The sequence below is a fragment of the Somniosus microcephalus genome, chromosome 4, assembly GCF_052327205.1.
Source record: "Somniosus microcephalus isolate GS21.2 chromosome 4, FLI_Smic_1.0, whole genome shotgun sequence".
NCBI lineage: Eukaryota > Metazoa > Chordata > Chondrichthyes > Squaliformes > Somniosidae > Somniosus > Somniosus microcephalus.
Window position 1 is genome coordinate 334,016,441 of NC_140990.1, and position 144,179 is coordinate 334,160,619.

At 47.3% G+C, this 144,179-nt stretch overlaps 1 protein-coding gene across 1 annotated transcript; it reads right to left on the reverse strand.

Annotated features, from left to right (window-relative positions):
• Positions 1-671: 671 nt before the first annotated feature.
• Positions 672-65,551, reverse strand: klhdc3l (kelch domain containing 3-like). Its single transcript, XM_085986878.1, has 8 exons — positions 65,233-65,551; positions 54,966-55,255; positions 33,021-33,103; positions 31,101-31,179; positions 24,433-24,482; positions 18,790-18,910; positions 14,672-14,858; positions 672-12,686 (listed from the first exon to the last, which is right to left on the reverse strand). Exons 2-8 carry the CDS (start codon positions 55,126-55,128, stop codon positions 11,915-11,917), a joined length of 1,455 nt encoding a protein of 484 aa, XP_085843004.1. The 5' UTR covers positions 55,129-55,255; positions 65,233-65,551; the 3' UTR covers positions 672-11,914.
• Between the last annotated feature and the right edge of the window lie 78,628 nt (positions 65,552-144,179).

The window sequence follows — 144,179 nt, forward strand, 5'->3', positions numbered from 1 at the left end:
ACCACAAGCTTGGCCACAGAGTAGGTTTTAATGAGCGTGTTAAAGGAGGAGCAGTGGACAGGCGCAGAGCGAATTCCAGAGCTTAGGGCCGAGATGGCTGAAGGCACCGCCAGCAATGGTGTGGCCAAGGAAGTGGGGGTGGGGGGGATGTACAGGAGGCCAGGGTTGGGTGATCGCAGAGTTCGCGGAGGGTTGTAGGGCTGGAGGAAGTTAGAGGGAGGGAGGAGCGAGGCCAGGAGGGATTTGAACACTAGGATGAGAATTTTAAAATCGAGGCGCTGCTGGACCGGGCATCAGGCAGCACCCATTTTAGCTCAAGGCCAGGTGCGTGCATCTAGAGATACATGAATAGGGGTTGAATTTATGCAGTGTGTGTGTGTGTATGGTCATTCATTCATTTAAATTTTGGGGACTTGAAGTCGAGGTGAACGCTTTAGCCAATGCAATAACAAATTGTACATACGCAGAGGAGATTAAACCCTGCAGGGACTTAACTCCCTCTCTGCTCTATTTTTAGCATGTTTGTGCTTGAAGTTCACTGTGCAGCTGAACAAAATCTTGCAGTCACGTTAACTTGCAGATTGCTGCGGGAATGGGCTCCAAAAGGAACGCCCCCCAGAGATTAAAAAAAATAATTTTTGAATCTTTTGAAGAAAGCGACCCAAAGCAGATTTAATTGTAAACATCAGCTTTATTTGCAAATATACGCTTTAAGGTGCATGGTTGGTAATTCTAAACATTTTGCAAGAGAGTAAAGTAGAATCACCGAACAAAGGAATGAAATACAAACAGCATATTATTCGGTTCTACCGTAAACCTCGCAACTTGGGGACAGATGAGTGAACCCAGTGCTTCTTGCGAGAATGTTCCAAAGCTCACCGACCACACATCTGCCTGCAACAAGTGCTTTTACTAACATGTTTATTTTGTTTTCTGAGCTATTACATTTGGTAAACATTTTCATTGTACACTTCTTTAAAAAAAAGTGCACGCACACATATTTGTTGTATAATTTCCAGAGAGTCAAACCCTGGTCAACCCTTGGACAACAGTCCAATGCAGCCAATATTTGGCATTCGGCAATGGACATGCCACCACTTAAATGCGGGCACACAACTCGACACCAAGTTACAGAGCAATGGGTTTAACGAGCACCTAGGCAAACACTTCTGTAAAATTAATTAATGTTGTGGAGAAGGATTACTTCAACAATAAACGGAAAGTGAGCAACACTTGATAAAACACATTAATTGAACGAGTGTAATTGTGCATGATAAATAACCAGTACATTTTCTGTTGGCTTTCTTTATATTGCACTTATGCATCAGTCCTGCACTAGAACACTTGATTATAAAACATACTGTTTAAGGTTCTGCTGATAACTGGTCTAAAAATCCCCTTTCTAAACAAGCTTTCACAGTGAGCTTTATTGGTCCAAATTTCCTCTCCTCCCAGCGAACCCCGATTTAACCGATTCTGGGAATAGGCTTCACCTCCGGGATTCCCAGTGGCATCGCCAGGAATTGTAAGGCCCTGTTAATGCCAAACACTGATGCGTGTGCTGAAATAAAAAATAAAAAAAGCCTCCTACACGCTGCTTCAGAATTCAGCGCCTAGGAGGCGTTAATAACTTGTATAATCGAGTCTCGCGGATCGTGCGTCACTCGATTGTTAGGAGATACAGCTTTTCATCAAATCTGCATTTACAGCTGGCATGCCAAAAGGAGAGCCATTATTCCACATGACAACATTTGTAACAGTGTAGGCGTAACCTTCCGAACCCTCGTTTATGTAAATCATGCAGCAGTGGATCAACTCCAGTACATGGCAACCTGTTCAGTAAATCCAGGTCACAAATTTTATAAAACTACACGGCGTTAGCACAGTATGACTGGTGCGACACTGTGCCGAGTCTTAGATGCAGCTGGCAAGGGTGTGATCTGGAATGCATTGCCTGCAAGGGTGGTGGAAGCAGATTCAACAGGAACTTTCAAAAGGGGCCCCTTAAAAAGGAAAAATGTTCAAGGCTCTGGGGAAAGGGCAGAGGAGCGGGACCAACGTTCCCTCTAAGCTGCGCCGCCGCGCAGTAATGGGAAAGGTGCCGCTCGATGGCTGCTCCGTTTAAATTTCCGCGCCTGCGCACGGTATTTACAAGGGATCGTGCACGGAAAGAAACAGGCCACGCAGAACGCAGGGAACATTAAGTGGGACTAAAAACAGAAAATGCTGGAGAAACTCAGCAGGTCAGGCAGCATCTGTGAAGAGAGAAACAGAGTTAACGCTTCTGACGAAAGGTCAGCGACCTGAAACGTTAAACTCGGTTTCTCTCTTCACAGATGCTGCCTGGCCTGACCTGATTTTCTCCAGCATTTTCTGTTTTTATTTCAGATTTCCAGCATCTGCAGTATTTTCTTTTTGTATTGAGTGGGATTAATTGGATAGCTCTTTCAGGCACGAAGGGCTGAATGGCCTCCTTCAGTGATGTATGATTCTATGACTTGCCACCCTTGCTGATCTGACGTCTTTTCTCCGTGCCTGTGTGACTGGAATGAACGTTACTGCGGACAGGTAACAGTGACACTTGGATTGCATGAAATGGTGATACAGCAAACAAGCTTTATTGCATTATACTGTTAGAACATGGTTGTAAATATTGTAACTCTGATTATAAATAGGGCAACTGAAACATAAGATACTGAGGGGCCTCGACAAGGTAGATGCAGAGAGGCTGTTTCCCCTTGTGGGGAAATCTAGAACTCGGGGGCACAGTTTTAGAATAAAGGGTCGGAACTGAGATGAGGAGGAATTTCTTCTCTCAAGAGGGTCGTAAATCTATGGAATTCTCTGCCCCAGAGAGCCGTGGAGGCTGGGTCATTAAATACATTTAAGGTGGAGATAGACAGATTTTTACAAGATAAGGGAGTGAAGGGTTATGGGGAGTGGGGAGGGAAGTGGCTTTGAGCCCAAGATCTTATTGAATGGCAGATGGAGCAGGCTCGAGGGGCCAAGTGGCCTATTCCCGCTCCTATTTCTTATGTTCTTATACCCCAGGCTCTACGCTACTATCAGCAGTAATAACCCGTGTCCCTCTATCAATTCCACCAATAATATCCTAGGTTCTAAGATACTATCACCAGGCCCGTCACATTCAGCAGTAATACCCCCGAACCTACATCACTAACCCCAGTAATAACCAAATCCTATATTATGATCGCCTGTAACACACATGGTGGGTGATAATAGTGGCCTTGGACAAGGCTCAGAGGAGAGCTACGAGAATGATTCCTAGCTTAAAGAACCTTAGTTACTCAGATAGGCGTAAGGAGCCTGGGCTCTACTTAATTTAGAGCTAATAGAGGTTTATAAAATAACGAAAGGGCAGGATTGCATGTCCATCGATAGTTTGACAGACTGGTGATGACCAGGGGGCTTGTGTTTCAACTGCACAAGATTCGGAATAGACTGGATGTTGGACACTTGCTTTTCCCCCAGAAAGTAGTGAGCCTCTGAATGTCGGCTGGTGTGGTGGGTGCTGAGACTCTGCCTTCAAGGGGGAGCTGGACCGGTTCCTGACTGGGGCCGAGAACGCATCATACAGAAGTGGTTTTGTAGATCACAATCGGTCCGTGTGATCTCCCAGACTGGATTCGATCGCCCGAGGGGGTCGGAGAGGAATTTTCCAGTGCATTTTTTTCCCCTATTGTTCCTGGGGTTTTTCTCTTTTTTTTTTTGCCTCTCCCAGGCGATGACATGGCTGCCGAAGTGGGGTGGGGGCGGGGTGGGGGCGGGGCGGGTAGGATAGGAAGTATCTGGTCATGATTTTCCAGCCTTCATGAGTGTGGAGCAGGCTTTGTGAACGAGCTGGTCTTGTCCTTCCTGTCATTTTCATATGTTCGTACACAAGGTCACAATCACCAGTAATATCGTATCACAGCATCAGCTGAACAACATTTAAGAATTTGAAGTATATCCATTTTAGTAAATTTAGTGACTAAAGTTCTCCTTTTCCTTTGTTGCCCCTTCCACACTGACCTTCCAAGACCAGGGATGTGGGCAGGCAACTAATTCACTCAGTTCCTCCCTATAATCAAGGGTATTAAGAAAGACTTGCATTTATATAGCACCTTTCACAACCTCAGGACGTCCCAAAGCACTTTACAACCAATGAAGTACTTTTTGAAGTGTAGTCACTGTTGTAATGTCGGAAACGTGGCAGCCAATTTGCGCACAGCAAGCTCCCACAAACAGCAATGTGATAATGACCAGATAATCTGTTGTTTTTTTTTTTTAAAAGAGATGTTGATTGAGGGATAAATATTGGCCAGGGCACTGGGGATAACTCTCCTGCTCTCCTTCGAAATAGTGCCACGGGATCTTTTACGTCCACCTGAGAGAGGAGACGGGGCCTCGGTTTAACATCTCATCCGAAAGTCTTTCTATAATCAAGGGTATTAAGGGTTTTGGAACCAAGGCGGGTAAGATGGAGTTAAGATACAGATCAAATTGAATGGCAGACCGGGCTCGAGGGGGTGAATTGCCTACTCCTGTTCCTAATCAGCTTGTACGGAATGGGCTCAGCCTCCTCTTCTCCCTTTCTCACCTCCTAATGGAAGGAATAGTCTGAAATTCATCACACAGAAAATTCATGGGGAGGGGGGTAATTTGACTTTGAACAATAGTGTAAAACGCGCGCTATCGGATCAGCCAAACATTATACCCCTCTCCCGATTACCATTCCCATTTTGTGTAAAGAGCGGCTGATCCGATATCGCCCATCGCCCAAAATGACCCCTCGGTCATCCTATGAACCGGGATGCAGCTCGTCAGTAACCCAGAGCAAAGAGCTACACCTTGGACTGACAAAAGGTTTAATGGCGAGATCAAAGTGGTGCCATCAGAACATATCCTTTGTAACTAGAAGCCGCTTCAGAACACTTAAGAGTGAGGGGAATCCCCAACAAAGCCAAAAGCTGCCTCCCTCCCCTCGAGTTATATTCCTGAACCAACATATTGTATGAAATAGGATCCACAGTTTACTTCATTGAGTGATATTGGGTGCTCAATTCACCAGACTTTTTCGGAAACCAAACTATTCCTCTACATTTGCCTCGTTTATTTTTACATGCTAAGGCGATTTCTGTTGGAATAATTAATAGAAATAGTGTGAACATTCTGGACAAATATTGCAGTTACTAAAGCGAAGGCCTTTACAGCAGAGGAGTTTTTAAACAACGGGGCCCGGTCTCGAGGGGTTCACCAAAAGATACCAGGAAATCCCCAAAGTCGTCAACTTCCGGTACAGAAATCATCAGATTCTTTCCTGCAGTTCTTGCATTATTTCTGTTGCTGTCCACTAACGAGAACTATTTTCCCACAACGACAGCGTCAGCTACTCAAAGGAAAACAGTGGCGTCTTTTGGAAGCTAGGACAGGAGTACGGCAACACGGGGCGGGCGGGGGGGGGGGGGGGGGGGGGGTGTTCCTCACCCCCACAGGAAGGTTTGAAAACTACTGATTTACTCGAGGAACAGCACCTCATCTTCCGATTAGGCACTTTACAGCCTTCCGGACTCAATATCGAGTTCAACTATTTCAGATCATAACCTCGGCCCCTATAATATTTTTATATTTTTTATCCACATTTTGGTTTGTGCCTTTTCCTTTTTTTTTCTCTCTCCCACATGGCAACTGTCTCTCACTCTGCCAGCGCATTTCACACTTCATCGAGAGCCATCGTCTGTTTCTTTACCTGTCCTATTACCATCTCGTCTCACCTTGAATATCTCTTAATGTCTCTTCTTTCATCCCCTCCCCCATTTCCCAGCCCCCAAACTGCCTTTTGTTTCATTTCCTGCCTTTTCTCTCAGTTCTGTAGAAGGGTTTCGACCCGAAACGTTGACTCTATTTCTCTCTCCACGGATGTTGCCTGGCCTGCTGAGTTTTCCCAGCGTTTTCTGTTGTTTCGGATTTCCAGCATCCGCAGTATTTTGCTATCGTACTGATTTACTGGTTGTGATTAGGGCTCCTAGCATTCAGTGACACTTTCGAGGCCAATTGCTGCGGCAGGTCTGTTCCATTTCTGCGACAATTTATTCAGTGATTGATGCATATTTGTGTTTTTTGGAAAAATTGCAACAGCAACAATATTTTGATTTTAAATGGGAGTACAAGTTTAACGAGAGGCACTTGAACGATAAACGCTTACAGTCCCCCATTAGGGGAGGAGACCAGGCAGTCGATGCAGGTCAGGGGCTGCAGCAAGACTGGGGGCAGCAAGTCAGCCCACCCGCAGAAGGGTGTGGGTGAGTTCAGGGCCCTTTTTCATTATGGGGGTTTGGAGCAGGTCGGCAAGCAGGAGAGGTGTGCACGCAATTCAGTTACCTTTTTACAGTAAACTGCAATAGTTCATACAATATAGTCTGCTTTACTGCGGAAGACCATTCTAGCTCTCGCTGCCCCTTCCGATCCTGCCACATCCATCCATCGCGGAATCACACGAGCGCCAAGGTCTCCCGATTGCGATACGGGATTATTGCGATGTGGCGAGGAGGTGGTGGTGGAGTTCATGTACTGGCGGCTGGGCTGGTCTCCACATTCAGGAGCACTGTCCAGCGCACCAATGTTGCATTTTTACTGTAGCAAAATACTGCAGATGCTGGAAATCCGAAATAACAACAGAAAATGCTGGAAAAACTCAGCAGGCCAAGCAACATCCGTGGACAGAAAATAGTGTCAACGTTTCGGGTGAACCCCTTGTCAAGACAAAGGGTTTTGAAAAAGGGTTCACCCGAAGCGTTGACTATTTTCTCTCCACAGATGTTTTTCCAGCATTTTCTGTTGTTATTTCGGATTTTTACTGGCTGTGTTGCTGCTGCAATGGTGGGGGGGCTACAATTGCGTTCGAGTCACTTCTGGTGGGGGGATGGGGTGCGGTCAATCGCTGCCACTATTGCTCGAACTACAGTCGTGTGCAGCACGTGATCTGTTGCAGGATTCTGGTGGACTGAAAGTAACACGGATTTTCAGAATAAAAGGACCATAAGTAAATGGCACGTGTGCGATTTAACACCCGATTGTAGCATTAATTGCGTTCTGATGCTGTTTATCGTCCACTCCTAAGCCACTATCACTTTATTTTTAACTTCACTGTCTCTATAGCATTCAAAGGGCTTTATGCAAAAACGTTTCTTGGTTTGTGTTTTCTGTTATTCTCCCCCACATGTTAGCTGTCTTTCACTCTGCCAGCGCAATTTACACTTCATCTCGAGCCATCCTTTGTTTCTTAACCTGTCCCATTACCATCTCCTTTTGCCTTGAATATCTCTCAATGTCTCTTGACCTCTCCTGCCTTCTATCCTATCACAGACCTTCCCTTTTGTTTTTTCATCCCCCTTCCCAGCTCCTACACTTGCTTAAAAATCTGTTCCATTTCCTGCTTTTTTCCAGTTCTGACGAAAGATCATCGACCTGAAACGTTAACTCTGTTTCTCTCTTCACAGATGCTGCCTGACCCGCTGAGTATCTCCAGCATTTTCTGTTTTTATTTCAGATTTCCAGCATCTGCGGTATTTTCTTATTGGATGTTTAAAAATACTTTGAAAAATGAACCATACATTTTTAAATGCCAGGCAACGAGTTTAAGGTAATTTAAGCTCGGTTTGGCTTCAGAATTTTTCGATTGCATTTTATGTCGTGCGTGCGGGGTTTGCAACAGTGGTTTATAGGCTCAAGTGCCCACTGCGGGAAACAAATTTTCCAGTTGTACCGCACGCACCCCAACCTCGAGTGCTCACTGCCTTTCCCGACTTGTCCCTCTCCAAAGTGCAGCGATCGTCAGTCCACCCCACTCTATTTAACAGCAAAGTCTGGACGTGGGGAAAGGCCATTTGCCCCATTCAAGCCTGCTCTAAAGTCCATGTACGATTGTTGCATCATGGACTCAACCCCCCGCAACCTGTTGAACCTTCACGTTAAGAAGGAACACTAGGTTCCTGCCTTCCTTGAAAGAAAGTCCAGCAGCGCTGGTAAAATAGCGCTCTCTCCCTGCTCAACAGATATTGATCCACCTCTCTCGCTCTCTCTCTCTCTCTTAAAGCTGCCAATCGATTTAAAATAGATTTCTCTGGCGAGCGACTTGCTCCTCTTTTCACTTTTATTGCCTGCATTTTCCTTCTCTGCGACCCCCATCGCAGCTTTATCCTCCAAAGCCCACCAAGGTGAAGGGGCCACGCTCCCAAAGACACTGATCTCGGGCGTAATGCTGCCAAACAGCCCAACCACTGCACATCCAGCGGCACCATTAAAGCTTTCAAACAAAAAAAAACCCAAAACGAATATACTTATTTTATAAGCAGGCACAAAGGATACATGGTTTAAAAGATTACGAAAAGCAGCCTACAGGCTATAAATTATTTCTATAAACCGATGCTCCCTGAGATGCATCGGCCTGTGTAACTCATTGCCATCCATTTATCATCTTCTATTATCTAACTATAAGTATTCTCGTAGGAGAATAGCAAATGATCCTGTGTACCCGGCGTTCTGATGATCAACATCCGACAAGGATCGCAGGTGGGGGGGGAACCCTGTTTTTCTCTCAGATGCTGAGTGGACCTGTATTTCCAGTATATTTATATTTTAATCTTTTTTCTATGTTTTCTCTGTCATTTGAGCTCCGTCCAGGTAGCAATGGGTTAACCAGATTTTTGTGTCACCTTTTAAAGCAGATTCCACGATAACTCGGGTTTTATTTTATTTCTCCCCGCCAGCTACAAAGTGCATTCTCCAGGGTTTAATGGCCGAGTTACCACGGCAACTGGACTCTGGCCTCCTTTCCCTTTGACCTAGGGGAATGGGTTAGTAAGTATTCAGTTGGGAGATTGAGTGAGTGAAAGAATTAAATGAATGCTGCAGAGTAGGGCTCGATAATGGGTTTTTCCCAGAGCATTCCTTTCTGGCCCCTTATTATACAATTTATTATGCCAATGGCTGTATCAGCGTTTGACATGAAAACAGAGGAGCCAAATCTCACTCCAGGTTATTGCTCAGGTAGTGCGGTGTCTACTGGTGCCTCCATTATTCCATGGAATCCAGCAAACATCATCCTGTATCTACCATGTCTGACATCCTTCCCCCTCCAGGCACTGAGCAAATTTAATGCATGTGCAGCTGCACCTACTGGGTTCTGCAGGGCTTCCTCTGAAATCCAAAGCATCAAGCTGTACATAATATGATGGCTCCACACACAAAATAGTGCTGCCAATTTGAAAGGAAAACACTACCTTGTGTGTGTTCAGGAAGCCTGACCCGACAGGTGAAGGACCATTTATTTGATCCACTTCAAAATAAGGTTAAGTACGACAAGGATTTCAGTTGCGTGAACGACAAAGGAACACGCCAAGGTGTTTGCAGCGTGCATCAGGTTGCAGCCTGTATCCCGGACTCTAGTTAGACCCACTGCTCCCCTCAAGCTGCGAGCGTGCGCGGCCACGCAGTAATGTGCAGGGGTCCCGCACAGGCCGCTCACACTGGAAACACCGCACAGGCGCAGAAATTTAAAGGGACCGCGCACTGAAAGAAACAGGTCGCGCAGAACAAAGCGCAGTTTACAGGGAACATTGGTTAGACCCCAGTACAATCTCGAGTTTTACTGCGCTCACCAGTCACCACGCCGGTACTTACTGCCTCTGAATACACCCTCCTGTTGTGCCACCTAATATACAATGATTCCATCCAACCATTCTCTTGTTCAAAAGCATTGTTGCCGACTGTGGCTCCTTTTTCCTTCCCCTGAAAGCACTGGCCGTTATTGGGGAGACAGGCCCACAGGCGGCAGTTGCCCTGCTGTAGCTAGCCCAAGTGGGCGCCCTCCAAGTCCGAGGCTGGGACAGTGTTGGGCGGCTATTTGACTGGAGGAGGAGCCCGAGCCTGTCCTGATCTGCAGCCCATGCATGGTGCTTTCCTGCTAGACAGCAATCAATAATGGGGGAACCCTGGCCGATTCCCCTGCCACCCCACCCCTCTGCAGCGTGCCCAATTATCTGAAATATACTGGGAATACAGGCTAAGGACTCCGGGCTGGGATCAGAACATAGTAGTTGCCATTTGTAATTGAAAGTTGCAACGTCAGAAAATTACATCTTTTGAGGAGGGAGGAGAGAAAATGAGGGCCATTGCTTACTAGTCCTGCCAAAACTCAATTAAGAATAGCATATGTAAAAATTACCAAGATAGAATAGAGGAGCCCCCCCACCCTGGCCATTCCCAGTGCTATCGGGAATGTCCAGGAACCCATCTGACTATTCCCAGTACAATAGCAAAATACTGTTCTGACGAAGGGTCGTTGACCTGAAGCGTTAATTCTGTTTTTCTCTCCACGGATGCTGCCTGACCTGCTGAGTGTTTCCAGTATTTTCTGTTGTGACTATTCCCAGTGCTTTCTAGAATGCCAAGAAGCCCATCTGACTATTCCCAGTGCTATCTGGAATGCCAAGGAGCCGATCTGACTATTCCCAGTGCTGTCTGGAATGTCAAGGACCCCATCCGACTATGCCCAGTGCTATCTGGAATGTCAAGGACCCCATCCGACTATGCCCAGTGCTGTCTGGAATGCCAGGGATACCATCTGACGATTCCCAGTGCTGTCTGGAATGTCAAGGAGCCCATCTGACTATTCCCAGTGCTATTTGGAATGTCAAGGATACCATCTGACTATTCCCAGTGCTATCTGGAATGCCAGGGAAACCATCTGACTTCCCAGTGCTATCTGGAATGCCAAGGAGCCCATCTGACTATTCCCAGTGCTATCTGGAATGCCAAGGAGCCCATCTGACTATTCCCAGTGCTGTCTGGAATGTCAAGGAAACCATCTGACTATTCCCAGTGCTATCTGGAATGCCAAGGAGCCCATCTGACTATTCCCAGTGCTATCTGGAATGCCAAGGAGCCCATCTGACTATTCCCAGTGCTATTTGGAATGTCAAGGAGCCCATCTGACTATTCCCAGTGCTATTTGGAATGTCAAGGAGCCCATCTGACTATTCCCAGTGCTATCTGGAATGCCAAAGAGCCTATCCGCATATTCCATGAGAGACTTTTGGCAGTTCTCTCCCCAAACGTTTTAAATTAGGCACAGCTAACCTAATTCTGCAGCAAGTCTTGATGGCAGCATCAAAACTACCAGAGAAGTTAGTTTTCCTTTATGTTGGGGACAACTAATTTGGATTGTGCAATCCACAGGAATTACAGTTATCAGATACAGGGTCCACTGCTAGGAACTGTTCTGACAAAGAAAACTATAAAAATATGTACAACTTATCTGTCTGCAGATATTAGCTTACAAAGGTGACACTCTATATAAAGTCTATAAAAATATAAAAGCTCTTTAGAAAATGTTTGTTCTGAATTAGCATATTAGCACAATAGCAAAAAGTACAAATAAAACTTTTAGAAATGTTAGACCTCTCTGTGGCTAAGCATGCCGACAAAAACACTACAGGAAACTATGTGCTATCCGGCACCCACGGGACCGAGCTGCTGCCGTTGCCTCAAAACTGCCGTACTCTCCAGAGTTAATGTTGAGAGATACGGAGATTCTTATCTCCGTATTTGACAACAAACACTGTTGCTTAGCAACAGCTTCTAAACACTCGGGTGTGGCCTGCAAGCTCTGTAGCTGAAGCTGTTGCTATAGCTACAGACCTTGCACAGCTTGACTGTTCAAACAAAGCAAAAAAAACAAACAAAAAGAATAAAAAAACGGCTGCTGATTTTTGCCGGTGGCTCCAGATTGCTGGATAGCTCACCTCCAGATAGCACAAAGTTTCCTGTATTATCCTTTGATCTAAACTGTTTATCGCACGTTGCGTGAAGTTTTGCAAGGTATTGTTTTTTTTTTGCCTTCTTCCCTGTTAAACTAGCACTTTAAAAACATTTCACACAGCTTCATCTGCCACAGTGAAATGCAGCCATGCTCAGATAACGGTTTACCACCTACTATCAGCAGAACCTCTGGAAGACTGTCCCTCAAGTGGGGTGCCGCATCAGCTTGGTCAGGGCCCTCTGTCCTGGATTCTCTCAAGACACCGCTGTCGCTGTGCTCCTCGGTGCTGTCATCCGCAGGAGGTAGCTCCTCCGGCTGGACTGGAAGATGGCGTCCATTTTCACACCGCCATTGCTCCTCAGGCGCACTGGGAGCAGGCAGTCTCGAGCTTTGGAGGTTATCGCTGCTTTCAGAAGACTGTATGCTAAAAGTTATCATCTCAATGTTGTTTGAATTTGCATTCTTGCCTCCGGGCTTTACTGGCGATGAGCTGCTGTGTCCTGGCGCCTGTGCGGAAAAATTCAAACAGCAGGCACCCTTCAGGGCACCGATGGGCTGTCCGTTGCAGCAGTTGTGCAGACTGATGTCACTGTCGTGACAGATGAAGCTTGGAGCTGGCGTTGTGCAAGGGAAGTTGTCAGCATGTTTCTCCTGGAAGCTGGGACCAACTCCTAATGTGCAGTGGTAGATCTTTGACGGTGGGCTTGTGTCTGTTGCTGGGCTTAATCTCTCCCAGGTCTGCCCCGTTAATTGAAATTTCCACAGGCTGTTGTCGGAGTTGTTATGGTCCCTTCCTCCTCCAAAGATTAACATGCTGTCCTGGTATACGACAGCAGAGTGACCCACTAACTGGTGAGGCCCAGAACTGTGAGACATAAAGAACTAATGAGCTTATTCAACAGCAAGTTCTCAAACACAACCATGATCTGCATTAATATACTTTCAAGCATTTGCGAATCTATCGTGGATCAAAGTTCTCATTCGGCGCACTCTCTGTGGGAGCGTAGGATGCAGGGTGCTGTCTGCCATTCACCCATGTATTGGGCTGCAGCTCTCTGAGAGGCAGGTCCAGACCAGAGGCCAGGCACCTCCCCCTGAGGAGACAGGAACAAGCTCCATGAAAGAAATCAGATGGCATCAAGCCTGGGCCACCTCTGCAGCTCACCTACTGTCCTCACAGCTGGAGAATAACATGTGGGATAGTGAGAGGAGGAAGGAGAAAATTCTGAGATATGACTGCCAGGGTGACACAGATTAATGCTTGTATAGGAAACTCTTTTTTTATCCGGCACCGACGTGGTGCTGGTTCATCAAAAATTCTGGATAACCGAACGCTATAGTAAAAGATGGGGAGAGCTGAGAGCTCCGTATAAAGCAACAAACCCTGTTGCTTAGCAACAGGTTCAGAACAATGGCCACAAGTTGCAAGCGTCTCTGTAGCTTAGCAACAGCTGCAGCCACACCCTTGCACAGCAAAAGATGCAGGAAGGCAAGTACAATATGAAGTAAAACTTACCTGAAACTACTCCTGAATTTTGCCGGTTAACCGAGATTTCCGGTTATTTAGGTGCCGGTAAATCGAAAGTTTCCTGTATGTTGTGGCAGTGCAAGTTAAATGATGAAGAAAAGTTAAAGACGCTGGACTTGTGTTCTGTGCAAAAGACAGAACGTCCAATCAAAGTGTTCAGGGATATGAAGGGTTTGGCAAAGTTAAGCCAAGCAAGTTTTTGCACTCTGGTAAAGGGTTCAAATAAGATGGGAGACAGGTTATAAAGTGTGGATCTGGAGGCAGGAAAGGTAGTCAGGCAGAACTTCGGCAGCACGGTGGCATAGTGGTTAGCACTGTTGCCTCACAGCGCCAGAGACCCGGGTTCGAATCCGGCCTCGGGCGACTGTCTGTGTGGAGTTTGCACATTCTCCCCGTGTTTGCGTGGGTTTTCTCCGGGTGCTCCGGTTTCCTCCCACAGTCCAAAGATGTGCGGGTTAGGTTGATTGGCTATGATAAATTGACCCTTAGTGTTAGGGGGATTAAATACGTGGGGTTACAAGGATAGGGTGGGATATGTGTTGGTGTAGGGGTTACGGGGATTGGGTGGGATATGTGTCGGTGCAGGCTCGATGGGCCGAAATGGCCTCTATCTGCACTGTGGGGTTTCTGTGACTTCTGTGAAAAGGGCCACAGGCTGGTTGAGCAAGGCCAGTGAAGCAGACAGTATAAATGAGTTTGGTAACTAGATATATTTCTGGGAAAAAAGCAATTGAAGGACATAGTGAGAAGGCAGGCAGGTGGTGTTGAATCTGTCAAAAAAGCGTAGGCTTTTCAGACAATGGTTTTTACCGATATCAAAATATTCAGATTTTCTCGCTAGGAATCTAGCTTAGGCATCTAATTTAGAGAGCTCGGCAAACAACAACAGCAGTAACAACAACTTGCATTTATATAGCGCCTTTAACGTAGTAAAACAGGCGCTTCACAGGAGCGATTATCTAACAAAATTTGACACCGTGTCACATAAGGAGGTATTAGGGTAGGTGACCAAAAGCTTGGTTAAAGAGATAGGTTTTAGGGAGCATCTTAAAGGAGGAGAGGTGTAGAGAGGCGGAGAGGTTTAGGGAGGAAATCCAGAGCTTAGGGCCTTGGAGCGATTAAAATCGGGGATGCGCAAGAGGCCAGAATTGGAGGGGCACAGATATCTCGGAGGGTTGTAGGGCTAGAGGAGGGTTACAGAGATAGGGATAATAAACAATTTTAAGATGTGGATTTATTTCACAAACTATCTTTAGAATGAATTATTTCAATTACCATGCATTAACCAGAGATCATGCGCTACTGTTGAAATCCCTATTTACCGTGCTTTGATCCTAGACCATATGCTACTGTTGAAATCCCACTTCCAAAAGTCGTTCTGTTCTACGAGTCCAACCAGTCCCCCAAACAAGTACATTCCACTCCTGTAGACAGCTGCAGAGTGACTGTACCGAGACCCGGGGCCCACATCACCACAAGAGGTCAACACCGGGCACCAATCCTGGGCATCTGTTGGGGGGGAAAAAAAATATTTTGGTAACATTGACGTGGTGATATAAAATTTCAAAGTTAGTTTATTTTGAAAATATATCATCTCCCACTCTCTTTCCAAACCCGTGTGTGTGCGTTTTTCTTGCTGGTCATTAGATCAGTCGAGGTTGGCCACTCCAGGATCGCCATCGCTGCCACTACGTTTGGCCTTAGGACAATGATGGCAGCAGGAGTGGCGAAATGCACCGCTTTGGATATGCTTACCTTTCCGTATCAGAGGAACACCGAGATCTGTTGCGATCTGACATTAGCAATGGAGGGTAGCATCCCCCCCGCCCCCTGCACCGTCCCAAATTCACAAGGTAAGCATAGAGGAGGGACGTTCTTTGGCCAGCCCAGCTCGTTCTCTCTAGCGAGAGCTTGCTGCCTCCAGCTGTTCCTTAACTGATTCCACGGTATTTCCAGGATGATTTGGACAGGTTGGGTGATTGGGCAGAAGCGTGGCAGATGCAATGTAACATGGATAAATGCGAGGTTATCCACTTTGGTGTCAAAAACAGAAAGGCAGATTATCTGAATGGCAATAGATTGGGAGAAGGGGAATTGCAACGAGGCCTGAGTGTCCTTGTGCACCAGTTGCTGAAGGTAAGCATGCAGGTGCAGCAGGAGGTGAAGAAGGCAAATGGTATGTTGGCCTTCATAGCGAAAGGGTTCGAGTACAGGAGCAAGGATGTCCTGCTGCAGTTGTACAGGGCCTTGGTGAGACCACATCTTGAGTACTGTGTGCAGTTTTGGTCGCCTTATCTGAGGAAGGATGTTCTTGCCATGGAAGGAGTTCAGCGAAGATTCACAAGGCTGATCCCTGGGATGGCAGGAATGACGTATGAGGAGAGATTGGGTCGATTGGGCTTATACTCGCTGGAGTTTAGAAGAATGAGAGGGGATCTCATCGAAACTTATAAAATTCTGACAGGTCTGGACAAACTAGATGCAGGAAGGATGTTCCCGATGGTCGGAGAGTCCAGAACCAGGGGTCACAGTCTAAGGATAAGGGGTAAGCCATTTAGGACAGAAATGAGGAGGAATTTCTTCACCCAGAGAGTGGTGAACCTGTGGAATTCTCTACCACACAAGGCGGTTGAGGCCAAGTCTTTAAATATATTCAAGAAGGAGTTAGATATATTTCTTAGAGCTAAAGGGATCAAGGGATATGGGGAGAAGGCAGGGACAGGGTACTGAATTTGGATGATCAGCCATGATCTCATTGAATGGCGGAGCAGGCTCGAGGGGCCGAATGGCCGACTCCTGCTCCTATCTTCTATGTTTCTATGTTTGCCTCCACCTGAAGTGTATTCCATGTGTTGGTCACTCCTGCTGTGAAGTTAGTGCTTATATTTCCTTTTTGAGTCAGTTCGAAGCTGTGCCCCCCCCCCCCCTGCCCTGGCATGGTTTCATTTAGCGCTTCAGATTTATATTTTCGACGCTGCTATCATACGTGCTACTGATCCATCGTGCCAACTAAGCAGAGGGCGGCGGCCAAATGGTGGCTTCCGGTTGTGCCAGCTGCAGTGTAATTTGCAGCTGGCACAACGCACGCACAAAAAATAATCAGACTCCAACTGGGGAAAATGAGCGGAGGAGCTGAACGTGCGACATCCTAAAATAAAAACCTCGAGCTGAAACCATCATTACAGCTGCGGCGTTTGGCTGCAAGAGCACGAGAGTTGCGTGACGCGAGGCTTTGCACGTGCACGGTGCTGCCTATACTGCGTGAACCTGGCCAGTCCAGAAGGCTAATGTGTAACTGGCCCTTTTGTCAGCACCGGCGGAAACCCAAGGTACTAACTCTCTCCCACATGGCAGCTGTCTCTCACTCTGCCAGCGCATTTCACACTTCATCTAGAGCCATCTTTTATTTCTTAATCTGTCCTATTACCATCTCGTCTCGCCTTGAATATCTCTTAATGTCTCTTCACTTCTCACAGACTTGTTCTTTCATCCCCTCCCCCATTTCCCAGCCCCCAACTTGCTTTTTCATCTGTTTTATTTCCTGCTTTTTTTCCTCAGTTCTAAAGAAGGGTTTCGACCCGAAACGTTAACTCTGTTTCTCCCTCCACGGATGTTGCCTGGCCTGCTGAGTATTTCCAGCATCCGCAGTATTTTGCTATCGTACTAACGGGGACACTGGCTGCTTTTCACTTTCCCTCGCCACCAGTAAAATGTTTCAGGCGAGCTTCACAAATTGCTGCCTTTCGCTCTGCACCGTCAGTCAGATGGTCACCTCCTGGCTCAGTGAGCTCATCCAGTGAGGAGCTGAGCCACGCAGATCAGGAAGGTTCAAGTCCCTCTTGTGTGCCGAGAGCGCGCTGATCTCAGCTGTGGCTGAACCAGGGGTGCTGACAATTGGACTTGGTGTCCCTGCATTGAGCAGACTTCCTGCTTGTGGATTGTTTTTGCAGCAATCCAACTCGCTGAATGTGCACGTGGCTGGGCGTTGAGTGAGGCTCTGATGCGCCCCCTCACTGGTCAAACGACCTTCAAGGCTCTATGTGAAGAATGGCGACTTGGGCTGGGTACTGGATGGCAACCAGTGTCCACGGTCCTGTGCATACAGGAAGAAATCAATGCCTTCAGGAGAGAAAATAAAAATCATGACAATCACAATGGCCCGTGATTTGCGGTCAGCGGCGAAGCAAAGGCGTTCGCCGCGGGCTCCAAACTAAGCTTCCCACAAGGATCTCGCGATCTCTGTGGCGAGACGTTTGAGATCAGTGCAAGTTAATGGGGAATCCCTAACGCGAGCAGCTGTGACGTCAACATGCTGTCGAAGCAGCCAATCACGATGCAGAATTCTGACAGACAGGGACACAGGAAGTGAAGAAGCTCCTTTTTTATTCTAACTTTTTAAAAATGTTAGAGAGCAAAACAACGAGTGGGGCTCTCACATGGGGAAAAAGGTAAACCTGAAATAAAGATGAACAAACTTTTAAAAAAATATAATTCTTTTTAAAGTTTCTTAAAAATTTTAATTTTATCAAAATGGTTAAATGCGACACTCCACAAAATTAAAGTGAGTTTTTCATGGCCATAACGTTTGTTTAGCAGTCGATACGCTGTTAAAACCCCAATTTCACCTAATCCAAAAGGGTCTAACTTTTAATGGGGTATTTAACAGCGACATTAGCGTGGAAAAGCCGACGTTTGTCAGTTTCACTGACTGCTGGCTTTTGGGGGTGGGGGAGGGGGGGGAAATCACAGCGCAGCCAGTGTCGGAGCAGCAAATGACTGACCGCAACTTCAGGATTTCCCCGTTAGGACGCGCTGTTCTTACCCACCGCAACATTCCGGGCCAATAAATGTTGTCAGTTTTATTCGTGGACAAAAAGTTGCCACTGGGAAAAAGAAATGCTCTTATTCAAGACCCACGATGGGACAGAAGACAACCCCTCAAAGCCCAACAGAGAACTGATCAAACAGCACCATGGAGAACAGCGGCCTACATTCCCCGGGTCTTGGGATGGACAGTACTGACTCTTTATGCTCAATGTTTTGAAAGTGCTACAGGAAACTCTTCATTATCCGGGACCGGCGTGGTGCCGGTTTATCAAAAAGTCCGGATTACAGAGAGGTATAGGTTAAAAGGTACGAGAGCTCCGTACACAGCAACAAATCCAGGCTTCCCTGTTGCTTAGCAACAGCTGCAGGAACCCCGGCTACAGACCAAGCATCCCTGTTGCTTAGCAACAAGTGTAGGAGCCCCAGTTACACAGCCACAGATCCAGGAACGGCCACTAATATGAAGTAAAACTTATCTGAACCTACTCCTGAATTTTGCCGGTTAACAGAGATTTCCGGTTATTTAGGTGACGGTAAATCGAGAGTTTCCTGTACTTTAATATAAAAAATACTGTTGATATAATGTGAGGGTATGGCTGCTATTATTACTCACCAAAGCTAAAACTCCAGAACTCCTGTGAGGGGCCCTTTATATCGACATAACCTCCATAGATGTACATCTGAGCCTCAAACACCACAGCAGTGTGCCCCTTCCTATTCTTGGGTGCCTGTTTCTGAAGAAACAAAAAGGTGATCGTTGTTAATTGTATTTCCTCTCTCTTCAGTCACTCTGTGCCGTGCACCGTAATCCGGTAGAAAAGGCAGGCAACCAATAATCTTACGCCCGGGCCTCTGCCATAGCTGCTGTGCGAGGCACACGAGCGTGACTCTGGGTAAACTAGTTACGTCTCCAGCGCAGTGCTGAGGGAGTGCTGCACTGTCGGAGGTGCCGTCTTTCGGATGAGACGTTAAACCGAGGCCCCGTCTGCTCTCTCAGGTGGACGTAAAAGGTCCCGTGGCACTATTTCGAAGAGGAGCAGGGGAGTTAACCCTCCTGGTGTCCTGGCCAATATTTATCCCTCAACCAACATAACAAAAACAGATTATCTGGTCATTATCACATTGTTGTTTGTGGGAGCTTGCTGTGTGCAAATTGGCTGCCGCATTTCCTACATTACAGCAGTGACTCCACTTTAAATCGTACTTAATTGACTGTAAAGTGCTTTGAGACGTCTGGTGGTCGTGAAAGGCGCTATATAAATGCAAGTCTTTCTTTTCTCTGAAAGTGGCATGGTTTGTTGGAGGCTTGATATTTCTCAGCCATTCAGCAGTCATACAAAAATTGTGCTTAAAGGCAATCAGCACTGGTCGTGTAGCCATAGAATCATAGAATAGCACAGTACAGAAGGAGACCAGTTCTTTCGAAGAACAATCCAGGTAGTCCCGCTCTCCGGCTCTTTCCCCATATCCCTGCAATGTTTTCTCCAAGTATTTACAGTATTCAACTTCCTTTTGAAGGCTACTATTGAATCTGTATCCACCAGCCTATCAGGCTAGCCGCCACCATCCCAACTCTTTGCTTTTAAACCTTCACGTCATGAACTGGTGTTAGTATTCCCAGCAGCAAATTATCCTGGGCCTCTCGAGAGCAGCAGTAATTTGTTTGCACTGTGCACGCACAGGAATGATTGCAGATGTAAAGCCAACTTGTGACCTATTAAAATCTGTTAGTATTGATTTTACTGCTGGGAGAGAATTGAAAAAAGGTTAAGCAAGACAAAAGTTGTGTAAAAAAAAAAAGGAAAATATTGAAGGTTATGTGAAGTGAGCAGGAGAATGGGATCAGACTGTGTGGTTCTTGCGGAGAAAGGGATTTTGAGGATGAGACCTTTGAATTTGAGGTGATGGGGGACCAACAGCCAATGGGGTGTCAGCAAGTACAGGGGTAATGGGCAGGTGGGGTTTGGGATACAGGCAGCAGAGTTTTGTATGAGCAGGAGTTAGTGGAAGCTGGAAGGCTGGCCACGACAGCATTGGAATAGTCCAGTCTAGAGCTGACAACGACATGGATGAGGCTTTCAGTGGCAGATGGGTTGATATGGAGGCAGAGGCGGGCAATGTTAAGATGGCAGAAGCAGATGATTCTTGTGATGGAGAGGTTATGGGTTGGAAGCTCAGCTCGGGGTCACTCCTCCTATAATCTCTGTCTTTGCTTTAGTTTTGCAAATGGTCTGGTTAAGCCCGAGACAATGGCTGAGGAGGGGGTTGGAATGAGGGGGGTGGCGGGGGGGGGGGGGGATGGAAAGAGAGTGCCGAGTTTGTGGTGGAGGGGCTGGTGATTATGGCTCTGGTCTTTCCAATATTTAGCTGGAGGAAATTACAGCTTATCCAAAACCGGATGTCAGACAAGCACAGAGGCAGTGGCGGGGTGAGGAAAGATGGTAGAGAGGTCAAGCTGGGAATCGTCAACATGCATGTGGAAGATGACCTCATGTGTGGGGATGATGTTGTCAAAGGGCAGCATGTAGATGAGGAAGAGAAGAGGACCAGGGATCCGTGGGAGACGCCCACGGTGAAGGTGTGGGATGGAAAGAGAAGCCACTGGTAGAGATTCTCCGGCTCTGATTGGGTAAGAGTGAACCAAGAGAGGGCAGTCCCGCCAAGCTGGACAAAGGAGGAGAGCGTTGTAGGAGGCTGGCGCAGTTCACTGGGTCAAAGCTGCAGAGAGAGCGAAGAAGGATAATGCACCATGGTCACAGGCACACAGCAGGTTGTTCTCGACTTTGGTTAGGGCCGTTTCAATGCTGTGGGAGGGCCAGAAGCCTGATTGGTGAGATTCAAACAGGGAGTTAAGAAAGAGATGGGCACAGATCTGGGGAACAAAGACTTGCATTTATATAGTGCCTTTCATGACCAGCGGACGTCCCAAAGTGCCAATGAAGTACTTTTTTGAAGTGTTGTAATGTAGGAAACGTGGCAGCCAATTTGCGCACAACAAGCTCCCACAAACAACAATGTTATAATGACCAGATAATCGGTTTTTAGTGATGTTGATTGAGGAATAACTATTGACCAGGACTCCCCTGCTCTTCTTCGAAATAGTGCCATGGGATCTTTGAGAGCAGACGGGGCCTCGGTTTAACGTCTCATCTGAAAGACAGCACCTCCAACAGTGCAGCACTCCCTCAGCACTGCACTGGAGCGCCAGCCTAGATTTTTGTGCTCAAGTCTCTGGAGTGGGACTTGAACCCACAACCTCCTGACTCGGAGGCGAGGGTGCTACCCACTGAGCCACAGCTGACACTACATGGTCAAGGACTCTGGAGACAAAAGGGGGCGGGATGTTGGGGATAAAATAGTTTAGAAGGACAGGGAGGTGTTGTTGCAGCTGCACCCATTCAGGCAAGTGGAGAGTGTTTTATCGCACGGCGATACCCTTCTTCTAAAAAGGAGACAGGGAGAGGGACAAGCCAAGAAATTATAAACCAGTTAGTTTTCTTTTAGTTGGGGTCACTTGGGAGAAACCTAACTTTTGCAGTTCCAGTCAGCAAGGATTTTTAACGGGCAGGCTAAGCTTGACTAACATTGTACAATGTTCTGAAGAAATAACAGAGAGGATAGAGAATAAAGGAAATACAGTGGGTGTGGATATATGGATTTCCAGAAGGCATTTGATAAGGTATCAGATAAGAAACTTATGGCAATAATAAAAATGTATCACACGAACAAAGAGATGGTTGGAAGGCAGAAAGCAGCGGGTAGGGGTGAAAGGAAGTTTCTCAGATTGGAAAGATATGGCGAGTGGTTTTCTATCGAGCTCTGCATTAAGGCCACTGTTATTATCATATACATCAGTGAGCTTGACTTAAGAGTTCAGGGAACAGTACCAAAATGTGATGACGACACCAAATTGCAGGACGTGGCAAATTGTGATGAGGACTATGAAAGGCCACAGGAGGATAGAGATAGGCTTGTAGGATGGGCAGATAGGTGCAGTTAACCATGATGCAGTTCAGTGTAGCAAAATATATTTGGGAAGTAAGAATCTGTTGAAGGAAGTATACCCTAAATGGTACAATTTTAAATGGAAGTACAGAGGGGACTTGGTATGCAGAAACATTAAAGGTGGCAGCATAAGTAGATACAGCCATTAAAAGCAGAATCCTTGGTTTAGCATCTAGAGGCATAGAATACAAACGCAAAGGAGGTAATGTCAACTTGTACAAGACCTGTTAGGCCGCAGTTGCAGCTTTTATAAAATCAATGGGAAAGGTAGATGTTATCAGGGATGGAAGGTTAAAGCTATTGGCCCAGAAATTGGTGTCGGGGGCTTCCCGCGGGTGCAAGCCCCCCACCTACACTTACATAGCGCGCCGACAGTTGAAGCCTGGCCCTGCGTGGATTTCCTGTCAGTGGCCCGGTTCAGCTCCCGGCGCGCTGTGCTTGCGTGATCCAGCGGCATAGTTAGTTCGATGAGCCGGCTGGGATCACGTGAGCACTGGGCAACCAATCAGAGGTTGCAAAAGTTCATTCATGAGTTTGATAGTAAGAACTGTCAAACTCATGAAAACTCCGGGCGCCCAAAACAGTACTTAAACTTCAAATAAAAGTTAAAAAACATCCCACTAATTAAATGAACTATTAGTAACTGTAGAAAACTAATTTAAACAATTATTCAAATTATTGAAAAAAATAATTTTTTTTAAAAAAATCGGGTCTAAAAATACTTACCTTACTGTAAAGTCTTTAAAAATAATAAACCTGTGGAAAAAAATTTCTAACTTTAATTAATAGACCACTTACCTTTTAAAACTAAGTACTTACGTCTGCTTTTTTCTCGCGTAAAAACTGGAGGCCTTACCGCACGGGCAACCCTGTAAAAAAAAAAGGAATTTCAGCGCGCACGCGCAGACTCCTGCGCGCACGCGTTCCACCTCTGAACCCCTTGGTTCAGAGGAAAGGAAATGCCGGTTTTCCACGCATGCGCTGTGCATGCTGAAAACCGGCACCTCCATCAGGCCCATGCGTGAGTACACGGTGCTTACTCACGTGTTGGGACCCGAATTACTGGGCCAATATTGGAGACTTGCGAAGTTAGAGCCTTTTTGACTTGACCTGAGAAAGTTGAGGAGTGACCCAATAGAGGTCTTCAAGATTATATAGGTTATGATAAGGTGAATAGGGACAGATTGCTTCCATTCGTTGGTGAGGTAGTAACAGGAGGGCGCACATTTACGATAGTCACAAAAAGAATTAAAGGAAAGGTTGGAAAACAATCATGTTCACAGAGGGCGGTTAGAATGCAGAATTCTCTTCACAAACCACTGTTGCAGCACAGTCCATAAATACTTTTAAAAGGGGAATTAGATGCTTGAAAAAGAGCAATATTGAAAGTTATAGGAAGCGAGCAGGAGAATGGGATTAGACTGTGATTCGTGCGGAGAAAGACACCAGTGCTGATTGGCCAAATGAGCTACTGTATTAATGTGCTGTGACATTCTATGATTCAATAATTGGAGTGCGATATCATGGCTGCAAGGTATGGCTGCATGTAAAAGAAAAAAAGACTTGCATTTATATAGCGCCATTCACGACCACAGGTGCTTTATAGCCAATGAAGTACTTTTGAAGTGTAGTCACCGTTGAAATGTAGGAAACGCGGCAGCCAATTTGCGCACAGCAAGCTCCCACAAACAGCAATGCGATAATGACCTGGTAACCTGTTTTAATAATGTTGATTGGGGGATAAATATTGCCCAGGACACCGGGGATAACTCCCCTGCTCTTCTTCAAAATACAGGAAACTCTCAATTTACCGGCACCTAAATAACCGGAAATCTCTGTTAACCGGCAAAATTCAGGAGTAGGTTCAGGTAAGTTTTACTTCATATTAGTGGCCGTTCCTGGATCTGTGGCTGTGTAATTGGGGTTCGTGCACTTGTTGCTAAGCAACAGGGACGCTTGGTCTGTGGCCGGAGTTCCTGCACATGTTGCTGAGCAACAGGGAAGCCTGGATTTGTTGCTGGGTAAGGAGCTCTCGTACCTTTTACTATACCTCTGTGTAATCCGGACTTTTTGATAAACCGGCACCACGCCGGTCCCGTTGGTGCCGGATAATAAAGAGTTTCCTGTAGTGCCTTGGCAATCTTTTACATCCACCCGAGGGGGCAGATGGGGCCTCGGTCTAACGTCTCATCCGAAAGGCAAATGTAAACATCTGCACCCTCCCTCACACAGAATGAGAAGAGTTTCTTACCATGGCCTCATCAGAAAATGTCTTCTGCCACCTCGTCCATCTCACTGCACCTATTAAAAATAAAGCCTTTGTTTAACTCCGACATCACATGCAACTACTTGCATGAACCACAAGAGGGTAGTTAACTCCGTTTATTCCTCACAAAATGAAGTCTTTCATTGTGAATTTGGTTAAAAGTGGCCAAAAGAAAACACCATTAAAAACCCCCACAAAAGTCCCCAAATTCTTAGGATTCAAATGACTCCCAATTACAAGCTTGCGGCATTCCCCCAATGCATCAGATCTCATATCTGCTTTTTGTTTCTATTTTCACATTTTCTTACAAAGCAAATAAAACAAAATAGTGGTTTCTACTGGAAATTTCTGCTTTAATCGGGAGTGCGGCTTAGGAATTCATAGATTTGTACGATTAAGCACATTTCGACAATTATTTCAATAACTGCAACACCTCAAGTAGGTTACTCTCAGAAAAAGACAACAAGGTTATACTGTGGCTAATGTATTACTGACTCTTGGCTTGCAACCTTATTCCTTTTGCAGTTACCGCAGAAGAACAGCACTTGATTACAAATCCAGAAGAATTCTCTCTTTGTTTATCCACATTTGAACCATGCCCAACAGAAAGAAAATATTTCTTTCCATGATCCAGTTGTGCAATAGGCTATGCGTTCCTTTAAACTTTCAAAACAGACCTTTCAGAATTCACAGCATAATAGACACTGTGTATTTTGTAGCTACGCTTTCACGCATGACGCACAGAACAGAGGAGGCCGAGGGGAGACTTAATTGAGGAGTATAAAGTTATGAGGGGCCTGGATAGAGTGGATAGGAAGGACCTATTTCCCTTAGCAGGGAGATCAATAACCAGGTGGGGCATAGATTTAAAGTAATTGGTAGAAGGATTAGAGGGGAGTTGAGCAGAACTTTTTTACCCAGAGGGTGGTGGGGGTCTGGAACTCACTGCCTGAAAGGGTGGTAGAGGCAGAAACCCTCTTCATATTTAAAAAGTACTTGGATATGCGCCTGAAGCGCCGTAACCTACAGGGCTACGGACCAAGAGCTGGAAAGTGGAATTAGGCTGGAGAGCTCTTTTTCGGTCGGCACAGACACGACGGGCCGAATGGCCTCCTTCTGTGCTGTAGATTTCTACGATTCTATGATCCAGGTTGCTGTCTACAACAACATGCACTTAATGCAATGCCCCAATGTGCTTTACCAGGGGGTGGGGGAGGGCACCAGGTCACCACAGGAAGAAGAGGGAGAGAAGTTAGGGGAAGCACAGCCCAAGAGGTAGGTTTTGATATGGTTGCAAAATTCCAGGAATTTTTAAAAGAGGAAACTTTCCATGGGATTTTTGGGGAATTGAGAGTTTTTTTGCACACTGATGGTTTTTGTCTCTGACCCTTATATTAACTTTGTCATCAAAATAGACATACTGTTCCATACAAATAAAAACAGGCGTTCAAAACTTTATTTAGGTTATAATTTTGAACTTTATTGAACCCCCACAAAAAAACTCATCTAAAATAAAATAAGCCAAGTAAGAAGATAAACATATATTGATTAAAATATTCCTTAATAATTAAGATTCCATCTCCGTTAGTAATTTTAAGAGAGGACCTGTGGGAAAAAAAAAATGAAAGAAATACAAAAAAAACAATATTATGCTAGCATGTGCTTTTTTGGGCAAAATTCCCAAACTAAACTTTCCGGAAATTTACCGGAAACTTTCCACCCCTTCGCAACCCTAGGTTTTGAGGAAGCTTTTGAATGTGGGAAGAGATTTCGCGAGGGAGAGGGGGTTTGGGGGGAGAGCTCCAGTGTGCAGGGCAGTTCAGTGGTTTAGTCCAGTTTCTCATCTTGCAATCTAGCAACTCCGTAACATTAATTTTGAATTAATACCTTAGTAAGTTTGTTTTTTAATGCTTGGGTTACCAAGAACGTGCGTTCTAAATTAAAATGTTATAGCATGTTCACACATCGGAAGATTTCTTCTGAGTTAATCTACGAAGAACCCGAAGTTGCTGCTCAGCCTTTTAATCCAGCCACATGAAGATAATGACTATGACCCACCAATTGGGTCCTATTGGTTTTGATGGGAATAAGATATTTATGCTTTTCAAAATGGTGAGAATTTGCTTTGGGTAAATGGATAACAAGATACTAATTGATTTTTTTTTTAATGATTGATAATGAGACATTGAAACATACAAGATTCTGAGGGGGATTGACAGGGTAAATGTTAAAAGGCAGTTTTCCCTGGCTGGAGAGTCTAGAACCAGGGGTCACAGTCTCAGGATAAAGGGGTCGGCCATTTAAGACTGAGATGAGGAGGAATTTCTTCACTCAGAGGGTTGTGAATCTTTGGAATTCTCTACCCCAGAGGGCTGTGGATGCGGAGTCGTTGAGTATATTCAAGGCGGAGATCGATAGATTTTTGGACTCTGGGGGAATCAAGGGATATGGGGATCGAGCGGGAAAGTGGAATTCAGGTCCAAGATCAGCCATGATCTTACTGAATGGCGGAGCAGACTCGGGCCGAATGGTCTACTCCTGCTCTTATTTCTTATGTTCATATGAGCAGAATTGGGTGATAAACCGAGCTACAGGAAACTTCGCGATATCCGGCACCGAGCTGCTGCCGATCTATGAAAACTTCCGGATAGACCAGCACTAATGTTGAAGGATACGGAGGTTTTCATCTCCATATCTGACAACAAACACTGTTGCTTAGCAACAACTTGTAAACAGTCGGCCCGTACCTTGGAAGCGTCTCTGTAGCTTAGCAACAGCTTCAGAGAGGCTTTCCAGAGACTGACTGTTTAAAAAAAATGCTAGAAGAAAAAAAACCTAACAAAACGGCTGCTGATTTCTGCCGTTAGATCGAGGTTTCCGGACATACAACCTCCGGATAAACCAAAGTTTCCTGTAAATAATTATCGCCACTTGTGAAACCCGGCCTTTGAATCTAGCTGTGACTGAGGGAAGGGCCAATTGAAACTCTTCGCTGACATCTATAAAGGTCCAAAATGAAGAGATTTCCAATCAGGTTAGTGGATGCAGCACTACAGCAGACCATGTGCCCATAATTTGGAAGTCTCATTCAGCGACATAGCAATGGCTAGAAAGTGAACCGGAAAGCACACTAATGCAGTATGAGTATTCGAAGGATGGGATTTAGGCTGAAATTACACTGCAACTAGCAGTCTCATCTGCATATTGTGACGCTCAGTTGGCCTGGAGTTATACCGGCAGCTGCACGCTGCCCTGAAATCAGGAACAGAGGAGCTGGCTGCACTGTAAGCACAGAATTCCCCCCTGAGTGGCTAAATTTCAATGTTAAGGAACTAGCAGGTACAATCAGAGAATTTTACAGCACAGATGGAGGCCATTCGGCCCGTTTCGCTAGCTATCTTAAAGAGCTATCCACTTAGCCCTATATCCTGGCTCTTTCCTTGTATACTTTTAATATTTAGTTTTTTTTCAAATTATCCAATTGCCTTTTAAAAGCTATCAAGGGTTCTGTTTCGGATAGGGCAGTCCATGTCCTCACAACCCTCCGCATAATAAAAGAAGATCTCCTAATCTCTCTGTTGTGTCTTTTGGTGATTAGGAGATTTAATAGAGGTTTTTTAAAATTATGAAGGATTTTGATCGGGTGAACAGAGTAATACATTTCCCTGTGGGTGGGGAGTTAGTTACGAGGGGTCATTAATTTAAAATCATCACTAAGAGAGTGAGGAGGGAGGTTCGGAGAAATTTCTTTGCGCTATTAGAGCACAGAATGTTTTGTCACAGACAGTAGTTGACGCAGACAGCAGTGCATCCTTTAAGGAAAGAGTAGATCGGCATTTGAAGCAGAGGGAGATGTAGTACTCTGGAGACAGAGCAGGGGCGCGGAATTAGCTTTGGATTGCTCTGGCACAAACACAGTGGGCCTAATGGCCTCCTGCCGTGCTGTTAATTTTCTGGTTCTTTCTTAAATTCATGCCCCTCAGTTACTGATTCACTGACTACATGAAGAGCTTTTCCCATCAAAACCCCTCATAATTTGAACACTTCTATGTTGCTATGTACAGTAAACTTTCTTGTCCGGCACCTACGGGACCGGGATGGTGCCGGTTGATGAAAAATTCTGGATAACAGAGAGGTCTACCTACCTCCTCTCTGGTGAAGAAGGCCCAGCAGCGCCTAGATTTCCTAAGGAGGCTGAAGGGATGTAACCGGTCACCCCTGATCCTCTCTAACTTTTACCGCTGCACAATAGAGAGCATCCTGACAAACTGTATCACAGTATGGTATGGCAGCTGCAGCTACTATGACCGGAAAGCCCTGCAGCGGGTAGTCAAAACTGCCCAACGCATTACCGGCACCCGGCTACCGACCATAGAGCACATATACCAGAAACGCTGTTTACGGAGGTCACGGTCCATCATCAAAGACCCTACCCACCCCAGCCACAGTCTGTTCGCCCTCCTGCCATCTGGGAGACGCTACAGATGCATTCGCACCCGTACGACCAGATTTAGGAACAGCTTCTTTCCCAGGGCTGTCATCCTACTGAACTCCACAAATAAACTCTAAAGCCTGCACATCTGCCAATGCACTTTATTATGGTTATGTTTATGTTAATGTATTACAAGCCAAATGTATGTTGAATGTTTAAATGTCTTAATCTAAATGTACACTCTCGGGAGCCGCAAGCCTACATTTCGTTGTACTGCACTTGTGCACTAACAATGACAATAAAGTTGATTTGATTTGATTTGAAGGCAATTTTTAACAAACAAAAATTAAAAATCAAGAAATGTACTGTATAATTGGGTACTCACCTACAGAATATTCCGTTAAATGTATGGTAGAATCGGCAAGATTACCGGTTATTGAGGTGTTGTTTTGTATCGAGATATATCTATTTTGCCGGTTATTAAAGTACTCCGGATGATTAAAGTGCCATTTAAACAAGAGTTTACTGGAACTGTATTCTGTCTCATTTTTTTTAAATCGCCCAATGTAGTTTATGTGGTACTTGCTGAATATAATTTTATTACTTAAAGCTAGTCGTGCACTGCAAGAATCCATGAAGCTGGTAACCCTAATGAAACAAAAATGTTTTACCTTCTACATATTGGTATAAACACTCCCCACAGGTGGGTACGGTAGCCTGGTGTTTAGGGCAGTGGACTAGAACTTCGAGGCCATGAGTTTAATTGCCATCTTGGCAAACTGTAGGCTAGCACCAGATGAAATGACCGTGTAAGCTGCTGGAATGTCCTAAAAATCCAACTTGGTTTACCGAGGAGTAGGCCATTCAGCCCTTCGAGCCTGTTCCACCATTCAATTAGATCACGGCTGATCTGTATCTTAACTCCATCTACCCGCCTTGCTTCTGCAACACTTAATACCCTTGCCGAACAAAAAATCAATCAATCAGTTTTGAAATTTTCAATTGACCCCAAGCCTCAACAGCTTTTTTCAGGGGAGAGTGTTCCAGATTTCCACTACCAGATCTAGCATTGCTGCTAAAGTAATGTCTGAACTGGAGTGACTCGATGCTAATACTAAATGCCTTAAACTGTGCCCCTCCCATTTTTTTTGGTAAAAGTACTACAGTAGTTATGTAGCAATGAATTAATCACTTATTTTTTCCCCAAAATTTAAGAGACACAAACTTGCCAGGACATGTCTGGCAGTAATTACCATTTGAGCGCGCTCATGAAGTAACTATATTGTGGCAATGATGTCATCTAACCCCTAGTCTACTTGAATCCCGCTTTTATTTTAATAGCAATGGAAGTGATGACATTTTAACTGCAATCAATAATGACTTCACTCATTCATCGTTTACTTTTGCAGTGGAAAGCTCTGTAACTTAAGCCGGAAAAATAAAAGCCAAGGGAACATATGAATGGTAAATTAAGTTTGAAGCTGGCATTTTACTTGGCTCCTGGCCAATTAAAAAGGGAGAAAGCAATGCTACTAGAGTAAAGTTTCCCCATTACTAATAAATTTAAAACTGCAAGTCCCCATGCCGATGGGGCAGGATGTGCACAGCATTAGCCTAGATTGATTGATTAGCTATTGACTTGGAAATATATCGGCTGTTCTTTCATCGTTGCTGGGTCAAAATCCTGGAACTCCCTCCCTAACAGCACTGTGGGAGTACCTTCACCACACGGACTGCAGCGGTTCAGGAAGGCGGCTCACCACCACCTTCTCAAGGGCAATTAGGGATGGGCAATAAATGCTGGCCTCGCCAGCGACGGCCACATTCCAACAATGAATTTTTAAAAAACTTCCGGAACTCTCTTTAAATTCAGCCTAGACTAAAGAATTGCGCTCAGAGAAACTTTGGGTGAATTGCTGGTGGAAGATGGAGCCATTTTATGCCTTCCCTCATGCCGACATTCTCCCCCCCCCCCCCCCACCCCCAACCCCCCCCCCACGCCCACCCCCCCCGCCCGCCCCGCCCCCCCCGCCGCCCCCCCCGCCCGCCCCGCCCGCGGTCTCACCAAAACGTTTTGCCTCCCAGCTGGCACTTTGCTGCCTCCAATTGGTTATGTCTTCAAGTAACATTTTACTCTGCCAGTCCTGTGTATAGGAAGTTGAATACAAAAACTGAGCGGACGTGTACCAAACTAGCCGCCTTAGCAACACATTTCTCTTACCAATATCATAGATCCAGAGAGGTGTTTTCCCCTGGGTATAAGCAGAGTCCATCATGCCACCAAACACATAGATCATTCCCTTCCAAAAAAAAGACACAGAAAAATTGAAAACTACATTTTGAAATAAATTTTGAAAGAAATTCTCAGTTAACTTTACTGTCTTAACATTTTAAGAACACAGGCAATTCTTGCCACAGTTATGTAATCTGGTCAGAAGAGTGAGGCTTGTCATAGAATCAGACAGCACAGGAGGCCGCTCTGCCCATCGCGTCTGTGCCGGCTCTTTGGAAGAACTTTCCCATTAGTCCCACTCCCCTGCTCTTTCCCCAAAGCCCTGCAAATTTCTCCTTTTCAAGTATATCCATGCCTTTGTTACCTCTAGACTTGACTTTTCCAACACACTCCTGGCCGGCCTCCCACATTCTACCCTATGTAAACTTGAGGTCATCCAAAACTCGTGTCCCAACTCGCACCAAGTCCTGTTTGCTCATCACCCCTGTGCTCACTGACCTACATTTGCTCCCGGTTAAGCAACGCCTCGATTTCAAAATTCTCAACCTTGTTTTCAAATCCCTCCATGGCCTCGCCCCTCCCTATCTCTGTAATCTCCTTCAGCCCCACAAACCCCCGAGGTACCTGCGCTCCTCTAATTCTGCCCTCTTGAGCATCCCTGATTATAATCGCTCAACCATTGGTGGCCGTGCCTTTTGTTTCCTAGGCCCCGAGCTCTGGAATTCCCTGCCTAAACCTCTCCTCCTCTCTTTCCTCCTTTAAGACGCTCCTTAAAACCTACCTCTTTGACCAAGCTTTTGGTCACCTGCCCTAATTTCTCCTTATGTGGCTCGGTGTCAAATTTTTTGTCTTAAAATACTCCTGTGAAGTGCCTTGGGACGTTTTACTACATTAAAGGCGCTATATAAATACAAGTTGTTATATATCCAATTCCCTTTTGAAAGTTACGACTGAATCTGCTTCCGCCACCCTTTTAGGCGGTGCATTCTAGATCACGACAACTCGCTGCTTAACAAAATTTCTCCTAATTACCTGCCTGGATTTTTTTTACCAATTATCTCAAATCAGTGACCCCTGGTTACCGACCCTCCTGCCAGTGGAAACAGTCTCTCCCGATCTACTTTACCAAAACCCCTCATCATTTTGAACACCTCTATTAAATCTCCTCTTAACCTTCTTTGCTGAGAACAACCCCAACTTCTCCAGTCTCTCCACATAACTGAAGTCCCTCATCCCTGGCACCATTCTAGTAAATCTCCTCTGCACCCTCTCTAAGGCCTTGACATCCTTCATAAAATGTGGTGCCCAGAACTGGACACAATACCTTAACTGAGGCCTAACCAGTGATTTATAAAGGTTTATACTAGAAGTTCCTTCTGGTTCAGAGTATCAAGATGAATTTAGATTCTTGGTATCAAAGAGTACTTCTCATCGACAACATATATTGTGCAATAACCTGATCATTTTGAGATTCATGATAATAAAGACGAGAACTCTAAACATTAGCTAACTCTGCTATTAATCAACGAGAGAGAAATTCCTCCTGTCAACCATCCCAGTGCAGTCAGGGCAGCCCATTTGCTGTAGACCTCTGGCAATGCTCTTCGATAGCTGACTAGATGCCTCTCTCTCTCTCTCTGAGGAAGTATCTGTGCTTTCAGTCATTACTTCCTCTTGCCATCGTAGATGAGAATGCTGTCTCACTGCCTGAGGAATGATGGGTACAAAACCACATTCTGCCACTCCCAGCTGCTACGCCAGAGGCAAAAAATTATTTTAAAACAGATTCAACGTACTTCAAAACTAGCCACTTAAAACTTTGATAACCCACAACGAGAATATCCAATCTGATCTAAAAATTGCTCCACTTTCAACAAAGGCATTGGATCGCATCCACTCGGTTCTTACTTCATGGGCTACCAGCGAGGGCTCCTCCAATTCTTCCGGTGCAGTTCCTGCTGTACAGTCCAACTCTTCCCATTCATTCTGAGCTGAAAAATACAAAGGTGGCAACTGGTGTTACAATGCATCCATATTAGGGATAACAGGATTGGTTAGACTCTAGTTATGGTGTTGATGGTTTACAGGTGTCAAGTCTATGGCGAGCAAGGGAGGTTGATTTAAGGTCACAAATGGGCCAATGCATGAAAGAGGGGATTGAAAGTGGTAACAAATAAGCAGAGGATTATCTTGTGTCTAACAATTACCTTAACCATGTAACTTGTTAAATAACTTCATAGTATGGACTGTATAAGAATTGCGACCGGCAAAAATATACTGGGACAGTTGCAGACTATTTCCAGGTCTTATCCATCTCACAGAGCCATTTAAAAAAATGACAGGATTGTGATCGAATCAAAGGAATTAGCCAATGAAAAAATTAAAATCGAATAGAAGGAACACTAGTATTTTAGGTACCTGCATTTTAATAATCTGTTACTTCTCACATCACCATGACGATGGATTTCATTCTCCCGGTACAGGGTACGGTAGTGTAGTGGTTATATTGCCGGACTAGTAACCCAGAGGCCTGGACTAATAATTCAGAGAACACGAGTGGAAATAAAAAGCTGGTATCAGTAAAAGAACCGTGAAGGTGTTGAACCCAACTGGTTCACTAATGTCCTTTGGGGAAGGAAATCTGACTGGACCCACACCAACGTGGTTTGACCGTTAACTACAGTGGCTTAACAAGCTGATTCAAAGAATACCACACATGGAGTTGTGGTTCAAAATGGCGGCCCACTAGCATACCTCTCCGGGCAACTTGAGATGGGCAATAAATGCCGGCCTTGCCAGAGAGGCCCACATCGCAAGAATGAAAAACAAAACAATCACTAGTAAGCCACTGCATTAGGGAATGCTTGTATTACAATGGCTGGCCTCCTGACTTCTGCCAAAAGTCCAACTGATCTAAAACTCTGCCACATGCATCCTACCCTGCACTAATCCTCGCTTCCCTGTCACTCCTGTCTTCGCTAACCTTCATCGTCTCCCTATCCCCCAGCACACCGATTTCAAAATCCTTTTCCTCATCTACAAACCCTCCATGGCTCTTCCCATTTCTAGATTTGTAACCTTCCCCCAACCGTGTTGTTATATACATCTACTGCTCTTTCATTTCTGGTTCACTTTGTATTCCCCTCCCTTCTGCGCCACCTGCAGCCACAGAGCCTTCAGCCATCTCAGCCCCGGACTCCGGAAAGTTCCACCTAAAGCCCTCTAATGTGCAATCTCTCCGCCCCCTCCATCAAAAGCCTCCTCAAAGTCTACCTCCTTGTCCATGCCTTTTGGTCACCAGCCCTAAACCTTCCCCAACCATTGTGCAGATCGTGTTTCTCCCTGTCCCAGAACTCCCAGACTGGTTCGTAGAGAGTTACTAGCCCTTCTCACTGTAAAGTAAAATAAAAACTTGTTGCGGTCTTCGCTGATGAAAGAGAAGCAGAATCTTTTGGAGAGTGAAACCACACAATCCAGGCTGCAATCAGTCTCTAAGCACACAAAGAGACCAATCGACCAAAACCAAACACAATAAGAGGATGCACTGCAAGGAAACCCCCTCCTTCGTGTCACTCTAGAGTCCGGCACGGATGGAACGCAGGCCGCCATTGGAAAGCCCCTGTAACTATTATTAAAAGGCTGGATAAGAAGGACAAACATGAACTGCATTTTACAGGGACGGGGCTGATATGCACTTGGAACGAATGGCACTGCACCTGCAATCTTAAAAAAGCTTAATCATTTTCCCCATGAATTACTCAATCCTGCCGAACTTTTGAAATCTGTCCAATACGCTGCAACGAGAGGCTCACAAAGGTAGATCTGGCTACCTTGAGTGATCACGCGTTGCATCGCATAGCACAACAACTCCCTGAACTGTCCCGGGTTACTATGGTGACTCAACACTCGGGTTGAGAAAATCCTTGCCTTGTGCATGACATCTGTGTTGATTTGATCAGAAGAGGCAGCAACCATAAAGAAAAGATTTACGATAGCAAAATACTGCAGATGCTGGAAATCCAAAATAACAACAGAAAATGCTGGAAAAACTCAACAGGCCAGGCAACATCCGTGGAGAGAAAATAGAGTTAACGTTTCGGGTCAAACCCTTTGTCAAGTCTCAGGAGTGGGACTTGAAGCCACAAATAGGAACAGGGATTGAAAGCCTTGTTTTCGCTGGTGTGACAGGCAAATAACTTATTTTGCAGAGGGTGAACTGAAAAAAAAATTCTTGACAAAGGGTTCACCCGAAACGTTGACTCTATTTTCTCTCCACGATGTTGCCTGACCTGCTGAGTTTTTCCAGCATTTTCTGTTATTAAGAAAAGATTTACTTTTGTCTGACTCGATCAAAACAAAATCCTTCAATACTCCTATCTGTACGAAGTTATTCAACTGCTTCACTCTTCGAAAATGCTTGAACACTCTCACTACTTTGGGGCATTTTAACAATGGCTTCAGTCTCTTGCGCTGAAAATATGTATTTTTCAGTTCACGCTCTGCAAAACAAGTTATTTGCCTGTCACACCAGCAAAAACAAGGCTTCAAGTCCCACTCCTGAGACTTGAGCACAACAATCGAGGCTGACGCTCCCCAGTGCAGTGCTGAGGGAGTGCCTCACTGTCGGAGGTGCCGTCTTTCGGATGAGATGTTAAACCGAGGCCCCGTCTGCTCTCTCAGGATTCAAAAGATCCCATGGCGCTATTTCGAAGAAGAAATGGGGAGGTATCCTCGGTGTCCTGGCCAATATTTATTCCTCAATCAACATCACAAAAACAGATTATCTGGTCATTATCACATTGCTGTTTGTGGGAGCTTGCTGTGCGCAAATTGGTTGCCACGTTTCCTACATTACAACAGTGACCACACTTCAAAAAGTACTTAATTGGCTGCAAAGCGCTTTGGGATGTCCGGTGGTTGTGAAAGGCGCTATATAAATGCAAATCTTTCTATTTACAAAGCAGACACATATCAATAATGCAAATCCATTACTTTTTATTAAAAAGAGAGAAAAGGAAGGTTTATATTTTTAAGGGTTATAGGGCGAGAGATTCATATACTTACCACCACCTGTTAGCGGCAGCGAATGTTGAAAAAATGGCGGCCGCCGCTCTTGTGCCAGCTAGAGGCGGTCCCCGCAGCGACCGCCATATGTGTGGATCCCTCTGCGCTGCCGGAAACCAGCAGCGCCCTGTAAAAAAAAGTGACGGCGTGCAACGCCGACTTAATGTCGCCTACGCGAACTTCGATCCTAGCACTCAATTCAGTGCTGGGTCCTAAGCACGACAGGTTAACCTGGTGTGCAAGCAGGCTGACAGGGACGTTATCTGCAGCTGTTTATGGGACACACACATCAATCAGGTAAGTTTGAATGGAAGGGTTTGGCCTTGGTTTTTTGGATTTTATTGAAGTGGTGGCTTGCTGCAATATATGTGGAAAGTTTTTTTTTATATAAATGTTTTGGGAGTGCTGCTGGACGCTTGCAAGGGCTTGAATGGTAAGTGATGGCCTTTAAGAAGACAACATGCTGCGAATACTCAGCAGGTCACGCTACATCCGTGGAGTTCACGTCTCAGGTCGACATGCTGCCTGACCAACTGAGTATTTGCAGCATCTTATGCTGTCATTTTACATTTACAGCATCTGCTTGCAGAGGGAAGAGGAAGACGCAGAAGAGCAGGACACAGAAGAGCAGGAATCAGATGAAAGGTTGCATCCCAGACAGCCACTTTGTGGCCGGGATATCTGGGATGGAATCATCCGCCTGCGGTCCCACTGGCTGGGCAGGCTGCCTCTTCTTGTTGACCCATTGGCTGGGCAGGCTGCATTTCTTGGGTGTGAAATGAGGAAGGCACAAGAGTGGAGTTGTGCTGACGGGAGGGCGGGAAACCTAGAGGTGCATGCCAGAAGGGGGTTAACGTACAAGGATACCCGCATCTTGTATCCTTTCAGCCCCGCCGCTGGCCAAGGGCTCAACCATGCCCCTGCCAAGAATGGCCTGCACCGTCTCCTCCAAGGGGGTGAGGTGATGCCAGGAATGGTAGTTGTGCCTCATCAGTGGTGCAGATTGTTGGTAGGTGAGTGATTGGGGGTCCTGCATTGAGCAATGTGAGGGGCTAGTGGTGCCGGCTTTTGAAGATGCATTCACTGACTTTGACCACTGGTCTGAGGTCTTGAAGCTTCTTTGGGCACTGGAGCTAGGTGGTGACACTGCTGGCAGTGACGGCCTTGGTAATGTACTCCCACATCGTACTTTCTGGAGTGCCCCCTAGCAGTTGACCCCCTGCGTGCGAGACCCTGGGTGCCCCTTCCCTGGCTTGCTGAGCCATTTGTGTTAGTGCCGAGGCAGTTTTCTCATCTGTTCAGTTTAGGAAGGTAATTCAGCTTTAAGAGCCGGTTAATCACATTTGGAACTTCTTGTAAATACTGAATATTTGTAAAAAGACAGAAAGGGCTGAAAAATGTATTGAATCAGTGCATTTTATTTTGTCTTGCTTCAATGTGCATGGCCCCTTTAAATTTCAGAGCTCCTCACTGCCCACAATGCATTGTGCACTTCACAGCCTCGCACACAGACGCTCGGGGAAGCTGCAATGCCGCACCTGGACTACAAATTGGTCCCGGATCCCTCGTGCAATACCACCAGGACAGCGTTGCACCCACGGTTAGCGCTGCGCCACCTACCTCCATGCCCCCCCACACCAATTTAGGTCGGTTAGTGCTGCGGCCATTTCAGGCAACACCGACTGCTTAGCTGGCGAGCACCAATTTTTCCCCTCCATAGTTTTTTTAAAATTGGAATTCAGCCGATTTGGAGCGATAGTCTCATATATTCAGTCAAAGCTTTGCAAGTCCACAGACAGGAAAAATGACTACATTTACATACCACCTTATCACATCTTCAAAAGCATCGCAAAGGGCTTCACGCAGTGAATTATTTTTTTGAGGTGCAGTGACCCTTTTTACTTGAGCGAAGTGCAGCAACGATTCTGCAGCAACATTGGCCCAGAAATTCGGGTCCCCATGGGCGAGTACGCACGGGGTACTCATGCGTAGGCCCAATGAAAGTGCCAGTTTCGTGCATGCACTGCGCATGTGCGAAAGGGCAGCACGGTGGCATAGTGGTTAGCACTGTTGCCTCACAGCGCCAGAGACCCGGGTTCGAATCCGGCCTCGGGTGACTGTCTGTGTGGAGTTTGCACATTCTCCCCGTGTTTGCGTGGGTTTCCTCCGGGTGCTCCAGTTTCCTCCCACAGTCCAAAGATGTGCGGGTTAGGTTGATTGGCTGTGATAAATTGACCCTTAGTGTTAGGGAGATTAAATACGTGGGGTTACAGGGATAGGGTGAGATATGTGTTGGTGTAGGGGTTACGAGGATCGGGTGGGATATGTGTCGGTGCAGGCTCGATGGGCCAAAATGGCCTCTGTCTGCACTGTGGGGTTTCTGTGATTCTGTGACTTCCGTTCCCTTGAAAGAAGGGGTTGACAAGTGGAGCGCGTGCGCATCGAACTTACGTTTTTTTTTTTTTTTTTTGCAGGTTTCTCCAGGAGGGCAAGTCTCCAGAAGTTACACTTTTAAAAAGCAGGTGCAAGGCCCGCTTTTAACAAGGTAAGTGGTGAATTAATTAAAATTAAAACATTTTTTCCACAGGTTTATTATTTTTAAATCCTTTAAAGGAAGGCAAGTTTATTTTTAGCCCTGTTAGAAAATGTAATTAATTTTTTCAAAAAATTTAAATTATTGTTTAAAATAGTTATTTCATGTAATTTAGTTATTTTTAAAAATATGATTTAAAAAAAAATTATTTGAAGTTTTAGTTATGTTTTGGGGCTTATAGTATTTATAGGTTTGACAGCACTTCCCGTCAAATTTATGAATGGAGCATTCCCTGCTACCATTGGCTCTCCATGGCCCACGTGATCCCAGGGGACGCTTTGAACTAACTGCGCCCCTGGGATACGCGAGCACTGCGCGCCGGCAGTTGGAGGAGGCCCAGGATCGGAATCCCACGTGGGCCCGCAGCTCAACGGCCGGCGCGCTTGGTAAGTGCAGGTCGGAGGCTTGCACCCGCGGGAAGCCCCCGACCTGAATTTCTGGGCCAATGTTTCACAGAAGGCAATGAAATAAATCACAGAAATCACAGAAACCCCACAATGCAGATAGAGGCCATTTCGGCCCATCGAGCCTGCACCGACACATATCCCACCCGATCACCGTAACCCCTACACCAACACATATCCCACCCTATCCCTGTAACCCCACGAATTTAATCCCCCTAACACTAAGGGTCAATTTATCATAGCCAATCAACCTAACCCGCACATCTTTGGACTGTGGGAGGAAACCGGAGCACCCGGAGAAAACCCACGCAAACACGGGGAGAATGTGCAAACTCCACACAGACAGTCGCCCGAGGCCGGATTCGAACCCGGGTCCCTGGCGCTGTGAGGCAACAGTGCTAACCACTATGCCACCGTGCTGCCATAAAGGACTAGATAATCTGCTTTTCGGTGGCTGGGACACGGTGAGAACGCCCTGTTCTTCAAATAGTGTCATGTAATCTTAAACGTGCACCTGAACAGGCAAATGGGACTTTGCTTTAATGTCTTATCTGAAGAACTTATGATGTTCAATTACCGGCAGCATTGTGTGTAGTTGAAGGGCATTATACATTTAGCGACAGCACTCCGACTGTACAAAGAGCTGGGTGATCGTGATTGCACAGGTTGTTGTGTTTCATATAGTCTTAATGGGAAGAGTTACAAATACAAAAAAGTTTTAGGACCAAGTTTACTTTGCAGGATTAAGCAATCAGATGATAAGCCGCACATTGCACTGGAGGAGCATTAGGATGCTGTACGCTGCTGAATTTCCAATCTCAGCATTTTGGGAACGAACTGACAGTTAGTGCCTGGGAGCTGCATACCTCCTGATGGGTGGCTCCCAGTGGCATTGGTAGAGGCCTGGGAGCAACAGGTCATCCAGCCACTTGGCGGTGGGTGGTGTGCAACCTAGATAGGTCAAAAGGGGAAAGGGAAACAGAGTAAATACGATAGCCACCACTGTATCTGGTAAGGCCGGGGAGGGGGGTGAGGTAAAGAGAAAGGTCAAGGCAATAGAGCAGTGTAGCGATTTGGGTAAAAATAAGCAGAGTGTGACAGGAAGGGACAAAGAGTTTAACGGTAGCAGTGCAGCAGAGAATAAGGTCAAAGCAGGGAATAATTGTAAAGAATTTAAATTAAAGGTTCTTTATCCGAATGCATGGGGCATTCGTAACAAGATAGACAAACTAGTGGCACAAAGAGATAAATGGGTTTGATCTCATAGCCATTACAGAGATGTGGTTGCAAGGTGACCATGGTTGGGAACTGAATGTTCCATGGTACTTGACGTTTCGAAAAGACAGGCAGAATGGAAAAGGAGCGGAGGTGATAACCCTGATAATAAAGAATGGCATAAGGACAGCAGTGAGAAAGGATCTCAGCTCAGAAGATCAGGAAGTAGAATCAGTATGGGTGGGGATAAGGAATAACAAGGGTCAAAAAACACTGGTGGGAGTAGCTAACAGAAGCTATACCGTTGGACAGAATATTAAATCAAGAAATAGTAGGAGCTTGTAACAAAGGTAATGCAATAATCATGAGGGACTTTAATCTTCACATAGACTGGAAAAATCAAATTGGCAAAGGTAGTCTGGAGGACGAGTTCATGCAATGCATTCAGGACACTTTCCTGGAACAATATGTCATGGAACCAACCAGGAAACAGGCTATTTTAGATCTTGTATTGTGTAATGAGACAGGGTTAATTAGCAATTTCATAGTGAAGGATCCTCTGGGGCAGAGTAATCATAATATGATAGAATTTCACATTAAGTGTGAGAGTGATTTGCCTAAGTCCAAAACTAGAGTCTTAAACTTAAATAAAGCCAATTACAGGAAACTTTCGATTTACCGGCACCTAAATAACCGGAAATCTCGGTTAACCGGCAAAATTCAGGAGTAGGTTCAGGTAAGTTTTATTACTTGCCTTCCTCGATCTGTTGCTGTGCAAGGGTGTGGCTGCAGCTGTTGCTAAGCTAGAGACGCTTGGAACTTGTGGCCATTGTTCTGAACCTGTTGCTAAGCGACAGGGTTTGTTGCTTTATACGGAGCTCTCAGCTCCGTATCTTTCACTATAGCTTTCGGTTATCCGGAATTTTTGATGAACTGGCACCACGTCGGTCCCGTCCGTGCCGGATAAAAAAAAGTTTCCTGTACATAGAAACTAGGAGCAGGGGTAGGCCATTCGGCCCCTCGAGCCTGCTCCGCCATGCAATGAGATCATGGCTGATCATGAAAATATTTAATGAATTGGCCTCAACTGTCTATGGTAGAGAATTCCACAGGTTCACCACTCTCTGGGAGAAGAAATTCCTCCTCATCTCAGTCCTAAATGGTTTACCCCTTATCCTTAGACTGTGACCCCTGGTTCTGGACTCCCCCACCATCGGGAACAGCCTTCCTGCATCTAGTCTGTCTAGTCCGGTTAGAATTTTATAAGTTTCAATGAGATCCCCTCTCATTCTTCTAAACTCTAGCAAATATAAGCCTAATCTCTCTTCATACGTCATTCCTGCCATCCCAGGTATGAGGGGCGAGTTGGCTAAAGTAGATTGGAAAAATAGATTAAAAGGTATGGCAGTAGATAAGCAATGGCTAGCATTTAAAGAAATATTTCAAAATTCTCAACAAAAATACATTCCACTGAGAAACAAAACCTCTATGGGAAACGTGATCCATCCGTGGCTAACTAAAGAAGTTAAGGATAACATTAGATTGATAGAAGCAGCTTATAATGTTGCAAGAATAGTAGTAAGCCTGAGGATTGGGAGAGTTTCAGAAACCAGCAAAAGATGACCAAAAAATTGATAAAAAGGGAAAAAATAGAATGAGAGAAAACTAGCAAGAAATATAAAAACAGATTATAAGAGCTTCTACATGTAAAAAGGAAGAGAGTAACAAAAGTAAACGTTGGTCCCTTAGAGGCCAAGACAGAAGAAATTATTATGGGGAATAAGGAAATGGCAGAAATGCTGTAAACAAATATTTTGTATCTGTCTTCACAGTAGAAGACACAAGAAGCATACCAAAAATGGTGGGGAACCAAGGGTCTAATGAGGGTGAGGAACTTAACGTAATTAATATAAGTAGAGAAAAAGTACTAGAGAAACTAATGGGACTAAAAGCCGACAAATCCCCTGGACCTGATGACCTACATCCTTGGGTTCTAAAAGAGGTGGCTGAAGAGATAGTGGATGCATTGGTTTTGATCTTCCAAAATTCCCTAGATTCTATAACGGTCCCAGTGGATTGGAAGGTAGCAAATATAACACCGCTATTCAAGAAATGAGGGAGAGAGAAAACAAGAGTATAGACCAGTTAGCCTGAGATCAGTCATCGGGAAAATGCTGGAATCCATTGTTAAGGAAGTGGTATCAGGGCACTTAGAAAATCATAACATGATTAGGCAGAGTCAACATTGATTTATGAAAGGGAAATCGTGTTTGACAAATGTATTATTTTTGAGGGTGTAACTAGCAGGGTAGATAAAGGGGAACCAGTGGATGTAGTATATTTGGATTTCCAAAAGGCATTTGATAAGGTGCTACATAAAAGGTTATTACACAAGATTAGGGCTCATGGGGTTGAGGGTAATATAGTACAGGTACACTGTCCCTTATCCGAAAGCCTTGGGACCAGCTGAGTTTCGGTTTTCGGATTTCAGAAGGTATTATTATAAGACTGGGAAATTTGTATTTAATATAAATTTTAAAAGTTCAGGCTACCTCTTGCGACTGTTCCGTGTCTCATTCCCCTTCCTGCTTCTCTGGAAAGCCGGATATCGGCTGACTCCTACTAAGCTGGCCCGCAAATCAGGTCGGGGGTCAGGTGGGGGGGGGGGGGGGGGGGAAGAAAAGAATATCGGACGGGCCGCGGTTCAGGTCGGGGGGGGGGGGAGAAAAGAATATCGGACAGGCCGCAGTTCGGGTCGGGGGGGGGGAGAAAAGACTGTCGGACGGGCCGCTGTATTGTTGGGTTCACTCTCCCGGTACCTCCTTCACACTGCCCGACTCGGCCTGCAATCTCCTACCCAGGAGGGAACTCAGTGACCCTCTGCCCTGCTCAGCATAAGTCGTGCACCACTCTGGTCATGTCGTGCGCACGACTTACGCTGAACGAAAAAACTTTCGGTTTTTAGAGGTTTTCGGTAGTTCGGATAAAGGATAGTCTACCTGTAGCATGGATAGAGGATTGGTTAACAGACAGAAAACAGAAAGTAGGGATAAATGGGTCTTTTTCAGGTTGGCAGGCTGTAACTAGTGGGGTGCCACAAGGATCAGTGTTGGGGCCTCAGCTATTTACAATCTATATTAATGACCTAGATGAAGGGACTGAGTGAAATGTATTCAAGTTTGCTGACGATACAAAGTTAGGTGGGACAGTAAGCTGTGAGGAGAACAGAGTCTGCAAGGGGATATAGATAGACTGAGTGAGTGGGCAGTAAGGTGGCAGATGGAGTATAATGTAGGGAAATGTGAGGTTATTCACTTTGGTAGGAAGAATAGAAAAACAGAATATTTTTTAAATGGTGAGAAACTTTTAAATGTTGGTGTTCAGAGATTTGGGTGTCCTCGTGCAAGAAACACAGAAAGCTAGCACAAAAGCAAAATACTGCGGATACTGGAAATCTGAAATAAAAACAGAAAATGCTGGAAAATACTCAGCAGGTCAGGCAGCATCTGTGGAGAGAGAAACAGAGTTCATGTTTCAGGTCATCGACCCTTCGTCAGAACTGGAAAAAGCTGGAGATGGAACAGGTTTTTAAGCAAGTGTAGGGGCAGGGAAAGGGGGGAGGGGAGGAAAGAACAAAAGGGAAGGTCTGTGATAGGATGGAAGGCAGGAGAGATTAAGAGATGGTGTAAGGCAAAAGGAGATGGTAATGGGACAAGTTAAGAAACAAAGGATGGCTCTAGATGAAGTGTAAATTGCGCTGGCAGAATGATCGACAGCTGTCATGTGGGAGAGAGAGAAAAAAATAAATGGAAAAAAAATAGGGGCAGAGCTTATGGTCTGAAATTGTTGAACACTCGAGTCCAGAGGCTGTAAAGTGCCTCATTGAACGATGAGGTGCTGTTCCTCGAGCTTACATTGAGCTTCGCTAGAACAGTGTAAGAGGCCGAGGATGGTGAGGTCCGAGTGGGAGTGGAGCGAAGAATTAAAGTGACAGGTGACCGGAAGCTCGGGGTCACCCTTACGGACTGAACGGAGGTGTTCTGCAAAGCGGTCACCCAATCTGCGTTTGGTCTCCCCGATGTAGAGGAGACCGCATCATGAGCAGCGAATACAGTATACTAAATTGCAAGAAGTACAAGTAAATCGCTATTTCACCTGGCAGGGGTGTTTGGGGCCCTGGACAGTGGGAAGGGTGGAAGTAAAAGGGCAGGTGTTGCATCTCCTGCGCTTGCACGGGAAGGTGCCGGGTGAAGGGGAAGGGGTGATAGAGGAGTGGACTAGGGTGTCGCGGAGGGAGCAGTCCCTTCGGAATGCTGAAAGGGGAGGCAAGGGGAAGAAGTGTTTGGTGGTGCGATCACGCTGGAGGTGGCGGAAATAGCAGAGGATGATCCGTTGAATGTGGAGGCTGGTGGGGTGAAAGGGGAGGACAAGGGGAACCCCCTATCGTGGCTCCAGGGAGGGAGGGCGGGCAGAAGTGCAGGAAATAGAACGGACACGGTCAAGGGCCGCGTCAACCACAATAGAGGGGAATCCTCGGTTGAGGAAAAAGGAAGACATGTTGGAAGCACTAGTATGGAAGGTTGCATCGTCAGAGCAGACGCGGCAGAGACGGAGAAACTGGGAGAATGGAATAGAATCTTTACAGGAAGCGGGGTGGGAGGAACTGTAGTCCAGGTAGCTGTGGGAGTCAGTGGGCCTGTAGTGAATGTTTGTCAATAGCCTATCCCCAGAGAAGTCGAGGAAGGGAAGGGAAGAGTCGGAGATGGATCATGTGAAGGTGAGGGAAGGGTGGAAATTGGAAGCAAAGTGAATTAAATTGTCTAGTTCAGGGCGAGAGCAGGAAACGGCACTGATACGGTCATCAATGTACCGTAAAAAGAGGTGAGGGAGGGGACCTGAGTAGGACTGGAACAAAGAGTGTTCCACATATCCCACGAAAAGGCAGGCATAGCTGGGACACATGCGGGTTCCCATGGCAACACCTTTAATTTGGAGGAAGCGAGTGGAGTCAAAGGAGAAGTTGTTCAATGTGAGAACAAGTTCAGCCAGGCGGAGGAGGGTGGTGGTGCTGGACGGAGACTGGTTGGGCCTCTGTTCATTTGAAGAAGGGGAGCACCCTCAGGTCATCCTGGTGGGGGATAGAGGTGTAGAGGGATTGGACTTCCATAGTGAAAAGGAGACGGTTGGGGCCAGGAAACTGGAAACTGTTAAAGTGGCGGAGGGCGTTGGAAGAGTCGCGGATGTAGGTAGGAAGAGACTGGACAAAGGGAGGAAAAAATAGAGTTGAGATAGGAAGAGATAAGTTCCATGGGGCAAGAACAGGCTGAAACGATGGGTCTACCAGGGCAGTCCTGTTTGTGGATCTTGGGGAGGAGGTAGAAGCGGGCTGTGCGGGGTTGGGGAACTATGAGGTTGGCGGCCGTGGAGGGAAGATCTCCAGAGGAGAGGTGGTCAGTGACGGTCTTGGAAACGGTGGCTTGATGTTCGGTAGTGGGGTCATGGTCCAGGCGGAGGTAGGAGGAGGTGTCGGAGAGTTGACGTTCAGCCTCCACTGGGTAGAGGTCGGTTTGCCAAACAACAACAGCACCACCCTTGTCAGCAGGTTTAATGGCAATGTTCGGGTTGGATCCGAGAGAGTGGAGTGCTGCAAGTCCCACTACCATCTCCTTTTGCCTTGCACCATTCTCTTAATCTTTCCTACCTTCCATCCTATCACAGACCTTCCCTTTTGTTCTTTCCTCCCCTCCCCCCTTTCCCTGCCCCTACACCTGCTTAAAGACCTGTTCCATCTCTAGCTTTTTCCAGTTCTGACGAAGGGTCACCGACCTGAAACGTTAACTCTGTTTCTCTCCACTGATGCTGCCTGACCTGCTGAGTATTTCCAGAAAGTTAACATGCAGGTACAGCAAGCAATAAGGAAAGCAAATGTCATGTTGGCCTTTATTGCAAAGGGGTTGGAGTATGAGTAAGGAAGTCTTGCTACAATTGTACAGGGCCTCGGTGAGACCACACCTGGAGTACTGTGCACAGTTTTGGTCTCCTTATATAAGGAAGGATATACTTGCTTTGGCAGGGGTGCAACAAAGGTTCACCAGATTGATTCCTGGGATGAGCGGGCTGTCCTATGAGGAGAGATTGTGTAGAATGGGCCTATACTCTCTGGAGTTTAGAAGAATGAGAGGTGATCTCATTGAAACATACAAGATTCTGAAGGGGATTGACAGGGTAGATGCGGAGAGGTTGCTTCCCCTGGCTGGAGTGTCTAGAACTAGGGGGCATAGTCTCAGGATAAGGGGTAAGATTGAGATGAGGAGGAATTTCTTCACTCAGAGGGTTGTGAATCTTTGGCATTCTCTGCCCCAGAGGGCTGTGAATGCCGAGTCTGAGTACATTCAAGGCTGAGATCAATAGATTTTTGGACTCTAGGGGAATCAAGGGATATGGAGATCGGGCGGGAAAGGGGAGTTGAGGTGGATGATCAGCCATGATCTTATTGAATGGTGGAGCAGGCTCGAGGAGCCGTATGGCCTACTCCTGCTCCTATTTCTTGTGTTCTTAGGGCATGAGCTTCATCATCGGAATGCTCACCAAAAATTAAAACACGGCACATATCCTATAATCAGACCTTCTAGAACAACAAGACCAGCTTCCACAGCAATCAAATTCTGCAGCATGAGAATATAGGAACACAGGAATGTAGGGGACCAGAAAAGGCCACTACAATGCCAGTCACAGTGTCCAAGAAATATCATCACACTATTTTTTTAAACAGCTATTTATCCAACAATCTCTTGAATTTGCCAATACAATCCGCCCCAACTGCATTCCTCGGCAGTCCGTTCCACACATGCAAATCCTCTGCGTAAGGTAGTTGAATCTAAACTGCCTTTTCACCTTCCCTCTTGTTTGAGAGTCAGTGACGATGCAAAATCTATAAGATACTTATCTCAGCTATGCATTTCTGGATCTTCAACACCTCAATAAGATCACCTGAGCTTTCATTTCTCCACTGTAAACATTACCGGCCTCTGCAACTTCTCCTCACACTCAGGTACCTAATTTAAGGATACGGTAGCATAGTGGTTATGTTACTGGACTAGTAATCCAGAAGCCTGGACTAATGATCCAGAGATTCAAATCCCACAACAGCTGTGGAATTTAAATTCAGTTCATTAAATAAATCTGGAATACAAAGCTAGTACCAGTAATGGTGACCCTGAAACTACCGGATTGTTATAAAAAAAAACATCTAATGTCCTTTACCTGGTCTGGCCTATATGTGACTCCAGACCACAGCAATGTGGTTGACTCTTAACTGCCCTCTGAAATGGCCAAACAAGCCACTCAGTTGTAGCAAACCGCTACGGAAAACAATGATAAGAATAAAACCGGACTGACCACCCGGCATCGACCTCGACAATGGCTTCGGACACGACAAAGGCACACCCAGCCCAGTTGACGCTGCAAAGTCCTCCCCACTAACATCTGGGGACTTGTGCCAAAATTGGGAGAGCTGTCCGACAGACTCGTCAAGCAACAGCCCGACAGTCATACTCACAAAATCAGCCAACGTCCCAGACTCCTCCATCATCAACCCTGATTATGTCTGGCAGGACAGACCCACCAGAGGAGGCGGCACAGGGGTATACAGTTGGGAGGAGTCCTCAACATTGACTCTAGACCCCATGAAGTCTCATGGCTTCCAGGTCAAGTATGGGCAAGGAAACCGTCTGCTGATTACCACTTACCGCCCTCCCTCAGCTGATGAATCAGTACTCCTCCATGTTGAACACCACTTGGAAGAAGCACTGAGAGTAGCAAGGGCACAGAATGTACTCTGGGTGGGGGACTTCAATGTCCATCACCAAGTGTGGCTCGGTAGCACCACTACTGACCGAGCTGGCCGAGTCCTGAAGGACATAGCTGCCAGACTGGACCTGCAGCAGAAGGGGGGGAAAAAACCTACTTGACCTCATCCTCACCAATCTACTTGTCACAGATGCATCTGTCCATGACAGTATTGGTAGCAGTGAACACCGCACAGTCCTTGTGGAGACGAAGTCACGTCTTCACACTGAGGACACCCTCCATCGTGTTGTGTGGCACCACCATCGTGCTAAATGGGATAGATTCAGAACAGATCTAGCAGCTCAAAACTGGGCATCCATGAGGTGCTGTGGGCCATCAGCAGCAGTTGAATTTATTCCACCACATCATGGCCCAGCATATCCCTCACTGTACCATTACCATCAAGCCAGGGGACCAACCCTGGTTCAATAAGGAGTGTAGAAGAGCATGCCAGGAGCAGCAACAGGTATACCTAAAAAATGAGGTGCCAACCTGGGGAAGCTGCAACACAGGACTACATGCATGCTAAACAGCAGAAGCAGCATGCTATAGACAGAGCCGAGCGATCCTACAAACAACGGATCAGATCAAAGCTCTGCAGACCTGCCACATCCAGTCGTGAAGGGTGATGGACAATTAAACAACTAACAGGAGGAGGAGGCTCTAGAAACATCCCCATTCTCAATGATGGCGGAGCCCAGCATGTGAGTGCAAAAGACAAGGCTGAAGCATTTGCCAGAAGTGCCGAGTGGATGATCCATCTTGGCCTCCTCCTGAGGTCCCCACCATCACAAAATCCAGTCTTCAGTCAACTCCATTCAGTCCACATATCATCAAGAAATGGCTGAGTGCACTGGATAAAGCAAAGGCTGTGGACCCCGACAACATCCCGGCTGTCATGCTGAAGACTTGTGCTCCAGAACTAGCTGCGCCTCTAGCCAAGCTGTTCCAGCACAGCTACAACACTGGCATCTACCTGACAATGTGGAAAACTGCCCACGTATGTCCTGTCAACAAAAAGCAGGACAAATTGAATCCAGCCAATTACCACCCCATCAGTCTACTCTCAATCATCAGCAAGGTGGTGGAAGGCGTCATCGACAGTGCTATCAAGCAGTACTTACTCACCAATAAGCTGTTCACTGATGTTCAGTTTGGGTTCCGGCAGGACCACTCGGCTCCAACCTCATTACAGCCTTGGTACAAACATGGACAAAAGAGCTGAATTCCAGAGGTGAGGTGAGGGTGACTGCCCTTGACATCAAGGCAGCATTTGACAGAGTGTGGCATCAAGGAGCCCTAGTAAAATTTAAGTCAATGGGAATCGGGGGAAAACTCTCCACTGGCTGGAGTCATACCTAGCACAAAGGAAGATGGTTGTGGTGGTTGAAGGCCAAACATCAAAGCCCCAGGACATCGCTGCAGGAGTTCCTCAGGGCAGTGTCCTAGGCCTAACCATCTTCAGATGCTTCATCAATGACCTACCTTCCATCTTAGGGTCAGAAGTGGGGAAGTTCATTGATGATTGCACAGTGTTCAGTTCCATTCGCAACTCCTCAGATAATGAAGCAGTCCATGCCCGCATGCAGCGAGACCTGGACAACATTCAGGCTTGGGCTGATACGTGGCAAGTAACATTCATACCACAGAAGTGCGAGGCAATGGCTATCTCCAATAAGAGAGAGTCTAACCACTGCCCCATGACATTCAACAGCATTACCATCGCCGAATCCCCCACCATGAACATCCTGGGGTCACCATTGACCAGAAACTTAACTGGACCAGCTACATAAATTCTAAGGCTACAAGAACAGGTCAGAGGCTGGGTATTCTGCAGCGAGTGACTCACCTCCTGACTCCCCAAATCCTTTCCACCATCTACAAGGCACAAGTCAGGAGTGTGATGGAATACTCTCCAATTGCCTGGATGAGTGCAGCTCCAGCAACACTCAAGAAACTCACCCCATCCACCACTTTAAACATTCACTCCCACCACCACTGGCGCACCGTGGCTGCAGTGTGTACCATCTACAAGATGCACTGCAGCAACTCGCCAAGGCTTCTTCGACAGCACCTCCCAAACCCACAACCTCTACCACCTAGCAGAACAAGGGCAGCAGGCGCATGGGAACACCGCCACCTCCAAGTTCCCCTCCAAGTCACACACCATCCTCACTTGGAAATATATTGTCGATCCTTCATCGTCGCTGGGTCAAAATCCTGGAACTCCCTCCCGAACAGCACTTTGGGAGTACCTTCACCACACGGACTGCAGCGGTTCAAGGCGGCGGCACACCACCACCTTCGAGGGCAATTAGGGATGGGCAATAAATGCCGGCCTTGCCAGCAACGCACACATCCTAGGAACTAATTTTAAAAAAGTTGCCCTTCATTGCACCACTTCCAGTGCCTGAATGTGGCTCTCATAATATGGCAAACAGAACTGTACACAGTACTACATAGAGTACTGGACGAGTGCTCTGTACAAACTAAGATTCACTGCCTGAGATTTGTGTTCTATTGCTCTGGCTATAGTCCAAGATCTTATTTAGTCCCTTTACCATTTCCACGTCAGTTGACTTTCGTGATTTAGCCACCAGAAATGTCAAATCGTGTCCTGTAGAATAATATAATTTAGCTTGTATTGCTTACTTTTAATTATCTTTTCCTATTTTCATGACTTGGCCTTCTCCACATTAAACGGCGTTTACCACTCGTCAGTTCAGCTCCTCTATCCATTCAGGTCCTTCTGTATTTGTTCAGCTTGTGCCTGGTTGTTTGCAGTGCCTCCCAGTTTGGTATAAAGTGGAAACTTGGAGAATTTTGTTTCTGTTCCCTCTTCCAAGTAAACATCCGGAGCGCTGCTCCTTCACCTGACGAAGGAGCAGCGCTCCGAAAGCTTGTGATTTCAAATAAAACTGTTGGACTACAACCTGGTGTTGTGTGACTTCTTACATTTGTCCACCCCAGTCCAACACCGGCATCTCCACACCAAGTAAACATCAACAGGCAAGACTGATCCACAAGTCACCTCACTGGTTACCTCCTCCAAATCTATCCAGCTCCACATATAACCACCCTTTGCTTCCTCTGCTTCAGGTCATTTTTGATCCATTCTTCTTCTTCTTAGGCAGTCCCTCGGAACCGAGGATGACTTGCTTCCACACTAAAAATGAGCTCGCAGGCGACTGATGAGTCCAATGCGGGACCTACAGTCTGTCACAGGTGGGGCAGACGGTGGTTGAAGGAGCGGGTGGGTGGGGTGCTTGGGTTGACGTGCTTCCGCTGTTTGCACTTGGCTTCTGCTTGCTCCCGGCGAAGAGACTCTTCCCGGATGCTTCTCCTCCACTTTGTGCGGTCTTGGGCCAGGGATTCCTAGGTGTCGGTGGGGATGTTGCACTTTTTCAAGGAGGCTTTGAGGGTGTCCTTGAAGCGTTTCCTCTGCCCACCTGGGACTCTCTTGCTGTGTCGGAGCTCCGAGTAGAGCGCATTCCAGAACCACTCAATCTATGCCATGCCTTCCAACCTTGTGGACCAATGTCCGACATGACATTGATCAGAAAATACGGGTCAGAGGCTTCCTGCGTGCGGAGGCCTACGATCTGGAAAAAAAATCTACGCCCTTATCTGAGGGCTCCAGAGGTCCGGCCACTTCCGTTCCTGGGCCTCTCCATGACAAAATGCGCAGGGCCCACGTATCCCAGGGGCACATGCGGTTCACAAGCATCCCTGGGATCACGTGGGCCAAGGGGAACCAATGGAAGAAGAGAATCTCCCTTCATACTTTTGACAGCTTAGACTTGTCAAATATATGAATGGAGATCACTCCAAAAACACATCAAAACATTAAATAATTTTTTTTTTTTTTTTTAAATCACATTTTTAAAATTAGTTAAAATTACATTAAATTAAATATTTTAAACAAAAAATTAATTTTTTGGAAAAAAAATGAAAGTTTTTTTTACAGGGCTAAAAATAAACTTACCTTTTTTTTAAAAAGTATTTTTAAATTATAAATGAGTGGAATTTTTTTTTTTTTTTTTTTTTTAAACTCTTATGCTGGTAAAAGCAGGCCTTACACAAGCTTTTACCAGGCGTAAGATTTTTAAATGATTTCAGTGGGCGGAGGTTCTGCAGAAAGCGGAACTCTCCCCCCCGCAGAGGCCCTTCTCCAGGGCAGGCGTCCGATCTGTCAAGAGGATTCTTGACAGATCGAAGTGACGATGTTGAGTGCACGTGCTTGTGTTAAACACTTTGATGAAATCTAAAGAAGTAACATTCTGAATTTCTGCTTTCTACAAAGTTTGTTATCTCCTTGAAAGGCACAATCAAATTTCTTGGACTTGGATTTCAGGGTTTGGACTTTGCTAAATTTCAGATTACTAAGTTCTTTTAAAGAACTCCAAGAAGTTCAAGCTTGATCTTCCCCTCAGAGCCACGCTGGCTCCCTCCTAGAGTTCTACAGTATATTTCTCCAGGTGATTCATTGTTCATTCCTTCAGGTAGCCCTCCAGTACTTTCCCTACAATGCAATTCTCTGGGTCATCTCCTTAACCCCTTTCTGTAGGTGGTGTCACGTTTCCTTTTCTCTAATCCTCAGACACAGTCTCCCTTTCTAAGGATTCACTAAAGATACTCACCGGAGCCTGTCCAACTTCATTAGTGATCTCCATGAAGACCCTAGCATGCAATCTATCTAGAGTATGTGACAAATTTGTCCAGGGGTTTGAGGACAACTCAAATCTCAATACGTTAAATATTTTTAAAATAATGCATAAATTTACGCTGAACCAGCACTTTTTGTTTAGAAAAATTGTGCATTTTGAACGGTTTAATAGCCGTTAGCCGTGCCTAGCCCAGCCCTAGTCCCGAGTAATCGCAGCCTCTCAACATCGAGCTGTCTCACCTGACAACCATCCAGCGACAGTTAACTGTTAAGTAGGTAACCAGAAACCAGTAGACCAATACCTCGCGTTCCGAATCTGAACAGTACCAGTTATCAATCTTCTAATCCTTATTGATTTGCAGCTGTTTAATCCCAGTGTATTTCACACACCTTCCACACTCAACATAAGCGACTCGGTAACTGGGCAAGCTTTTCTCCCCACTGACTCTCAATGGGCACAGTGCTTCTGCAAAAACCGATTGATTAAAGATCAGGGATCAATGTGGCAACATAATCTCCATGCATTTCCCACCTTGTACACTGCAGATGCAGGTGAGATGTGCAAGCTATGAAATAATTGGGGACTGAGCAGCTGCATACTAATGATGATTTAAAAAATTGGTGTTAGCACAGGTATTGGTTCCAATGGTTACCGTGTCGGCTGTGGGCTCAGTTGGTAGCACTCTCACCTCTGACTCAGTTGGTAGGTTCAAGTCCCACTCCAGAGACTTGAGCACAAAAATCGAAGCCAACATTCCGGCGCAGTGCTGAGGGAGCAGGGGGAGTTATCCCCGGTGTGCTGGCCAATATTTATCCCTCAATCAACTAAAACAGATTATCTGGTCATTATCACATTACTGTTTGTGGGAGCTTGCTGTGTGCAAACTGGCTGCCGCGTTTCCTACATTACAACAGTGACTACACTTCAAAAAGCACTTCATTGACTGTAAAGTGCTTTGGGTCGTCCTGGGGTCATGAAAGGTGCTACATAAATGCAAGTCTTTCTTTCTTTAGTAGAGAAAATTGTTTGGAGGAAGAAAACAAGGAGGGAAAATGGCATGGGAGAAATTCCACAGTTGTGGACCATTAGGGGCCCTGCTTAGAATGACCAAACTATTTACCTCATTGACTTGTAAATGAACATTCATTTTTCAATAAATACCTCTTTAGCAAGAGAGTGTCAAGTGGACTTCCAAAATTAAGATGTTTAAATTGGCATCAAACTTTCTATCTTTTTCTTAAAACATACATATATTTCTCTCCCTACGTTTTTCCCCCTCCACTATATTCGCCCAACATCCTATTGTAGGAATGGTCAAATTCCTATCTAGAGATTGAGTTCGACGCAGGCAATCAATCAAAAAGGTTTTTAATGTCAAACTAACGAGTTTAAACAGATTGATGCAAGAGAACTATGAATACAGGTCTTAACAGGTCGGAGGCTCCACGAGGACTGCCTGGGCGGTCCCGTGGATGGCGTCATGACATTTTTCCTGCGTTTGGGTGATCACGTGATTAGCGGCATGACTTCATCGCGTTTGCCTGCGCTCTTAAAGGGGCCGCGCACTGTACATGCAAACAGTATATACAATGGTACAGATTTAGTCTGTAGCTAACACATCGTTAAAGGGAATTATGTACAGTTGTTCAGAGTCCCTCAGTGGCTCTGCCACACTATTTCAATTTACAGCCATGAGTGCAGAAGTAACCCACCAGCAGTCCATCCTTCTGAACCAATCTGTAGATTGTTCGAGAGCAACTCCTTGTTCACTTGTCCTAAAATTCTCCTTCCTTTAGCTCAATTGCCACTGGTCACATCCCACACAGCTTAATATTTCACACCACTGGCTCTACTTGTTTCCTGTTGATCAACCCATTCATCTCACACCACTCTACCCACCCACTTCAGCATTTGCTAGACTCCCAGATTCACCTCGAGTTGCTGGTGTAAGACCAGTGAGTTAACAGCTAGCTCTCATTTGGATGCAGTCAGCGATAATCATGGCACATCACAAACAAGAGACAATTAGAGAATCAAATCAAATGAAAACCCAGCATCTTACCAATGTTGTACCTCCAAAAATCCTTCAGCCCATTTTGCCTTCGACCACCGTAAAGATACATGTATCCCTCATAGATACAACAGCCATGTTTATATCGTTCCACCGGTGCTGCTTCGGACTGGGAGAGCTGCCTCCACACAGGTTGGCCAAATCCTTTATACATAACGTTCCTGTCACAACCAGATTATATCTCAAATAAATGGCAGATAATGAACAGCCATGTTGCTTTCGCACAGAATGCAGCTCTCGTATGTCAGCTGAAACCCTCTGGATGAAGGCCACAGAATGATCTAGAAATAAAAGCAGAAATTTTATCATTAATTTTTTAGTACTGGGTTGTATAACACAAGTTGAAATAATTTACAAACTTCAATGTGAATGTGTTAAAATATTCAAGAGCAAACTCAAGAGAGGTGATGGATACCTTTGGTTCCATTTTGAAAACTTAAGCTATATCCTACAGATTGCTCTGCCTCTCCACACCCACCTGCCTCAGTGCTCTCCAGCAGCACTCACCTCCGTTACTCTTACTAGATGGATCAGCCGAATCTCCGCAAATAATCTGCCAGTTTTAGGCCTTTCACACCTTCCCGTGACTCTAGTAGGCGGAGCTGCTGCAAACCCCCGAAAAATGGCTAAAATGTCTGCCACCGCCCCCCCCCAGGCTACAGAGGAGAGTCCTAAAGGTAGCACGCGCTCACCTCCCGTGTCCCTGTTGGTAATCTCCACAGAATCAATCACAGCGGAGCTGGCAACTTTAAAGAGTGACGTTTGGAAACACTTCTACACGCAAAGGGTGGTAGCAGTTTGGAACTCTCCTGCAAACAGCAGTTGATGCTAAGTCAATTGTTAACTTTAAATCTAATATTGATAAGATTTTTGTTAACCAAAGCAATTAAGGGATATGGGCCAAAGGCAGGCATATGGAGTTAGGTCACAGATCAGCCATGATCTCATTGAATGGCGGAATAGGCTCGAGAGGCTAAGTGGCCTACTCCTGTTGCTATGTTTAAGGCCAACAGAGAAGAATACTTCTAATCCGAAACAGTCAGGACTGACACACCATGCGCAGTAAGCAATTTAACTCTCAGAGCATGATGCCTGGGATACTGATGATGCTGGTAGAAAATGGACAATAGGGTGAACAGCCATTTGTGCTTCAACTCAGAAGGAAAAGCTGCTATTTTTTTTCTTAAAAGCAGCATCGGAGGTTAAAATGAGCAATGGGAGCTGGGGCTGATAAGTGGCTAGTAACATTCGTGCCACACAAGTGCCAGGCAATGACTATCTCCAACAAGCGAGAGTCTAACCACTGCCCCTTGACATTCAATGGCATTACCATCGCTGAATCCCCCACCATCAACATCCTGGGGGGGTCACCATTGGCCAGAAATTTAACTGGACCAGCCACATAAATACTAAGGCTACAAGAGCAGGTCAGAGGCTGGGTATTCTGCGGCGAGTGTCTCACCTCCCGACTCCCCAAAGCCTTTCCACCATCTACAAGGCACAAGTCAGGAGTGTGATGGAATACTCTCCACTTGCCTGGATGAGTGCAGCTCCAGCAACACTCAAGAAGCTCGGCACCATCCAGGACAAAACAGCCCACTTGAATGTCACCTAATCCACCACCTTAAACATTCACTCCCTCCACCACCGACACACCGTGGCTGCACTGTGTACCATCTACAAGATGCACTGCAGCAACTCACCAAGGCTTCTTCGACAGCACCTCCCAAACCCGCGACCTCTACCACCTAGAAGGACAAGGGCAGCAGGCGCATGGGGACACCACCACTTCCAAGTTCCCCTCTTAATCACACATCATCCTGACTTGGAAATATATCGCCGTTCCTTCATCGTCAGTGGGTCAAAATCCTGGAACTCCCTCCCTAACAGCACTGTGGGAGCACCTTCACCACGCGGACTGCAGCGGTTCAAGGCGGCGGCTCACCACCACCTTCTCAAGGGCAACCAGAGACATGCAATAAATGCTGGCTTTGCCAGCGACGCCCCCATCCCGTGAACAAATTTTAAAAAAATGGAAATCAGATGGGAGAGTCGCCAGTTAAAAATCTCATTGAAGGCGAACTGGAGATGAAAGGAACAACTGATTGGCGTGTGCTGTGCTCCAATATTGAAATGGCAAATATCACTCTTGGCACTACTGTTAAGATTTTACATAATTTCTTAGACTTCGAGAAATGCCTTGTTGTCCCATCAGTCACGGGACGAATCGCACTCCCACTGCCACCTGTCTGGCGAAAAGTAATGGGCCTGGTCTGTGGACTAATATTAATTTGTAAGTTCCAAAGACCTTTTTGTAGCTTAAGGTTAATAATCAAAGCTGGTATACATTTTACAAATTCTACAAGCAAACTATTTTAAGCTGACAAGGGACTACGTGCCACTAGGAAGTATTGTTATCAAAGCTATCTCTCTGTTCAGATAACTGATCCGTGCAGATTAACAGCATTCTGATCAGCAGCGTTACACAGAGTCTGCTTGTTAAAATATAGTGTCCACCATCCCCCACACCGGCATAGGAGCAATGTTTAAACAGGCAGGCTCTGGACTGATTTCACAGCTGGCAGAGGCTGCTGAGAAGATCACTGGACGCGAGCAGGTGTACTGCCCTTGGCCTCTCACCTCTGTAGCAGTGGGAAGTCAAGCGAGCATTCTGGCCAGCTCGCTCAGGTCTGTGTTGGGTTCGGAGGCTGGCATCGCAGGTAAGTGCATGGGGTGGGGGGGGAATGAGAAGCTCCAAGTGAACAGATCGCAGCCAGTCCCTTCAAACTGCCACTGACCCAACTTTTCACAGCATCCTCGCCACGTTCTAGAACTGGCCAATTTCAAATACCAGTGTTCCGGCCTCAGTCTCAGTTGCAGCTGAAACCCTCATAGAATGATACAACACAGGAGGAGGCCATTTGGCCCATCGCACCAGTGCCGGCTCTTTGGTAGAGCTATCCAATTAATCCCAGTCCCCTGCTTTTTCCCCCCCATAGCCCTGTAAATGTTATCCTTTCAAGTATTTATCCAATTCTCTTTTGAATGTTACTATTGAATCTGCTTCCACCACTCTTTCAGGCCGTGCATTCCAGATCACAACAACTCGCTGTGTAAAAACATGTTTCCTCTTGTCGCCTCTGGTTCTTTTCCCAATCACCTTAAATCTGTGTCCTCTGGTTACCGACCCTTCATGCCACTGGAGGCAGTTTGTCATTATTTACTCTATCAAAACCCATCATGATTTTGAACACTTCTATCAAATCTCCTCTTAAGCTTCTCTGCTCTAAAAGAAAAAGACTTGCATTTGTATAGTGCCTTTCACGACCACCGGACGCCTCAAAGCGCTTTACAGCCAATGAAGTACTTTTGGAGTAACAACAGAAAATGCTGGGAAAACTCAGCAAGTCAGGCAACATCCGTGGAGAGAAATTTGAGTTGACGTTTCGGGTTTGACCCTTCTTCAAGGGTCAAACCCGAAACGTCAACTCAAATTTCTCTCCACGGATGTTGCCTGACTTGCTGAGTTTTCCCAGCATTTTCTGTTGTTATTTCGGATTTCCAACATCTGCAGTATTTTGCTAAAGTACTTTTGGAGTGTAGTCACTGTTGTAAACCCCAGCTTCTCCAGTCTCTCCACATAACTGAAGACCTCATCCCCGGTACCATTCTCGTAAATCTCTTCTGCACCCTTTCCACGGCCTTGGACATCCTTCCTAAAGTGCGGTGCCCAGAATTGAACACAATACTTCAGCTGAGGCCTAACCAGTGTTCTATAAAGGTTTAGCATGACTTCCTTGCTTTTGTTCTCTATTAATAAAGCCAAAGATCCCATATGCTTTTTTTTTTTTTTTTTTTAAAACTTGCCCTGCCACCTTCAAAGACTTGTGTACGTACACCCCCAGGTCTCGCTGTTTGGGCAACCCTTTAAAATACCATTTAGGCTCATCCATGCCTTTGTTGTCTCTAGAGTCGACTATTCCAATGCTCTCCCGGCCAGACTCTCAATCATTCACCCTCCGTAAACTTGAGCTTGTCAAAAACTCCTCTACCTGTATCCTAACTTGCACTCAGTCCTGTTCACTGACCTCCATTGGCTCCCAGTCCGGCAATGCCTCGATTTTAAAATTCTCATCCTGGTTTTCAAATCCCTCCATGGCCTCGCCCCTCCCTAGCTCTGTAACCTCCTCCAGCCCTACGTCCCTCTGAGATCTCTGCACTCCTCCAATTCTGGCCTCTTGCGTATCTCTGATTTTCATTGTTCCATAATTGGCAGACATGCCTTCCGCTGCCTGGGCCCTAAGCCCTGGAATTTCCTCTCTAACCAGTGCGTGGGCACATCTTCAAACGAACCATGCAACATTCCAAAGTTTCTAATCACCTTGAAACCACTCTACGAATGGGAAATCTCATTCCCAGCCTTGTGTGCCTTTGGATCAACACTTAAGCCAATTTGGAATCGTGTCTCATTCCCCCTCTCCCTCCCCCTCTCCCATTACTTGCAGTGAAGCCATTACAGGACGCTCCATGTAACTGATGTCATCAGAGCAGCATACTTGAGGTCCAAATTCCAGTAACCAAATTGACGGGATTACTTTGAACAAAAACAAGCTTACTCCCCTTAGCCATTCCTTTCCCTTTTGAACAACAGCTGTTGACCAATATCCTCCCAATACAACTATAATCCAAAGCAGCTTGATTTTCAAACATTTATGTCAGCATAAATGTGTTTAGACCTTTGCTGGGGTAAAACAAGTAGTGCTAGTTCAATGCTTTCTTTGTCATTTTCATTCTCTGCCCCACTCCCACCTCGGCCTCCTTCACTGTTCCAATGAAGCTCAACGTAAGCTCGAGGAACAGCACCTCATCTTTCAATTTGGTACTTTACACCTTACGGACTCAACAATGAGTTCAACAATTTCAGATCATAACCTCTGCCCCCATTTTTTCCCCCAGACAGCAGCTGTTGCTGACGATTCCAATATTCCCATTTCCACCTCCTCTAGACCCAACTTTTGTTTCTTTACTTGTCCCATTACCATCTCCTTTCGCCTTGTATCTTCATCCCTTTCGTCATTTAATGTCTCCTGCCATCCACCCTATCACAGACCTTCCCTTTTATTTGTTCCTCCCCTTCCCCTTCCCCCCCCGCCTCTGTACTTAAAACCTGTTACATCTCTAACCTTTTCCAGTTCTGACGAAAGGTCATCAACCTGAAACGTTAACTGCGTCTCGCTCTCCACAGATGCTGCCTAAACCCAGAGTGTTTCCAGCATTTCCTCTTTTTATTTCAGATTTCCAGCATCCACAGTAATTTGCTTTTGTATTTATAGAAGGGCATTTGTGATCTGGCACAAATGTAGAATGATTGTCACGTTTACAACAGTGACTGAACTTCAAAAATTACTTCATTGGCTGCAACACAGTTTGGGACGTGCCGAGGTCATAAAGGACGTTATATAAATGCAAGTTCTTTGTTTCTTATTATTAGCGGTTCATTTCCCATGGTGCTGCATGTGTTTTTTTTTTATAATTGCTGCAACATCTTGTGGTGTACAAGATTATTTGGATGCCAGAACAGGGAATGGTAGATAGATAGAGAGAGCCAGATTGTTCATGAAACGCCAGCATAAAACAGCATAAAGAAATGCAGTATTTGATACTGTTTGTATACAATCCACCCGTCATGGTGATGGCCACCCAACACCGCGTTGATGCATTGGTGGCCTCAGAGGAGGAAGTGAGCCATAGACTTAATGTGCCACGTGCTACCTATTTGTTTACGGAATATAATCCCATATGGATCTGGCAAATATGCACAGGAACAACTAAAAGACATTGAGCAGATGGGAACAATTATTTATTTGCGTAAATGACCGCCTGTGGCATTGTGTATGGAACAAAAAGGGAAATTCAAAACGCCTTGCAACCGCAGGTGGAACTAACAGCAAACGCTGCAGTGCTGGTGCCCTACATTAACATGGTGCGTGCTCCCTAAGCCTCAAAGGTTTCTTAAATATTTTAAAGTCCAAAAGGTTAAAAAACAAAACTTTTAATTTAAATGTCGACAAATTCATTTTTACTTTAAAAAAAATAACTCCTAATGGCATCTGTGACAACTTTAAACGTAGCAACTGTGGTCATAAGAGGTTGCAAATTTTGGAAGAGTTGAATAAAACGAGGTATTGCATTCATAGTTTTGCGTACAGCGCTGAGATGAAGACCAGTTAATTTGTTTTCGCGCCGTGGTCAAGGGATGAATGTTGGTCTAGTCACTGGGAGAACTCCCCATTCTTATTCAGACAATTCCAAGAGATTGTTTGTGTCCACCTCAAAAGGCAAATGGAAGCCTGAATTTAACCCCTCGGTGGAAAGACAGCACCTCTATGTACAGGAAACTTTCGTTTATCCGGAGGTTAAATGTCCGGAAAGCTCTATCTACCGGCAAAATTCAGGAGTCAGTTCAGATCATTTTTTTTTCTTTTCGTTGCTTCTTTTCTCCAGTCCTGGCTCTGCAAGCGTCTCTGTAGCTAAGCAACAGCTTCAGTTAGACGCTTGCAAGCTGCGCCAACTGTTTTGAAGCTGTTGCTAAGCAACAGGGTTTGTTGCTTCACACGGACCTCTGAGCTCCGTATGTTTTAACATTAGCGCTGGTTTCTACGGCAGTTTTGATCTAACGGCACCAGCTCGGTCCCGTTGGTGCCGGATACCAGAAAGTTTCCTGTATCCAGCATACCCCCAGTATCAAAATGGAGCATCAGCCTAGATTAGGAGCTCAAGTCATAGAATCACAGAAACTTGCAGCACAGAAGGAGGCCATTCGGCCAGTCGCTCCTGTGCTGGCTCTTTGAAAGAGCAGTTGTGCTTTGTCCCACACCCCCATTTTTTTGTCCGTAACCCTGTAAGTTCCTCCTCCGGTACCTGTCCAACTCCCTTTTAACATTATTCATGGAATCAGCTTCCACCACCTTTTCAGGTAGAGCATTCCAGATCCCGACAACTCTAAGTGAAAAGATTTCTCCTCCTTTCCCCTTTAGATATTTTGCCAATGATTTTAAATCTATGACCGACCTCTGGTTATTAACCCACTCGCCAAAGGGAGTAGTTCTACTCCATCTTAAATCCCTATAACCTTCGGACTCAGAAGCAAGAGTGGCAATTAGTTCATTTAACAGGTTATCAATTAGAACTTTTTTTTTTTGCTTTAATAGCTCAGATCAGCTGAAGTAAATGAGGACAGTTACTGTATTCCATCATTCACTGCAACAGGCTCAGGTTACAGATTGGCACAAATATGCAGGCGTGGGCCGCACAACTTGCCCACACTGGATACAGCAGTGTAGCAGGATTTCCACTCTCTGGTATTCATTACATGCACTTAACCGATAGAAAGACACGAACACAGAGGAATGCGCCAGTAAAATGAGAAAGGAACCTTTCATCCCGACCAAGCCACTTAATTGTTGTAGAGAGACATCGTGATCGGCAGGTAAAGTACGTGAAATATTTTTACAAAATAAAATGAGTAAGAATCAAAATGGTTGCAAATAAAAACACACAGAAAATTGGTGAAAAATTCAAATTACATGTAAAAGGGTCTGGAGGCAGAAATTTATAAATAATGATATTAAAAAGTTCTCTTTACTATTGATAAATCACAAATGTGCTGTGGTGATCAAGGCAGTGTATATTATTCCTGGCTGGTCCAGTAAATTACCCTGCCCGAGAGCATTCCAATACAGTGACATTACTATTTTAGCATAACAATCCAATATCAGGTTATCCATCATACTGTAGTAGGCTCAAAAGCATGGATTCTCTCTTCTTCCAAGCCTCAGATATTATGGGATGGACTGGGGGTGGGAAGGTTGTGGAAGTGTGGCTTGCGATGGCTCACCAAACAACTTCTCTTCCCTGCAGAGAAACAATTGGCTTCTGCTGTGCACCATCCCCTCTTCCTCTAGTGACCGGGCCAAGATCAGGCATTCTTTATGGAACAAATCATAGTTTTCTTTGGAACAGAGGAGGCTGAGGGGAGACCTACTTGTAGTGTATAAAATTATGAGGGGCCTAGATAGAGTGGATAGGAAGGACATATTTCCCTTAGCGAAGGGTCAATAACCAGGGGGCATAGATTTAAAATAATTGGTCAGAGGTTTAAAGGGGAGTTGAGGAGAAATGTTTTCACCCAGAGGGTGGTGGGGGTCTGGAACTCACTGCCTGAAAGGGTGGTAGAGGCAGAAACCCTCATCGCATTTAAAAAGTGCTTGGATATTCACTTGAAGTGCCGTAACCTACAGGGCTACGGACCAAGTGTTGGAAAGTGGGATTAGGGTGGATAGCTCTTTGGTCGGCCGGCACGGACAAGATGGGCTGAATGGCCTCTTCTGTGCTGTAAATTTCTAGTGTCCATCCTTTTAATAAACTGATGCAAACAGGAAAACACACAACTGTCCTTAAATCAACCTCGGTGACGTGTGAGACTTTGGAACAGAACTGGTTGTACATTCATCCATGGTGTACTATAATTACAGTTCGTGAGCAGGAACAAATTGTGTTCCCACATATTGCGATAGACTTTGACAAACCAGTGGAATTTTACTGCATAACCCAGATTTGCATATAAACACATTGTGATTTTTCACACACCTGTCTGCTGAGTCATACAGACATGGTGAAATGTTGTCATAGTGAGATGTATCATGTAGGGATGGGCTTGATGTGGACAACAGCCTGTTCCTGAAAGCCCATACGTTCTTGTGTACTGGCTTTGTTTCTTTCACACTCTACTATACGTAGCATTTTAGTCCTAAAAAGTAAACCTGAATGGGCGCATAGTGCTGATGCCAAAGTCTGTTGTAAATGTAGATTTATTTGTATGTGCACAGGGCTCAAGCAAACTCAAGGTTGGACTTGCTGTGATGGCTCCCACTCGGTGTGTCAACATTCACCATCCAAGCTCTGATATGAAGAGCAGCAAAGCACAGTAGGGCCACGGCTGTCTGTGTAACTGTACTCTGGGACAAGTCCACTGCACAGGCACACCTACTGACAAGGGAGGAAGAAATCCCAAATTATTTTTGGTATTCATTACATTCCTCCTGCTACCCATCATCACCTACCGCGCCCCCTCCCCACACCGTGCCCAAGGTCTCTGTAATTGGTTGTGGATCTGGTCCACCGTGAAAAAACAGGAGAGAGACACGGCTGCCAATGTTCCCTCTAAGCTATGTTGTCCGCAACCTTTTTAGTTCAATACGCGGTCCCTTTAAATTTCTACGCACATGCGGTATTTCAAATGGAAAAGCTTGTGAGCGGCCTGCGCACACGTGCAGCTTAGAGGGAATATCCAGCAAGCTCCCACAAACAGTAATGTGATAAGCGACCATATTATCTGTTTCTTAGTGATGTTGATTGAGGGATAAATATTGGCCAGGACACCGGAGATAACTACCGTGCTCTTCTTCAAAATAGTGCCATGGGACCTTTTACGTCCACCTGAGAAGGTAGGGCCTCAGTTTAACGTCTCATCCGAAAGCCGGCACCTCCGACAGTGCAGCGCTCCCTCAGCACTACACTGGAGTCTCAGCCTAGATTTTTGTGCTCAAGTCCCTGGAGTGGGACTTGAACCCCCAACCTTCTGACTCAAGAGGCGAGAGTGCTACTAAATAAACTGCACCAAGGGGAAAAATCAGATGAAGAATTGGAGCAGAGAGAAAACTACATGAGCAGAGAGAAAACCCAGTTCGGTGCGAGGTAAGACAGGGGCACACGTGGATCCGTGGACGGTGCAGTTCCAGGCGCTTTGGTAACCGAGTGCCAGCGATTGCAACAGCGGCGAGCCACAACTGTCAGCGGCTGGATTCGCAACACTTGCAGTAATAAAAAGAAACGCGAGTTCAGCCCAAACCCTGCCTTTAAACAGCTCGTAAAACACTTTGTAATACACACTGGCCCTAGTTATAAAAGTTAGGACGTTGTATACACTTTATACCGTTATCTTTGTCCCTCCACCCAGCCGGGGGAAGCCTGCAGAGTGCACATTAACGGGACGATGAATGCATTCCTGTTTAAAGATATAACAGTTAAACACAGACTCCTCCAGCAGTTGCACACTGAAATTAACCTCTGCTGGTTGCACCAAGTTGCTACAATTCACAAAGTATCCATTTGTCTCCCACTCCGGGTCCACGTTCCCTCCGGTTACTTTCAGAGTCACCTTAAACATCCCAAAGAGAAAACCGCTCAAGTCCCATACCATGGATCCAGGAGCAGACCGTCCTCTCCACTCGCACCCAGCGCCCGCCAACAAGCTTCTGCAAACTCAGGAGGCACCGCCCTGCTGACGACGTTCAGCTGCCTTCCCCCCCCGGGTTCTCTCCTGGTGCCTCCTACAGCCCTGGATGGTTCACCAGCAACCGTGTCAGGCCAAGAGCGTCTCCTTCGACAGAGTTTGCAGCCCGAACCCACCCCAGGCAAACTCTAACGCAAGAGATCATTTTATGCCTCTATCTAGCTAGTGATATGACAGTTAAAAAAGAAATGAGAATGTAGATACAAGTGCAGGATGCCTCTGGTTATATACTCTGCACAAACTGGAAGAGTTCCTTCCTTACACGGGATGCCAAGGGGGTCATTCAGCCTGACTGCCTGCCTCTCTTCCGCGGCCATGTTCGCGCCCGGGTGGCCCTGGAGAAGGAGCACGCGGTGTCCGCCGGCACGGTTGAGTACTTCCGCGACCGGTGGGCGCCGCGGGGACTGGAGTGCATAATAAATTCGGACAGCCAATTTTAATTTGATTTGTTAAGGTTTATTTAAAGTTTGATTAATTTACAGATTATTTGTTTTTGGCCCAATCAAAAGAGTACACGGGATGCCAAGGGGGTCATTCAGCCTGACTGCCTGCCTCTCTTCCGCGGCCATGTTCGCGCCCGGGTGGCCCTGGAGAAGGAGCACGCGGTGTCCGCCGGCACGGTTGAGTACTTCCACGACCGGTGGGCGCCGTGGGGACTGGAGTGCATTATCACCACCGGGAACCAAATTCTAATTTGATTTGTTAAGTTTTATTTGAAGTTTTATTAATTTACAGTCAATTTGTTTATGTACTTAATCAAAAGAGTACACGGGATGCCAAAGATGTTCTATTCCCCAGCACTGACACTGCTCAACTTAAATAAAATTTCCAAAACATAAATATTAACAGTTTTTAAAAGAGGAAGATGATACCCTTCAAAATGTCACAGTTGGGAAGGGTGGGGAATGTAAAGGCAATTCTGCCAAGACAGGTCTGACGTTCTGATCTCCTGAAGTTTGCTGGACTGCCTTTTTGGAAGGAATTAATAAGTTTTTCCTGAAATTGGCAACTTTCTTTTTTGTTGTCGAACCTGGGAGTTAGCGTTACTAGTGAGAAGGAGGGGGGTTGAAGTTGCACCATCCAGTGGATAGGAGAGCATCGATAGTTCTGACGGAATACAAACAGAAAATGCTGGAAACACTCGGCAGGTCAGGCACCATCTGTGGAGAGAGAGTTAACGTTTCAGGTCGATGTTCTTGTGGTAAACCACGTTCACTATCGTATCACTGTTAGTAGTTAGCACTGTTCACCACTGTTCGTTATAACTGTATCACTGACCACTATTGTATCACGGTACGAGGTCGCCTCTTGCCACACTGCTATACCTGGGATGACCACTGCCGACTCCGCCTTGGCTCCACCCACCAGGCCAGGTATAAAGGTGAGCGACTGGCTGGTATTCCTCCTGCTTGGATCGGATCACCCACGAGAGTGGGCTCTGTTATTTAGTCAATAAAAACCTTTAGTCACCTTCGTAACTCTTCGCCTTTTATTGGAGGAATTGATAGGTATATCAATTTTATTGACTAAATTTAATGATGTCCGACAACGAGTCACAACCGGCGGAGGAGCCACCAGCGCAGCTCCCAGGAGCACAGCCACACCAGCCAGCTTGGCTGCGAGCCCTCAGACCGCCGTACCTGGACCTGAACCCACGAGCAGCAAACTCAGCCGCAGACTTTAAACACTGGCTGGTCTGCTTCGAATCATACCTGAGAGAATCCAGCGTCCCTCAGGCATCCAAACTAAGTGTCCTGCAGGCACAACTGAGCCCGAGAGTATACACTCTCATCGAGGACATGACTACCTACGAGACCGCCATCAACCTGCTGAAACAGAAGTACCGGACCCCGGTAAACTACATGTACGCTAGGCACCTCCTAAGATCACGGCCGCAACAGCCAGGAGAATCAGTAGCCGAATTCTCACAGGCGCTATATGCACTCGCCAGGAACTGTGAGTTTAAATCGGTGTCAGCAGCCGAAAATACTGAAGATAATATCCGCGACGCATTCCTGAAAGGCCTACGGTCCGAGTACTCACGGCAAAGACTGCTGGAAGCTAAAGACCTCAGCATGGAAAAAGCTGAAGCCCTCGCTATCTCCCTGGAAGTGGCCCACCAAGATCAGGAAGCATTCACCAGGTACTGCTCGCGACCCTGGGACTCGGGCCCGACCCCTACCACAGCACCCTTCCCAGCGCCGCCCCCGGGACCTACCTCTGCGTCGGCGTCCCGGACCCGACCGGCCCCGCCACCCCCGGCACCGGCCCCGACATCGGGCATCCGCGATCGGGCCGCCGGCTGTTTTTTTTGTGGCCAGGAGAAGCACCCGAGGTCGCGCTGCCCAGCCAAGAACTCCATATGTAAAACCTGCCTGAAGAAAGGCCACTTCTCCAAGGCCTGCAGGAGCGGATCCTCAGAGGCCAGCAGTGCCGCATGCGAACTATGGGGGCGGCCATCTTCGTTTAGGGCAACTGAGGCCAGCATCCCCACACATGAGTCATGGGGGCGGCCATCTTTGTTTAGGGCAACTGAGGCCAGCATCCCCACACATGAGTCATGGGGGCGGCCATCTTTGTTTAGGGCAACTGAGGCCAGCATCCCCACACATGAGTCATGGGGGCGGCCATCTTTGATTAAGGCAACCGACCCCAATAGTGCCTCATGGGGCCCTACCTCGTGGGAGATGCCATTTTACTCACCACGCCCGACCGCCTCGCCCGCAGATGACAACGACTCGCTCAGCTACACACTAGCTTCCGTCACCCTGGACCAAGCCCGCCCGCACCATCTGTCCAAGTCAATGATGGACATCAAAGTGAACGGCCACGCCACGACCTGCCTGTTCGACAGCGGAAGCACGGAGAGCTTCATCCACCCAGACACGGTGAGCCACTACTCCCTCTCTGTCCTACCAACGCGCAGCCGAATCTCGATGGCATCGAGGTCCCACGCCACGGACATCAGCGGCTACTGTGTCGTGACCCTGTCGGTTAAGGGCACGGAGTATAAAAACTTTAAACTCCTCGTCCTCCCCCATCTCTGCGCTGCCGTCCTACTAGGGCTGGACTTCCAATCCCACCTCCAAAGCGTAACCCTAGCATACGGTGGACCCCTCCCCCCACTCACAGTCAACAACCAGCAAACGTTAAACCGCCCACCGCGTAACACCTGCAGCCTCTCCACCCTCAAGGTCCCGCCACCCTCTCTGTTTGCTAACCTTACCCCTGACTGCAAACCCGTCGCTACCAAAAGCAGGCGGTATAGCGCCGGGGACAGAGCCTTCATTAGCTCTGAGGTGCGGCGCCTCCTGAAAGAGGGCATTATCGAGGGGAGCAGCAGCCCCTGGCGTGCCCAGGTCGTAGTCGTAAAGACCGGCGATAAAAACCGCCTGGTCATCGACTACAGCCAGACCATAAACAGATATACCCAGCTGGACGCATACCCCCTCCCCCGCATATCTGACATGGTCAATCAGATTGCACAGTATAAAGTATTCTCGACCATCGACCTGAAGTCGGCCTACCACCAACTCCCTATCCACCCTGAGGACCGCCAGTATACCGCCTTCGAGGCGAATGGGCGCCTATACCACTTCCTTAGGGTCCCCTTCGGTGTCACTAATGGGGTCTCGGTCTTCCAAAGGGAGATGGACCAGATGGTTGACCAGAACGAACTGCAGGCTACATTCCCCTACCTAGATAACGTCACTATCTGCGGCCGCGACCGGCAGGAACATGACGCGAATCTGGAGAAATTCCTCCGTACGGCCCAACGGCTGAACCTCACCTACAATAAGGAGAAATGCGTGTTTAACACCACGCGCCTTGCCATCCTCGGCTGCGTAGTGGAGAACGGAATCATCGGCCCCGACCCAGAAAGAATGCGCCCCCTCATGCAGCTACCCCTCCCCCACTGCCCTAAAGCACTTAGGAGAACCCTGGGGCTTTTCGCCTACTATGCCCAATGGGTACCCAATTACGCGGACAAAGCCAGACCCCTCCTGAAAGCCACTTCCTTCCCCCTCACGGAGGAGGCGTGCGCGGCCTTCTCCCTCATTAAGGGAGACATAGCCAAGGCCACGATGCACGCAGTGGACGAGTCCATCCCCTTTCAGGTGGAGAGCGACGCATCCGACTTCGCCTTAGCCGCCACCCTAAACCAGGAGGGGAGGCCAGTGGCCTTCTTCTCAAGGACCCTACAGGGCCCCGAGATCCGACATTCGTCGGTCGAGAAAGAGGCCCAGGCGATCGTGGAGGCAGTACGGCGCTGGAGGCACTACCTGGCAGGCAAACGATTTACCCTCCTCACCGACCAGCGTTCGGTGGCTTTCATGTTTAATAACAAGCTGAAGGGCAAAATCAAGAATGACAAGATTTTGAGATGGAGAATCGAGCTCTCCACCTACGATTATGAGATCTTGTACCGGCCAGGCAAGCTGAACGAATCCCCTGATGCCCTTTCACGAATGACATGCGCCAGCGCGCATATCGATAGGCTTCAGACCCTCCACGACCAGCTCTGCCACCCCGGAGTCACCAGACTCTACCATTTCATTAAGGCCCGCAACCTGACCTACTCCATCGAGGAGGTCAGGACCATGACCAGGAACTGCCAGACCTGTGCGGAGTGCAAACCGCACTTCTATAGGCCGGACCGAGCAAGCCTGATCAAGGCCACCCGCCCCTTCGAGCGCCTGAGCATCGACTTTAAGGGGCCCCTCCCGTCCTCTGACCGTAATGTGTACTTCCTCAACATCGTTGATGAGTACTCCCGTTTCCCCTTTGCCTTCCCCTGCCCCGACATGACCAGTAGCACGGTCATTAAGTGCCTGAATGCCCTCTTCGCCTTGTTCGGGTTCCCGAACTATATACACAGCGACCGGGGCTCCTCCTTCATGAGCGAGGAACTCCGGCAATTCCTCCTAGAGAGAGGTATTGCAGCAAGCAGGACCACCAGCTACAACCCCAGAGGTAACGGTCAGGTGGAAAGAGAGAACGCGACGGTATGGAAGGCCGTCCTCTTAGCCTTAAAGTCTAAGGGCCTCCCAACCTCCCGCTGGCAAGAAGTCCTCCCGACAGCGCTGCACTCCATCCGGTCATTACTTTGCACGGCCACTAACACCACCCCCCATGAACGAATGTTCGTTTTCCCCAGGAAGTCGACTACGGGAACCACTCTACCAACCTGGCTGACCGCCCCGGGGCCGGTCTGGCTGCGGAAACACGTGAGGACCCATAAAACGGACCCCCTGGTCGAGAGGGTGAACCTCCTGCACGCCAACCCCCAGTACGCCTACGTGGCGTACCCAGACGGGCGGGAGGACACTGTCTCCCTACGAGACCTCGCACCCTCAGCCGATCCGGAAACACCGCCACCACCCCCCCCAACCTCAGTCCAGGTAGACGGCATGCCGGAACCCCACGAGCCCTCGCCGACCACGCAAACACCAGCATCAACACCGGATAAGGCACCAGCACCGGATAAGGCAACACCACCGCTGCGGCGATCGGAGAGGCTTACGAAGCCTCCGGACAGACTGACCTACCAGAATTGGTAGTACACTTCACCCCGCCGGACTTAATTCTAAACAAGGGGTGAATGTGGTAAACCACGTTCACTATCGTATCACTGTTAGTAGTTAGCACTGTTCACCACTGTTCGTTATAACTGTATCACTGACCACTATTGTATCACGGTACGAGGTCGCCTCTTGCCACACTGCTATACCTGGGATGACCACTGCCGACTCCGCCTTGGCTCCACCCACCAGGCCAGGTATAAAGGTGAGCGACTGGCTGGTATTCCTCCTGCTTGGATCGGATCACCCACGAGAGTGGGCTCTGTTATTTAGTCAATAAAAACCTTTAGTCACCTTCGTAACTCTTCGCCTTTTATTGGAGGAATTGATAGGTATATCAGTTCTTTCATCAAAACTGGAAAATGTTCGATGTAACAGGTTTTAAGCAAGTGCAGAGTCAGGGAAAGGTGGGGGTGAGAGGAAAGAACAAAAGGGAAGGTCTGTGATTGGGTGGATGGCAGGAGTGATTAAATGACAAAAGGGATGATGGTGCAAGGTGAAAGGAGATGGTAATGGGACAAGTAAAGGAACAAAAGGTGGACCCATTGACTTGAAACGTTAACTCTTTTTTTCTCTCCACAGATACTACCTGACCTGCTGAGTATTTACAGCATTTTCTGTTTTAATTTCAGATTTCCAGCATCCGCAGTATTTTGCTTTTGTAATAGTTCTGACGGTCTTTTCTCTCTCTCTTCATAGAAACATAGAAGATAGGAGCAGGAGGAGGCCATTCAGCCCCTCGAGCCTGCTCCGCCATTCAATGCGATCATGGCTGATCATCCACATTCAGTACCCTGTCCCTGCCTTCTCCCCATATCCCTTGATCCCTTTAGCCTTAAGAAATATATCCAACTCCTTCTTGAATATATTTAATGAATTGGCCTCTACTGCCCTCTGTGGTAGAGAATTCCACAGGTTCACCACTCTCTGGGTGAAGAAATTTCTCCTCATCTCTGTCCTAAATGGCTTACCCCTTATCTCTAGACTGTGATCCCTTGTTCTGGACTCCCCGGCCATCGGGAACAGCCTTCCTGCATCCAGTCTGTCCAGTCCTGCTGGAATTTTATAAGTTTCAATGAGATCCCCTCTCATTCTTCTAAACTCCAGCAAATATAAGTCCAATCGACCCAATCACTCTTCATACGTCATTCCTGCCATCCCAGGTAGCAGTCTGGTGAATATTCGCTGCACTCCCTCCATGGCAAGAACATCCTTCCTCAGATAAGGCGACCAAAACTGCACACAATACTCAAGGTGTGGTCTCACCAAGGCCCTGTACAACTGCAGCAAGACATCCTTGCTCCTGTACTCAAATCCTCTCTCTATGAAGGCCAACATGCCATTTGCCTTCTTAACCGCCTGCTGCACCTGCATGCTTACCTTCAGCGAATGGTGCACAAGGACACCCAGGTCTCGTTGCACTTCCCCTTCTCCCAATCTATTGCCATTCAGATAAAAATCTGCCTTCCTGCTTTTGCCACCAAAGTGGATAACCTCGCATTTATCCACATTATACTGCCTCTGCCATGCATCTGCCCAATCACCCAACCTGTCCAAATCATACTGGAGTTTCTCGGCATCCTCCTCACAGCACACACACCCACCCAGCTTTGTGTCGTCTGCAAACTTGGAGATATTACATCTAGTTCCCTTGTCTAGATCATTAATATATACATTGTGGTTAGCTGGGGCCCTAGCACTGATCCCTGCGGTACCCCACTAGTCACTGCCTGCCACTCAGAGAAAGACCCGTTTAGTCCAACTCTTTGCTTCCTGTCTGCCAACCAGTTCTCTATCCAATCAGTACCTTACCCCCCAATCCCATGTGCTTTAACTTTACACGCTAATCTCTTATGCGGGACCTTATCGAAAGCCTTCTGAAAGTCCAAATACACCACATCCACTGTGTGGTAAACCACTGTTATACCTGTCTGTATGTGTATGTGTATTCCACTAGGTACAGGTCTGGACATGCCTCGGCTGACTCCTCCCACTATTCCAGGTATATAAGTGACTACCTCCCAGTCCCTTAGTATTCTGGACGGGTCGACCACTCGAGACTAGACCTTCATTCTTTAGTTAATAAAAGCCTGGTTGTTACTCGCTTAACCTCAGTCTTTTGAGTAATTGATGGCGCATCAATTTTATTAACTAAATTTTTTATAATGGAGAAGATCCTCACACCAGCATGCCTGGACCTGGACAGTCGGGAAGTGGACGCTTCCACCAAGTTTGCTCACTGGCTCATGTGCTTCGAGGCATTCCTGACTGCCTCCACTGCGGTCGTAACGGATGCGAACAAACTGTCTGTCCTGATCTCCAAGGTGAACCACCGAGTGTACTCAGTCATCCGGGACGCGACCTCGTACACAGCCGCCCTCCAGCTCCTCAAGACCCAGTACACGCGCCCTGTGAACGAAGTTTATGCCAGGCACCTCCTGGGGAGTCGCAAGCAACAATCTGGGGAATCGACTGAGGAATACCTCCAAGCACTGTCCGTGCTTGGCCGGGCCTGTGGGTGTAAGGCGGTAACGCCCACTAAGTACACAGAGGAACTGATCCGGGATGCCTTTGTAGCGGGCCACAGGTCCAACTACACCCGACAGCGACTGCTGGAGCAGAGTGACCTCACCCTCGACAAAGCCTCCGAAATCGCACTAACGCTGGACGCAGCCTACCGGGGCATGGATGCCTACTCTTCTACACCGTGGACGCCGCGGGGAACGACAACCTGGGACACGGTAGGACAGCCCCATAGCACCGTGCCACCCCAGCCACAGCCCAACAACGGCCCAACCACCGCAGCAGTGTCCCAAAGCCAGACAGCAGTATCCCAAGGCCAGAAATGCTACTTCTGTGGCCAGGCCAAACACCCCAGAGCGCGCTGCCCGGCGAAGAATGCGACCTGCTCAGGCTGCGGGAAAAAGGGACACTATGCTAGCGTCTGCAAGGCCAAAGCCACCCCGAACGCCAGCAGCGCCGCGTGTGGGCCATGCGAGCCGCCATCTTGGGCCCCCAACAGCGCCGCGTGTGGGCCGTGCGGGCCGCCATCTTGGGCCTCTCCAGCCATGTGCGAACCACCGCAGCAGCAGCCATCTTGGACGACTCCAGCCACATGGGAATCATGGACGCCGCCATCTTGGACACCAGCTGGGACGCAGCAGGCAGCCAACCCCCCCCCATCTGATACCCGCAGCGACACACCGACCCCTACGCTGGCCTCTGTTACGCTGGACCAAACGAGACCGCACCAACTAGCTCGGTCCAAAATGGACGTTAAGGTAAACGGCCATGCAATAAACTGCCTTTTTGACTCCGGGAGCACAGAGAGCTTCATCCACCCCGACACGGTGCGGCGTTGCTCTCTCCCAGTCCTGCCTGCGCACCAGCGGATTTCTATGGCCGCCGAGTCCCAGTCAGCGGACATTGGCGGCTACTGCGTGGTGACACTAGTAGTAGACGGGACTGTGTTCAATAATTTTAAACTCCTGGTCCTGCCCCAACTTTGCGCTGCCGTTCTACTGGGGTTGGATTTCCAGTGCCACCTCAAAAGCGTTACGATGGCGTACGGTGGCCCCCTCCCCCCACTCACAGTCCGCAGCCAGCAGCCTCCAAATTGCCCGCCGCGCACCAGATGCAACCTCTCCACACTCAGAGTCCCACCCCCCCCACTGTTTGCTAACCTCACCCCCGACTGTAAGCCCATCGCCACAAAGAGCAGGCGATACAGTGCCGGGGACAGGGTTTTCATCAAAACCGAAGTGGAGCGACTCCTGAAGGAGGGGATTATTGAGGGCAGCTCCAGCCCCTGGCGAGCCCAGGTTGTGGTCGTTAAGACCGGCGAGAAACAACGCCTGGTCATCGACTACAGCCAAACAATAAACCGCTACACCCTGCTGGACGCCTACCCACTCCCCCGCATAGCTGACATGGTCAACCAGATCGCGCAGTACCGCGTCTTTTCGACCATTGACCTGAAATCAGCGTACCACCAGCTCCCCATCCGCCCCGAAGACCGCCAGTATACTGCTTTTGAGGCAAACAGCCGCCTCTATCACTTCCTTAGGGTTCCCTTTGGAGTTACCAACGGGGTCTCCGTCTTCCAAAGGGAGATGGACCGGATGGTCGATCAAAACGCGCTGCAGGCCACTTTCCCTTACCTAGACAATGTGACCATCTGCGGCCATGACTTGCAGGACCATGACGCAAACCTCGAGAAATTCCTCCGCACCGCCCAACTCCTGAACCTGACATATAACAAGGAGAAGTGCATATTCCGCACAGACCGCCTCGCCATCCTTGGCTGTGTTGTGGAACACGGGGTCATCGGTCCCGACCCGGACCGGATGCGTCCCCTTATGGAACTCCCACTGCCCCACTGCCTAAAAGCTCTGAAGAGGTGCCTAGGGTTTTTTTCCTACTACGCCTAGTGGGTCCCCTACTATGCAGACAAAGCCCGTCCGCTGATCAAATCCACCTCTTTTCCCCTGATGGCAGAGGCCCGCTCGGCCTTCCACCGTATCAAGGAGGACATTGCCAAAGCCACCATGCACGCAGTGGACGAATCCATCCCCTTCCAGGTGGAAAGCGATGCGTCCGACTTCGCTCTGGCCGCCACCCTTAATCAGGCGGGGAGACCTGTGGCATTCTTCTCACGAACCCTCCAGGGCCCGGAGACCAGACACTCCGCGGTCGAGAAGGAGGCCCAGGCTATTGTGGAGGCTGTGCGTCATTGGAGGCACTACCTGGCCGGAAAACTATTTACCCTGCTCACTGACCAGCGTTCAGTTGCTTTTATGTTCAACAACAAGCAGAGGGGCAAAATCAAAAATGACAAGATCTTGAGGTGGAGAATCGAACTTTCCACCTACAATTACGAGATCTTATACCGGCCTGGGAAGCTCAATGAACCCCCAGATGCCCTATCGCGTGGCACCTGCACCAGCGCGCAGATCGATAGGCTGAGGGCCCTCCACAATGACCTCTGCCACCCAGGGGTCACCAGGTTCTTCCACTTCATCAAGGCCCGCAACCTGCCTTACTCCGTTGAGGAGGTCAGGACCATGACCAAGAACTGCCAAGTCTGCGCTGAGTGCAAACCGCACTTTTATAGATCAGACAGAGCCCACCTGATAAAAGCCACTCGCCCTTTCGAACGCCTGAGCGTCGATTTTAAAGGGCATCTCCCCTCCTCCGACCGCAATGTGTACTTCTTCAACATCATTGACGAGTACTCCCGTTTCCCATTCGCTATCCCCTGCCCGGACATGACCAGTGCCACGGTCATTAAATGTCTGAACAGCCTCTTCACCCTGTTCGGTTTCCCCAGCTATATCCATAGCGACCGGGGCTCATCGTTTATGAGCGACGAACTCCGCCAGTACCTGCTCGCTAGGGGTATAGCCACAAGCAGGACTACCAGTTACAACCCCCGGGGGAACGGACAGGTGGAAAGAGAGAATGCAACAGTTTGGAAGGCCGCCCTATTAGCCTTAAAGTCTAGGGGCCTTCCGACCTCCCGCTGGCAGGAGGTGCTCCCCGATGCGCTCCACTCGATTCGGTCACTGCTCTGCACTGCCACCAATGCCACCCCTCACGAGAAAATGTTTGTCTTCCCAAGGAAGTCCACATCGGGGACAGCGTTACCGCCATGGCTGACGTCCCCAGGGCCGGTACTACTGAGAAGACACGTGAGGACCAATAAAATGGACCCCCTGGTCGAGGGGGTCGACCTCCTCCACGCCAACCCCCAGTACGCTTACATTGCGTACCCGGACGGGCGGGAGGACACAGTCTCCATACGAGACCTCGCACCCTCGGGGACCGCTGTAACCCACTACCCATTACCACCCCCCACCACGACACCCTCGGGGACTGCTGTAACCCACTACCCATTACCACCCCCCCCCCACGACCCGATATCCAACCCCAGCAGCCGGCTCGCCTTGGACCGTCACCCACGAGGACTACACTCCAGTGCCCCAGCCTACACGGGACACGACGCTGGAAGCTCCACCACCCCTGCCGTCGCCACGTCGATCACAGCGGCAGACAAGACCTCCGGAGAGACTCCAATACACTAACTTTTAAATACACTTCACCCCGCCGGACTCATTTTTAAACAAGGGGTGAATGTGGTCAACCACTGTTATACCTGTCTGTATGTGTATGTGTATTCCACTAGGTACAGGTCTGGACATGCCTCGGCTGACTCCTCCCACTATTCCAGGTATATAAGTGACTACCTCCCAGTCCCTTAGTATTCTGGACGGGTCGACCACTCGAGACTAGACCTTCATTCTTTAGTTAATAAAAGCCTGGTTGTTACTCGCTCAACCTCAGTCTCTTGAGTAATTGATGGCGCATCACACTGGTTCTCCCTTATCTATTCTACCAGTTACATTCTCAAAAAATTCCAGTAGATTAGTCGAGCAAGATTTACCTTTTGTAAACCCATGTTGACTTTGTCCGATCCTGTCACTGTTTTCCAAGTGCTCTGCTATTACATCTTTTATAATGGACTCTAGCATTTACCCCACTACCGATGTCAGGCTTACCGGTCTATAATTCCCCATTTTCCCTCTACCACCTTTTTTGAATAGTGGGGTAACATTATTTACCCTCCAATCCATGGGAACTGTTCCAGAGTCTATAGAATTTTGGAAGATGACCAGCAATGCATCTACTATTTCTAGGGCCACTTCCTTAAGTACCCTAGGATGTAGATTATCAGGCCCTGGGGATTTATCGGCCTTCAATCCCGTCAATTTCCCTAACACCATTTCCCTACAAATACCGATTTCATTCAGTTCCTCCCTCACATTAGACCCTATGTTCCCTGACATCTCTGGGAGGTTATTTGTGTCCTCCTTTGTGAAGACAGAACCAAAGTATGTATTTAATTGGTCTGCCATTTCTTTGTTCCCCATTATAAATTCCCCTGATTCTGACTGCAAGGGACCTCCGCTTGACTTCACCAATCTCTTTCTCTTCACATATCTATAGAAGCTTTTACAGTCAGTTTTTATGTTCCCTGAAAGCTTACTCTCATACTCTATTTTCCCCCTCTTAATTAATCCCTTTGTCCTCCTTTCCTGAATCCTAAACTGCTCCCAATCCTCAGGTTTGTTGCTTTTTCTGGCTAATTTATATGTCCCCTCCTTGGATCTTATGCTATCCCTAATTTCCCTTGTTAGCCACGGTTGAGTCACCTTTTGGTGGTTCCAACACCATCATCAAGTTTGCGGATGATACCACGGTAGTAGGCCAGATCACCAACAACGATGAGTCAGCCTACAGGGAGGAGGTCCAGTATCTCGTGAAGTGGTGTGCCGATAACAACCTGGCCCTTAACATCAAGAAAACCAAAGAAATCATTGTGGACTTCAGGAAGTCTAAAGGCGGTAGTCACACCCCCATCCACATCAATGGGGCTGTGGTGGAAAGGGTGGACAGCTTTAAGTTCCTCGGAGTCCACATCACGGAAGACCTCTCCTGGTCCCTCAATACCTCCTCTCTGGTGAAGAAGGCCCAGCAGCGCCTATATTTCCTAAGGAGGCTGAAGGGATGTAACCTGTCACCCCTGATCCTCTCTAACTTTTACCGCTGCACAATAGAGAGCATCCTGACAAACTGTATCACAGTATGGTATGGCAGCTGTAGCTACTATGACCGGAAAGCCCTGCAGCGGGTAGTCAAAACTGCCCAACGCATTATCGGCACCCGGCTACCGACCATAGAGCACATATACCAGAAACGCTGCCTACGGAGGTCACGGTCCATCATCAAAGACCCTACCCACCCCAGCCACAGTCTGTTCACCCTCCTGCCATCTGGGAGACGCTACAGATGCATTCGCACCCGAATGACCAGATTTAGGAACAGCTTCTTTCCCAGGGCTGTCATCTTACTGAACTCCACAAATAAACTCTAAAGCCTGCACATCTGCCAATGCACTTTATTATGGTTATGTTTATGTTAATGTATTACAAGACAAATGTATGTGGAATGTTTAAATGTCTTAATCTAAATGTACACTCTTGGGAGCCGCAAGCCTACATTTCGTTGTACTGCACTTGTGCACTAACAATGACAATAAAAGTTGATTTGATTTTGATTTTTTGTTTTATTTTTATGCCAAACAGGGATGAACAAATTCTGTAGTTCATCCATGCGATCTTTAAATGTTTGCCATTGCCTATCCACCATCAACCCTTTATGTAACGTTCCCCAATCCATCCTAGCCAACTCGGCCTCATACCATCATAGTTTCCTTTATTTAAATTCAGGACCCCAGTCTCCAAGTCAAATACTTCACTTTCCATCTTAATGAAGAATTCTATCATATTATGATCGCTCCGCCGCAAGGGCCTCGCACAACAAGATTGCTAATTAATTAATTCTCATTACATATTACCCAGTCTAAGATGGCCTGATCCCTAGTTGGTTCCTTGACATATTGGTCCAAGAAACCATCCCGTATACACTCCAGGAATTCCTCCTCCACAGTATTGTTACTAATTTGGTTAGCCCAATCAATATGTAGATTAAAGTCACCCATGATAACTGCTGTGCCCTTATTGCACGCGTCTCTAATTTCCCATTTAATGCCATCCCCAACCTCAGCATTACTGTTTGAGGGTCTGTATACAACTCCCACTAACGTTTTCGGCCCCTTGGTATTTCTCAGCTCTACCCATACAGATTCCACATCATTAGAGCTAATATCCTTCCTTACTATTGTGTTAATCTCCTCTTTAACCAGCAATGCTACACCACCTGCTTTTCCTTTTTGCCTGTCTTTCCTGAATATTGACTACCCCTGGATGTTGAATTCCCAGCCTTGGTCACCCTGGAGCCATGTCTCCGTAATCCCAATTATATCATATCCGTTTACATCTATTTGCGCAGCTAATTCATCCACCTTATTATGAATGGGATAATTACTAGTCCTAGCCCCTTTAGGGCTACCCCGGATCAGGCGTATTCCTCAGACACTCACTTTCAACTAAAGTTTGAGGTAGCTGAATCCTAAAGACACTTAATTGGGTCTAAAGGTCTGGACTATCTCTCCCTAAAGCAAAGGAACAACCTGAAAATGTTACCGTCCTCCAGATAGCACTTTTAATAAGTTTAGCTAGACTGTAACATTCCGGATATTATGAGGGTCTGGAAAACACCCCCAGAATTCTGCAACTCCTCAGCAAATAGTGTACAGAAATTGAGTTTGCGAGTTTGATACAGAAGTCTTATGTGAGACAATTCTAAAAATATATAGATTTATTAAAGAACCGACATATAATTTACAGTTGGTGAGTCAATCGCAACATTAACAGTTCCAAAAAGAGAAAGCTTACAATCTTATTATCAGAGAACCTTACTTTCAAATCTTAACTTCGCTAGTTTTACAGTTCTTAAAGTTCTATTCAGGATATCCACCAAAATCAAATACCTTTGATCCCCAAGGTACAAAGAGTTGGAGACTTACAGAGCCACCTCTGAAGCCGAGAATCACTTTGCCCCTTTAAAGCGAGTCTACTATCCCATTTGAGAGTTCAATATTTATACCCTTTTCCAGTGGTATTTCCTTTAAGGTTTTCTGCTGATGTAAGCTAATTATCTCTAATCATGTTTCTGATGACCCCTGCAATTCTTACAGTCACCTCAGCTGGTAGCATTACAGAATTATGTCTCTTCTCTAGGTGTTCTAAGTTTGCCATAAAAAAACAGTGTTATGGCAGGTGTGTTTTTTACTTGATGTCATTTTTACAAAGGCAGATGTTTCTTACTTTTATGTGCTTCTTTACGAAGTGTAAATTAGAACACCTTGTCCAGGGTGAACCATTGTTTCATTCTGAAAGGTTCAGCCTACTGGGGCCTTTAACCTTCTGTTTCAATAAGGTTATTGATTCAGTGTCAACAACTATCTTATCTCTATAGCCAGAATGCTTTCACAGCTTTTTCATCGTTAGGTTTCTAGATTTCCAAATCCAGTTTGTCATGTTTTAATAAGGCCAGATTTCTTTCATAGAATGGTGTATTTTTCTGAATAGGTTATATGGCTCATTTCTTCACATTCATACATTCATATGACTCCTGCCAAGATGTGCTTGCTGTCACCCGATCACAGGTGCAGTGCAGCTGTGAAGTCTGTGGCTTAGAGCATCTGACCTCGTGGCTAATGGAGAAAAATTCAGCAAAATGAGGGGCCTCTTGGGAAAAATGGGGGGGAATATTTAGCTTTTAAAAAGTCAACTGTTGGTCATATACTGCTTCTTCTGAGTTTTTAAAGCTAAATATCTAAAGCAATCACATCAGGTGCTTAACACAATGAAAATGTAAATTGTAATATAATTTGTAAAGTGCAACATTTTTATTTAACTCATTCTAGAAAAAATACAGTATTTTATAAAGTCTAATATTACACCCCAGATACAATGTCAAGCTGTAGCCAATGAAAGCAAAGTTTAAGATTTTAAAAATAAGAAAGTGACCAATAACAAAATACATTCAAACACATAACAATGTATTAGATTTTATTTCTACATAAAATGTTTCTGACCTATCAATATATCAAAGAAAGGCTTGCATTTCTATAGCGCTTTTCACGACCTCAGGATGTCCCAAAATGCTTTACAGCCAATGAAGTACTTTTGAAGTGCAGCCACTGTTGTAATGTAGGAAACGCAGCAGCCAATTTGCGCACAGCAAGCTCCCGCAAACAGCAACATGATAATGACCAGATCATCTGTTTTTGTTATGTTGGCTGAGGGATAAATATTGGCCAGGACACCGAGGATAACTTCCCTGCTCTTCTTCAAATAGTGCCATGGGATCTTTTACGTCCACCTGAGGGGGCAGACGGGGCCTCGGTTTAATGTCTCATCCGAAAGACAGCACCTCTGACAGTGCAGCACTCCCTCAGTATTGCCCTGGAGTATCAGCCTAGATTTTTTGTGCTCAAGTCTCTGGAGTGGGACTTGAACGCACAACCTTCTGACTCAGAAGTGACATATTATGTAAGTGTATTTTTATATTTGCACTTTTAATATTCATTTTCCAGCATTTGCCAGAAGTAACTAATTCTACAGTACAATTTTCATCTCTTTTACTTGAAAGTAATATATTTTTCATTGTCTAGACATTGTATTGTTACTCTAACAGCAGAAGACTAAGGGTAAACTTCATTAGTGAAATAACGTTGTAAAAAGTACATAACTACCAAGAAGAAAACTAAAACACGTCACACTTAAACAGCGTTAAATTGCTGTGCTAGTCAACCAAAGATCTTCTTCGTCCTATCCTATCCCACGATCTTGTAAATGCTGTAATGGGAAGATGGTAAGGTTGGTAGTTTGGAAGGATGAAATCAAGTGGGTCAAAGGGAAATTTGATTTAAAACCAGCTTGTGAGTTGCTGCTGCAGCAATTCTTGAAGGAGAGGCACGCTATAAATTGTCGTAAAACGCACTTGGTTTACGATTCTAAATTTAACCAGTAACTGAAATTAGCAGCTGTGACTCCTAGTCTGATCATGTGGCTGCCAACTGGGGAATGGAACCAGTCAGGCTTGAATAATGTTGAATGAATATCCTTTGCGGGGGGTGGGGGCGGGGATCATATTCGGCGATATAACAACAAAGTCCATTAATCTAGATAAATGACAGGTCACAGATGTCCAAGGTCTAATAATTCACTGACAATTTCGACTAATTCTGTTTTTGTCAGAGTTCCATGTGATGACATTATGAGCTACTTCTACAAGCAGAAGAAGCAGTATATGGAGCCTTTTCATGGATATTCTTTGCAGACATTTTGAATGAATACTGCAGCAGCTCTTATATTCTTGACATGAACATAAAGGGTAGGTTCAAGATCCGATAGCTCCTGCTTTAGTCTTATAGAAAACATCTCTCTTATACAGGAAACTCTTTGGTATCCGGCACCGATGGGACCGGCGTGTTGCCGGTTGATCAAAAATTCCGGATGACGGAGAGGGTTATCTACCGAGGCTATTTTTAACAAAGCAAAATAAAAAAATCAAGAAATGTGCAGTATACAGTAATTGGGTACTCACCTACAGAATGTTGTGTTAAATGGATGGTGGAAGATGCTTGATTAAGTACAGTGCTGCCAGTTGAGGGTAATGCAATGCAATGACTACCAGCAGCGTGGGAGACACACAGTACCCCTGTAAAATGGCGGATCAGAAGAGACTCCGGGCAGCGCGGGAGAGTCAGACTCCTGTTACAGGGGTATTGAGGTGTTCCGGCTTCCGACAGTGCCAAGAAGCCGAGTTGTGGCAGTTTGGAGAACTACCCCCACTGACTAACTCGGCCACCGCGGGAGACTCGGACTCGGCAACATTGCCGGTTATTGAGGTGTTGTTTTCGGAGTGAGAATTTTGCCAGTTAATAGAGAATTCCGGCTATTTAGGTGCCGTTTAAACGAGAGTTTCCTGTATTCTGGAAGGAAGGATTTTGCATGAGTATGCCGTCCTTGTTGAGCCTAATGGTTTGTATGTTTTCAAACTACATTGATTATAAGAGAAAGAGTTAGATTTTCTCTTCAGCCTGCTAACTGGGCCTATAACATTCTGTTATTAGCCAGATACAGGTTTTTGAAAATGCCAACAGTGACAAGCAGGGTCAAGTTTTCTTTAAGACCGTCTCTCTTCTGTTAACTTTTAACACCACCTTTGCTACTTCTTGCCAGGGAGCACAAGTGGAAAAAAGGAACGTGAAGTAGTGGGCGCTGTGGTGCAATGCGCCACAGCGCCTTTTGCATTGGAGGTGCAAATCTCAGGAGCTGGGAAGATTGAGAGATAAATACAATGTAAGTATATGTGAAAATTGCTTTTCACCTGCTTACACCTAATACCCAGGCATGGTAGAAATGGCATGGCATGGCCTTCTTGCAAGCACAAGAGGTGCGTATTGTACATAAAACTTTTAATTTATTATTAGCTGATCTCCTGTGGAGTTGCTCAAGGGCAATCAAGACAAAGAGTAGTCTTCAGGCAGAGCAGGGGCTAGCTGGGCCAAGGCATGCAGGTGTAATTCAGACCCCATTTTAAAGTCATACTGTTTGTATGGCAGCAAAGTATGGCTAAAAAAATTATAAAGAAGGAGAAGATAGAGTGTGAGAGTAAACTAGCAAATAATATAAAAACAGACAGTAAGAGCTTCTACAGGTATATAAAAAGGAAGAGAGTAGCTCAAATAAACATTGATCCCTTAGAGGATGAGACTGGGGAATTAATAATGGGAAATAGAGAAATGGCAGAGACTCTAAACAATTATTTTGGTTCGGTCTTCATGGTAGAAGACACTAAAAACATCCCAATAATAATAGATAATCAAGGAGCTATAGGTAGGGAGGAACTTAAAACAATCTCTATCACTAGAGAAAAAGTACTAGGCAAACTAATGGGGCTAAAGGCTGACAAGTCTCCTGGACCTGATGGCCTGCATCCTAGGGTATTAAAAGAAGTGGCTGCAGAGATAGTGGATGCGTTGGTGTAATCTACCAAAATTCCATGGATTCTGGAGAGGTCCCAGCGGATTGGAAAACCGCAAATGTAACGCCACTATTCACGAAAGGAGGGGGACAGAAAGCAGGAAACTATAGGCCAGTTAGCCTAACATCTGTCATTGGGAAAATGCTGGAATCCATTACAGGAAACTTTGGTTTATCCTGAGGTTAACTGTCCGGAATGCTCGAGCCACCGGCAAAATTCAGGAGTTGGTTCAGTAAGTTTTTTTTCTTTTCGTTGCTTTTTTTTCACCAGTCAGGCTCTGCAAGGTCTAGCTAAAGCTGTTGCTTAGCTACAGAGATGCTTGCAAGCTACGGCCGACTGTTTAGAAGCTAAGCAACAGGGTTTGTTGCTAGATACGGAGCTCAAAAGCTTCCGTATGTTTTAACATTAGCGCTGGTTTGTCCGGCAGTTTTGATGGGACGGCAACAGTTCGGTCCCGTTGGTGCCGGATATCACAAAGTTTCCTGTATTAAGGAGGTAGTAGCAGGACATTTAGAAAATTATAAGACAATTGTGATAAATCCATGAAGTGGAACAAGGACTCAAAGAGGTGAGGTAGTAGAATTAACACGAGTACTTTATTAACAACTGGGAAACACATACAGACAGGCCTGCATCCAGCATCCTGGCATTCCACCTTTGCTGACCTAACAGGAAGCAAACCCCTGACCTTAACAGGAAGCAAACCCCTGACCTTAGCAGCAGCATTGGCTACAGCACCACCTGTGGATAACCTTAATCATAACATCCCAGATTACTATATCCCTCCCCACTTAAGATTTCAGTATGAATTTTTTAACCAACAACCATTCCCAAGGGTCACATAAGAAGTCTCCATTCACCATGTTCCATACTTGACGAATCTAACAGGTCAGTATCAATCTGTCTGGTGGCTTGCGAGGCCTTTGTGAATGTCTGACAGTAAAGTCCCTGCTTGTTTGTGGTGAAGCTACCAGCTGCTCCTGAGCAGTGCTCGGAGTATCTGACTCTGCAACGATGGTTTCCTCTTGATGAATGGGTTCCTGTGGAATTGTCTCTGTCCCTGGTGGTGGCACCACAGATGCACTTGGATAACTGGGGGCAAACCTGTCCTCAGCCATTGCATCTGGAAACTTCATTTCAATTTCCCCTTGTCTGGTAAGTATCTGATCTACATGTCTGCGTATTACCCTACCATCACCCAACATGACCTTGTATGATACGGGACCGGTCATTGAGTCTATGAAGCCAGGAATCCACTTTGGTCCATAACTGAAATTCCTGGTAAGGACCGCATCTCCTTCTCCAAAACTTCGGCTCTTTGTTCTTTTGTCATGGTTCTCTTTTTGTTTGTTTTGTCTGTTTTCCATTTTCCTTTTTAGGTCTGGGTGGACAAGGTCAAGAGTGGAGCGTAGTCTACGACCTAATAACATCTCAGCAGGAGAGAGTCCTGTGGTGGATTGAGGTGTTATTCTGTAGCTGAACAGAACCCGTGACACTTTGGCTGCTAAACTCCCTTCTGCACTTTTTTTCATCATCTCTTTAAATGTTTGTACGGCTCTCTCCGCAAGTCCATTTGAGGATGGATGATATGGAGCCGAGGTCACCTGCACTATGCCATTTTTTCTCAAGAACTCTTTTGTCTCTGTACTCACAAAACAAGTGGCATTGTCACTTACCACGATCTCCGGTAGCCCTTGATTACTGAAGCTCTGACACAGGCAGTCTATAGTAGTAGTGGCGGAAGCAGAATTTACAGGATAAACATCCATCCATTTGGAATGTGCATCAATGATTATGAGGAACATCTTCCCCATGAATGGACCCGCATAATCTAAGTGCAATCTTCTCCATGGTTTATCCGACCACTCCCAGGGGTGGAGAGGAGCCGCTGCTGGTGCCTTCCGGTGTTCCTGACAAGTGCTGCATGTCTTGACTAGATTTTCTATCTCCTCATCTAGCTTTGGCCACCACAAGTAACTCCTAGCCAAGGCTTTCATACGCGAGACCCCAGGATGACACTGATGTAGTTGCTCTAGGATAGATGTCGTGCTGGTGGTGGAATAATCACTCGTGCTCTCCACAACATGCAACCATCCTGCACACTCAGCTCTGTTTTCCTAACACTGTAGGGTGTGAAGTCAGCCCCTTCCGGATGCTGTGGCCATCCCCTCACCACATATTCTCGAACTCTAGACAGTACTGGATCTTTACCTGTCCATGTTCTTACTTGCTCTGCAGTCACAAGTGCCGTGTCAGTGTCCTCCAACATCAACACTCTGTGCTCTGGAGCTGCACGGATAGGTGTGCCTGGCAGTGGAAGATGGCTCAAGGCATCTGCGTTCCCATGGTACTTGCCCGCCTTGTAGACGATGACATACTCATATGCCCTCAACGTCACGGCCCACCTCTGGATCCAGGGTGACACCATCTGTGGAACTGCTTTCATTTCATTGAAAAGAGAGAGAAGAGGTTTATGATCGGTGCATATGGTGAACTTCCTGCCATATATGTACTTGTGGAACCTCTGTAACTCAAACATTACTGCTAACCCCTCTTTGTCTAACTGGGAACAGTTTTTTTCCGCTGGTGTTAGAGTTTGGGACATAAACCCTATTGGTCGTTCAGTTCCATCTTCCATGCAGTGTGAAAGAACTGCCCCACCCCGTAAGGTGAAGCATCACAAGAGAGAATGATGTCTTTCTCTGCATTGTAGTGAACCAGCACATCCGACGACAACATCAGTTTCTTGGACTGTTCAAATGAAACCCCCTGCTCCTCTCCCCACTGCCACTGTGTCTCCTTGCGCAGTAGTTTGTGAAGAGGTGCTAACACAGTTGACAAGTTTGGTAAAAACCTGTTATAATAGTTCAGCAGTCCCAGGTAAGCTTTTAACTCAGTCACATTTGTAGGAGCAGGGGCGTCCTGCAGTGCTTGTACCTTCTCCTTGAGTGGATGGAGCCCGGTGGTGTCCACTCTGTCCCAGGAACACTGCCTCATTCCTCAGGAAAGTGCACTTACTCCTCTTGAGCCAGAACCCTGCCCTCTCCAATCTCTGTAGTACCTCTCTCAGAGTGCTCAGATGCTCCTGGTCGGTTCTTCCCGTCACCAGAATGTCATCCAGATAGATGGAAACATGTGGAATCCCTTGCAGTACACCTTCGATTGTCCTCTGGAAGATAGCTGGACTAGATGAGACACCAAACGGTAAGCAGTTATATGTAAAGAAGCCCTTGTGTGTATTTATGGTGACATACTTCTTTGATTCATCATCCAGTGTAATCTGCAAGTAGGCATGACTCATATCTAACTTTGTGAATTTCTTTCCTCCAGCCAGGTTTGCAAAGAGATCCTCTGTTTTGGGAATAGGATACTGCTCTAGTTTGGACACTCGATTGACTGTCAATTTATAGTCTCCACAGAATCTTACCGAATTGTCCGGTTTTAAAACAGGTACTATGGGAGCTGCCCATTCCGAACATTTCACTGGCTCCAGTATGTCCTCTCTCAATAGACGGTCAAGCTCAGCCTCTACCTTTGGCTTCATGGCATAAGGCACAGGTCGTTGTTTAAAAATCCTTGGCGGTGCCTGCTTGTCTACATAAGTCTTAGCTGGGGGGCCATTAAATGTACCAAGTTCCTCCTTGAACACATTCGCATGTTCACTCAACACTTCTTGCAAAGTCAACTTTTTGCCCGCATCTATTTGATTTACTGCTCCCCAGTCTAATTAAATTCTTTTATCCAGCCCCGACCTAACAGGTTTGGTCCGGTACCCGATACTATAACTACAGGTAGCTGTTCCACTGTGTCCCTGTGTTGCACAGTTACATTAGCTGTACCTAATGTTGCTACTCATTCACCTGTATATGTTTTAAGATGCAGGGAGCAAGACTTTAACTCTGGAACTTTTGCACGGTTCCACAATTTTGAGTACTCTGCCTTGTTCATTATGGTCACACCGCGCCCTGTATCCACTTCAAAGTTCACCTTAGAGCCATTTACTGTCAGTTGCAATGTGATAGGAGCCACTTTTGGAATGTTCGCTAACATGCTATACATTATGAACATGTCCCCTTCTTCCTCAGCTTCCCCGCTGATGTGGTGTGCTCCATGTTTTTTCACTTCTCTTCCTTGGTTTTGCTTTCCTCCCCCTTTTGGTTTGGATTCCTCCACAGGTGATTTTGCCCTGCATGCTCCCACACTTGTAGCACTTTTCCTCCAGAAACCAGCATTCACTCGCCAGGTGATCGCCCTTGCATCTATAACATGCCTTCCCATGCTCATGTTGTGGTTTCTGATGCATGTTTAACTTGTGCACAACAAACTGACCTGCAACTTGCTTAGCATTAGCCCTGTCTGAACCCTGTATTTCTTTTACATCTCGGTTCGCTGTCTCTATGGCTTGAGCAAGTTCCAATGCTTTTTCATAAGTAAGCCCAGTCTCGGATAATAATCTGCGCTGCATTCGGTCGTCCATTATTCCGCAAACTAGCCTATCTCTCAGCATTTCCTTCAGGTTGTTCCCATAATTGCAATCTTGTGCTAATTTACGCAACACCGCTACATAGTCCATTACACTCTCTTCCTCTTTTCTGTTCCTTGAATTAAACTTGAACCGCTGTACAATCTCACTAGGCTTAGGGTTGAAATGTTCTTTTAACAAGGCCGCTAATTCAACAAATGATTTGTCTCCAGGCTTTTCAGGACTGAGCAGATTCTTCATCAAACTGTAGGTTTGGCTTCCCACTGAACTAAGCAGAATGGCTTGCCTTTTTCCGGCATCATTTGTAGTGTATGTACCTTTAAGAGCCCCTGTGTACTGTAATACCGGTAGTGACCACTCGGGTATATAAGCCTGTATAGTGTCTTGTATCTTTTAGTTCACCTCCAGACTTTGTTCAGTAAACACCTGTTAAACCAACTCCTGCATTCCATGTCTCCATTAACACACGGATACAACAGTGGCGATGAATTGGAAACAGACTCACCTGCAATTCGGCAGCACCTCAAGGAGATCGATTCCTCAGACGAAGGTCGAAGAAAAAAAAAAGAAAAGCTGTTGTTTCACCAGCTAGCCGGGCTGGTGTCAGGTACTTCACTAATCCTTCCTGGTCGGCGGGCTGGGGCTCGATCGGGTGGCTCTGCAGCGGGGCCGAGCAGTGAGTCAGAAGGCGGAGGCAAACAGGGATGGAGGGTGGAGCACTCGGGAGACAGCCGGCGCTGCAAAGCAGGTCGGCGTTCGGACCAAGCAGAGGGAGGGAAAAGTCCCAACGAGTCCGGCGGGAACGAGTCTCCAACTATTAAAAATATCTGTGTAAATAAAAACCACGGAGAACAGCATTGTCAGCAGCGGCAGCGGTGGGAAAGCGCGGGAGGCACCATTTTTTTCTCGGCAGGGAAGAAAGGAAAGCGCGGGAGGCGCCATTTTTGATTTTCAGGATGCCTAAGACTGGCAATATTACTGCTTTCGATAGTGATATAGAGGATTGGACCACATATGTGGAAAGAGTGGAGGTATATTGCACAGCGAATGAAGTAGAGGATGATAAAAAGGCATCGGTACTTCTAAATCTGATGGGCACAAGGACATACGGGCTGTTACGAAACTTAATCACTCCAGCCAAACCGATGGACAAAAATTTTAAGGAGATTGTTGATACCCTACAGGAGCACTTAAACCCAACACCGCTGCTGATAGCGGAATGATTCAAATTCTTCAGGAGGAATCAGCACAAGAATGAAAGTAACGCTGATTACCTCACCGAATTAAGAAAACTGTCAAAGCACTGCCAATTCGGGGCAGGACTGGCAGATTCTCTACGAGACAAATTCGTCTGCGGTCTCCTAAGTGAAGGAACACAGAAAAGGCTACTTTCTGAGAAAGATTTGACACTGGACAAGGCTTTCAGTGTGGCTGTATCATATGAAGCAGCAGCAAGAGGAGCTGCAGAGATACAGCAAAAGCCACAGGACTTCGGCACCCATGAAATGACACGGGGTTTCGAGAGATGTTATCGCTGCGGCAGATCCACCCATGACCAGAGGGACTGCTGGTTCAAGGACAAAGCATGCAGGCAATGCGGAAAGATGGGACACATTGCACGTGTATGCCGATCTGGAAAAAAAAAATCCAATGACAGAAACAAAATCAATAAGGAAAAGTACAGAAAGGTACAAATGATGACGGACAGTAGCTCCGAAGACCAGAAGAGCGATAGCGACTCCGGAAACAAGAGACTAAGCTGTCTCAAATTACATAATGTAATTGCCAAAGAAGATTACCAGACCATTTGGGTTACCCTCACGATAGCGGGGTCCCCAGTTAAAATGGAGCTAGATACAGGATCAGCTCTGACCGTCATAAGTCGACGGGATTACGAGCGGCTATTTCCGCATATACCTTTGAAAGACACATCCATTATCTTGAAGACATATACGGGGCAGAAAGTATACCCCAGAGGGAAAATAAGGGTGCCTGTTGTATACAACGGCAAGGAAATACAGAAGTTGTATTTATACGTTCTGCAAGATGGTGGTCCACCGCTGTTGGGACGTGAATGGATCAGGAAGATACGTTTAGACTGGCACTCCATTCAGGCACTGACGGTGACCAGTACGAAAAAAAATGATGATGACATCATACCTGAACGATTAAAAGACATCTTGGCCAACGCCAAAGAAGTGTTTCAACAGGAACTAGGAACCTTGAAAGGCGTCACCGCCTCAATAAAAGTGGAAGATGCGGCAATTCCCAAGTTTTTTAAGGCAAGGCCGGTGCCATACGCAATTCGTCCAGCAGTCGAGGCAGAGCTGGAGAATTTGGAAAAAGCAGGCATGTTATCCAAGGTAGATTGGAGCGAGTGGGCAACACCCATCGTCCCGGTCATGAAGAAAACGTTGAATAATGATAAATCTGAAGAACAGAGAAAAATTTGCATCTGTGGGGACTTCAAGGTGACTGTAAACCCGGTCCTTCACACGGTACAGTATCCTCTTCCGAGGATAGAAGATATTTTCACCTCACTATCCGGAGGGAAACGTTTCACCAAAATTGACTTGGCACAGGCATATCTACAGATGGAGGTTGAGGAGGCCTCTAAAAAGTATCTCACGATAAACACACACAAAGGCCTGTACCAGTACAATCGATTGGTTTTCGGAGTAGCATCAGCTCCAGCTATCTGGCAAAGAGCTATGGAGCAAGTCCTGCAAGGGATTCCAGGGACTCAATGCTACCTAGACGACATCCTTGTAACAGGAGAAAATGACAACGAGCACCTTGCCAATTTGGAGCAGGTGCTCACTAGGTTGAGAGAACGGGGCCTACGAGCAAATCGCCCCAAGTGCGAATTTTTCCAGAAACAAATATATTGTGGCCATATAATTAACGAAGAAGGGTTGCATAAGTCACCTGAAAAAATTGAAGCGGTCATAAAAGCCCCAGCACCTGAAAATGTCTCACAATTAAGGTCGTTCCTGGGATTGATAAATTACTATCATAAATTTTTACTGAACTTGTCAACTGTTCTGCACCCTCTTAACGCACTGCTACAAATGGGAGTAATCTGGAAATGAAGTGAAGACTGTAAATGTGCCTTCCATAAATGCAAAGGCTTGATCACATCCAAGGAAGTGTTGGCTCATTACAATCCATCACTGCCAATCAGACTGGCGTGCGATGCATCCCCTTACGGCATAGGAGCGGTATTATCGCATAGATTCCCTGATGGCTCGGAGCGGCCGATAGCTTTTGCGTCATGCTCATTGAACTCAGCTGAGCGTAACTATGCCCAGATCGACAGGGAAGCACTCAGCCTGGTGTGGGGAGTGAAGAAATTCAACCATTACCTACACGGACAAAAATTTACCTTGTTGACTGACCATCAACCCCTCATCTCCATATTCAACCCTAAAAAGGGCGTTCCCATTATGACAGCGCAAAGGCTACAGAAATGGTCCCTTTTCCTAGGGGCACACCAATATGACATAGAATACAAAGGATCAAAACAGCATGGGAATGCTGATGGTTTATCGCGCCTACCATTGCCAACGGTAGAAGAGGCACCTACAGTGGACCCAGTGGAGATGTTCCACTCAACCATAGTGGAATGTCTACCAGTAACAAATTCTACCATTGAAAAGGAAACGAGAAATGACCCGACTCTCTCACGAGTCTACGATTTAACGGTGAAGGGATGGCCAGCACATGGCGAACCATTGTTGCCAGCATTCTCGCAACGAAGAGAACAGCTGTCAGTGTGCCGAGGAACCTTGATGTGTGGATCCAGAGTGGTGATTCCACCCAAACTCCAGGATAAAGTGCTAAAGGAGCTTCACGAGGGGCATCTGGGTGGAGTGAAAATGAAGAACCTAGCCAGAGCGTTTGTGTGGTGGCCAGGTATCGATGGAGACATTGAAGAAATGACCAAGAGCTGTCTAGGATGCCAGAAGGTCCAAAACGCCCCACCACAAGCCCCTCTACATCCATGGGAGTGGCCCTCATCTCCATGGCAAAGGGTACACATCGACTTTGCTGGTCCATTTATGGACTCAATGTTCTTAATCGCGGTTGATGCACACTCCAAGTGGCCGGAGGTAATAAAGATGTCCTCCACCACCACGGAGAAAACCATCACAGTATTAAGGACCATATTTGCCAGGAATGGGCTGCCTGAACAGATCTGTTCTGATAATGGACCGCAATTTGTGTCCGAAGAATTCAGGAAGTTCTTAAAAAACAATGGGGTTAAGCACTACACGTCCACCCCATACCATCCTGCCACCAATGGATTAGCTGAAAGGTTTGTCCAGACCTTCAAGAAGGCCATAAAGGCCATGGGTAATGAAGACATAAATCTACAACATAAGGTAGATAACTTCTTGTTTGCGTACAGGAATGCAACACATGTGGTTACAAACCAAACTCCCGCCATGATGTTTTTCAATGGAAGACTAAGATGCCGGCTGGATTTGATCAAGCCAAACATCAGAAGGGACGTAGAGAACCGGCAATTTCAAGGCATGAATGAAAGGCCAACTAGAACCTTCCAGATAGGTCAACAAGTTTTGGCCCGGGACTACCGTACCGAGAAATGGCAGCCTGGAACTATTTGCACACGACTAGGACCGCTGATGTATACCGTGGACATTGGAGAAAGCATAATAAGGCGCCATGCTGACCAGATCATAGAGTCATCCAAAAAGGGACAACCTACACCACAACTCTATACGCCTAATGATGAAGCAGAGATACCCATAGTATCTACCTCCGATCCGGTGATACTGGAACCAAAGGAACCCGACACTGGCATTCAAGCCGAATCGACCTTGCCAAAAGAACCTACTACACCACCGAAAACTACTACACCACCGAGGCGTTATCCGGACCGAGTCAGGAAGCCTCCAGAGAGACTGACTTATAATTGATTAACTGCAGCTAATGTGTAGATTATTGTTCTTGTAAACATGTTAATTAATGATTACTTAAAATGTTATGTACCAATTATCTAAAAGGGGAGGAATTGTAGTGTATGTACCTTTAAGAGCCCCTGTGTACTGTAATACCGGTAGTGACCACTCGGGTATATAAGCCTGTATAGTGACTTGTATCTTTTAGTTCACCTCCAGACTTTGTTCAGTAAACACCTGTTAAACCAACTCCTGCATTCTGTGTCTCCATTAACACACGGATACAACATCATTTATTTCATTTGCTTCGAAAAAATAACCCAACACTTCACAGTATTCCTCCCAGGTTTGTGCTTGAATATCAAAAGCGAAAACCGTTCCTACTGTGGCAGCCATGCTCTCTTCCAACTGGTAGCTAACCGTAGCTCGTGATTTTGTTGTTTAAATGTCCCAGCAGACTTTTCTTCTTTATTCAGGGTCCTTTTGTTACCTCGTCGCCAAATGTGATAAATCCATGAAGTGGAACAAGGACTCGAAGAGGCAAGGTAGTAGAATTAGCACGAGTACTTTATTAACAACTGGGAAACACATACAGACAAGCCTGCATCCAGCATCCTGGCATTCCACCTTTGCTGACCTAACAGGAAGCAAACCCCTGACCTTAACAGGAAGCAAACCCCTGACCTTAGCAGCGGCATTGGCTACAGCACCACCTGGTGGATAACCTTAATCATAACATCCCAGATTACTATAACAATCAAGCAGAGTCAACATGGTTTTATGAAAGAGAAATCGTGTTTGACAAATTTGCTAGAGTTCTTTGAGGATGTAACAAACAGGGTGGATAAAGGGGAAGCAGTAGATGTAGTGTATTTGGATTTCCAGAAGGCACTCAATAAGGTGCTACATAAAAGGTTACTGCACAAGATAAGCGCGCACAGGGTTGGGGGTAATATATTGGCATGGATAGGGGATTGGCTAACTAACAGAAAACAGAGAGTCAGGATAAATGGGTAATTTTCCGGTTGGCAATCAGTAACTAGTGGGCTGCCACAGAAATCAGTGTGGGGCCTCAACTGTTTACAATCCATGTTAATGACTTGGATGAAGGGACCGAGTGTACTGTAGCCAAATTTGCTGATGATACAAAGATAGGTGGGTTAGCAAGTTGTGAGGAGGACACAAAGAGACTGCAAAGGGATGTAGATAGGTTAAGTGAGTGGGCAAAAATTTGGCAGATGGAGTATAATGTGGGAAAATGTGAGGTTATCCACTTTGGAAGGAAGAATGAAAAAACAAATTATTATTTAAAGGGAGTGAGACGACAAAATGCTGCGGTACAGAGGGATCTGGGGTCCTAGTACATGAAACACAAAAAGTTAGCGTGCTGAAATGGCCTCCTTCCGTGCTGTAACTTTCTATGATTCTCGGTACAGCAAGTAATTAGGATGTCTAATGGAATGTTGGCCTTTATTGCAAGGAGTATGGAGTATAAAAGTAGGGAAGTTTTGATGCAACTTTACAGGGCGCTGGTGAGACTGCACCTGGAGTACTGAGTATAGTTTTGGTCTCCATATTTAAGGAAGGATATACTTGCACTGGAGGCAGTGCAGAGAAAGTTCACTAGGTTGATTCCTGGGATGAAGGGTTTGACGTATGATGAAAGGTTGAGCAGGTTGGGCCTATACTCATTGGAGTTTAGAAGAATGAGAGGTGATATTATTGAAACATGTAAGATTCTGAGGGGGATTGACAGGGTGGATGCTGAGAGGATGTTTCCCCTAGTGGGGGTATCTAGAACTAGGGGGCATAGTTTCAGAATAAGGGGTCGCCCATTTAAGATGGAGATGAGGAGGAATTTCTTCTCTCAGAGGATCATGAGTCTTTGGTATTCTCTACCCCAGAGAGCTGTGGAGGCGGAGTCACTGAATATATTCAAGGCGGAGATTGACAGACATTTGAACTACAGGGGAGTCGAGGGGTTGGGGGAGAGAGCGGGAAAGTGGTGTTGAGGACAAGATTGGATCAGCCATGATCTTATTGAATGGCGGAACAGGCTCAAGGGGCCGATTGGCCTGCTCCTGCTCCTGTTTCTTATCTCCCACCCCTGCCTTTCGATCTATTTCATTTCCTTTCCAGTTTTGAAAAAGGGTTAGACCCGAAACGTCGACTCTAATTTCTCTCCACGGATGTTGCCTGGCCTGCTGAGTATTTTCAGCATTTTCTGTTGTTATTTCGGATTTCCAGCATCTGCAGTATTTTGCTATCGTACCTGTTTCTTATGTTATGTTCTCACTATTATATTCCATCATAAATTCCTATGTCCACACATAATGGAAGCTACCTATGTAAACTTATGCTGTAATTATGCCTTCTTGCCTGTGGTGGCGCTGCAGTGTCACCACTGGGTGGGGGGATGGTATTATCACAGTGTGACAAGCTTGCATAGGCAGCTTTCATAATAAACGAGGAGTAAAAATTTATAGTGGAAAAAGTATGCACTGATACAAAATATTTTATATATTACATGTTTACATAGGCAAAATCTGTTACATGTTAAAATTTGGGTAGCTCTCAATATTCCATTTCCAAATTTGTAAACTCCGATGTCAGGTGACTTCAATAGGAAAATCCATTTAATAAAGTGTCCACGTGTACCTGCAGTTCCAGTTACACCTGTAGGTGGCACTATGATAGGGGATTCCAATGTAATATAAGTGCCCTGCCAGTGCTTTGCTTGTAAACTAACATTACATGACAGGCTTCCCGGCACTATCCGATGCCATCTTTATTTCAACAGAATAGTAACAGTAATACCAAAAAAAAAACAGCCAAACTTAATGCAACAATAAATATTTGTGTGTGTACGTGTGGGGGGGGGGGGGGGGAAGGAATATGTTATGAAGTGTTTCTATTTGTAAAATTAAATAATTTCCCATCAGACCTTCCCCACTGCTTCACAGAATCATAGAATAGTGCAGCACAGAAGGAGGCCATTCTGCTTATCGAGTCTGCGCTAGTTCTTTCGAAGAGCAATCTACTTAGTCCCGCTGCCCGCTCTTTCCCCATATCCCAGCAATTCTTTTTCCTTCAAGTGTTTATTCAATTCCCCTTTGAAGGCTACTATTGAATCTATTTCCACCACCCTATCAGCCAGTGCATTTGAAATCCTAACCATTCGTTGCAAAAAACTTTTCCTCATGTCGCCTCTGGTTCTTTTGCCAATCACCTTAAATCTGTGCCCTCTCATTATCGACCCTTCAGCCATTGGAAACAGTTTCTTTTTATTTACTCTATCTAAGCTCTTCATGATTTTAAGCACCTCTATCGAATCTCCCCATAGCCTTCTCTGCTCCCAGGAGAACAGCCCTAGCTTCTCTAGCCTATCCACGTAACTGTAATCCCTGGAACCATTCTAGTAAATCTCTTCTGTACTCGCTCTAAAGCCTTCACATCCTTCCTAAATTGGACACAATACTCCAGCTAGGGCCGAACTGGTGTTTTATAAAGGTTTAGCATAACTTCCTGGCTTTTGTACTCTATGCCTCTATTTCTCCATTTATAAAGTCCAGGATTCCATGGCCTAGAAATTCACTGGCGCCCCTCGCCTGGGCACCGGAAGTTCCGCTCCGGAAGGAGCCGATTGCGCCAGCCTGATATTCAGTTTCAGCGCCCCAAACGGAAGCGGGGCGCTGCTCGAGGCGCCCCGCATCCCTTTTGGGGCGCTGCAACTGAATATCGCAGAGCAACATGCCGCAGCGCCACACGCTGCGGCACGGCGCACTGCAGTACTGCAGGCCTTCCTCCCCTTCTTAAAGGGGAGGGGCCTGCACCAGTGCGATCGGAGATCGCGAGTGCCGGCAATAGAGCCCGGCACCGAGGAGAAGTGCCGGGCTCTTGGGACACAGCCTGCACTGCCCGGGGGTGGGGGGACCTCAGGAGGCCGGGGACGGCGGCGCGAGGAGGTGCTGGCAGGCGGCCAGCAAAAAAAATGGCCGCCCCGCACCGCCCCTTTAATTAGCGCCACTACCGCCGCAGGTAGGCCCCCCTGAACCGGTCGCAAATTGCGACCGGCGTTACAGCGGGGGGCGCAACCCAATATCACGATCGGGGCGGTAGCGGGGCGCTGTGCACACCGATGACATCATCGGTGGTGGCGCAGCGCTACAGGCTAACGCGCCATTAGCGCCCCGCTAAATTTCACGGGAGGTGTGGCCAGTGGCGCTAAAACCACTAAGTGCCCTCTTTGGGTGCTAACTGGTGGCGCAGCCCACCGAATTTCTAGGCCCATATGCTTTATCGACTGCTTTGTTAACCAGTCCTGCCACCTTCAACGAGTTGTGCACAGGTACCCCCATGCACTTGTACCCCATTTAAAATTGATGTCCCTTCCTGCCCTACTCAATGGCCTCTGGTTGTAAAATGCCTTCAATTGTTTCCTCTTACAAGCTCAGAACATCCACCCCTTCTTTTCCTCTGCCTCTCTCCAAAATCCCCCTTGATTCATGTGGTCCATACAGTCTCGCTTCTCCGCGGACCTTTGTAGATTCAAGACAGCCTCCTTGAAGCCTGCTTCGCTGACCTCCAGTGACCCAGCCCTGCATTGCACCAATCCATAGATGTTTCTCAAATGGTGAAAAACGCTTGTTTTCCCTAATATAAACAGACCGTTCAGCTGCAATAGCTGCCAACTCCAATAGTAGCATGGAGCTTCCCTGAGCGCAACCTTAGAATGGCCATTGACGCATTGTTAACCTCACTGGTGACCAGCAAAATTCCCCAGTTGTCCTCACCTGTGCCAACCCCCCAGTACAGAAAGCTGCAGAGCACAGTTTCAGCTAACTCTTGCAGCTCACTAACAGAAGTACTTGCAGAGTAGTCCTGACTGACAGTGTTTCCCGCACACTCCCTCATCCCAAATTAAAATTGATTTCTGACCCCCTCTCCCCCCGACAGAAATCTGTTTTCCGCTTGTCACTCCCCCCCTCTCTCTCGCAAAAAGGAGAGAGAGAAAGAGAGTTCCCTGGCCTTGCTTACCTTCGCACTGAGTTTGTTTGCCTTCCTTGTTCTTCCCCTCCCCCCCCATGTTGGACTAGTTGTCACCTGCTAAATGCCCCCGCTTGTTGAGAATGTTTCCTGGCCTTGGTCACCCCTTGACCCAATGGAAATGAAAAGTGGGCGGTTTGTATAACGGACAGGTGAAGTGCCTTGTCGGTTTACTACCCAAGTGGTGAAGACACAAACATCCCCCCCATAGGTATTAGGAACTGAATTGGAACTGTCTAAACACATGACTATTACAGTCAAGAGGAGAAAAGAAACATTGAATGTAAAGTGTGAACTGCATCTGAACCCAAGGTCAAAGTGGAAGGCACAGGAAGTTTAACCACCCACTCCTCTCACCTCAATATCTGTGCTGGACTTGTTTGCAATGCTTAATTCATACAGTGTTCTGTCACAGTTGAAATAATATTAAATAGCAAGTAGTGTAATTGTTAAATGGAAAACTTTACACATTGGCAAACTGAAGTTACTGACAACTCGTTCCATGGGAGGTGCTAAGTTAAACTGTTATGCCGCTTTTATATTAGTGCTGTTTTAGCTCAGTTTCATGTCCATGAGCCAGTTCCCAAGTGCGTACACTACCAACTCCTTTATCCTTGTGGCAGACCCAATTTTTCACAAATGCTGGTCCCCTGGAATCCAAACTAAAACAACATCAATGGCCTGGAGTTTGCGGTCAGTGGCAAAGGAACGATGCGTGCCTTTGAGCTCGAAAAAAGCTGCCCGCAAAGTTTTTGCGGGCTCTAGAGCACAGACTTCCTCTATTCGGCATTAGTTTGAATTTGATGCCTTCTACAGGGGATCTGTGGCATCCAGGAACAGGGCAGGGAGCAGGCAGGCTGATCACCCAATCAGATTGAAGAATTCTCACAGACGGCAAAGCAGGAAGTAAAAAGCAGGGAATATAAATCACATTTAAAGCATTGTAGCAAAAGCTAAATAAAGATTGGGACTTACACATGGGATTAAGGGAGAGACTTAAATAGCAAAATACAAACTTTAAATTAAATTTTTTTTTTTTTTTTTTAAATCGGCAACATTTAAATTTTCTTATGAGGGAATGAAACTCCACACTTGTAAAATTAATGTTTCAGGGCCAGAGAGGTTGTCAGCAGCAATTATGATTTAGTACGCCGTTAAAAACTCAGTTACTCCTGATTGAACAAGGCTTAACTTTTTCCATCGGTTTTTACAGCGAGACTAGTGGGTACTTAGTTTAAGTTCACACCAAATCAGTGATTTCTATGTAGATTCCATCTGCGAAGACTGCAACAGCACACGCTGTGGAGGAGTGGGGTATCTCTGACAACGACGTCCGGATTTCCGCGTTTAACTGCACATGTGCGGACGCTGTCAGCTGCTGTCAATTTTACCCAGTGATAACGGCGAGCACTGGCAGCCGTGCTGTTATTACTACCGCAAATTCCGGGCATTATAATTGTGGCTTTAGATGGTGCAAAACCAATCTTAATAAAGCAGTTGTATTTAAGTGCGAAATACGCGGTGCTAGCACTTGAACTGAGGCTGAATATCCTTATTTACATGAAGTCACGTGTAATGACACATTCGCTGTTGGTTATAGTGTTTTCATGATTAGAATTACACGACACAACTGCAGATGGGGGTTTAATTTCCTAGTCACTCATAAAATCAGGGATTTTGTTGACTCATTTGGATTTCTAGGCCAAGATCCAGATACACCAGGTCCTGGCCTTGTGACGGGATCTGCACACGATCTTGTAAGGAGAGGAGCCTCTACTCGCCCTTACAAAGCCCATGGCATAAGAGCGGGTGGGACAGGGCCTACAATCATCAGAATCCCCACATCCCAAATCGCTCAGTCAACATGGGCAGGATCGGTAGCCAGTACGCCTGATGAGATCAAGTGTGCCAGGCTGCCAACTGGCAGAACCTGGCGGTCCAGGCCTGGATCTCGAAGAGGAACCTGAAGGTAAGTTTTTATTTAACAGTTTCAATGCAGCCCCCTTAACAAACAGGGCCCAACTTTATTCTTTCCAGGGGGAAGCACCGATCGTCCCCTCGGACTGGGCACAGTAAGTAGTATTTTGCGGGCCCCGGGGGCAAGCAGCCATCCAATATGCACCCTAGAGATACGCACACCTGCTAGAGGCATGTTAAATAGCCATCCTCCCCTGATCCCGGATGGTCAGGAGGCAGTGGCAGAGGTTCACAGTGGCCGTAATTTCTGGGATTGCAGACCCACGGATGTATGGGACCCTAAGCAATAAACGAATTGTTTAAACTTGTCAATAATACTTGTAATTAGATGGTTTTGGCAAATCTGGAAACCAAGTCACTAAATTAATTTGTTCCGGGCAGATATTCACTTTTAGATTTTCCATCTTCATAGATAGAAAGAAAAGAAAGACTTGCATTTCTATAGCGCCTTTCACGACCCAAAGTGCTTTACAGCCAATGAAGTACTTTCGAGTGTAATCACTGTTGTAATGTAGGAAACAGATGTAAGGAAATACCTGAATCAGTTGATAGTAAAAATATTAGTTGATAATTCTCAGTTGCTATTTTGAAATTTATTGAAAAATTGGCCAATTCAAATTAGTTATTAAAATAGCAGACAAAAGAATTTGATCCAAACATGTTTCTTACTAATATCACACAGCATGTTTTCAAGGTGCAAATATGGGAGTTGGACAGTGATGAGTTGGACAGCACTATTTATATCTAAGGCAACAGTTACATTGCACTTTCTTCTAATCGTGAACTGTGCACACATTGAATGTGTATTGGCGTGAAAAAGGTCAATATAACGGGTATTAGATCGGAAAGCGACATTCAGCAGGCGATGTACACCCCCACCCCCTCAAGAGGCCACCACGTATTGTTTCACATTTGCACTGCCTGCAGTATAACTCCAATTTTATGCAAAAGTACCCAGGTGGTGCATTGGGCAGCATGGGAACTCCGAAAACTTCAAGCAAAGTCTATTCAATAGGATAATGGGGGCATTCCCTTTTCCCTCTCCCAACTTGGAAATGAGCTGCCAGGGAGCGGAACCACTGCGCATATGTCAGAGCATGCATCCACAGGACCCCGTCACCGGTGTCCCATCAACGGTGCTTTTGCCTCTGGCAGATACCGGTCTTGGATCGGTAGCTGCCGTGTAATTGCAACTAAGTAGGAGCTGAGGGAAATTCCACACACAGGCAGAAACTTCCCAAAAGTCATGTTTGATACCAGTTTTCAGTGTGAAATATTGCCCTGAAGGACAGATCCACAAATTCTATAAACACTCATCACGTCTTTTATATAATGTGACATAAGAAAACTACTAGGCACTTGGTCTAAGCATTAAAGAAATTTAATCAACGGTTTTACAACATGGAGGTCTAGTTGTGTCCTTCACTAGTTCCTGTTAAGAATGTCCTGCGCAAGCTGGGCCCGTGCCCGAGTATTTATACTCTCCCTGGACAGCACCACCCGCAGGCCGCTCAGTATTATTTCATAAGTCTTTCTTTCATGAATGACTGATTCATGTCACAATGTGTATGGGACTGTGGTTTCTCGGTTTGTTCAGGCACAGCCCATAACAAAGGAAAAATACTATTCTAAAGGCCATATGGTTACAATCAAGGTTTAATTTTTTTTTCTCAAATGTTGTGGTTTTCAACTTCCTTTATATCAACTGATCATCCTTGGGATATTCTCTGCGTCTGTTTTCATTTTCAATCACTGAAACTAATCAGCAGCAGACTAATTATCAGACCTTGGAACTGTACTGAGATTTTGAAAACTTGGGAGAAATCTCTGAAGGATTTTGTTTTCAAGTGTAAGAGGTAAGTATCACAGATATATCACAAACCAAGCACACCAGGTTTTTTAAAAAAATTCCATGAAATAATCCAAAAGTTAAAGTCGCTGCATTGTCAAAACTCAAGAAGAATAATTACTCCAATAATACACATGATAGTGAAAGTTGCATAAATTGTTTTTTAAAATTCAAAGGTCTTTTAAAAATATTTTATCTATCTTCTTTATCCCGAAGAAAAAATGTCTGCTGCATAGGTTTCAAGATGGCTTCCTGAATTTCAAGATGGCTGCTTGGGTATGTGTGGAAAATACTGTTTTTTATTGTTGTAATAAAACTAAACAAATGATTCTAAGGTGAGAAAGTATTTTTCTATAACTATTTATGACCGTCTGACAGAGAGAACTATACTTTTAGCAGCAACCTGGGGTTTCCAATTCAATCCTACTGTTGGATAAATATTAACATTTCCCTGGCTTCGAAAGATAATCAAAATAAAACTCCAGTGTGCATGCTCAATCTTCCACACTTCATTCAGCCGATTATTTATACACTATTCATCTGAAAACACTTCTCTGAATGCTAGCGTTGCCAACTCTGGTTGGAGATATTCCCGGTGGTCTCTGTCCACCTCTCCCACTCAAACAGCCTTTCCCCCCGCCCCCCCAATCTCCAATACTTTTATAACTAAGAAATGAAAGTATTCAAAAGAAAATGAAAAGAAAACTACACCATTTATTTTTAGTTCCCCTGTGGTTTTTCTCCTGGGTTGCTCGCAGCAATGTGCTGGAGATTAATCTTTAATTCCTGGAGACTCCGGGATAATCCTGGAGGATTGACAACAACCCTACTGCATGCACAGAACGGCAATCCAACACAATGACAGCAAGACGTGTGCGTGTGGGATGGGAGGGGTGGTGGGATTGCAGGTAGGTAATGGTTGAATTGCTATTTTTGTGTCAGTCTTGAAACACTTACCTTAGCAACGTCTGATGGATGCTACACCTAAATGGAAAAGAACCAACAGTAGTGATCACTTTTAGCAGAGAAAAGTTATATAGCGGCTGACCCCTACAGGTGGCTATTACTACAATGTTATTTTACATCTAAAGGTAGACACCTTTTTAGAAAGTTGGAAGTAAGATTAATTATTCTGGAAAATAATAATAAGGGTTTGGGGCCTTCTAGGGCTAGACTGATGGTTTCTGAGGGTCAGAGAAGACTTTATGACAGAGGATTGCTGAATTAGCTACAGGTCTGTGTTGTTGTCTCTCCCAGGAGGTGGAGGAGACGGATGGTGTGATAATAATAATAACTTCCGGGAAGTTATGTCATCACTTCCTGTGAACTGTGAACTATGAACTATGAACTGTGTACATACCTCACTTCCTGTCATATGTCACTTCCTGTTGGACTGGTATAAATACTGGTCTGTTCAGTATTGTAAGAGGCTTCTACCAGAGGCATGGTAAAGACCTCTCTTGTATATAGTGTGTTTATAAGTTACTTAAAGCTTACTTTAAAGTTACTTGATGGTAAGACTCCTTTTTCTTACATCAATTTAAGTAACTTAGTATTTACACTCACAAATACTAGACCTTCGGACAAACTCGGAGTTAAGGATCCAGGGAACCACCCATCATGGAGAGAATCCTTAGACCTATTCGTCTGGACTTGGACCCGAATACACCAGCAGCTGGCAGGGTATGGAAGCATTGGTACCGTACTTTTGAGAATTTTCTGGATGAATGTGAAGCGGATGCTCCTGCTAGATTGAGGATACTTATCAATTATGTGACCCCAAAAGTGTTCGAATATGTTGATGAATGGGATAATTACGATGAGGTGATTCGGGCACTTAAGAAACTGTATGCCAAGACCCCAAATGAGGTCTATGCCAGACATCTACTGGCCACAGCCCAACAAGGGCCAGGGGAATCAATTGACGAATTCCTGCAAGAACTTCGCAGGCTCAGCATAGATTGTAACTTTCAGGCAGCCTCAGCTGAGCTGTACCGCAATGAAATGATTCGTGATGCTTTCATCTGCGGGATTGCCTCTCCATTTATACGCCAGCGTCTACTAGAAAGTAAAACACTTGAGCTACAAAAAGCTTTTGACCTAGCTTGTTCTCTGGATTTGGCAAAGAGAAATGCAGACCTCTATCAGCTGCCCAGATCTCGATCTGCTGCTGTAGCTGCAACCAGACAATTCAAGCGGTCTCAGGTGAACCCTATCATGGGGGAATCTAATTCTGATAATTCTGATGAAGAAGAGGAGGATGACCCCACTTTAGCAGCCTCTTGGCAATCTAGGAAGGAGTGCTTCTTTTGTGGAGATGCTTTTCACCCTAGGAAAACCTGCCCTGCTCGCAATGCAATCTGCAGTTATTGCAAGAAAAAAGGACACTTTGCTAAAGTTTGCCTATCAAGGGCCTCTACGAGGGCCAATCCAGCTAAGGCCTACCGAACTGCCCCAATTAGGGCCTATCAAGATGCTCCAGCTAGGACCTATCAAGCTTCCTCTCGAGCTCTCTCCCGAAGAAGCACACCGAGAGTTTTAGCCACTCTCTGTGCAACGACACCAATTACAGCTGCTTGCCCACAGAACCTGTCTCATGCAGCCACAAAAATTTCAATTAAAGGGCATACCTTAGATGCCTTAATTGACTCAGGAAGTACTGATAGTTTCATTAAGGAACAGATTGTTGCGAAATTGAAACTACATGTCTTCCCATCGGACCAGGCAATTGCGATGGCTCAGTCATCACTTAATACCAGAATCTTCGGCTTTTGTGTTGTTGATATGACACTTCATGGTCGTATGTATCCCTCCGCCCGACTTTCGGTGCTCAAGGGCTTATGTAGTGATCTCCTCTTAGGGCTGGACTTCCAAAAACAGCATAAGAAACTCACCATTGAGTTTGGTGGATCCAAACCCGGACTTACTATTTCTAATATACCGTCTAAATTACCATTTTGTGCATTGTCAGCAGCTTCACTTGATGAACCCTCATTATTTGCCAGTATTCCGCCTCAATGCAAACCAATAATAACGAAATCGCGGCGCTTTAATCAGGAAGACCAATCTTTTATTGCGGCTGAAATCTCTCGACTTCTAGCAGAGGATATCATCGAACCATGTTCGTCGCCCTGGCGGGCTCAAGTTGTCATTGTCAAGAACCCTCTAAAACCTCACAAGCAGCGACTATGCATCGATTATTCGCAAACCATCAATCAATATACCGACTTGGACGCCTACCCATTGCCACGCATTGATGATATGGTTAATAAACTGGCCGAATACAAAGTGTTCTCAACTTACGATTTAAAAAGTGCCTATCATCAGGTACCCTTGAAGGTCTCAGATAAGCAGTACACGGCCTTTGAGGCTAATGGACGGCTGTACCAATTTCGTCGCCTCCCATTCGGGGTTACTAATGGAGTGGCTGTCTTCCAACGGGCAATGGATGGCCTGGTTAAGCAGGAAAACCTAAGGGACACTTTTCCCTATCTTGATAACATTACCATTGCAGGTCACGATCAACAGGAACACGACGCCAACCTCCAAAAATTTCGGGATGCCCTCCATCGCCGTAATTTGACCCTGAATGAATCCAAATCTGTTGAGTCGCAACCGACCATCAACATCCTTGGCTACTGCGTAGGCAATGGTATCATTAAGCCAGACCCAGAAAGACTTCGCCCGCTCCAAGAGCTCCCGTCACCGAAGAATCCGGCTTCTTTACGTCGGGCTCTCGGTCTGTTTGCAAACTACGCTAAATGGATTCCTCATTTTTCGGACAAAATCCAACCCTTGCTGCATGCTAGATCATTTCCACTGGGAACAGCGGCTGTTGCAGCCTTTAACCTTCTCAAAAAACAGTTGGAGAAAGCGGCTCTTCACTCCATCGATGAGAATCTCCCTTTCGTGGTTGAATGTGATGCCTCGGAGGTGGCGATCTCGGCTACTCTGAATCAGGAAGGTCGTCCTGTAGCATTTATGTCCAGGACCTTACAAGGTGCCGAGCTACATTATCCTCCGGTTGAGAAAGAAGCCACAGCCATCATAGAGGCAGTACAGAAGTGGAACCATTTTCTAGCTCGCCAGCACTTTACATTGATCATGGACCAATGATCAGTCACCTTCATGCTCGATAATCGGAAACGAACCAAAATTAAGAATAATAAAATACAACTTTGGAGGATGGAACTGGCCTCTTTTGGTTATACCATTCTCTATCGGCCTGGCAAGGAGAATGTGGCCCCGGACACCCTCACACGGGCATTCTGCTCCACTATGTCATCCTCTACTCTCATGGATGTCCACAATGGATTGTGTCATCCTGGCGTTACGCGCATGCTACATTTTGTACGATCACGGAATCTCCCTTTTTCCACTGGAGATGTAAAGAAAATATGCTCAGAATGCCGGCTTTGTGCGGAATTAAAACCTCAGTTCTTCCGCCCCTCAGATGGTATACTCATACATGCAACCCAACCGATGCAACGACTTAGCATCGATTTTAAGGGCCCAGTGCCCTCTTCAACTCGGAACACATATTTGCTCACCATGATCGACGAATATTCACGTTTTCCGTTTGCCTTCCCCTGCTCCAATATGCTGGCGTCCACAGTAATCTGCTGCCTTGAGCAGGTATTTTCTCTCTGTGGCATGCCGGCTTATATTCACTCAGATCGGGGTCCATCCTTTATGTCAAGGGAACTCAAGGACTACCTCTCAGAACGGGGAATTGCTACAAGCAAAACAACACCATACCATCCCATCGGAAATGGGCAGGTAGAGAGGTATAACGGTATCATCTGGAATTCCGTACGTCTCGCTTTAAGATCTCGGGGCCTACCAGACCAGCAATGAGAAACAGTGCTTCCGGATGCATTGCACTCTATACGGTCCCTGCTTTCTACAGCCACAAATACGACACCTCATGAGCGGTTCTCTGGATTCCAGCGTCGCTCATCTCATGGGACATCACTCCCGTCATGGCTAACTACTCCTGGACCTGTATTACTCCGAAGATACGTTCGGACGTCTAAAAATGACCCTCTCGTAGACGAGGTCGAACTAACCGATGCCAACCCCACCTATGCAAACATACGATATTCCGACGGCCGAGAATCTACCGTATCATTACGGGATCTGGCTCCCTGCCCACCAGGACCTAGTGGGACATCGGGTGATGGCATTTCTCCAGGAAACTCTTGGGACCTATCGGGTACCCCTCTCCAGGATCCTGATCGGACACCAACTAGCTTGGTGCCGGTAGAACCCCGTACTCAAGGTTGCGACCCTCCCAGTACCGTGCATGAAAGTACTGATCCACCACAGACCAGCTCTGCACCTCCCTCTGAACAGAGGCAGTCCGACTTTGAACCTATTGGGGCTCGTACTCGAAGCCATGATCTCCCCAACCCTTCACAGGGCAATCCAAGCCACACAGACTCTGACCAATGGCCAACCGCATGTAAGCGGACCAGCGACCCTCTACGACGGGAATCCAAACGGGTGCGACTCTTCCTTGTTCAGCGGCTGCGGACCAAAAGGTAGACCACAGCCTCCTAATCCTGCAGGAGGGAAGAATGTGATAATAATAATAACTTCCGGGAAGTTATGTCATCACTTCCTGTGAACTGTGAACTATGAACTATGAACTGTGTACATGCCTCACTTCCTGTCATATGTCACTTCCTGTTGGACTGGTATAAATACTGGTCTGTTCAGTATTGTAAGAGGCTTCTACCAGAGGCATGGTAAAGACCTCTCTTGTATATAGTGTGTTTATAAGTTACTTAAAGCTTACTTTAAAGTTACTTGATGGTAAGACTCCTTTTTCTTACATCAGATGGCAAATGGGGATGAGACCAGATATAAAAAATGGGGCGAGTGTGAATGGGCCCGATGGTCTTTTGTAATCCTAAGTACGTGCCATGTTTCATCTCCAGAAGACTGCATTTTGTTGATTGATATCCTTTCCCAGGAGAAGGCCAGATGCAGAGCTGGAGCTGAATATGCAAAGTGGATCCAAATCTGATACAACCATAGAATCATACAGCACAGAGGGAGGTCATTCGGCCCATCGTGCCTGTGCCGGCTCCTTGAAAAACCTATCCAATTAATCGCACTCCCCCGCTCTTTCTCCATAGACCTACAGGAAACAATATTGTTATTTTCAATGGCAATAAACTGTTTCAAGTGGTAACAACTGGAAATGTTTGTACGATAGCAAACACTAGTACGATAGCAAAATACTGCAGATGCTGGAAATCCGAACTAACAACAGAAAATGCTGCTCACGATGTGGTCTCCTCTACATTGGGGAGACCAAACGCAGATTGGGTGACCGCTTTGCGGAACACCTCCGTTCAGTCCGTAAGGGTGACCCCGAGCTTCCGGTCGCCTGTCATTTTAATTCACCGCCCCATTCCCACTCAGACCTCACCGTACTCGGGCTCTTGCATTGTTCCACGGAAACCCAGCGTAAGCTCAAGGAACAGCACCTCATCTTCCGATTAGGCACTTTACAGCCTTCCGGACTCAATATCGAGTTCAACAATTTCAGATCATAACCTCAGCCCCTATTACATTTATATACTAGCTGGGGGTGCCCGGCGTTGCCAGGGCAATTTTGGGGCGCGCGGTCTCCCTGCCCCTGTCTGTCCCCTCTGTCTCTCCCTCGCCCTCCCTCCCCTCCGTCCCCCTCTCTCTGTCCCTCCCTCCCCTCTCGCTGCGTAACGCCTCAGGGCCGGTGCAGTTGTGATACCGGCCGTGCGGGGCCTAGCGCTTGAGGCCCGGCCGGGCTCTGGGGCCGAGACGGACCCCAGCTGAGCTCCCCCGCGGGTGGCGCGGTTGACGGCCGGCCGCTGCCGATGACCCGCCCGCTGTGTGTAAACTCACCTGCCGCTGCCGGAGTCACAATGTGGGGGTTTGTTTGGCTGGTGCTGTCCCTGTGGGGATGAAAAAAATGGCGGTGAAGTTTAGGGAGACTGGAGGATTAGGTCCCGCCCGTGATGCACCGATTGGTGAACCATCAGGTCACTGAACTGTAGGATTGGTCAAGCAGCACGTCACTCAACGCTAATGAGAGGTAGGATTGGTCAACTGCTAATGAGCGGAGTTTTGAGGATTTTTGAAGGTTATTTGTATACTGTCCGAACAATTTTTGTGTGGCCAAAAAGTAAATATGCCTATGAGAGTCCCCTAATGATAAGCTTTCTTTTGATATAACATATGTGTAGGTACGCTCTATAACTTTTGATTGTATAGCCGGACAGACAGACAGAAAGACAGACAGACAGAAAGACAAACAGACAGAAAGACAGACAGACCAACCATTTTATATATATAGATATATTTTTTTATCCACACCTTTGTTTTGGCCCTTCCCCCTTTTTTTCTTTCTCTCCCACATGGCAGCTGTCTCCCATTCTGCCAGCGCATTTCACACCTAATCTAGTGCCGTCTTTCGTCTCTTTACTAGTCTTATCACCATCTCGTCTCGTTTTGAATACCTCTTAATGTCCCTTCACTTCTCTTTTGTTCTTTCATCCCCATTTCCCAGCCCCCAAACTGGCCTTTTAATCTGTTTCATTTCCTGTGTTTTTTCACTCCTGACGAAGGGTTTCGACCTGAAACGTTGACTCTATTTCTCTCTCCACGGATGTTGCCTGGCCTGCTGAGTTTTTCCAGCATTTTCTGTTGTTATTTTGGAAATGTTTGTAATGCCTTGAACGGTCAGCAGGTAAATGCTTCACCTGGTGTACTTCTAAACCATAAAGGGGTCCCAAGTTCAATCCAGCCAGGGCACCAGGAGCAGAGGTGGGATGAACAACACAATGAGCTTTATTAGTGTTCCCGACTCGAGATTGTGAAAAAAATCAACCATGGTTCCTATTCCTGATTGCTCTAATAATTTGTGTTGGAATAAAACCATAAGATGCTGAAAATACACAGCAGGTTGATCAGATTAAAGGATAGGTTAACTTGAAGTGTGTAACCCCTGATCAGAGAATGGCCAGTTTGATCTAACACAGGAAGAATGGCCTCTCGGATGTGGTACCAGAGGGCTGCCTGCAACCCACGGTGCCAAACCCCAGCGTGTGTCCTGGTGTCAGGAGAAGGGAATAAAATACTGGAGGTCAGTAAAAAGGTTGGTAAGAGAGGTGCAATAGTTTATTATGTTGCCGCTCCAGCCCTTTATACCGCACTGTGTTGGAGCCTGCAGTTTCACATAGAAAAGAAAGACTTGCATTTACATAACGCCTTTCATGACCTCAGGGTGTCCCAAAATGCTTTACAACCAATGAAGTACTTTTGAAGTGTAGTCACTTGTTGCAATGTAGGAAATGTGGCAGCCAATTTGCACACAGCAAGCTCCCACAAACAGCAATGACCAGATAATCCATTTTAGTGCTGCTGGCTGAGGGATAAATATTGGCCAGGACCAGAGTCCCTGCTAAGGTGCGCGTGCGCGCAGTGGTCTGTGAGGTCCTGCACAGGCCGCTCACCGGCTTTTACATTGTAGGTACCACACGTGCGCAGGCTTTTGAGTGTGCCGCGCATTGGGGAGGCAGGCCGTACAGGAGGCACTATAGCTTACGGGGGACATTGGCCAGGACACTGGGGCAAACTCCCCTGCTCTTCTTCGAAATAGTGCCATGGGATCTTTAAACATCCTCCTGAGAGAGGGGACAGGGGCTTGGTTTAATCCGAAAAACGACACCGCCGACAGTGCTGCACTCCCTCAGCCCAGCACTGGAGTGTCGGCCTAGATTTTGTGCTCAGGCCTCTGGAGTGGGGCTTGAAGCCACAACCTTCTGACCCGAGAGGCAAGCGTGATACCACTGAGCCACAGCTGACACCTAAGTGGAGTTTCTGCTACTAACCTTACTGTAAAGAGGGGTGGATTCGCCCAAAGAGGGAGAGAAATCAGTGAAGAGTTGCCTTGTGAACTTTCCCACAGTAAGTCGTTAACAGAGGTCTGTCCGCCTGCTTGCCATACCATTGGCCATGATATGTACCAGGCACAGGGCAGATATGGAGCAGGGAAGTGGGTAGAAAATAAATAAAATTAAACATTTTTAAATGGTAGGTTGGTTATGCTGTTGTCAGATGCATTTATAACAAACACCTGTGCAACAAAATTCTGGAGGCAGTGAAATAAATTCATAACATCCCCAAGTGCCCAGACTGCTTTTAGTGATCGTTTTGAAACGATACATAGTGAGAAATGGCCTTATCTTCCTGATTTAGTGCGTCAGCCGTGGCTCAGTGGGTAGCACCCACACCACCGTGTCAGAAGGTTGTGGGTTCAGGTCCCACTCTGAGAGGCTTGAGCACAAAAAATCTAGACTGACACTCCCATGCAATACTGAGGAAGTGCTGCACTGTTGGAGGTGCCGTCTTTCGGATGAGACGTTAAACCGAGGCCCCGTCTGCCTTCTCAGGTGGACGTAAAAGATCCTATGCACTATTCCGAAGAAGGGCAGGGGAGTTATCCCTGGTGTCCTGGCCACTATTTATCCCTCAATCAACATCACTAAAAACAGATTATCTGATCATTATCACATTACGTACTGTTTGTGGGAGCTTGCTGTGCGCAAATGGTCTGCTGTGTTTCCTACATTACTGTTAGATCCGTGATTCTGAGGGTATGCTGTTATTGAATAACCACACGGATGCTGTAACTTAACAATAAACAGGTATTTACTGGAGGAGGGTAGTCTCAAGACTGGGGGTTAAGAGGCATGCGCAAAGCTTATATACAGGTGTGGTCACTGCCGGTACTACAGTATACAGGAGCTGTAAAAGTAGTTCTGTCTTAAAGGCACATACACTACAATTCCTCCCCTTTTAGATTAGTAGTACCCCTAATATTCAAATAACAATTAACACTTTAACATGTACATTAAACAACAATAGTCCATTTTATAGATTCAGTCTTTGGGGCGGCTTCCTGACCCTTTCGGGATAGCGCCTTTCCTGAGGTTCTTGTTCTTGGTGCAGAGGCGATTCTGACCCCTTTTCATCGGGTAGTTCATCGGGTTCCACTGCTACTGGTTCTGAGGTAGATGCTACCGGTATGTCGGGTTCATCCCCAGGTACTCGAGACATGGGGTTGACGCGTTCCTGTGACGCTAAGATCTGATCGACGTGGCGTCTCACAATGTTCTCCCCGACATCCACTGTGTACATTAATGGCCCCTGCCTTGTGCATATCGTTCCGGGTTGCCATTTCTCTGTTCGATAGTCACGGGCCAAGACTGGTTGCCCTACATTGAAGCTCCTTGTCGGTTTCTCATTGGTGTGCTGGAATTGTTTGTCCTCAACATTTCTTCGCACATTTGGTCTGAACAAGTCCAGACGAGATCTCAACCTTCGGTTAAAGAACATCATGGCCGGGGTCTGGTTGGTAACTGCATGTGTCGTGTTTCGGTAGGCTAATAAGAAATTGTCCATCTTATGCTGTAGTGGAATTTCATCGTCGCACATGGCCTTTATCGCCTTCTTAAAGGTTTGTACGAACCTCTCAGCCAATCCATTTGTGGCTGGATGATACGGGGCAGATGTGTAATGCCTTACCCCATTCCTTCTCATAAATTTTTGAAACTCTTCGGACACAAACTGTGGTCCATTATCAGAGCAAATCTGCTCTGGCAGACCGTTTCTGGCAAATATGGTCCGTAGGACTGCAATCGTTTTCTCTGTAGTGGTTGAAGACATTTTGATCACCTCAGGCCACTTTGAATGAGCATCCACTGCTATTAAGAACATTGAGTCCATGAAGGGACCAGCAAAATCAATATGCACCCGTTGCCGTGGAGAGGAGGGCCACTCCCATGGGTGTAGAGGGGCATGTGGTGGTGCATTTTGGACCTTCTGGCATCCTAAGCAGCTCTTAGTTAGGTCTTCGATTTGTTGATCGATTCCCGGCCACCACACATAAGCCCTAGCAAGGCTTTTCATTTTCACTCCCCCCAGATGACCTTCATGTAGCTCATTTAGCACTCTCTCCCTTAACTTGGGTGGAATCACCACTCTGGCTCCACACATCACTGTCCCCTGGCATACTGACAGCTGTTCTCTTCTGGATGAGAATGCTGGCAACAGTGAGTTGCCATGTGTTGGCCATCCCCTCACCGTCAAATCACATACCCGAGACAGCGTCAGATCATTGCGGGTCTCCTTCTCTATATTCGCGTTCGTTACTGGCAATCGTTTAATTACTGACGAATAAAATATCTCGATAGGGTCCACTGCTGGTGCTTCCTCCACAGTAGGCAGTGGCAGGTGCGATAGCCCATCAGCGTTCCCATGCTGTTTCGTGCCTTTATATTCTATTTCATATTGATTCGCCCCTAGAACAGGGACCATCTCTGTAACCGTTGTGCAGTCATCACTGGAACGCCCTTCTTGGGATTAAAGATGGAGACAAGTGGTTGGTGGTCAGTCAGCAAGGTGAACTTCTGCCCATGCAGATAGTGGTTGAATTTTTTTACTCCCCATACTAGGCTGAGGGCCTCCCTGTCAATCTGGGCGTAGTTGCGCTCGGCTGAGGTTAGTGACCGAGACGCAAAGGCTACTGGCCTCTCCAACCCGTCTGGGAATTTGTGCGACAGCACCGCTCCAATACCATAGGGTGATGCATCACATGCCAAACGAATTGGTAGTGCTGGGTTGAAATGGGCCAACACCTCTTTTGAAGTGATCAATTCTTTACACTTCTGGAAAGCTCGTCTACGTTCGTCATCCCACTTCCATGGTACCCCTGTCTGCAGTAGGGTGTTCAGTGGGTGTAATACCATGGACAAATTTGGTAAGAACTTGTGGTAGTAGTTTACCAGCCCGAGGAACGACCTCAGTTGTAACACATTTTCCGGTGCTGGAGCCTTGACTACTGCCTCAATCTTTTCAGGGGACTTATGTAACCCCTCTTCATCGATGACGTGGCCACAATACGAGATCTGTTTCTGGAAAAACTCGCACTTGTGGCGATCAGCTCGTAGCCCATACTCCTTTAATCTGGTGAGCACCTTCTCCAAGTTGGCGAGGTAATCACTGTCATTTTCGCCCGTGACCAAGATGTCGTCCAAATAACACTGGGCCCCTGGAATCCCTTGCAGGACCTGATCCATTGCCCTTTTCCAGATAGCTGGAGCCGAGGCTACTCCGAACACCAGCCGGTTGTATTGATAGAGACTTTCATGAGTGTTAATCGTAAGGTATTGTTTCGAAGCTTCTTCTACCTCCATTTGCAAGTACGCCTGGGCTAGATCAATTTTGGTGAAGCGTTTACCTCCAGATAGCGAGGCGAAAATATCCTCAATTTGTGGAAGCGGATATTGTACCGTGTGAAGGACTGGGTTCACTGTCACCTTAAAATCCCCACAGGTGCGGACCTTCTTTGGTTCCCCAGGCGTATTACTCAATGATCTCTTCATTACCGGAACGATGGGTGTAGCCCACTCGCTCCAGTCCACTTTGGACAGTACTCCTGAACGTTCCAACCCTTCCAGCTCTGCTTCAACAGCTGGTCTGATCGCATAAGGCACTGGTCTGGCCTTAAGAAACTTTGGGCTTGCATTTTCCTCTATTTTAATCATTGCTGTTATGCCTTTTAGTGTTCCTAGTCCCTCCTGGAACACTTCTTTTGCGTCAGTTAGCATTTTTGACAGTCGTCCAGGTGTGACGTCGCCATCCTTTTTGGCCTCAACCTTCAGTGCCTGTATGGAATGCCAATCTAATTGTATCTTCCGGATCCATTCACGTCCTAGCAGTGGTGGTCCTCCATCTGACAATACATATATATCCATTTTAGGTATTTCCTGGTCTTTCTATATCACTTTCACCCTTATTTTTCCTTTGGGGTAGACTTTTTGCCCCGTATACGTCTTCAAGACAATCTCTGTAGCTTTCAAGGGTATATGTGAAAATAGCCGCTTGTAGTCCCTTTGGTTTATGACTGTTAGGGCTGATCCTGTGTCCAATTCCATTTTCACTTGGACTCCGTCTATCTTGAGTGTAACCCAGATAGTCTGGTGATCCTCCATTTCGGTTACCTTATGTAGTTTCAGACAACCCAGCTCCTTGCTTCCGGAGTCTGTGTCACTTTTCTGTTCGTCTGAACCACTGTCCATCACCTGGTGTACCTTTTTGTACTTCTCCTGTGGAGATTTCTTACTGTTGGTTTTCTTCCCAGACCTGCAGACTCTTGCTATGTGTCCTGCTTTCCCACACTGTCTGCACACTTGGTCCTTGAACCAACAATCCTTCTGGTCATGTGTTGTTCTGCCGCAGCGATAGCACTTCCCTGTTCCATAGGACATTTCGTTGGTGCCATATTCTTGCAGTCTCCATTGTATCTCTGCAGCGCCCCTTGCGGCTGCTTCGTGTGATACTGCCATACTGAAAGCCTTGTCCAGCATAAGATCCTTTTCTGATAGAAGCCGTTTCTGGGTTCCTTCACTTTGTAGCCCACACACAAACTTGTCCCTTAATGTATCTGCTAGTCCCGCTCCAAACTGGCAGTGTTTCGATAGCTTGCGCAGTTCCGTTAGGTACTCAGCATTAGTTTCATCTTTGTTTTGGTTCCTTTTATGGAACTTAAATCGTTCTCCTATCTGCAGCGGTGTGGGGTTTAAGTGGTCCTGTAGGATTTCTACTATGCTTTCGAAATTCTTGTTCACCGGCTTCTCTGGGGTTATTAGATTTCGCAGTAACCCATAAGTTTTTGCACCCATGGAATTTAACAAAACCAGTGCTTTATTAGCATCTGGCACTTCATTCGCCCTGCAGTACACCTCAATACGTTCCACATATGTTGCCCAATCTTCGACTTCATTGTCGAACGTAGAGATACTGCCACTCTTCGGCATCCCTGGGTGTGATTTAGCTGTCAAAAATGGCGTCTCCCGCGCTTCCCCTTCTTCTCCGCTGGCACAAAATGGTGTCTCCCGTGCTCTTCCTTCTTCTCCGCGGCTCAATGGCATCTCCCGCGCTCTCCCTTCTTCTCCCCGTGGACCCTGTTCAGCCCGTGAGCCCTGGCTGTGCTCTGCGCGTTCTTCTTTTTATTTATTTATTTATTTTTTTGGCGCCGCTCAGTCTTGAACCCGGCTGTTTCTCTACCCTCTCTCCGTTTTTTTTTTTTTTCTCGACGCCGCTCGGTTTTCAACCCCTGACTGCGCCCTGTGCGCTTCACCCTCTGTCTTACCCCGTCGACGCTGCTCGGCTTTCTCTCCGCCATCAGTCGGCTCCAGCCACCGCTGCCCGGGAAGGGTCTGCGCTGGACCTGTCATCAGTCTCTTGCTGATCGTCGTGGCTGAGGAACCAAGCCCGGCTCTCCACAGCCTCCCCTGTGATGTTCACTCTCTGCCTGACGACCGGGCGGTTGCTCCTGGTCGACGCCCGTGTTCCTGGCCTCGACTTTTTTTTTAGTTGCAGGTAGATTCGAATCGACACTCGTCGCCACTGTTAGATCCGTGATTCTGAGGGTATGCTGTTATTGAATAACCACACGGATGCTGTAACTTAACAATAAACAGGTATTTACTGGAGGAGGGTAGTCTCAAGACTGGGAGTGCAGAGGCATGCGCAAAGCTTATATACAGGTGTGGTCACTGCCGGTACTGCAGTGTACAGGAGCTGTAAAAGTAGTTCTGTCTTAAAGGCACATACACTACAATTACAACAGTGAGTACACTTCAAAACAGAACTTCATTGGCTGTAAAGCGCTGATGGTCATGAAAGGTGCTATATAAATTCAAGTTTTTTTTTAACAGCGACTTCCTGTACAAAGTGTTATACAGGTATTTTAGAAAGCTTGCTTTGCACATTTGGAAATGGAAGAAGACAAATACAAATTGTGGTGATGAAACCAGTATAATTTTTTCTGAATTGGGAACAGAATGTAATTTAAGTTGGCACAGAAAGACTTTAAATCTAACAAGAGGGATGAATAATTCTCAATGAGAAACAGTTTACCGCAGTTTAATTGTATTTATAGAATCCTTTTCCCTCAAAGGGTTTAGAACTGCTGTCCGTATAAAATTGCTCTGGAACACTGTAGATAAGCAACTTTTAAAAGAAATCACTGCAACCAAGTGGAGCAGAAAGATTTTTAACATTACAGCTAATGTGGTGCCGCTTCATTGTAAACGACATGAAAGTGCAGCTGGTGGGATGTGGAAAAATCCCTCAGTGGAAAACATTACACAATGGAAAGTTGAAAATTAGTTAATGGAGTTACAGAAGATCATGCTCGCAAAAACTGCCAGTGACACTTTTATTTTGCAAAAAAAAACAGTGTACTTGTATTTACATGTACCCGGTGACCAGGACAGAGAGCCACAGCTTTGTCACCAGTAAGGGATTATTCTGAATACATTGGATACAATTATGTCCGCAAAAGTGCCAGGAATATTAGTGATTATGTGGGGATATTTATGCTTCCTGCATTCTGTCATTCGTCTTAGGGCTATGGTGAAAAACAGCCTCTTTGAATTAAGATCTTGGGTTTCGGGCTTTATTATTTATATAAACTGAGACACTTCTGGCCACATGCAGCGGTTTGCCAAGTTCAAAGGAAATGCTGAATAGACATTTTCTGTTAACGTTAATGTCCTGCCTGGACTTGGTTATCTTTGGACTCGAGTAGATAGCCGAGGCTTCAGATGAATGACCTGGCATCTGAATTTACTGGAACTTTTACAAAACATGTTGCAGGTGCCTTCAAAGGATAAACATGTAGTTTGCTTTACATTTGCCACTGCACTGCAGCTGCTTCTCTCAGCTGAGAATGGCCGTGCATTAGCACTGAATCGCTTCAGTTTGGGAAAATTACACTTACAGCCAGGAAGCTGTTTCCATTGCTTGGCACCTTCCTGGCTGGAAGTGTAATTTTCTTGCCCAGGAGAGAGTTCAGCTACTGCAGAGGCGCACACATCCACAGAGCTCACTCTCAGTAATTATGTTAAGTGTTTAGACAACAAGGAAGGGACTCCCCGCTCTCTAACAATTAAATGAAACTTGGGTAGATTTAAAAAGTGATAAATGTTCCCTGAACACTTTGCAAATTAACTTTGACATCACACTGGATTGACACTCTATGCCATGTCAAACCCAAGTAGTGCGATGTTCTCTTTGCCAGGATGTCTTATGCCATTTGGGGCCCCGACTCCAGATTTACACTGCAGGTTTAGCATCACTGCCAAGCTGAAATCGCTGCACACCAAAGCTAAACTTGCACATTAAAGATTAAAAGCAGTCCCTTCACTCCCTTCTGAAATAAGAGGGCTTTCCATGAAATATGTTTTGGCGTAATAGAACCAAGTTCCAAGTGGGTTCAGGCTTACAGCACAAAGGTGCATACAAATTGGGACTAAGTTTGCAATCGCATACAGTGATTAGAAATTGGAAAAATTCACTAATGCCGTCAGGAGTTTTTCCTGAGGCTGGGACGAAGGCGTATTGTTGAGACAGAGTAGCTTGACTTTAATCCTGGGCTGTGCTGTGCCCAAAAATTCTGCAGCATCTCAAAGCTAATATGTGTGGCACACCCAAACAAATTGTGTGGCAAGAATATGTAGCTTCTGTGGCCTGTTACTCTGCATAGTTCTGTCTTACGAAAAGTGGATTTATAAAACAGAACAGGTTTAGAGAATGGCGTTTGATCTATTAACATACCGTGTGTGTTAAGGAGGTTAGGAGAAAGAGTGCAGCAGGAGAGCAGTCACTGAAGCAAAGGCTGCAGTAGTGTCCATTGCTAGTTAAACTGATTGGACTTTCTCTCTGCAAAATAATAGTAATGTTTTAACTTAAATTAAAACAGGTTGCAATGTTCCTGTCTGTAACCATTGGAGATTTTTGAATTATAAAGTGAGATAAAAGGACTGAAATATCTTGAAGCGGCAAGGCTCCTCTGTTGCTTTTCATATTGCTTCTAAGTTATTTTATCCTTATTTTTTCTCTCCCCCTTTCCAAGATACTAGCCACCCCCTGCTACGTCATCCTAGTGCCCAATTCTTATGGGTGACCCTAGATAGAAACATAGAAGATAGGAGCAGGAGTAGGCCATTCGGCCCCTCGAGCCTGCTCCGCCATTCAATAAGATCATGGCTGATCTGATCCTAACCGACAATCCACTATCACAGAACCATCTCCTGAATCTAACAGAATTAGACACACGAAATAGGAGCAGGATCAGGCTACACGGCCCCTGGGCCCGCTCCACTACCCACAGGGCCATGACCGATCCGAACCTAGTCTCATGTCCAAATTCCTGCCCGCTCCCCGTAACCCTTAATTCCCTTTACTTCTAGGAAACTGTCTATTTCTGTTTTAAATTTATGTAATGATGTAGCTTCTACAGCTTTTTGGGGCAGCATATTCCATGGACCTACCACCCTCTGAGTGAAGTAGTTCCTCCTCATCTCAGTTTTGAAAGAACAGCCCCTTATTCTAAGACTATGCCCCCTAGTTCTAGTTTCACCCATCATCAGGAACATCTTCCCCGCATCCACCCGATCCAACCCCTTCACAATCTTATATGTTTCAAAACAGGTGAGAGGTAGCACTCTCACCTCTCAGTCAGAAGGTTGTGGGTTCAAGTCCCATTCCATGAGACGTTAAGCATAAAAATCTAAGTTGACACTCAGTGCAGTACTGAGGGAGTGCTGCACTGTCGGAGGTGCCGACTTTTAGATGAGACGTTAAACCGAGGCCCCGTCTGCTCTCTCAGGCGGATGTAAAAGATCCCATGGCACTATTTCGAAGAAAAGCCGGGGAGTTATCCTGGCCAATATTTATCCCTCAATCAATATCACAAAAATAGATTATCTGGTCATTATCACATTGCTGTTTGTGGGAGCTTGCTGTGCGCAAATTAGCTGCCGCGTTTCCCACATTACAACAGTGACTATACTTCAAAAGTACTTCATTGGCTGTAAAGCACTTTGAGACATCCTGAGGCCGCGAAAGGCGCTATATAAATACAAGTCTTTTTTCTTTTTAATTTATTGTTTCCCCTAGCCCAACGGTCCTGAGGCCTACTATAATTGCCTGACTGTTCCTCAATTAGAATCAGCTAACTCAGTGCAGTCCAGGGATCAAATTACACATAAACACAACCCTTCTGAATGTAATTATGATGGTGTTTTACATAGTGACCAGAACAATTCTTGGCTAAACTTGGACAAAAGCCCAAGTATTGTTAGCACCTTACTGTAAATCATTGAACAGCTTTGTAAACGTGCCTGTGACTGGAATAGAATAATTTTTCAGCCAGTGATGGGTTAAGTAGCAGCCCCACAAGTGTAAAAGTGAGCTTGCTCATTCCACACTTCAACGACTGTTACACCAAGTTTCTGGTCACACTCTGACCAATGTACTACTGGAAGCAACATCTACAATGTGTTGTCAATTCTCAGCAGATACACCAGAGGCTTGTCCCACTCGCTACATGAATGTGTACTTCTTTTCAGCTGATTCGCAAATGGGAAATATGTGTTTGAATCACCAAATGGCCGTAATTTTATTTACTTATTCTTCCAAGTGGAAATGGGCAACTCGAAAATGACAGGAAGGAAATGCACATTACTAAAAATTCTGCCTCAAGAGTATATGCGATGAAAAAAAGATAAGGAAGTATGAAAGGAGTAAAGAATATTTGGATTTTCAGGCTGGTTGCCTGTCGAGCGAGAAAGCCTGCAGCGTAAGGACACAGCCGAGGAGCAGGTGGCGAAGGAGGGAGAGATTGTGGTCGGGGGGTGGGGGGGGGTGCCGTCTCGTGGTCGGGGGGTAGCATCAGATCATGGTCTGGGGGTGGCTCACAGTCGGGGAGGAGAGCTCATGGTCAGGGTGGGGAGAGATCGTGGTCAGGGGGTCTTGTCATTGGTGGGTCCCACAGTCGGGAAGGAGAGATCTTGGTCGGGGGGGATTTTGTGGGTCTTGTGGTCGGGGATCTCGTGGTCGGTGGGGGCAGATCGTGGTCAGGGGCTCCCACAGTTGTGGAGGAGAGATCATGGAGGAGAGATTGTAGTTGGGGGAGTCTCGGATCGCAGGGCGCAGGGGAGTGCGCAGTCGGGGGGGCACATCGTGGTCAGGGGGAGAGAATGTGGTCTGGGGTAGTAATTGTGATCAGGGGAGAGAACATGGTCGGTGGGGGGGTGAAAGATTGTTGGGAGTGGGGGAGAGTGTGGAGTTGATGGAAGATTGCGGTGGGAGGGTGAAATGGGGGGGGGGTGTCGGCGACCGTGGCACTGGAAGAAGGTAAGCTTGTTGGGCCAGGGAGCAGCACCCCTGCTCCTCCTGACCCACAAGCTGTCCTGTAAAGGCACTTACCTTAAGGATCCAGGCCTTCTCACCTCCTTTTACTTGCTGGGTTTCCCCGGGACCTGAGAAGGGAAGAATAGGGAGGTCACTTATCACTTGGAGGGTGCGAGTCTAGGTGGGGTAGACGAACAAAGGGATCTCGGAGTACAAATACACAAATCACTAAAATTTGCACCACAGATTAGCAAGGCCATTAAAAATGCAAACCAAGCACTAGGGTTTATTTCTAGAGGAATAGAATTGAAAAGTAGGGAAGTTATGCTAAACCTGTATCGAACCTTGGTTAGACCACACTTGGAGTACTGCGTACAGTTCTGGTCACCATATTATAAAAAGGATATAGAGGCACTGGAGAGGGTGCAGAGAAGATTTACAAGGATGATACCAGAAATGCGAGGGTATACATATCAGGAAAGGATGAACAGGCTGGGTCTCTTTTCTCTTGGAAAAAGAAGGCTGAGGGGTGACCTAATAGAGGTCCATAAAATTATGAAGGTTTTGATAGAGTGGATACAGAGAGAATGTTTCCACTTGTGGGGAAGAGCATAACTAAAGGCCATCAATATAAGATAGTAACCAAGAAATCCAATAGGGAATTCAGAAGAAACTTCTTTACCCAGAGAGTGGTGAGAATGTGGAACTCGCTACCACAGGGAGTGGTTGAAGCGAATAGTATGGATGCATTTAAGGGGAGGCTGGACAAGCATATGAGGGAGAAGGGAATAGAGTGTTATGCTGATAGAGTTAGATGAGGAAAGATGGGAGGAGGCTCGAGTGGAGCAAATACACCGGAATGGACTGGTTGGGCCAATTGGCCTGTTTCTGTGCCGTATCTATATATATAAAAGGATAGATCTGTCTGTCTGTCTGTCTGTCTGTCTGTCTGTCTGTCTGTCTGTCTGTCAGTCTGTCCTGCGGTGTGTCTGTCCGGCTATACACTCTAAAGTTATAGAGCGTACCTACACGTGCGTTACATCAAAAGAAAGCTAACGATTTCAGAACGGTCATAAGCATATTTACGTTTCGGCGAGACAAAAATTGCGCCCGCGGTATCCAAAAAACTTTCAAAATTCCGCTCATTAGCATCTCATTATCCGCTCATTAGCATAGAGTGACGTCGAGGTCGACCAATCGTACGGTCGAGCGACCCGACGGTCGACCAATCGCTGCGTGGCGGGTTCCTGGCGCGTGCCAGCGGGCCCTCCTAGAGTCGAGTGACGGGACGGTTGACCAATCCTATGCTTCGGTGACCTGACGGTCGACCAAACGGTGCGTGTGTGGGCGGGCCTTATCGTTCTGAACTGAGGTGAGTCGCCGCCATCTTGATTCCAAACTTTTTCCCGCTTTCTGCGTCTTTAAAAAAAAAGTTGCTTTTAAAACACATAGGCCTAGAAATTCAGTTGGCTGCACCAGCCGTTAGCGCCTTAGGAGGAGTAGATCTCGAGCGCGAGGCACTTAGCGCCCGGGCGCAGCGCGATCTGCGCCTCACCCCAACTTCAGTAGACATTTAGCACCGGCGCAAAGTCATTGCGCGCGCTCATCTGCGCGCGCAGATCATGACATCATTTCGTCGTGCAACGCCCTTTGTGCGCCCGGAACCGGTAACTTCACTCGCGCCACCCATTGTGCGCCTGGCGGCCCTAGCGACTGTTGAGTCGAACGGTGCTCAGCCGATGGGGGCCGCGGGGAGCGCAAATTAAAGGGCACTTCTGCAGTAGAAAAGGCAGCCGTTTTGCAACACTCCTTCTTTGGGAGGAGGAGGAGGAGGAGGAGGAGGAGGAGGAGAAGAAGAACGGTACCACATAACAAACTGATGGAGAGAAGCCCTCCCCAAAAACACAAATACACTAGTCTCGGCCTTTCAAAAAAACAAATCCACCCTCCCCTTTAAGAGCTCACCGGAGCCAGAGTGTCTGCCGGCAATCAGCAGCTCGCCGCACCTGCCCTGCGCCCAACTTCCGGTGTTAGCGCCCGGGCTGCCGGCTTAGCGCCTAATGATAGTCGTGCATCGTCTGTTTCGGCGCAGCAGCAACCTCTTAGGGCGATGCAACTGAATATCGGCGAAGGGGGCTCGACTTTGCGCCGGGCGCAAACTTTAGCGACCGCCCGACTTTACCGCCCCAAAAGTGGCTATACTGTATTTCTAGGCCATAGGCCTAGAAATTCATTAAGGCGCCGGCAGCTTTGCGGCCAGTTACCGCCTAAAGAGGGCTTCTGCGCCAATACAGGAGTCTGCGCTGATATTCAGCGCAGCGGCAATGGCGGCGGTAGCCGTTAGCGCTGCGCTGGCACCGATGACATCATCGGTGTGCGCAGTGCCCCGGTTCCGCCCCGATACTGGCCCGATCCCCATATTTAGTTGCGGCCGCCTCTTCCGCAGCGGCCGCAAACAGCGACCAGAAAACGGGGCCGTACTGTAGCCTTAGTGGGGCGCTTTAAGGTGGAGGTGCGGCCGGCCGCTTTTTCGGCGGCTGCCTGCCCACACCTCCTTCCCCGGCCTCCTCCACCCCCCCCCGCGGCATTGCCGGCTGCTTTCCGCGAACCCGGCACTTCTCCGTGGTGCCGGCACTATCCAGCGGCGATCTCCCCGTTGCAGGCACCTCCCCCTTAAGAGAAGGAGGAGGCCTGCAGTACCGCAGCCTGCCGCTCCGCAGCGGGTGGCGCAGCGGCGCCTAGAGCGCTGAAATTCAGTTTCAGCGCCCCAAGCGGGGACGGGCACACCCTGGAATAGTGCCCGGTTTCCGACTTGGGGCGCAAAAACTGAATACCTGACGGTCGCAACTGGCTCCACGCCAGCGCTAACTTTTGGGCGCTAGCCAGCTGGCGGGGCCATAGTGAATTTCTAGGCCATATTGTTTTTAAAAAAAGTTAATTACTTTCTAAATCTTTTATCTAATCTCATTCATTTTCCTACCTTTCCCCGTTTTTGCAGGTAGGCCTCGAAGCCTGGGCGTCTGTTGCCAGCCATGCTGGACCCTAGGTAATTGTTTTGTGGCAAGCTCCTCCACCCTCACCCCCCCACCCCCCCGCTGGGCCCGATTCCGAACCAGCGGCCAGCCATCTTGGTAAAGGCTGGCTGGGCTCACTGCAAGCTCCTCGAGCTTCATTCGGGGGGGGGGCTCGGGAGGGGGAGGGGGAGCGGAGAGGGTTACCCCGGCAACCGGCTCGCCAGCCGCAATCGGCCGTCTCAAGCCGCTCAGGCCCAGGCCCGGTCCCGGAGATCGGGAGGCGGAGGGGGGAGGAGGGTTACCAAGGCAACCGGGCCCGGCCAGCCGCAATCAGCCATCTCAAGCTGCCTCAGGCCCGCCTCGGCAGGGCAGGGCTCGGGCTGACCGGGGTGCTGCGCTCGGCATGTCAGTGCGTGGGGGCGCCACAGAGCTCAGTGGAGCCATCGCCAGCAGAGGAAGAGGGTCTGCTGGCTCCCCCTTCCCTTTCTCCTCCCCTCCTTCCCCCACCTCCCCCACCCCTCCCCACTCTCCCCCTCCCCCTTCCCTCCCCTCCCCCCTCCCCTCCCCTCCCCTCCCCCTCTCCTCCCCTCCCCTTCCCCTCCCCTCACCCCCTCCCCTCACCTCCCCCCTCCCCCTCCTCTCCCTCCCCCTCCCTCTCCCCCCTCCCTCTCCCCCTCCCCCCTCCCCCTCCCCTCCCCCCCTCTCCCCTCCCCTTCCCTTCGCTCCCTTCCCTCCCCCTCCCTCCCCCCTCCCCTCCCCTCCCCCCTTCCTCCCCTCCCCCTTCCTCCCCCCTCCCCTTCCTCCTCCTCCCCCTCCCTCTCCCCCTCCCCTCCCCTTCCCCCCTTTCCCCCCTCCCCTTCCCCCTCCCCTTTCCCCTCCCTTTCCCCCCTCCCCTTTCCCTCCCCCCCTTCCCCCTTCCCCCTCCCCTTTCCCACCCTTCCCCCTCCCCTTTCCCCCCTTTCTCCCCCCTTCCCCTTCCCCCCTTTCTCCCCTTCCCCCCTTTCTCCCCCTTCCCCCCTTTCTCCCCCCTTCCCCCCGCCCTTCTCCCCTTCCTTCCCCCTTCCCCCCTTCCCCCAGTCGCTCTCTCTCTTCCCCCAGTCGCTCTCTCTCTTCCCCCAGTCGCTCTCTCTCTTCCCCCCAGTAGCCTCTCTCTCTTCCCCCCAGTCGCTCTCTTCTCTCTTCCAACAACAACATGCCCTCAAAAGACCCTCGGCACGCCGGGCACTTCAGCTAGTCTATAATCTATATATATAAAGGAATCGATCTGTCTGTCTGTCTATCTGTCTGTCTGTCTCACGTGTGCATCTGTCCGGCTATGCGCTCGAAAGTTATAGAGCCTACCTACGCGCCCGTTACCTCCAAAGAAAGCTTACGCTTCCGGGACGGTCGTAAGCGTATTACTTTTCGGTCGGACGAAAATTGTTCGCGCCTTATGCAAAAAACCTTCAAATTAAACTCATTATCTGCTACTTAGCATTGATTGACTGACGTCAAGGTTCGACCAATCCTGTACCGTCACGATTGACCAATCCTACAGTACGGTCCCCTGATGGTTGGCCAATCGGTGTGTGTGTGTGGGCGGGACTAATCGTTTTCATCTCAGGGATCTGGCAGCCATTGTTCACTGCCATTACTTCAGCTTCCAGCTCAAACTACTTTGATCATCCAGCTTTGAAAAAGTTAGTATCTCTTTTAAAAATAACATAAGATTTACCAAAACGTTTTATAAGTACTTTCACTTTCATCTTTCAAGGTATTAAAGGTAGAAATGTTGCCCGGCAGCACATGAGAGAGGGACACAGACAGGGCCCAAAAGCCTGGGACTCGATTTAAAATGTTGCCCAGCAGCAGATTCACAGAGGGACACAGAGAGGCCCCAAAGGCCTCGCACTCGATTTAAACCGCCCGGCCAAAACAGCCCTGGCAAAGCCGGGCACCCCCAGCTAGTATATATATAAAGGGATAGATCTGTCTGTCTGTCTACCTGTCTGTCTGTCTGTCCTTCGGTGTGTCTGTCCGGCTATACACTCTCAAGTTATAGAGCGTACCTACATGTGTGTTACATCAAAAGAAAGCTTACGATTCCAGAACGGTCGTAAACGTATTTATGTTTCGGTGAGACAAAATTGTGCCCGCGCTATCCAAAAAATGTTCAAAATTACGCTCATTATCTGCTCATTAGCATTGAGTGACGTCGAGGTCGACCAATCGCATGGTCGAGCGACCCAACGGTCGACCAATCGCTGCGTGGCGGGGGCGGGTTCCTGGCGCGTGCGGGCGGACCCTCCTAGAGTCGAGTGACGGGACAATTGACCAATCCTACACTTCGGTGACCTGACGGTCGACCAATCGGTGCGTGTGTGGGCGGGCCTTATCGTTCTGAACCGAGGTGAGTCGCCGCCATCTTGATTCAAACTTTTCATCTCTTTTTCCCGCTTTCTGTGTGTTTCTTTTCAAATCTACATTTCCACCAAAAAAAAAAGTTGCTTTTAAAACACAAATTGTTTTAAAAAAAGTTAATCATTTGTAATCTGTTTCTAACCTCTATAATTTTCCTACCTTTCACCGTTTTTCCAGGCAGGCCTCGAAGCCTGGGCGTCTGTTGCCCAGCCACGCCCGAGCTACGCATCGGCCATCCCGCTGGGCCGATTCCGAACAGCGGTCAGCCATCTTGGTAAAGGCTGGCTGGGCTCACTGCAAGCTCCTCGCGCTGCACGGCGCACGAGCACCTCCACACAGAGGCCGGCCAGAGGGAAGCGAGCAGGTTGGGGGGCAGGGCTCGGGAGGGGAGGGGGAGCGGAGAGGGTTACCCCGGCAACCGGGCTCGCCAGCCGCAATCGGCCGTCTCAAGCCGCTCAGGCCCAGGCCAGGCCCGGTCCCGGAGATCGGGAGGCGGAGAGGGGAGGAGGGTTACCAAGGCAACCGGGCCCGGCCAGCCGCAATCGGCCATCTCAGGCCCGGCCTCAGGAGGGCGGGGCTCGGGCTTACCGGGGCGCTGCGCTCGGCATGTCGGTGCGTGGGGTGGCACGGAGCTCAGCGGAGCCATCGCCAGCAGAGGGGAGAGGGTCTGCTGGCTCCCCCCTCCCTTTCTCCCCCCCTCCCTTTCTCCCCCCCTCCTTCCCCCACCTCCCCCAACCCTCCCCTCTCCCAATCCCCTCCTCTCCCACTCCCTTCTCCCCCTCCCCCTCCCCTCCCCCCTCCCCTCCCCCTTCCCCTCCCCCCTCCCCTCCCCCTTCCCCCCTTCCTCCCCCTCCCCTCCCCTCCCCCCCTCCTACCCCCCTCCCTCCCCTCCCCTTCCTCCCCCTCCCTTCCTCCCCCCTCCTCCCTTCCCCCTCCCTTCCTCCCCCTCCCCTCCCCCGCCCCTGCCCCCTCCCCCTCCCCTCTCTTCCCCCTCCCCCTCTCTTCCCCCTCCCCCTCCCTTCCCCCCAGCCGCGCTCTCTCGCCCCCCTTCCCCCCTCCTTCCCCCCTCCCTTCCCCCTCCCTTCCCCCAGTCGTGCTCTCTCTCCCCCCTTCCCCCCTTCCCCTTCCCCCCTTCCCCTCCCCCCTTCCCCCCTTCCCCCTTCCCCTTCCCCTCCCCCTTCCCCCTTCCCCTCCCCCCTTCCCCCTTTCCCCTTCCCCTCCCCCCTTCCCCCTTCCCCCCTTCCCCCTCCCCCTTCCCCCTCCCCCCTTCCCCCTCCCCCCTTCCCCCCTTCCCCCCAGTCGCGCTCTCTCTTCCCCCCAGTCGCGCTCTCTCTTCCCCCCAGTCGCGCTCTCTCTTCCCCCCAGTCGCGCTCTCTCTTCCCCCAGTCGCTCTCTCTCTCCCCCCCAGTCGCTCTCTCTCTTCCCCCCATCGCTCTCTCTCTTCCCCCCGTCGCCCTCTCTCTTCACCCCAGTCGCTCTCTCTCTTCACCCCAGTCGCTCTCTCTCTTCCCCTCCAGTCGCTCTCTCTCTTCCCCCCCAGTCGCTCTCTCTCTTCCAACAACAACATGCCCTCGAAAAAGCCTCGGCACCGCCGGGCACTCCAGCTAGTCTATATATATAAAAGGATCGTGGTGTCTGTCTGTCTGTCTATCCGGGGCATCACTCAAAAGTTATAGAACGTAACTACACATATGTTATATCAAAAGAAAGCTTATGATTAGCGGAGTCTCATAGGTGTATTTACTTTTTGGTCAGACAAAAATTGTTCGGACAGTATACAAAAAAGTTCAAAAAACGGACAAAATCCGCTCATTAGCGGTTGACCAATCCTACCGCTCATTAGCGTTGAGTGATGTGATGGTTGACCAATTGGAGGGCGTTTCATGGCGTTTGTGGGCGGGGCCTAATCCTTCAAACTGCTGAGCGGGAGCTGAGCTGAGGTGAGTGGCGGCCATTAAAGACCGGCCGGGCCTGAAGCTAAAAAAATGGTAATGGAGGTGAGGAAATTGTTGATTCATTAGTACTGATTCAGGAATTTCTCTCTCTCTCTCTCTCCTTCCCCCCTCTCTCTCCTCCCCCCCCCCCTCTCTCTCTCTCTCTCTCTCTCTCCCGAAGCGGGAGCTCAGCTGAGGTGAGTCATGGCCCGATAGCCTGGCCGGGTCTGAAGCGCTAGGCTGCGCACGGTCACCATGGCCTGCTTCTAAGTCCTTCCCCCCCCCTCTCTCTCTTTCTCTCTCCTTTCCCCCTCTCTCTCTCCTTCCCCCCTCTCTCTCTCTCCTCTTCCCTCTCTCTCTCTCTCTCCTCTTCCCTCTCTCTCTCTCCTTCCCCCTCTCTCTCTTGCCATTAGTGCGGGACCGGGAAAACCGGGGCTTTCCAACGAGTCGTCCCCGACCTAAATCGGACACGGGAGTCTGGAGCGAAAGGCCTTCCACTGCCGCCCGGCCAACTGGGTCCAAAGGCCCGCCTGGTTAAACATGAGGAACCCCGGGCTCGCTTCTGAGCGATGGGCACCCGGCCTCCTTCAGATATACTCCGTTCTGGTACCGAGGTGAGTCGGAGGGAGTGGAGAGGGGGAGAGGGAGAAAGAGGGAGAGGGGAGGGAGGGAGAGACAGGGAGGGAAAGAGAGAGGGTGAGGGAGGGAGAGAGAGAGGGGCAGGGAGAGAGAGGGGCAGGGAGAGAGAGAGAGGGGCAGGGAGAGAGAGGGGGGAGAGAGAGAACGGCTGGGAGAGAGAGGGGGAGGGAGAGAGAGAGGGTGAGGGAGGGAAAGAGTGAAGGGGTGGGAGAGGGAGGGAGAGCTCGTCTTCTTCCTTCCTTCGGCCGCCGCAATTCAAACTTCCCGCCAACCTCACAAAATGGCGGCCGCCTTTCTTCACCCGCCGGGCTCTGAGTCCAGCCCCTTCCCCGGGGTGTCTTCCTCTCTTCTCTATCTCCTTCCCTCACTCTCTCCTTCCCTCTCTCTCTCTCGCTCTCTCCTTCCCTCTCTCTCTCTCTCCTTCCCTCTCTCTCTCTCTCCTTCCCTCTCTCTCTCCTTCCCTCTCTCTCTCTGTCTCTCTCTCCTTCCCTCTCTCTCTCTCTCTCTTTCCCTCTCTCTCTGTCTCTCTCTCCTTCCCTCTCTCTCTCTCTCCTTTCCTCTCTCTCTCCTTCCCTCTCTCTCTCTCCCTCCTTCCCCCTCTCTCTCTCCTTCCCTCTCTCTCTCTCTCTCCTTCCCTCTCTCTCTCTCTCCTTCCCTCTCTGTCTCCCTCTCCTTCCCTCTCTCTCTCTGCCTCCTTCCCTCTCTCTCTCCTTCCCCCTCTCTCTCTGTCTCTCTCTCCTTCCCTCTCTCTCTCTCTCCTTCCCTCTCTCTCTCCTTCCCTCTCTCTCTCCTTCCCTTTCTCTCTTTCCCTCCTTCCCTCTCTCTCTCTCTCTCCTTCCCTCTCTCTCTCTCTCTCCTTCCCTCGCTGACTCTCTCTCCTTCCCTCTCTCTCTCTGTCTCCTTCCCTCTCTCCTTCCCTCTCTCTCTCTCTCTCTCCTTCCCTCTCTCCTTCCCTCTCTCTCTCTCCTTCCCTCTCTCTCTCCTCTTCCCACTCTCTCTCTTTCTCTCTCCTTCCCACACAGACAGTGTGATAAACCACTGTTATTGTTACACTGTTGTTATCACCTACACAAGGTTACCTCTTGCCTCGCACGCTGTTATACCTAGGCATACCTCAGCTGACTCCGCCCATGGCTCCGCCTGCTTGCCCAGGTATAAGGGTGACCGCTTGGCTAGTATTCTTCCTTGTTGGAACCGATCACCCACGAGGGTGGGCTCTGTTATTTAGCCAATAAAAACCTATAGTTATTATCTTAACTCGTCGCTTTTCATGGAATGAATTGATAGGTATATCAATTTTATTGGCTAAATAACAGAGCCCACCCTCATGGGTGATCGGTTCCAACAAGGCTGACTTCTCCGGGGCCCGTCCTGCTGCAGAAGCACGTGAGGACCCATAAAACGGACCACCTGGTCAAGAGGGTGAACCTCCTGCACGCCAACCCCCAGTATGCCTATGTGGAATACCCAGACGGGCGGGAGGACACAGTCTCCTTGCGAGACCTCGCACCCTCGGGCACCCCTGAGACACCACCGTTATCCCCCACCACTCCCCCAAATCCAGCTCCTGTAGGCGGCATGCCGGAACCCCAGGGGCCTTCGTCGACCACGCAGACACCAGCATTAACATCGGATACTGCACCACCGCCGCCGCTGCTGCGCCGGTCAGAAAGGCTTACGAGGCCTCCTGATAGACTGACATACACGAACTAGTAGTACACTTCACCCCGCCGGACTCAATTTTAAACAAGGGGTGAATGTGGTAAACCACTGTTATTGTTACACTGTTGTTATCACCTACACAAGGTTACCTCTTGCCTCGCACGCTGTTATACCTAGGCATACCTCAGCTGACTCCGCCCATAGCTCCGCCTGCTTGCCCAGGCATAAAGGTGACTGCTTGGCTAGTATTTTTCCTTGTTGGAACCGATCACCCACGAGGGTGGGCTCTGTTATTTAGCCAATAAAAACCTATAGTTACTATCTTAACTCGTCGCTTTTCATGGAATGAATTGATAGGTATATCAGACAGACAGACAGACAAACTCATTTATGTATATAAAAATTATTTCTACTTTTCATAACAACATGCCCTCAAAAAACCCTTGGCGCCGCCGGGCACTCCAGCTAGTATCCTATGTAATCCTATGTAAAACATGACAGAAATGGGTTAAAAGTAAAAAGCTTCTTAAAATGGAGGCATGCAGCCTCCTTTAAAGCTTTTACCGACCGACCCGCCTCCTGAGAGTGGATTGTTCGACCACCCCCCAACCCGCCTCCATTTAAACCGGAAGTGGGCAATTTCGAGGCAGGTTGGATTTGAAATTAATTTTTTTTTAACTTCTCACCTGACTCAAACCCAACTGCTCGTGGGTTAAAATTACCTCCAAAGTCTTTAAATGTGGCGGTACAAGTTGATAAAATTGTAAAAATAGCACATAACAACAACTTGGAGTCATCTAATACTTGCAACATAAAGAAATTCCCAAGTTGCTTCAAAGACAAGCAGGAGGAAGACTGATGCCAATCTAGGAAGGGAATGATTAGGAAGAATAGTTGAAAGCTTGGTTGAAGAAATGAGTAGTGAGAAGGTCTTTAAAGGAGAGAGAGGGAGGTGGAGAGGCCGAGTGGGTTAGGAAGTGAATTCCAAAAAGTAATGCCCAGGTTGTGAGCAGTCTGGTACAGCCTCAGATGCTGGCCAGAGAGGGAGATGGAATCGATGGCTAAGGAACGTTGTTTTATTACCGGGGCCGAAGGCAATGGCTTTGATCTTCCCAACGTTTAATTGGAGGAAATTGCGGCTCATCAAAGACTGGATGTTGGACAAGCAGTCTGACAACACAAAGGTGGCGGAGGGGTTGAGAGTGGCGGTGGTAGTGAGAGGGCACTGGGTATCATTAGCGTACATGTGGAACTTGATGTTGTGTCTTCGGATGATGTCACCAAGGGGCAGCAGGTAGATCAGAAATTGGAGGATGGCCAAGGACAGATCCTTTGAGGACTCCAGAGGTAACGGTGCAGGGGGTGGGAAAAGTCGTCATTGCAGGAGATTCTCTGGCTACGGCCAGATAGGTAAGAGTGGAACCAGGTGAGGGTACTTTTCAAAACAACCTATCATGAGAGACCAGTCATGAGACCCCTTCTCATAAAAAAGCTAAAGCAAAGTGTACCAATTAAATCACAAAATGCTTTTGGAAACATTTCCATCTCACAACTTTTTCTTCAGTGACTGAAATTTCTACGGCCCAAGTTAAGATTTTTCATATAAAATAAATAAATGAAAACATTACATATTTCATAACAGCAGGATTACATTTACCCGTTGATTTGTCATTTGTGTCTTTTAAAGCTGAAGTTTTTACTTGACAGGCTAGACTTGGTCTTGACATATAGGCCCAGTAATTCCTCTCCCAACGCGTGAGCACGGACGGGGTACTCACGCGTGTGCCCGGAGGAATTGCCGGCTTTCAGCATGCACAGTGCATGCGGGGAAAACCGGCATTTCCTCTCCTTTGACCCAAGGGGTTAAGAGGCTGAACGCGTGCGCGCAGGAGTCTGCGCGTGCGACTTGGATTTCCTTTATTTTTACAGAGTTGCGCATGTGTAAAGGCCTCCGGTTTTTACGCATTGAAAAACCACACGTAAGTACTTAGTTTTACAGGTAAGTGGTCTATTAATACAATTTATAAAAAAAATTTCCACAGGTTTATTATTTTTAAAGAATTTACAGTAAGGTAAGTTTAGTTTTAGCCCCGATTTTTTATATACTAATTTTTTTTTAATTTTAAAATTATTGTTTAAAATAGTTTTTTACAGTTATTTATGGTTCATTTAAGTAGTGCAATGTTTTTTTTCAATTTTCTTTCAAGTTTAAGTAGTGTTTTGGGGCCAGGAGTTTTCATGAGTTTGACAGCTCTTACTCTCAAACTCATGAATGAACTTTTGCAACCTCCCATTGGTTGCCCTGTGCTCATGTGATCCCAGCCGGCTCATCGCACTAAGTACGCCGCTGGGTCACGCACGCACAGCGCGGCAGGACCTCAAGCGGGCCAGTGAGAGGAAATGCAATGCGGGCCAGGATTAAAATGTCAGCGCGCCGGGTAAGTGCACATCGGGGGCTTGCACACGCGGCAAGCCCCCGATCCTAATTTCAGGGCCATTCATCCAGAGAGGGCTGTGATTCTGAGATGAAGGCAGATCCTGCAGTGTGCAATATGCACTCACTCAGGGATACACCAGGAGTATTTAGCCAGCACAACTGCTAAAACGTTTCCCTTCAACTTCCAGCAGTGGTTGTTTTTCAAAATTGTTTCAAGAAAAACTAAAGGGCAAATTTCAAAAGCTTTATTCAGGAAAATGTTCTATTGAGAGTGTGTGTCATAGAGAGAGAGAAAGATTAAAAAGATTCTACTTCAAATATTATAGACTATTGTTTACATACCAATTACTGCTTTTTTTTATGTACAAGTTATAAACATAATTTATTTTTCTTGGAGTAAAAATCAAATTGTGTTTCTGTCCATTACAATATTTCAATTTGTGTTGTTTTGAAAATGATTTAAATACAAATTAGACAAAGAATTTTGATTGATTTTCAGCTAAACTTTTAAATATACGCTGTTCATTTCTTTAACCTCGGAAAATGGAGTTGATTTTTGTCTTCACTGCCTGGGTGGTAATCTGGCTCAGCGGATCACCCACCCTTTATAGAACCCGCCCAAGTTACATTCCATTGACTTCAAACAGCGTCAACAATGTCAGTGCTGCTCAACAATACAGATGTCAGGACTTCCTTCTCAATGCCAGCAATGGATTCAATAATTATATCTGCTGGCAGTCGCAGCTGAGAACTCGTGCTGAAAGGGGGTCGCTGCTTCAGAGCCGGCCAACAGTGGGATCTTTGATCACCCTCTCCGCATACCAGCAAAACAAGGAGAGAATCATTGCTGAGTATCAGCAGAATCTTTCCAGTCAAAAGAAGAAGTTGCATGTTTCAGCGTGTCGAATCAGCTTTGCCAAGTTGGTTTAAGCAAGCCCTAGAGGCTAATCTTCTGGAACTATCTGAACGCGACTTGCTTGAAGAAAAAAAACCCCAAATGAATTTGCAGAAGACTTTGGAACCAAACCTATCTCTACATCATGGATTGGCCACTTCAAGAACGGCCATGCAATCAAGTCCCAGTCCAAACATGGGGAGAGAGGCAGCATTCTGACCCAAAGCACCCACAACTGGGAGTGATAAAATTCTCCATTTCTCATAGAGTCATAGAGTTTTACAGCACAGAAAGAGGCCCTTCGGCCCATCGTGTCTGCGCCGCCCATCCATCCCTGTCCAGTCTAATCCCATTTTCCAGCATTTGGTCCATAGCCTTGTATGCAATGGCATTTCAAGTGCTCATCCAAATGCTTCTTGAATGTTGTGAGGGTTCCTGCCTCCACCACCCTTTCAGGCATTGAGTTCCACATTCCAACCACCCTCTGGGTGAAAAAGTTCCTCCTCAAATCCCCTCTAAATCTCCTGCCCCTTACCCTGAATCTATGCCCCCTTGTTATTGACCCCCCCACTAAGGGGAAAAGTTCCTCTTTATCTACCCTATCTATGCCCCTCATTATTTTGTACACCTCAATCAGGTCCCCCCTCAGCCTTCTCTGCTCCAAGGAAAACAACTCCAGCCTGTCCAGCCTCTCTTCATAGCTGAGGCGCTCCATCCCAGGTAACATCCTGGTGAATCTTCTCTGCACCCTCTCCAAAGCAATCACATCCCTCCTATAGTGAGGCGACCAGAACTGCACACAGTACTCCAGCTGTGGCCTCACCAGCGTTTTGTACAGCTCCATCATAACCTCCCTGCTCTTATATTCTATGCCTCGGCTAATGAAGGCAAGTATCCCATATGCCTTTTTAACCACCTTATCTACCTGCTCCGCTGCCTTCAGGGATCTATGTACATGTACACCAAGGTCCCTCTGACCCTCTGTACTTCCTAGGGTCCTACCACTCATTGTGTATTCCCTTGCCTTATTTGTCCGTCCAAAATGCATCACCTCGCACTTTTCAGGGTTAAATTCCATTTGCCACTTTTCCGCCCATCTGACCAACCCGTTTATATCGTCCTGTAGCCGGAGGCTTTCCTCCTCGCAATTTACCACCCCACCAATTTTCGTGTCATCTGCGAACTTACTGATCATACCTTTTACATTCTCATCCAAATCATTTATGTAGATCACAAACAATAAGGGACCCAGCACCGTGGTGATGTTTGTGCCGCTCGTGAAATTGACCAGATCGTGACGTCAGTCGAGCGTGCAACGCCCCGGTAGCGCCCCGGACCGGATATTGAGTGACGCCCCCTGCCTTTCCGCCTGCCGCTAGCAACGACAGGTAGAGGGGAATGTTTTGCAGTCGGGAAGGGGCTGGGGGCATTTTTGCACCACGCATTCTGAGAGAGAGAGACTTCTGGAGCATTTCAATGCTGTGTGAAGGAGTTTTGGGTACTGAGCAGCACTTTGCAGGTTCATTTTGATTTGACCTTCCTTGCAGCGATTTAGAAGAGACTGTGGAGGCTGCACTGATTCGGGGCGTCGTCCTGCACCTGCAGAATCGGAGGTAGCAGAGACGCAGCGAGAGAGTGGCAAACATGGCCAGAGGGAGGAGGGCCAACAGGCCTCTGCACAGGAAACCTTACCCTCCCAGGGTATTCCGGGAGCCTACATTCATTTGTCTGAGAAGCAGTGTTTGCGCAGGCTGAGCTTCAGCAAGGGGGTGGCCACTGAGCTCTGCCACCTGCTGCAACCAGATCTGCAGCCTCAACTGAGGACCAGGACGTTTCTGTCGGTGGCAGTGAAGGTGACAGTGGCTCTGAATTTTTATGCCAGCGGCTCCTTTCAAGCATCTACTGGGGACATCGCCAATATCTCCCAGTTCGCTGTCCATTGCTGTATCCAGGAGGTGACAAATGCCCTGTATAAAAGGAGATTCCAGTACATCTCTTTCCCCATAACCCGGGCCAAACAGCATGAACGCGCATGTGGCTTTGTTAGGATAGCGGGCTTCCCCATGGTGCAGGGCGCCATTAACTGCACGCATGTGGCATTGCGGGCACCACATGAAAATGCAGAGGTATTCCAAAACCGCAAGGGCTACCACTCCTTAAATGTCCAGTTGGTCTGTGACCACAGACAGCTGATACTCGCCATCAATGCCCGCTATCCTGGCAGCAGCCACGATGCTTTCATCCTGCGCCAGACTGGTGTGCCAGAGCTTTTCCAGGCACTGCGTCACCCAAGTGGATGGCTCCTTGGGGACAAGGGTTATCCACTCGGCACCTGGCTGATGACACTGCTCCGTAACCCCAACACCCCTGCTGAGCTGTGGTATAATGAGAGCCATATCACCACCAGGAACATAATTGAGCAGACGATCAGCGTGCTGAAGCAACGGTTCCACTGTCTGGACCACTCAGGAGGAGCCCTGCAGTACTCGCCTGAGCGAGTCTCCCTGTTCATAGTTGTGTGCTGCATGCTTCACAACCTCGCAATCCTGAGGACCCAGCCAATGCCACCAGGCCTTGGAGCACCACCAGAGGAGGAGGAGGAGGAAGAGGAGGAGGAGGAGGAGGATGAGGAGGATGATCAGCAGCAGCACCAACGTGGGAGGGAGGCGCACAACGTTGCCAGTGCAAGGGCCAGCCATGGACGGCTGATAACAAGCCGCTTCTAGGCCCCTACTCAGAAGATGGCTTCTGGCATGGAGAACAACATCATAGAAAGCAACCTGCACCCGCTATTGCTGGCCAAAGCTGGAATGATTCCAAAGGGCAAAAATGCAAATTTTGAATACAACAACTTTTTTCTTTAACAAACGCTGTGTGTGTCATTTATTCAGGACAAACAATTAGAAACAAGTCCAACAAATTATGAACTAACAGAACTGGTTCTCACAAGATGGAGATAAACGGCAAAACAGTAAACAAATGTAATCACACGAACCTCGACCTTTACCACAAACATTCCCACCATTAATTTAGAATTCCTACTGTTTGCCCTTCGAGGGTGATCTCCGTCCCCTGCGCACTTTCCCCCTTCCCACCCTACTGCTCCTCTGCAATGGGGCCGCACTGCCTGCAGCAAGGCTGGTGGAAGGCTGCTGAATGTCAGATGCAGAGACTACAGATGCCCTTGAAGGATGCCCTCAACCAGCTCTGGGCCTAGAGGCCCCGGCTGCAGACTGCACCAACTCTGCATGGGCGGCAGCAGTCTGGGCTACAGGCGGTGGAAAGTGCAATGGGGAAGTGCCAGTGGTGGGAGCAGGAATGCTGTCATCCTGAGAGAGGACAGCGCCTTCCTGCTCGACCGACACACTGGCACTCCCACGGGGCAGCACCTCAGCATCCAGAGCAATCTGCTCGAGCACAGATTGCTGGCCTGCTGCGGCACCGTGAGAGCCCCGGGGCAATGTAGCCGACCCAGCGAGGATGGCAGCAGTCAGTGCTTGCGTGACATCAATCTGAGACTGCATGAGAGCAGTCTGAGACTGGGTGGCACCAGCCAATGACTGAATTGCAGCACTAAGCCATTGCGTTGCGTCGGCCTGTGCTGCAACGGACTGCTCCACACTCCTAGCCAGTTCATCAATGCTTTCGGGCACCCTTGCCATTGCACCCATGAGCTCAGTGTGCACGCTCAAGGCCTGGCTATTCATGACTGCGATGACGCGGTCCTCCTCTGAGTCCAGTGCAGCAGGATTCGCTTGCCTACTCGCCCTCCAGGGAGATGGCCCCCGAGCTTCCCTACCCCCATGGCGTTGCTGCAGCCTGCTGGGTTCTGGAACTTCGCCCTCAACAGACCCTTCCCCACTGCTCCCCTCCAGGGAAGGCGTGGTCCCAGTGTGGGCATGGGCTCCCTCGGGTGGCTCCGGCTTCCTCTTCCTCCTCGCCTGGGGCGTCGCTGCCACTGGTAGGTTGAGGGACAGGCTGGTCAGCTGATTGTTCACTATCTGAAAGCAGGGAGGTACAAGAGTGGCTTTAGCGTCAGGACAGGGGCCAGTAAGGGAGCAATGACTGGAGACATTTAGTAAGTTGGATTGAAAGTGTAAAAAGCTGGTGTTGTGTGGGACAAGTAGAAAGAGAGAGGAGAGAAAGTTGATGAACTTACCATTGCTGTCCCCAAGGGGGTCGACCACTCCAGCGGCCACGGCACCTATGACCTGGCTGGCAATGATCCTGTGGATGCGTGCCTCAAAATCGCTGAGGGTATGTAAGTCAGCCAGTCCTCCTCCCGTGCATTGCTCCTGGCACCTATTATGAGATAGTTTGGCCTGCAAGAAAAAGGACGGCGCCTGAGTGAATATGCAGCCATGTGCTTGCCTGATGTGCCTCCCATAGTTGAATAGCCCTTAATGTATGCAAGGTGTGGAATGTGCGTGTGTATTTTATGAGATGGCCATGGCTCTTGGATGCGTATTGGGCATTTGGGGGTTTTAAACCCTCTGGGCACAGAGTGAAGTTGCGATGGAGGGATGTAGAGGTATTGAAAAGCAGCCACTCACCCTGACCGCCCGAGTGAGGTCGTTGAACTTCTTCCGACATTGGGTGTGGGTCCTCGGCACCAGGCTCCTCGAGGAGACGCGCTGAGCCATCTCCCTCCAGACTCTTTTGTATTCACGGGGCAATGGCCTCCTGCCACTCTGTGGGTAGAGCACTGCCAGTCGCCGCCCCACAGCGCCAACCAGAGCCACCAAGGCCCGGTCGCTGAAGTGCTGAGCTCTTTCTCTGGGCCGACCCAGCAGAATTGATGTACAGGTCTCTCCAGGCCGAGATTCAAGGCTGCAATGAGCAGGGTGTGACTGGACAACAACATCGACCCTCCCCTTTAAGAACTGGCCGGCGCCAGTGTGTCTGTGTTCCATTGCTAACTGACATCACATGAGCTTCGCCAGCGCTGTGAGCTAGCGCCTCGCTCCTCGGCATTAGCGCCTTAAGACAGGTGTGTAGCGCCTGATTTAGCGCTCCAATCACCTCCAGGGGCAATAGAGGCAAAGTTTGCAGTCGGAGGCGATAATTAGCGCCGGGCGCTAAACATTGCGCCCGGCCGATAATAGCGCCCCAAACGGGGCGATACTGAATTTCTCCCCCTAAGTGTTTTTAAAAGTGTGCTTACCTTTCTTTTTTCCTGCAGGCTTCAGTCGGTTTCTATACAGAGAGTCTCGCACCTCCGTGTTGCAGATGAGAGATGTCCGTTGCATTTTCAGATGCAACAAACATCTCATTTCTGTAAAAGAAAGAAGGTTGATGAGGTCTTGTATGCAAGACCTCATCAAACTACACAGAATGTCAGTGTTTGACAGCTTCACAGAGCTGTCAAACGATGACAATTTATCTGTCAAAAAATGTTGACAGATGACACGTCATAAAGTGCTCTGCAACCGGCTTTCCCTTAATTGGCCTGCTAAGCCCGCTGGGCGGGCTTAACAAAGTCAATCAAGGGAAAATAACGTGGGTTGGCCGCAACTCGATGGAGGCGGGACTGAAACCCGACAAGCAGCAGTCCCGCCTCCAACGCGCCTCCATTCAAAAAATCACCCCCAATGTTTCAACATACACAGGTCTGCTCAATGATTCTCTTAGTCCTTTCATAACCCTCACTGTAGCTAGTCTTTGCTGCGTTCTGAAGATTCTACAGAGCATAACTTTCCAAACTGATGTCCTTGGGCCCTTAGAGGTCCATGAAAATTTGGGTTTCTGTCCATCTTGTGCCAAGAAATTTGCATTTTTCCATATTTGTTGTCTTACTAGCGCATCATTTCTCTTTGTTTATACAAAATAAAAAGTGTTTATAATGAAAGTGTGCAACAGGTGTGAATAGGCTTTCATGTGTCACTACATGTAGTGGTCACAGACTGTTTCCACAGACAACTGTAGCTATTCCTGTTTCCTGTAGGGCAGGACATTGTGTGAACATGCTCAGAGGGTTACATGTGTGAAGTCTATGATGCCCTGTACCCTATGAGAACTATACTGTGGGTAGAACCTGCACCAAATCCAACTGCTGCCCCACACCAAGGTTGGTGTAGATCTTCTTGGGCCAAAATAGGACATCAACCACCAGTTTTGGGGGCATGGAAAACTGTCTGATCCTGCACAAGTCTCGTATGAGTGACCGTTAGACCTTGTGAGGTAGAAATTGATGGCAGTGGTGACTTGCACTGGCACAAGTAATGTATACCAGATGATTAACTGTGTCTGCTGGTCTAGTCCAATGAGCTGGCACACCTCGATTGTCCATCAAAACAGCACCACATGCACTCAAGCTGTCGATCTTAATGCCTCCTTTCTTGCCTTTCCACCCACTACCCATACTTTCAACTGGTCTACTGTCAGCTTTTGTCAGGCATGATCTATGCTCAAAGCGAGGGATAAGAAAAGTTGCACAATTTTATGAAGCAACCTTAACTGCCTTTATAAATGGCTTAACGAGCTCAGCACAACTTACATGCATTAATTTTCATTTCAGCCTGATGTTAGATCCGTGTATCTTAATGTTGTGTCCTTCAATAATCCGACAACAGACTGCAGGGAACGATTCAACAGGTGTTTACTGAATGAGGGTTACTCTAGAACTAACTGTACAGATCACTACTCAGGGTTTATATACAGGTGTGGTCACTGCCGGTACTACAGTATACAGGAGCTGTAAAAAGTAGTTCTCCCTTTAAAGGTACATACATTACACCTGGAACATTGCGGAGTAATTTCCTGGAAAGCAGGGCAAGGGCACCAACAATGTGCGAACTCATATGAAAAGTTACTTCGCAGTAAGCGTACAATTTGTGTGAATGTTAACTCAGAATGCACTGAGGAATTTTGAACCACTAACATACTAAATGTAAAAATAATTTCCAGTTAATGTGATGAGGGTAAAGAAGGGGGCAGTGTGGAATACATATCAGCACAATCACAGCGAACTTTGCGGCCGCAATTTCACCGATCGAGGCGGGTCCGGGGCAGCCGGGGTCGGTGTCGCGGTCCCAGCCCGCTGCCCACGTCACCTTGCACTCTCCAAGCGATTTTACGTTAATAGGGCTTGTTATGCTGGCCTGCGAGGTTCCTGTCCAATTAAAAGGAAGCGGGCCTGATGACATCATTTGATGACGCGTCATCAACCGGTTTCCTTCAAGGGGCACGGCTGCACCCAGGCTCTCCCATGACTGGAGGGAGTCACAGCACGCAGGGAGGTTCTCTTCCCTTCCCATGGGTGGAAGAGACCTCCCCAGGAGAGTAACGTAGCCTCGTTGCACATTGCACAGGAGGGAACAAGCAGGGATGTCGTCAGGAGGACCAGACTGCAGTGGCGCAAACCTTTCAATGATCTCAGTAGATCAAAAAACGTTACTGCCAAGCCACACTCAACCTCATCCTGTTGTGCCACTCATCACATCCACATCACTCTGCCTTCTGATGTGCCTCAATGAATCCGAGACTCAACATTAACGGAGCAAAGCAAGGCTTTTATTAACTCAGAAAGTAATACACAGTGGAGAAGTGTCTCTCATCCAGAGATCTGCTGTACTGCCTGTGAGACACACTGGGGCCTGCTTAAATAGGGGCCAGGTATGGGCGGAGCCCTACACACAATACAATACAGGTAAGGAAATGAAACTGAAACTACACTCCCCTGCTTGTCACAGTCACAGGCACAATCAAACACAGGGAATACAGCGTGCCTGATGAATGGCATATTTCATCACACCTTCCATATCCTACTCCGGCACATCCTTGCTCACACCAACTTACCTTGCATCTCCACGAGTTGGGTTGCACCTGGACCGGAGCGGGACCAACATCCCTGCGGGGAGGTTTGCTAGTACTGTTGGGGGAGGTTTAAACTAACTTGGTAGGGGGATGTGATACAGAGTGGAGCTATAGTAGGGGGTGATGCACAGCCAAATATAGAGGAAAAAACAAGTCAGCCTGGAAGGCAGAGCAAATATATAACGGCACAAGGGAGTATGGCAAGGCTGGATAGCATTTATTTTAATGCAAGGAGTCTTGCGAATAAGGCAGATGAATTGAAGGTTTTGATGAACATATGGGAGTATGATATTGTTGCTATCACAGAAACATGGTTGAGGGAGGGGCAGGACTGGCAGCTCAATATTCCGGGGCATAGAATCTTCAGGCAAAACAGAGGGGGGTGTAAAAAAGGAGGGGGTGTCGCAATATTAATCAAGGAGTCAATTACTGTTGTAAGGAGGGATGATATCTTAGCAGGTTCCTCTAATGAGGCCATATGGGTAGAACTTAAAAACAAAAAGGGGGCAAACACTTTGCTGGGAGTGTACTTTAGGCCCCCAAACAATCAGGGGGAGATAGAGGAACAGATAAGTAGGCAAATCTCAGAGAAGTGTAGAAATAATAGGGTAATAGTAGTAGGGGATTTCAACTTCCCCAATATTAACTGGGATAGTCAGAGTGTGAAAGGCTTAGAGGGTGTGGAATTCTTAAAGTGCATCCAGGAGAGCTTCTTGAGCCAGTATGTAGAAAGTCCTACAAGAGAGGGGGCGGTACTGGAGCTAATTCTAGGGAATGTAGCCGGGCAAGTGGTAGAAGTGTCAGTAGGAGAGCATTTTGGTGACAGTGACCATAATTTGGTGAGATTTAAGATAGTCATGGAAAAGGATAAAGATGGACCGGAAATAAAGGTTCTAAATTGGGGGAAGGCTGATTTTAATATGATAAGGCAGGATCTGGCCAATGTGGACTGGGATTTGCTACTTGTATGAAAATCCACATCAGAGCAGTGGGAGTCTTTCAGAAAGGAAATGGAGAGAGTACAATGCCAACATGTTCCCCTAAAGGTCAAAGGTGGGACCAACAAACCCAGGGAACCCCAGATGTCAAGGGATATACAAGAATGGATTAGGAAAAGAAGGGAGGCTTTTGGCAGATACAAAGGACTAAAAACAGTGGAAGCCCTAGAGGAGTATAGAAAGTGCAGGGGGGTACTTAAAAAAGAAATTAGGAGAGCAAAGAGGGGGCATGAAAAAACACTGGCGGGCAAAATAAAGGAAAATCCCAAGGTGTTTTCTAAGTATATTAAGGGCAAGAGGATAACCAGGGAAAGAGTAGGGTCCATTAGGGACCAAAATGGCAATCTGTGTGTAGAGCCGGAAGATATAGGTGGGGTTTTAAATGAATATTTTGCATCTGTGTTCACTATGGAGAAGGAC

What these genes read in the sequence shown, in the direction of transcription:
- klhdc3l (XM_085986878.1), bottom strand. Translation starts at nt 55,128, where the DNA reads ATGTATAAAGGATTTGGCCAACCTGTGTGGAGGCAGCTCTCCCAGTCC. An exon ending in CCTCGCTGGTAGCCCATGAA is followed by an intron (nt 31,180 to 33,020) that starts GTAAGAACCGAG and finishes TTTTTTTGGAAG; the next exon opens with GGAATGATCTATGTGTTTGG. An exon ending in GTTCTGGAGTTTTAGCTTTG is followed by an intron (nt 14,859 to 18,789) that starts GTGAGTAATAAT and finishes CCCCCCCAACAG; the next exon opens with ATGCCCAGGATTGGTGCCCG.